Source organism: Protopterus annectens, chromosome 4.part0 (genome assembly GCF_019279795.1).
Source record: "Protopterus annectens isolate FY-2018-M chromosome 4.part0, PAN1.0, whole genome shotgun sequence".
Taxonomy (NCBI): Eukaryota; Metazoa; Chordata; order Ceratodontiformes; family Protopteridae; genus Protopterus; species Protopterus annectens.
The window spans coordinates 853,289,188-853,433,366 of record NC_056733.1 but is presented as its reverse complement, the minus strand read 5'-3'; the positions used below and the strand labels follow the sequence as shown (position 1 = coordinate 853,433,366).

The window sequence follows — 144,179 nt, the reverse complement described above, 5'->3', positions numbered from 1 at the left end:
TGATTATATAGCTGAGCAGCCATTATATTAAAAGTAATAGCATTTTCTTACCTCCTGTCCAAACACACAGAAACAAAAAGAGACAACTACTGACTCAGAGCTCTCTTTCCTCATCAACTGTATAAAAGATCTCATTCTGAGATGCTCAGAGGGTTGTCTCTTACGCTCGGCAAAAAATAAAATAAAATATTAAAAAAGGATAAACCTGTGAAATATAACCAGACTCGCTGCATTCTAGCAATTCAGTAGGGTTCTTTTTGATGACCCATGGACATACTTCAGTTTCATCTCCTCTCTCAGATGTATCCTTGTTCTAATATGTGATCCTGCCTGAACTCTAAATGGCTAATACTATTTACTTACAGGGATAGAATTATTGGCCATATCCAGCCCTCTTCCCATCTGAAAACAGGTAACAGAGTTCAAGCTACCTTCTCTCTCTTCAAAGAAACTACAAAAGGCATTACAGTATCTACAGAATGTTGACCTCTCAGACCCCCTGCAAAGAAAGGACAAGCCTGTGGACTTCACTCAGACTAAGTATATTCCAGTATTTCAATAAGATGTTTTGTGTGTCCCGACCAAACCCAGTTTCTTTGTTTAAGAGGTGGCCTTGCTCTGTTAGATGGTGATAGTAGTATGTCTCCTGCAACTATGGTTACTTTCAGCTTGTTCACTGGGGCTGTGGTCTCTTCTGCTTGTTTATCCCTGTCAGATGCCACTAGTGAAATATGAAAGGCAGGTAAAGAGGGTGTGGAATTTTGTCCGAGCAGAAGCATCACTATAGTATTTACTACATTTTCTTTTCTGTTGTGGTCATGCAGTGCTATAGGCAGTATGTGTGTGCCTTACCACATGATATCTTGCACCTCTGTAGGTAACAACATTGCATTAGCATTTAATGAGTCCTCCTTCCCCACCTTAGCTGCCTCTTTAGTTTTCCTTCTCCATTTCCAAGGTTTAAAGGCAGAAATTCAAATGTTATGACAGTCGGCCTGTACCGATTTATACCAAGCCTAACAAAGTACCCTTTCTTGGGATTGGGATGAGGAAGGGAAGGGATAAACAGGGATGAACAGTGTAAGGTAGCTGGTGACCTGAATTTCTTCCACAGCAAGAACTGAGGGTTCATTATATGCAGTAGAAGATATTCATTTATCTTATAAGACTCCCAACTAAAGGGCTGGCAATTAGTTCTTGTAAAGATGTACAGGGAAGATCCTATTACAGTCCCCCCCATTTAGAAAATATTTATAAGACACTCTACTCATAAACAAGGGTAAACACTTGAGTCTTCATATACTATTAATACTTCTATGTTGCTCTAAGTGGATTATTAGCATTTTGTAGTTTGTTATACCCCAAAATTATTGTAAATTGGAATGCAGCAAGATTGCAATTTTATAGCCAGGCCATCTTTCTGGCTTTCCATAATGACTGCAGACTGATAAACAGGTCAATTTCAGCTTTCCCATTGTGAAAAAAATGATAGATAAGGGCCAGTAATTCTTCCTGTTTTAGTAAAATTCTGTTACTTGCTAATACATTGTCTAGATGCCAGCAAAGAAGAAACATAAAGAGACTGAAAGAAAAGCAACTAGAAAAGTTGAAGAGAAAACACTGACTGGGAAGAATTCTGCAGCTGTTCAGCAAAAAGCTGTTCAACCTCCAGCTTTGGTACAAGAGATGGTTTCCAGTAATTTAGAGGAAAAAATAAATCAGATGTACTCAGAGCTGATTAAAATAAATGAAACATTGAAGGAGTATATCATCTCAAATTATAAAAGACTGGAAAAAATAGAAGAGGCTTTAAACAGCTATTGAGATGAACTGATAAAACTGCAAAAAAAAATGATGAGTTAGAGGACAGAGCATGCATGGGAAAAACCTGAGATTTTATTTTATGAAAGCACAAATAAGTAACTGGACAGTTATTCCAGAGCAGGATTTGTTAATTGAAAGGGCATATCATGTGTATGCTCCAAACCTGGCCATGAGAAAGCACCCAAGACCTGTATTAGTAAAGATGCAATCATATTGGCTGAAAGAGTTGATCCTGACAAAACTGTGGCAGAAGGGCCAAATATAAAAAAATTAGAGACAGTAGTGAGTTTGTAGAAAATGGGGCAGCCACAGTGGTGCAGCGGTTGGAACTAAGCATGAGTGCATGCATGTGTAAATATGAAGAAGTGAGTTTGTGGAAAATGATTATTCACTGTACACCAGGTAGAAGAGAAGCAAATATATCCCAACAGTTAGGAAATGTCAAGAGGCAGGTGTGAGATTCAAGCAGCTGTATCTATCTGTCATCAAAATATCTTTTTTTTCCTGGAGGATCAACGTCTATCCAATAAAAAGTGAACCATCAGACAAAAGGAGACTCTACTTCTCATTCTTCTGATAATACAGCTCACAGAGAGACTTTGATAATGAAGTGAGAGAGAGACGACTTGACTAGAAGAATCGGAAGTACCTTGGATAGCTAGGCCATCTTCCCATTCTGTAGTCTGTGCCCTCATTGTGTAGCAGTGTCACTGTTATCATTTATCTCCAATTATAATTTAAGTATTCTAAATGTCTTATATATAAAATTACTGTTTTATGAAATCCTCTGAATTTTATTAGTAGCAGTCTACCACCTATAAAAGTCTTTTCCTGGAAAAATAATGAAATAAAAAGCTCAGTTATCAAATAGTTCATCACTTAGTATTTCTAGTCATTACCTATGAGTGTGAATTCATCACTGAAAACTTAGCAATGTGCAGGAATGGAGCAGAATGTGCCTCAGATGACTGTGATTCAGTTAAGGACAAGGCATCAGAGGAGCCAGTAAGGTCAACGAGGGATTGAGTTACCAAGGTTGGCTTTCCTGTCCTGGGGAAGGGAGTCAGTTTAAGTCACATCACTGGGAGGAAGGCAAACTGTAACAAGAAGTAGAAGATATAATAAATACTAGCAGAAAAAAAGATTGACATTTACTCCCAAAATAGTGATGTCAGAGAATGGAATCATTAAAAGAAAATTATCTGAACCCTCTAAGTTTAGACCAGGCATTTATAATTTAGACTATTCTGTTTCATAACAAAAGATACTAGGAAGGTAATGTGTCTAACTACAAGACCAGTAATATGGATTCGATGCTTGAACTAAGACTGAACTTTCATTTGTTCTGATAAATAGTTTCTCTGAGATTAAAAGAGAAATAATTATAAATGCTGTAAATAAATACATTAGAGACAATGGCTCATAATATTAATGATTTTACTGAAAAGGAAGAATTTAATTGGATTTTATGCTTGGGGCACATATTTTGCCTGGTTTGAATGGCTATATATCTTTAAAGCCTTTATTGAAAGAGAAACACAAACAAGCCTAATTTTTATCATGTTACCCACTTTGATATTATATAAATGGTGGATGGTATTCTTTGCACTTTTTGTTTGATATGCCTGAAGAAGCCTTGTTTAAGGCGAAAGTTTTTACTAGTGGTTTTAAAAGTTGTTTGAGTCTAATAAACCTTTTCATTACCAGCTGCTTGTGGTTCCAGTGACTTATATTTTACGTGTTTGTTTTTATTGTTGTAGTCACTGGAGTTACTTGTGTACTGGCTGTATTTTTCTGCCTCTGTCTTCAGGATAGGAGTACATGGATCACAACCTGTGCACCATGGCAGGGCTAGCAACTCGATAGTGTAAAATATAGCTCTAGGTGATTCAGTCACATTGACTAATGTTGCTAAATGGGTATGGGTATTTGCCAGTGATAAGTGGGTTGAGGACCTGGCCTACTCCAACCTTTGCCAGGGACCCCTGCTAAAGGTGGGAGGAGTATATGTGCCCCTACTGGCCAATGTGTGCCCCTCATAATGCCAAGCAGCCCTGGGACAATAAGCTACTGGCCAGCTGATGTCCAGTTGCCCGGCATGAGTTACCAAGATAGATCTGTTGAGCGAAAGCTGGAAGTCAACCAATCAACCTGACAAACAAGAACTAAGAATCTCTACACTCACACTCACACTCACACTCCAGTGTAAAGATAGGGCAGTATTCATAATCTGATGGGGCAGTATTCATAATCTCAGCCTATGCCACACAGCAGGACTGTGATAGTTAGGAAAAGAGTGCATTCATACAGCAGTTGCAGGACCTACTAGATAAAGCAGGACAACATGAATTGGTGTTGATAATGGGTGGCATGAATGCACATATTGGGATAGACCAAACAGGATTTGAAGACTGCCTGGGTCTACACTGGTGGGGAAACAGGAATAAAGAAGGAGAGGCCATTCTAGACTTATGTATAGAAAATGGCTTGATAGTAGCCAATGTATGGTTCAGAAAGAGAGAGAGTCACAAGATCACATACAAAACTGGCCAACATGCAACTCAGGTAGACTTCCTCCTAGTAAGAAAAGGGCACTAGTGTAGAATCAGTGATTGCAAAGTCATCCACAATGATACAGTCAGCCCACAGCATAAATCACTGGTTGCCACAATCAGCTGCAAGCAATGGTCATAGAAGGCTCTAAGATCAACTGAGACCAGGTTGAAGACCTGGAAATTGACTGGAGAGAAAGCACGACAGTTCAAGTAATTACTCAGGACTCTAGCACCCCAAGAAGATGAGGAAATAGGTGGAGTTGAAGAAGAATGGCAGCATCTAAAAACAGCATGTGTGAGGACTACAGAACAGATATGTGGCTGAGCCAAGTATGGAAATAAGGTACATAAGGAAAGCTGGTGGTGGAATGCAGACGTCCAGGAAGCCATCAAAAGAAAGGAGGAGTGCAGAAAAAAGTGGGAGATAGAAAAGACAGCCCAGGCTAGGAAGGAATACTAGCTGGCTAACTAAGATGCTAAGAAAAGAGTTGCAATAGCAGAGAATCCCACAGAAGCTGTACTGCCCCAGACACAGCCTACAAGGAGAGAAGAAGAGGCGCGCATCTTAGAAGAAGTAAGAACAGCACTAAGGAAAATGAAGTCAGGGAAAACAGCAGGATCAGATGAGGTCACAGCAGATATGATAAAGATGCTGGAGATAGGAGAGAAATGGCTTCTGAGGGTACTCATAGCAGTGTGAAGCAAAAGACGTATCCCAGATGACTGGAGAATAAGCATACTCTGGAGAGGGCTGATAAATAGATATGCAGAGTTGTAGAAATTAAGATGGGAGATAAGCAGCTTGAATTCAGATCAGGATGTAGCGCAACTGACCCGATGGTTGCATTGAGGAGATAGTTGAAAAGAAGGTAGAGATGAGGAAAGAGTCCAACTGGGCATTCCTAGACTTGGAGAAAGTGTATGACAAGGTTCAAGGAAGATGATTTGGGAAGAACTGCAGTGGTTTGAAGTCCCAGAAACATTGGTAGAATTAGTGTAGGATGCAATGACTCAAGTACAAACAATGTTTGGTCTCACAGAAGGGTTCCCAGTGGGAGTGGGTGTGCACCAGGGTTCAGATCTGAACCTACTGCTGTTCATACTGATGATGGACTACATTACCAAACAGGCTGGAGGGGGAGAGATCAATACAGTTGCTGTATGCAGATGATGTGGCCTTGCAGGCAGATTCTGAGCAAGAACTTCAGCAAAGGATTGAGGAATGGAATGCAAAACTGAAGGCACATGGGATGAAACTAAGTACAGTTAAGACAGTGGCAATGGCAGTAAATTGGGGAAATCAAAAGAAGCTGAGAACTGAGATAGAAGGGAAAATAGTCAAACAAGTTAACAGCTTCAGGTATCTGGGAGGGGTAGTTGAGGAGAAGAGAAGTCTGAATGAAGAGGTCAAAGCTAGAATCAGAGGGGCTGCAGCCAACTGGCATAGAGTGTCAGGTGTAGTCTGGGACAGAAGAATGCCAAAGAAGCTGAAAAGTAAGGTGTGCAAAACAGTGGTGCCACCATTAGTACTCTATGATACAAAAACCTGGGCAGTAAAGGCAGAGCAGATGAAGAAGCTAGAGATGATGGAAATGGTGTTCCTGAGAAGGGTGATAGGATGCACACTGTGGGACAGATGAAGAAATGAGGACATAAGAGCAGAAGCCAAAGTAGCTCCAATTCCAGGAATGATCAAAGAGAACAGATTTTGGTGGTTTGAGCACATATGCAGAAAAGCAGAAGACAATCTGATGAAGAAGATTTGGAAAGACAGGAAGAAGGTAAGAGGAATTGAGGATGTCTAGCAAAGAGTTGGATGTATTGTGTGAGTGAACATGTGTCACAGTCGGAAATGAGTGTCTAAGAAGGCAAAAGTGTGGCACTGAATCAAGAGAGATGGCGACAGTTAACACAACGTCCAGACCTCATGTAGAAAATGGGAAGAAGGGGGTTGATTATGATGATTCCAACATGCTGAGAAGTTTCATTCCCCCAAATGGGGAGGCTCTGCTCCAAGGGATGACTGGACTCTTAATTAACGTTTCACACAGTATGGCTGTGTGGCAAGCTGAAGAACTGTGGTGGTAGGAGACTACAACATCATTGAAAATGACAAATATTATCCAGCTAGACAGCATTCCACAAAATATGTGTTTAAATTCACATAAAAACAAAAATAAAAAATCATTACTCCAATGTATTGATTCAACTTAGTATTCTCAAATAAAGGTACTAAATTTCCTTTCCTTTTTGGGGTTGAGATGCCTGCATAAAGACAGATTTCTCCTAGAATCTTTTTATAGAGTAGGAGGTATATATGTGCGGCATAATGTCTTTTAGACCAGGGGTGCCCTACATGTTTCTTAAAGGGATGACAGATGATGAACCAAGCCCATACACATCCTCACCAACCAGCAAATAACAACTTGTCATGCTGTTTGCTAGCCTGTACCGTTACTTCTTTACCTGTGGTGTTCCCTCATTTTCTACAATTAACTGTTAAAGGAAGTAAGCAATAGGACTTGCATTGCAATTCTTTTTCAATACACAGTAAAAAGCTAGTTACCTCAGAAACCCACTGGAATATGCAGTGTTGTCCTAGAGTCAGAGCTATCCAGTTTATTGGATTATCCCTATATTCCAAAACAAAGAGAATCCACTAACTGTACTTTTGTGGCAAAAGTCAGAAGAGTGAAAATTTGTACTGCACTTCAGAAAGAAACACACACACACACACACACACACACACACACACACACACACACACACACACACACACACACACACACGTGGGAATACTCTTTCTGCCTGTTTAATCTAACCTCTTTCTCACCCACAAGAGGGCTAGATGGTTAACTGTTTCTTGAAGAATGCATTTTTTTCATATGCCTATATGGCTACCAGAAAGCAAATTCAGTTTCAAAAGCATCTTCAGTTTATTGGCTTGAGGCTCTTCTAGTACTTTACCATAATGCTCTTTAGTTTTTCTATGGCCTGCAGAGTGGTCTTGTATTTCTTTAAATAACTGGATAACTGACTCTTATTACATCCCTGCACCCAAGTGATACTTTCAGATTTATTCAGTATTTGAGGCCTGCTGAATGGAAGTCTGAAATGTTGCTCTGTCATGACATCTAGTTTATAGGAACATAACTGTAATGCATTGGATAGCATTCTTACCACAGGAATGGTTTGCTGCTTCCATTCATCTGGCAGACTTATAAATTTGAGGGGGTCCTTCAGGCAGTCCGAAGTTTATTTCTGCTTATGGAACACTGAATAAGCTGTTCAGTATATAACTCTGTACATGAGTGGAAGCAACTTTTGTCTTGTTGAACACCAATACAAAGCAAGGACCCTGTAATCACATTATTTTATTCTCTTATTCAATTTTATAATTCTTCAAATCATGTAAAAAGCATCAAGGAATCTTCCAACTGTGGTGGCATAGAGAGATAAAGCCTTAATTATGGCCTAAGCAACCTGAGTTCAGTTAGTGCATTAAGCACTTGACGGCACTGGCAAGGGGGAAAAGGGCATGTCCCTTCTGAGGTGGTGAGTAGGCTGGAGCTGGCCACACACTACCACAATCCCTTGGTGGAAGGGTAGCAATGCAAATGAACTAGCTGGGGGTGGGCAGTAGGGCTGCCAAGCCATTACCCAGTGGTAAACTTCAATATGGATGTGTGTGGAAGCATACATTTTCTTATGGAAGGCACTGTGGGCTTCTGTGGTGATGTAGATTGCAAATTCATCAGTGCAGAAGTGGCATTAGGTTATTACAAATATCCTCATTAATTTAATGACTCTGTAACATCAAAATAGAGGGCTATTCAGAAACAGGACTCTCAACAGCAAGTACTTAGGGACAAAAGTTACTGAGGTAAAATTAAAGGAATTGCCAGAAACAGAAGTAGAAGAAAGTAAGTAGTACGATTTGTCTTTTACAGAGCAAGGATAAGAATAAGCATCTACACATTTTTTCCTAATCTGTTTCGTTGTCTGCTGTACTGAAGACAGTGTTCCTGACTTTTTTATTTCATTCATTTGTTAGCTACCTAAGCCAGTAGACACAACTGTCCCTTTTCAGGGGTGACCTTGGAGCACTGTCTGCTTAAGTGACTTATTCAGACTTACACAGCAGGGAAATGGAGGTAAAAGGAATCAAACCCTGTACCCTTGACTACAGAAAGCAGCTTGTTAACAGCTCAGAGCCTTAATCCTCTGAAGTAAGTGCCAGACGTAGCAGGTCTGCAGATAAACAATGAACATTTTTAAGAAAACAGAGCAGGAGGATGATACGTTAAGCAGATCTGGAGAAAACATGTCCAGAATAGAAGGAAAAACAGATAAGCAGACTGGCCCCATCTCTTTCCTATTTTCTGAGATCAAGAATGACTTGCTGTGTAGTGTAAAGAAAGACAAAGGAGAAATGTTGCACCAACATTTAGTGCCAAAACCTTATAGAGCTTTTGTCACTAGAATGGCAAATAATCATATTTTGGAAGGACACTTAAGGATGGACAAAACCAAGGCTAGAATTTTAGCTAGGGTTTTGTTGGCCTGGTATAATGAAAGACATTGGAAACCTCTGTGCAGATAGACCAGAATGTCGAAAGATAGCTCCACATCCTGTCTTTAGAAGTCCACTATTACCTATGCTTTTTATTTAAGTTTCATTTGAGTGGATAATTGCAGCTTGTATAGGTTCATTGTAAAAATCTATTAATGGCTACCAATACATTTCGTCACTGACTCTGCCACTAAGTTTCCTGAAGCAGTAACTCTGCAAAAAGCCAATGCTAAGTCACTAGCCAAAAAGCTGCTGTTACTTTTCTTCAGTGTAGGGTTTCCCAAAGAAATACTTATGGATCAGGGAACCCCATTTATGTCCAGAGTAATGCCCCAGTCATTTTAAGTGTTTAAGTAAAACAGTTAAGAACTTCAGTGTACCAAACTCAAACTGAGTTAGTGAAACTGTCACAAGGCTCATCAGGATTTACTCCATTTGCATTACTATATGGTAGACATTCCCAAGGCTTGCAGGATATAGCAAATGAGACTTTGATGGAGAGAATCCAATTTAAAATTGTGATAGCACACTTTAAAACTTGCACAATACGTTAAAACCTGCATGTCGATAGTTAAGTAAAATGCAAAGGGCGTGACAGGCAACAGAGGGTATACAATAAAAATTCCAATCTCAGAGGAGCTTAAAACAGGGCAATGTGTCAATCTGAGTTTCCTCAACTGAAAATAATTTCATAGCAAACTAGCAAGGACACTTCGAGAAGGTAGAGAAAATGAACAAAGTGAGTTACAAAATAAGACAAATTAGAAAGAGAACGACAGAGCATGTATAGCACATAAATGTATTAAAACATGGAGGGAAGCTGAAGCTTCTGTAGTCAGTCTGGGGGTGTGCTATAGATACCAGTATTATGGGTTCAGGAAATTCTACCCCTGCTGTTCAAATAAAAAAAAATTGTCTAAAGCCCAGAAACAAGAAGTGAAAGGGTGCTTACTGAGAAATAGAATGTTGTCTTTCTCTGGGCTGCCTGCCAGAACAGATTTAATACAGCATCTTATTGAAACTATGCTACCGAGTCCCCAGAAAAAATGCTCTGAGCAAGAGTCTCAAAGTGAATGGAACAGTCCAGTTGTGCTGGCATCTAAGACAGATGGTGCCATAATATTTTGTAATGATTTCCAAAAAAACTGAATAAGATATCTAAATTTGATATTTATTTCAAGTCAGCTCAGACACAGGGGTCTATATTAGATAAACGAAAGTTTATCTTACCGAACGCTGACATTATCGAAAATCCCAGAACTCGAAATTGCATTCGTGGGGGGCACAGCCCCCCACATCCCCCGCTAAATATATATTCTAACTCCGAGATTACACTACAGTGAGGAAAGGGCAAATATTCCCATCTTCACTGTACTGCAATCTCACAATTCCGGTTTTGGGTTCCGGGATTTTCGCTCATGTTAGCGTTCGGTAAGATAAACTTTCGTTTATCTAATATAGACCTCAGACACAGGCTATGCACAGCAACATTTTGACATCTTAAATTTAACCAAGGGGTACTAGCAGGTTCCTTTACCCCTGAAGCAAAGGAGAAAACAGCTTCCTCCACTTTTCAAAGTCTGTTTCATTATGTTATCATACCATCTGGGCTTCACAAAACTGTTACTTTTCAGAGACTCAAGAATAACGTTCTGGAACCTCACTCTTGCTTCTTAGCTGCACACCTTAATGATGTTGTTGTTTACTTTGAAGACTGAGACTCACATTCATCAAAGGTACAAGCTGTGATGGATTCCTCAAGACAAGCAGGAGGTACAGTTAATGCAGCCAAAGGTAAGCATTGTATGACAGAAGCTGGATACTAAGGGTATCTGTTGAGAGAGAGAAGTAATTACACAACAAAGAGTCAAAGAGAAGCTATCAAAAGATGGACTATTCCCAGTACCAATTGACAAGTGAAAGCATTCTTAGGGATAGCTGGCTACTAAAACTAACTGGCTACTACTTAACATTCATACCCAAGTTTGCTACCGCATGCTGTCCTCTGACAGACTATACAAAAGGTAAATTACCCTTCCAAATAAGTTGGAGTCCACCACCAGATGAAGCTTTTTAACCAAGTAAACACCATGTTATGTTTGGAGTATGTCTTTGTTGCCCCTGACTTTGCTAAACTCTTTATTGTGACCAGCAATATAGCTGAAATAGGGTTAGAAGATGTACAGTCTCCAGTGGTAGAAACTAAAGTGAGGTTGAGATCAGATACTCTGTAAAAGAGTGAAAATGTCTCATAATTAAGTGAACACAAATATCACTGAAATATTACCTGTTGGGGTATAGCTTCATTTTTGTAAATAACTATGTACTTCTACAATGCTTCTAAAGCAATGGGACATGAATACCAAATTAAGGGGTTTTATCACTGCAGCCTTTAAATTTTGTCACTTGACATAGCCCTGACAACAGTCACAAGAATGTGAATGGATTATCCTAATCCCATAAGACATCCTTTTAAGTATAAAATCAGTGGCTCTATCTAAATAGCGGCTTAGCGGCATAGCGGCTGTTTAAAATATGCTGTATATACTATATATTATTGGTAAAGACTTGATGGTTACACATACAGCCATAGCCGGCCTTAGGCATAGGCCAACTAGGCAGCCACCTAGGGCACAGATCTACCAGGGGCACTTTTCCAGTAAACTGGATGATGTAACTAGACAAGGATGGGGGGGGGCACCAGGTGATGTGGAGGGCACTGTGGAGCCCTTTTGCCTAGGGCACCATTAGACCTAAGGCCAATCCTGCATACAGCATATTGTAGTAGTGAAAACCTTTAATGTTGTGTCTTTCGGCTTTTCCCGGTTAGGGGTCACCACAGCAGAACTCCAGTCCGCTAATGATTGGCAGTAGATTTTTACGTGCTGACTTGCTGGGCCTGACGCACAACCTTCAACGAAGGAATGCCCATTCACACATGTCGCCACACAGAAGATGCTCTAACTGAGAATCGAACAGGACAACATCTTACTGTGAGGTGACAACGCTACCACAGCACCACCACCGCAGTAGAGTGAAAACCTTTAATAGCACAGTTTAATGTGAATCACATGGAGAACCATTGATAAAAGAGATCAGAGATTTTTGCCTCTCACAGACAGGGATTTCAGGATCAAGAGTGGAGACTGTTGGTGGCACCTAACCAGAACAAAAAAAGGAAAATACCACAAGAATTGATGACAGCCTCGTGGATCTACTAAAGAAGTACCAGGAGCCTAACTGTGGATTTACTCAAGGAATACTAAAGCCTTAATTACTGATGAATTTGGAACTGCAAAGTACCTTAAATAGAGTTACAATAGCAAGAGATATTGTGTTGTGTTTCAGTGATAGACCTTAAAGGAGAACTATAAGTGACAAGAAATTATGTTAAGCAGAAGTATGCTTGTTTTAAGTTGAAGATGAATTTTAATTTGACTTTTGCACTTTAAACTGAAGCTAAAGAACTTATCTCGAGTGTACTACATTTGCTACTGTATATATGTAGAGAGAAACATTTATGAGTAGAAGGACTGCAGAATCTAACTTGTCAACTCCCCAGTAGATTCAGATTCACACACACACACACACACACACACACACACACATATATATATATATATATATATATATATATATATATACACACACACACACACACACACAGACACACACACACACACATACACATACACGGGTCCCTATCAGATTACTGAAGGTTGGGACCATATGATCAAAGTTTTAAAACTTTGAACGTTTTGAATGGAGATCGCGGTTCAGTGCAGAACTTGAAATTTATACTTGTCTGCAATGTAGTGTGATCTCGGAGTTGGTATACTTAATTAGCAGGGAGTGGGGGGGGGGGTGAAGGGGGTCTCCCCCATGCAAAAATGTTAAAAATAGATTTTATTTTTTAATGTTCAAAGTTCCAAAACTTTGATCATATGGCCTTGGCCATATGAATTGTGAAGTTTCGGAACTTCAATAATCTGACATAAATTCGTATATATATATATATATATATATATATATATATATATATATATATATATATATTATATATACACATACATACATAATCATACTACAAAACAACACTCAAAATCCAGAAAAATAATATTCATTAGAAGTAAACTAGTTTCACTACTACTCATAGCTTCATCAGTACTATTTAAAATAAAACGTGACAACACATGAGTGATGACCTCAGCAATCAATTAAATAAAGAATTAAAAATATAAAAGTATTGCCACCACATTCGGGAACAATATCAAATATTTTTTTAAACAATATTTTATAATCATAAATGACAGTTTAAACCAGAATGGAATAAAGCCCCAGTTAAAGTTCTCCTCAGCTGTTCCTTATTATTAAACAAAACATTAATCTGATTTGCAGTCATTTTAGCATTAACCCTATCAATCTGACAAAAGTAAATAACTACCCCTTGATGAACCAGGGAATATTTATATAACACGCTACAATTCTTTTTATACTTGATAACACTATAGTATGCAGAAATTTGATCACTAAGACATCTCCTAGTCTGGCCAATATAACATGACACACAGGAAAAAAAAAAAAAAAAAAAAAAATATATATATATATATATATATATATATATATATATATATATATATATATATGGATCTACCTGACTACATCGACACTTCACAACACCGACAACAACTTCACCGACACCAAATAATCGACAGTTCACAAACACGACACCTCATACACTCGACACATCATAACAACAAACAAAACAAATCCCCTGTCCAAAACTCACACACACAACACAAGCACACCAAAATCCTTACAAACCAACACTAACCCTTACATACACAACTATCTACAACCCTAACCGAAACCCTAACCCTAAGGTCCGTCACTATCGCACACTCACCTAACCCGCGCCCTAACACTAACTCACTTAACCCGCCCCAAACCCAAAAAATATCACTACTGCACCCTTACCTAACCCGCACCCTAACCCTAACTCACTTATCCCACCCCTATCCCTACAGACCGCCAACATCGCACACTTACCTTACTCGCACCCTTACCTAACCTGCGCCCTAACTCTAACTCACTTATCCCACCCCTATCCCTACAGACCGCCAACATCGCACACTTACCTTACTCGCACCCTAATGGCCATCACTACTGCATACTTACACATCCTTTTCCCATCTCAGTGTTCTCAGCGTCGGTGTTTTCCTCCGTCGGTCTTCTGACTTGTCGATCTTCTAAGTCGTTGTCGGTGTTATGACGTGTCGATGTAGTCAGGTAGATCCATATATATATATATATATATATATATATATATATATATATATATATATATATATATATACATATATATGTGTGTGTGTGTGTGTGTGTGTGTGTGTAAATATATGCAAAACATTACAAGTGATTACATTTCTAATGTAAAAACACACACACTTAAAATTTTGAGTGGAGAATGAATTGGTAACAAATATACAGGTGCAAACTGAGAATCTATCACACACGACTACCTTTGATAGAAACAGGATTAACAGTAAACCTAAAATTAGATAAATATTTATAACTATTAAAATATTGTACCAAATTCCTGCTATGTCTCTAACTAAAATTACATACATTAGACAGAATTTGATCTAAAACATTATTACATTTCATCAATGACCAGAGATTTTTGTATAATCCTAGAAATAAGAGTATGAGTTAAAACCTATGTGGTAACAAAGCATATAACATTATCTGTCAACCCTAATGATGTGTTATGTAGGAAGAGGGAGGAACATGGCAAGGAATCCATCTGCTGCTTAATTGGTTTTCAAACATTAGGTTGATAGCCCCTATGTTTAAACCTGTGTGTCATATCCTGAGCAAAAAATAATCATAATCCTTGTCCAAAGTACAAATACTTTGAATTCTTATATATTGCGATTTGGGAGTATTCCTAGTAATATGGTAAGAGTGACAACTATAAATGTTGTGAAAAGCATTCTTACAAAACGCATTGTAAAAAAGACTGGTGACCAATGAACCATTGTCCCTTTTCTCTACAGATAAATAAAAAAAAAAAATCAATCTTTTTTGAATCAACCTCTACAGAAAATACTCAAACCAAAACAATTAGCCTCCAAATGTTTATTAAACTAAGACAGTTTTTTTCAAAAGTACAATCCCAGATTATCAATTTATCATCCACCTATCATCTTCAAAAATGGATTATCATGACAATATACATGTTTAATTTAAAAAAAATAAATAAATAAAAGTATCTGCATATCACCCCCCCCAAAGGCCCAGTCGACATCCCTGATACTTGTCCCACACCTCACATCTCCATAGATCAAGTGTTAATGGCCCTATCCAAGGCAAAGAACACAGCTTCCATGGGAGCTGATAGTACCCCAGACCATATTCTGCACCATCTCCAGCAAGAACTAGCTTCACCATTGAGCACCCTATTAAACCATAGACTAATTACAGGCTTCATTCCAGCAGAGTGGAGAACTGCCATTGTCATCCCCTTGCACAAAGGTGGTGCCACTACTGACCTGGGAAACTATCGCCCCATTAGCTTGACAAGTCTGATCTGTAAAGCCATGGAATGTATTATTATGGATCTCTTAAACAAGGACATAAGCAATCTGCAATCACTTGACCCCACTCAGTTCGGATTAATCAGGGGCAGATCTTGCCTACTGAATCTAGTTGACTTCTTTGAGACTGACACCAAGGCCCTGGATGAGGGAAAGTCAATACATACAGCTTACCTTGATCTGGCCAAGGCTTTTGACATAATCCCCCCCTTGGGCATCATCGAAAAGCTAACACAACTTGGTGTTAATCCCTGTCTCAACAAATGGGTGGTCAACTGGCCCACAGATAGGATCTGCAAGGTCAAAATAGGTGCCACCACCTCTGACAGCAGACCTGTCACTAGTGGTGTTCCTCAGGGATCTGTCCTTGGACCCCTACTGTTTGGCATCTACTTCTCAGAGGTCCAGGTAAAGACAATGGGCCTTTGGCTAACCGGGTTTGTGGATGAATGTAAATTGGATGCTGTCATTGACTCCCCAAATGATGTTAACATACTGCAAAAGGGTCTCTTAGCTACAAATAATTGGTGCCAGAGTCATTGCCTTAACTTAAATGCAATAAAATGTATTATTATACCATTCAGCAAAAACACAGCCCCTACTGATTACCACATCAATGTCAAACCCCTAAACACACAACCTGTGGTGACAGACCTAGGTACCCAGGTTGACAACAATCTCACATTCGACCATCATATGGCGGCACTGGTCAAAAAAGCCTTTTACTTGGCTCATCTCATAAGTAAAGGGATTGCATCCAGAAAAAAGGAGGTTATTACCTCTCTGTACTCCTCCCTCATTAGACCTATAATTGAGTATAACGCCCCATTTGGTATGTACCTCTCCAAATGCCTGCACCAACTGGAAAGGCCACAGAAATACCTCACAAGAGAATCCATGGCCTCCAACACCTTGTCCTATGCGGACAGGCTGAAATCACTATCACTCTACTTGGTATCATACAGATTGCTCAGAGGTGATTTGTGTTTTGCCTACAAGGCAATATCGGACCCTGCCCTACTAGAGATGCTCTATATCCATAAGTCTAACCCCTTACGCATTACCTGCTCGATAAGCCTAAATCTAATATGCGGCATCAACAAAACCTGCTGCAGAGACAGGTTTGTCTCCCAGAGGGTGCCCTGTCTCTGGAATAGACTTCCCATACATGTCAAACAGAATACTTCGCTAACCCTCTTCAAGTGCAACCTTGGTGAGTGGATGGGAAACCACACATTTTTTCCAAGGGTTCCACCAGGTGCTGACTGAGGTTTCTTTTTCGTGGATAAACTCTTGACTTGGCTTGTAAGGTCCCAAGGGCCATTACCCTTGTAACCGCCTATAATCCTATGATCCTCTATACGTGGGCAAAAGTAGCACTCCTAGCAGTACCCTTCAGCTGTAAATAATAGTGTTGGTTAAAATAAAACAAATATTTATTAACACCATCTCCATTAACTGCACAAGAAAATCTCTAAGTTCAAATGTGTATAGACAATATGTAATGGCCTCCAAACCATCATGGTAGGGTATACAAGTATATTAAAAATTAACATCAATTGTACATAACCAAAAAATTTGTTGAACAAAAACATCAGAGATCACATTAATAAATTATTTACAGTCCCAGCAAGCAAAATAATGATTGTAGTCAACAGATATGGCAACAATTGAATAACCACAGTCATAAAATGTAAAAAAACACGTTTAATTAAAAACGGTAAGCGCTTTCACTAAGTAGCTTCATCAGACCATGTAACAAACTATTGGAAAGCATTTAAAAACATGAAAGAACCAATCAAATGATTTCACAAAATGACATCACATCTAATAAAGACCACTACATTGTGGTAAGAACCCGTAGTGCGTGCACTTGGTAAGAACTTAGAATGTTGCCAAATTCATAAAAGTAACAAACTGATACAATACAGATCCGAAAAGCTAACATTCAACTAAGATAATAGCTAATTGTTATTTGGTTAAAAAAATATACACTCATTACAGCAAAACCCATATGCTTTTAAAACACTTAAAAACATTAGAGACATAAAAATAGCTCCTGTAACACTCAGTATATTAACTGCAGTGTACTACTAACATCAACAATCACTACCTTTCAATATATAAAAAATGTATGCAATATAAGTCATTGAAAAAACTTCATAACACATAAAGATATAAGTACATTCCACAAAATACAGCCAATATCTTTTTTCCTCAAATATTTTTTTTATTTTCAATTAAAATAACATTTACATAATATTTTTAAATATCATTTTAAACAACTATATACAATATTTACAATAGCCTGATTTTCAATTATATACACTGTATGTTATTAAATATAGAATTAACAGATCAGTTATCAGAGATACAATATTGATTATTGCAGAGTGTCCAACAAAGATATAACTTTCTTCCAAGGATTATTTACCAATGGCCTGGGATAAATTTGTAGTTCTTTGATTTTTATTTCCATCAATGCAGTTGTCTTCAGTAAAGTGTAGAATTCTTCCAAGGCTGGGGGTGTATTTGAATTCCACCTTCTGGTTACGCATTTCCTAGATAAAGCAAGTATTTTCCATAACAAATACATATTTGTCTTATTCAGGTAGGCACCTTCATTTACATTTAGTGTTATCAATACTTTAGTTAAGGTAAAGGATTTGTTAAATAAAGCTTGTAAAAAATGATTGATTCCATTCCAATATGATTTAATTATATTACATTCATAAAAAATATGAGTCCAGTCTGCTTTATTTGACTTTTCACACCTCCAGCAAAAAAACATTTTTAGTAGCACTGATTTTTTTTAATTCTATCTGGTGTTAAAATGCTCTATGTAAGTATTTCCAGTTAAATATTTTCCAGTACTGTGTGTTAGAGGTGCAATTAACTGATAGTAAGATGTTACTTTTAATTTCTTCTGTTAACTGCAATGACTGACATTTTGTTAAGAACTGCCAGGATGGTGGTTTGAGAATTGTTTTATATGTTATTAACTCTTTATATAGATTTGAAATGGAATTTTTCTTTTCACAACTATTATATATAAATTCATACAGAAAACTTATTAGATTTCAAATATCTTTAAATGAGGAATTATTAATTAATCTGCATAAATCTAGAGTGTACATTATAATGCTTTGTAAGGTTAACCAGTCCTGTGATGGAATATTGTAAGCAGTTTTTATCATATGTATATCTAAAACATTTAATTTATTTACACATTGAAACCAGCATAAGAATCCATTTTTTTCCCAGGAGGTTATTGCTTCCCTATATATTTTGTGAGGAAAGTTCTTAGTGATGGTAAATGGGATTAAAAGGTCAAACCAAAGTTTTAGATCTATGTTTGCATTGATAAGTTTCCTAAAGGAATTGATGTAATGATTAATCAGTGTTGTTTTAGAAGGTTTTGTTATATTATATTGTGTAATTATGCATTGTATGTACCAAGGTTTGTTTGATTTGTCTACTATTAAATTTTTTTAACAGATTAAATTCATTTGTTAATATAGCTGTTGTTAATTCTTTCCAGTTGGCAAAATAATTTGGGTTTATCCAGTCTATTGTAGTTGTAAGCACAGATGCTTTTATATGTGTTTCTATTTCTGGGAAGTTCAATCCTCCTTGTTTCCAGGGTCTAATGTGATGAGTTAGAGCTACTCTATTCTTTTTGGGATACCATAAAAATTTTATTAGACAAATTTATTTCTTTAAGAATGCATCTTTCAGGAATTAACTGTATTGCTAAGGCTACATATGGTATTTTTGTCAATAAGACCATTTTTATTAATTGTAATCTGTCTTCAAAAGTTAATATAAGTTTGTTCCACTTTTCTATATATATATTTATGGTTTCAATAATGTTTTTATAATGTATTAATATTGTTTCATTTATATTTTTGCATAACACTATTCCTAACTAATTTAGCGTAAGTTCTTGTTTTCCTATGATGGATTTATCCGTAACTTGTAGGTCTTTTTTCTTATTTAAAAATAGAAATTTTGATTTTGATCTATTAAAGTTTAGACCTGAAATCTTATAAAATGTCTCCATTACTGCTTCTAGCTCTCCTAATGACTCTCTGGAGTTTGATAGAGTTAATAAAATGTCATCAGCAAAAAGCATTATTTTAGATATGTACTGGTCATAGACTTCTATTCCTTTTATTCTTGGATTATTGCATATTATTTCTGCAAGTATTTCTATAGCCAAAGCAAATAAAATAGGAGAAAGGGGGCATCCTTGTTTAGTACCTTTCATTATATTGATAGATTCTGAGGCCAAAGGACCTAATTTAATGTAGGCTAAGTCATTGATATATATGTTTTTTAGTAATAAGATGAAGGGAGGAGGAAATTCAAATAATGCTAAAGTTTTAAATAGATATTCCCAGTTGAGGGAATCAAAGGGTTTTTCTATGTCTAATCTGATTACAAGTGTTTCTCTATCTTCTTTATTCACATAATCTATAAGAGTAAGTATCCTTTTAATATTATCATGTGTGTGCCTGTTATATAAAAATCCAGTCTGATCATTATTAATTGTCTTTGAAAGTGGGATTTTCATTCTGTTAGCTAGGATTGACATGAATATTTTGTAATCATTATTCAGTAATGATATAGGTCTGTATGAGGTGCAAAGGTCTGATGGCTTATTATCTTTTAGAATTGGTGTTATGAGAGAATATTTCCATGAGGGTGATATTTTTGCTTCTGACTGGACTTCTAGAAAAGTTTTATGAAAAAGGGAGATTACTGCTGAAGGGAAGAGTTTGTAAATGTTTGTAATTATACCATCTATCCCCGGAACTTTGTTAGATTTACTTTCTTTTATCTTATCATCAATTTCTTTGTAGGATATAGGTTTTTGTAGGTCTAGTTTTAAGTTTTCGGGATTTTTTTTTTTTATATTGATAAGGTTTGTATCTAAGTTTATTTGGTTGGTATGTAAATCTTCTTTTTTGAAGTGTTCCATATAATGGAACTGAAATGCTTCAAGGATGTCTCCTATATCTGATACATTTTCCCTTTCTTTTCATGATATATACTACCGATGTTATTTGCTTTAGATTGTATTTTAATTCTTGTAGATAAGTTATGTAGATATATGGGGGAGGGGGTTAATGAGTTTATTTTTAATTTTTCCAAGGCTAGACAAGTTTTGTGTGTTAGAATTTCATTATATTTTTTATTTAATTCCTCTATTTCTTTTTTGACTTCTGGACAATTCTGATTTTTTTTTAGATTTTGCTGTCAAGAGTCTGGTTTGCAAGTCTAATGATTCAGATTCCCACTCTCTAACTTTGTTTTTGTACCGGCTAAGGGTCTTACTAAATCAATATGTTTTTAATGAGTCCCAAACCATGACTCTACTGATTTCTGTTGTATCATTAATTTCAATAAATAATTGTAGTTCTGACAACATCCAGGGTTTGAATTCTTTAATTTTCGTGATATATGATGGAATTCTAGTTGAGAGGATTAAAGGTTTAAACTCTATTTGGAGCTTCATTATCAGATAGTCATAATCTGAGAAGGGGCATGGAACTATTGAGAAGTTGAGGATTTTTGTTTGTAAATCTTGAACTACGAGTAATTTGTCTATTCTGGTTTGTGTTCCAAATCTATGGTCTTTATGGAAAAATAATAAGGATTTATCATCTTTTACTTTAAAAGTGTCTATTAAATTAAACAAATCAATCCTTTTTTTAACGATTTTGAAATAGTTGCTATGCGAAAAGACTTCTTGGTGGTTTCAGAAGCTTCTAAGGTACAATTAAAGTCTCCTCCCGGTATAAGATTCCCTTTATAATTGTTGGATATAAAGTCTAGGTGTTTTTTAACTGTTCCTGCACCAATTCCTGGGAACTAATATACATTAGCTAAGGTCCATATTCTGTTATTAAATTTAATTATAACAAATGCTAGTAGACCTTCTTTGTCTTCATATTTATAAATAACTTTTGGAGTGATTATGTTTTTCTTCCAGAGAATTGATACTCCTTTTGTCTTTGTTCTGTAGGAGGATGAAGCTAAGACTGTATAGTCCTTAGGGTTTCAAATAAAGCTATCATTAGTCTTAAAATGCATTTCCTGGAAAATACTACTTGTGCCCTATTTAGATTTAAATATTTTAGTAAGTTTGTTCTTTTATTTGCCTTATTTAAGCCATTAGTATTTAATGATAAGAATGTTAAATCCATTTCAAGTTATTGTTGGAAGAAACTTTTTGCTTCTTTTTTTTTATTTTGATTATAGTAGTTATACCATATTCTCTGTTAACATTGGATGTTATTTTTATGTGTGTAAACTTGGGAGTGTAATTTAATGTTCTTTCTTCTTTAAATATAAGTTGGGTAAAATTCTGGTCAGGCTTTAAAAAAGTACTTCTATAAAACATTAGTTCTAAAGTATCAAATACAATCCCATTAAACATGGAATGAAAGTCATTCCTAATACAATAGATAAAGATAGATCTATTGGATTATCACTCATACCTTTAACTAACAATATCAACTGAGCTCCATATGTTAAATTATTATATGGAGAATTTTCTTAAAAGAGATATGAAATTCTATATTATTCTAATATTGTTCTAAAGTATTTTATATATCAGGATGGAATGTTAGTAGTGTAAACAATTATTATGTTGACTTAGAAAATATCCAATATTTAGTTACCCTTAAGAGATCCCAAACATGTCAGATATGTCATTTTGGATAAATTAAATGCAACAGAGGAGCATACAGTAAATAAGCCAACAACAATTAGATTATTACTAAAATTATTTGACTAAAAGGACTCTAAAGAAGACAATGAGTGATTGCCAATGAAATATGAATTTACTGTAGGTGTACTGTCTTCCTTTACTTTCCCACTCTTCAGCTCACCAACTTCAACTTACACTTTTGAAAAGACATGACTTAGTGGTATCCTGACTCTGAGTAGAGGCATCCTACATTCTAGTGTGCAGTGCTTTTACATATTTATAGATTTACAAAGCAGAGTCTAAGAATGAACTATGATCACCCTGACAATTCCCATTCTGCATAGGGCACCTCCTGCTTCCAGAATGGGTAATCACATCAGGTCTAGAATGAATGTGAAGGTACCTATATGGTAATCAAGACTTACCTTAGGTAAGTATTAATCAAATAGTATTTAGAGCATCTTAGAGAGTTCTCGGGGCAGTTAGAATACTCTTGAGCCTCTTATCCCTTGACCAAAAACAGAGACTTCCCTTCCCTTTCTTTCCCTTGTTTTAAATCAGTACTAATAAAATAAATTCAGCAAACATAGGTAAACAGAAATAACATTCAGTAGTCCATCTTGTACATGACTCGCAATCCATTAAACAAGTCAGTGACTAACATCACTTTAGTAAACATTATAAAGACAAATTAGAAATAAATTCCTAGCTCTTTAAATTTTCTGATAAAGCAAAATATTAACAATAAGCTATTTTAACTAAAAGTATAAAGCATTTCAATTTTTCCTTGCATGTATACATTTCTACTTATATTGTAGTGTCAATAGCTGTCTTTGAAATCTGTTCAATACTTCACTTCATCAAATCATTCCTTTTTCTATTCAGGTTTTGTTTTGTCAAAATGGCAACAATATTTCAAGGACACAGTTAATATTTAGACTGATGTTTCAAATAAATAACTTGTCAGTTGCCAATTGAGTTAGCTTAGAATGTATGGTTAGTACAAATATAGCATGTTGCAAAAATATGTATTTTTTTCGTGTGCTCTAGAGACTTGTCATATGCAAGTGACATATATAATGTAGCATATATAGAGCAGATAGCTTATGGATTCAGGTTGTTAAAAGTAAATTATGCGTATTAATCAGACAGTTTCATTTAAATTCACAAGTAATTTGGGAACATTTCAGTTGAGTTTCCAGGAATGTGTAGTCCAATGTGAGTAATTGAGTCCACTTTTCCTTATAAACATATGTCACAATTCATTAAACTAAGCAGAGTATAACATCTGTCTAATAATCATTATAAATACAAAGAATAGTAATTTCATAGCTCTTCAAACTTTCTGATATCGCAAAATGTTGACAGTAAGCTATTTTAACTGGAAGACTAAAACATTTCAATACTTCCTTGTGAATATACATTTTTACTTTTACTGTAGTGTCAAGAACTGTCTTTGAAATCTATTCATTACTTCACTTCTTTCAAGTCATTCATTTTACAGTTCACATTATATTTAGTCAAAATGTCAATAGCATTTCATGGGCACATTTATACAGCCATGAAAATGACATGAAACCTCTCCACTTGGTCTGTCTCTTCCCTCCCTTCCATAAAACAAAGCTGCAAATTTAAATGTTTGCAAACTCCTTCAAATCCTTAACTATTTGAAAATCAGATACTACAGTGTGGAGAACAAGCTTTAAAATTCTATTCAATAGTTCATTTTCATCAGCTGATGTTAATTACAACATTATTATAATCAGAAGAAACATCATTATTTAAGTATCCATTGTTGACTAGGTTAGCCCCCACTAGGTCAATAGCCTCTTTACAGGGAAGACTTGAGGTGGTATTTATACTTCTAGGGAGAATTTGGCCAAGGCATTGGGGAACATCTACTGTTTTCAATAGGTGCCATGGGATCTTTTACACCAACATGAGCTATAACCAGCTCAGGCAGATGAGGGTCTCAGTTTAACATCTCATGTAAAGGATGACGCGGTTGGTAGTGCAGCACCCCCTTATGCCGCACTGCAGTTTCAACGATCCATCTATCAGGTGTGGGAATAGAACCCACAGTCTTCTGCACCAAAGGCAAGTATGCTGTTACATCACTGACACTACTACATTCAGTGCATTGGAAAAGTCCTGAAAAATTCCATCTCCTATGTTTCTCCTATGTTTTTTATGTATGAAAAGCAGAACTGTTCAGCTCAAACTTATCTTCACTGTGGCAGGATTCTTTAGATTCAACGTCTTTAAGGAAATTTTATCAATCACAACAAATAGATGTTAATTTTTGCAATGTATTATAAACAATTCAGACTATATCAGTAACCATTTAAGCTACAATCAACAGCATTTTTGTTCATCCAGTTGTAAACATTCATATGAAGCTGTGGCAGTTCTGTCCATGTTGCTTGGTAGTTAAGATAATTACAGAAGTATGAAAATTATAGCATTTCCATATTTATGTATATGAGCTTCACTCAATATATCTCTCTAGTGTTTTTAGAGAGATTAAATTCTTACTCTCAGCTGAGTTTCCCATCTTGTAAGCTTTAAACTGATATATTTCACTAACTTGTCTGTAACATGGCTTTGGATGATTAATATAAATATGAACAAGCTTTGGAAGATAAGTAGAGGCAACACCTGGCTGATTCCAAAGAAATGCCTGGAGATGTCACTAGGGTTTAATGAGTTTAAAAAAAAAAAAAAATCAGCAGATTCTTGCACAACAGACTAAATATCGGAGTCAACTATATGGCTCAAATCAGTGCAACTCAGATCCTGCCTATCTAAGTGAGCTGCCGAAACCCTGTTGTACATTCAGACAGATCTGGTTGTGTTATGTGTGTGTGAACAGCTAGGAAGCTGCTAATTATTCCCAGGGTACACCTGGGAACATCTGGTAAATGTTCACTCACTTACTGTGTGTTGTTGCCTGTCCCATACAGATATGATTCCCTGTCTAGGCAAAAACCCACAAGTCTGAGACTTCTCTGAATATCTCTGTATGTTATGTGGTTTCAGTACTGTACAGTATTTATATTTTATTTTTAAAAAAAAAGTTTTGTAAAGTGTGGATCCAAAAAAGGAATTTGTTTAATCATTTAATCCTGGAAGTTCATTTTGGATTTTAAAGCTTTTTGCTCTATGTATTTTAAAACCTTTTTATAACCCCATACCTGTTAATCATCAAGATACTGCTGCAGTTGTGCCCATTTTTACTCCATCCCTGGCATGAGAGCAAATAGTGGCATGACCATCATCCAAGAAATCATGAGAGGTTTTCTATTTTTCTAACCATAACCCCTACATCTCAGCTGATATGTATGATTGCAGGTGTGAGGGCTTATCCTAAGTGTGAAAATTCCTGCACTTGGCATATGAAGGCTACTGTGAGAATATAGCTTGGCAGGGCCAAGAACATTTTCCCCAAACCATATGCTTATGCCCACTAGTAGATGTTAGCATTGCAGAGAGTTGGACTACCTCCATTTCCCATGATGGGCTAGATAGCATCAGGTGCTCACTCCCACCTTATGTGTCAGCTTCTCCAGTAGCGGTGTTGCCACTCATTCCTGGGTCATCTGGGCCACACTCAGGGCTTTATATATTTTTGCCATGGTATTAACACTAATTCTAAGTTATTTTAGTTAAGATTTGTTTGTTTGTGTCTTTCGGCTTTTCCCGGTTAGGGGTCGCCACAACGGAACTCCGGCCCGCTAATGACTGGCAGTAGAGTTTTACGTGCTGGCTTGCCGGGCCTAATGCGCAACCTTCAACGAAGGAACGCCCATTCACGCATGTCGCCACACAGAAGATGGATCGAACGGGCAACGTCTAACTGTGAGGTGACAACACTACTGCAGCACCACCACCGCAGTCTAAGATTTGTAAAGCTTATTATTTTATAGTTGTGGGGTGAAGTGTTCAGTGTCAACAGTAAAAAGGATGATGCATTCATACCTTGTCAAAGCACTTTCCCTGTATCTTCCACCAGATGCAACGAGTTCCTGTTTTTGTAGCTCTTTATGCAAGTGGTAGTGCAATTAAACTAGTAAGGAACAGGAAGCTACTCTTTTCTGGGCAGGGGTCTTCTGGAAAATCTTGTAGTAGAAAATGTATGAAAGTTTACTTTGTAATCAAATAGGCTAGGCAGAGGGCCACAGTCCTTCAGTTTCCAGAGGAATGACATTTTATGCATTACTTTTTCCTGTATTATGTTCATATAAGCTTATAAGCCACATCTGACTTCTATAGTGACCCCACAAACCCACATCTACAAAGTTTACAGTCAGCTAGGGAATGGAAGTAGATTGCTATTTCTTTCTTCCATATCGCATGCACACCACAGAGATTTCCCAGTCTGCCTACTGCATGTCTATGAGAGGTGAGAGAATGCTCACGTGAATACAGGGAGGAATGCAGACTCCTCAAAGAAAGCACTGGAGAACCTCTTGTTGTGAGGTGACAGTGCTAATCACTGCACCACTGTGTCACCCTGCATAATGTTACTCCAGAATAAATATAACTATGTTATCATCTGAACACAGATTTTTCATTAAGGATATGTGTACCCTTCCCCCTAAATATTTCTGACTGCACTTCTCTGATCTTGATAGGTTTGTTGGGGGACCCTCCTAGATAACACCCATCAGAAAATTTTAAAACCTATCTTTTCCAGGTTCTGACATTTGTAGTTGGATTACCAGTGGTACACCTGAAATTACTGAGGCACAATCCTGTTATGGTTAGTCAACAGGGATCGCATCTAAGACAGTTTAAAGACAGTCCTTCAAGGATTTGTATAGGAATATACTAGAAAAATATGGTGAGAGGCAAGGTATGGTTATGGCAAGACTGGCTGACCTTTCTTCAAGCTCAAGGGGGTAAGACACTGATGGTGACTGCAGAGGATCTTATAGAACAAGCTAAAGCTGTGACACGGGGCTTTTTTAATTAGAAAACCAATTTTACCTTGAGGTCCCGGAGAATCAGATCCTTTGAAAATACTCATGTAATGGGGAATCATGCCATGTAATTAAGATAGAGAAGGGTCAGTCAGACAAAAGGAGGTCAGTAGAGATTGCAAAATCTTCTGCAAGTAACTGCACATTGATGCTAGTGCAGGAGATGTTTCTTAGGCCCGGATGGCCTTTTTGGACTCACTGTGGCTCCCTTCCATTCAGTGAAGAGGACAAACAATTTTGGTTATCTATTGTACGTACTAATCTCTCTCTCATTATGCAGACCCCAGAGCTGGATATAGTCCAAGTTAAGCAATACAGGAGGTTCCATGACCTGTTTCTTCCCACGCTGCATGCTGCAATGTTAAAGACAAAATAGGGGAGGAGGGCTCTTCCTGGAGAGAGGCGTTACTGTTGTGGTCTGCAATCTGGGTAGACACCCTACTATTATGGGCTTTTATAGGCTCATCTCAAATTTCAGTCATGATAAGCTAATTATGGTGATCCAGATTTCTTGTTTTCTCCCGTTTACCATTGTGTAATCCCTATGGATCAGAGTGGAGTTCTTAAGTGCTGGAAGAGCCAGGACAATATTGAAAAGATCTTGCAGGCTCAGATTATTCTCTTATCAAGCTTGGATACAGAAAATGCTCTTATGCCCTCATTTATCTGACATCCATAGCAATAACCAAGTAATGAAAGTAGCTGGGCAGGGCATCTATAAGCTTTCCTTGCTTGTTGAATATCTTTTCATTTACTTAGCTACTCCAGAGATTTGTTTGCTCTTTCTTGATTGTTGATGGGATTTACTGAGCTTCTGGGCTTCACTAGTAGTAAGTACAAAAACAACATTCTAGCCATCAATTGTGTTCTCTTTTCAGGGTTGAAACAGGCCTCCCAACAGAAATGGGAGTTTTCCATCATCACACATTCAGAAGTATAGTTTGAATCCTCCATATGGGACTTTGCAGACTACACATGTAAATATGCAGACTACACATGTAAGTACATTCTAACTCAAAATGTGCTCTTCTATGCAAAGGAACAATCCTAGCACTCCTTAACTTAGATTTCATCTGACAACATTCCCAATATGTTTGTAATTCCTGTAACATTTTATGCTACTCAGATGTTGCCCTTGTGTTAACTTTTGACTCTATTATTTTCATTTTATTTGGAAGTTAATCAGGAATGTATTGACAGGTGGAGAGAAGCAGGGTGGCCAGCTCTAAGTTGACACTCTATTTAGGTGAGTAGGCCGGAGGAACAGACTTAGGGAATCTACCATCTTGAAGCCTGGTTGTATCCTGTGCAGTACCTCACTGGTATCACATACTTAGAAGAGCTTGAAAACCATGACCCAAAGAGAGTTTTTAGGGGGCTCTCTTGAACTGGCCAGAAGAAGGAGAAAACTCCTGTGTTTTTCTCTTTATTTAGTAAAACCTTTCTGAGTCTGAAGTTGATAATGAAAAGTTTAGGCTCTTGGGGTGGTAGGACTACATGCCTCCCATAGGGAGGATTTATTATACATGATAAAACCATTCCTTACTAAATGTGTTCATATGCCAGTCCTATAATTATAAAACTACACAGTTCACAACTGTCTGAGCTCAGAGATCTATAATTACCAAATCTGCCAACATGCCAACCCAAACACACCTTAATGCTGCACTGCAGGAAAATGGGTAGCTATGGTTCTCATATGTCACTCTTTCACCTAGATAAAATGCTACAGTGTACAATCTACATTCCTAATAGGTATCCTGACATAACATCCATTGTACAGAGGTGTATCCCAAGTTATCTCCTCAGGTCAGAGACACAACAGCTGGTGAAAATACAAAACATTTAAAAATCACTACAGTAACACACAGTTCTTATTTTATGTTGCTAAGCTATGGCATAATCTAAAAGCAGAAATCAAAAAGCTGTGATTAATGCCACAGTTCAGAAATAAAAGCAAATTTTATGTCAGCATGAAGATGAAACCGTAAAAAAAGGCATTACAGTAAGCTCCCCTCTGAGCATACCTCTCAGCCTCTTAGCAAGAAAAATCTGGACAAAACCAAATATGACAGGGAGACAATGGCCTAAAAATAGGGACAATTTTAAAATATTGTTATAAACATAAAAAGTTGCTACAATAACAGGTTTTGCTTTAGGATGCATTTCCTGCAGGATATGGTCTGAAACTCAAATGACTGTCATTATTTACTGAATTCATTCCTCAATGATTTGCCAGAAAATCATAACTTTTATGAGGAACAGACCAAAAATATAAAACAAAAATCCTAACATTTTGCAAAAATCTGACAGTTGAGAGGTATGCCTCCGAGCAACACTTTCACATGTTTTAATTGAATATATTCTGTCTTCCTTAATCCATCATTATCAATTATTCCACTAACTACCATGCCATGCCATATGACCCCACTACCTTTTTTGTTTTTCCCCACTGTTCCTCTATTATCTATCCTTACAATTTTGCCCTGTTTCCCCTTCCTAGGCCTGTGTTTCTGTGCTCCCTTTCAAGCTTGCATCTTATACTTATTTCTACCACTCACTTTGCTTTTTTCCTTCTACTCTTGTGTTTTCCCTTCTTCTCCCCTTTTCTTTTATCTCATCATTTTTTGTTTTGTATGTGTATGTGTGTGTGTGTTTGTGTGTATTAGTTATTCTCTGTATTGTATCATAATATTATTATTCCATTCAAAATAATATACATATGCAGTCTATGTGCATAATGTATATATTACTTTTCATTGCAAGCCTGTTTGTAAAAGCTTGTTTAAGTCTCTTACTGTTGTTTTCCCCAGACATGCTGATAATGATTAATCTCTTAATGTTTGATATACCGTATTTCCCCGAAAATAGGACCGGGTTTTATACTTTTTCCCCCACCGAAATACGCATTAGGGCTTATTATCAGGGGATGCCTTATTTACCCCCCCCCGTACAACAATCTACATTTATTCATTATTCATGTACAAAAATTGACATTTATTCATGTACACAAATAGACATTTATTCATGTACACAAATTGACATTTATTCATGTACACAAATTGACATTTATTTGGTACTTTTCTGTTATTGGGCAACAGTTCTAGGTAGCGCGTTGACAGTTGTGTGAGAATTCTACATAAACAATGCAACAAACATTTCAGCTTCAGAATATCTACACCTTGGCTTTCACAGTGCAATATTTCATGCTTAACAGAAAGTGCAGAAAAATCTGAATACATGTGTATTGGAGGAGGGGAATAAAACAGGTGAATAACTGCCACTTTTTGAGTGGTGATGCTTTCTTTATTCCTTACCCAAACCATAAGAGAAGAATGATGGAAAGTCATAAAAATGAAGTCTGGGAACTAGTGGCCTTACTTTGTAATTACCCCCTGATAATGAAACGTTACCTTAATACAATATTGCGTCTTTCGGCTTTTTCCCGGTTAGGGGTCGTCACAGCAGAACTCCGGTCCGCTAATGATTGGCAGTAGATTTTTATGTGCAGGCTTGCCGGGCCTAACGCACAACCTTCAATGAAGGAACGCCCATTCATGCATGTCGCCACACAGAAGACGCTCTAGCTAAGAATCGAACGGGCAACGTCTAACTGTGAGGCGACAACGCTACCTTATACAATAAAGTCAAAAAACTGACAAGAGCTTGCTGGCAGCTGAAAGCAGAAGCAATCAATTTTGTTGCCCTGATAACGGAAAAGTTAATTAAATACAGTCGTGTCATCTTCTTCTGGAACATTGTCATAAGTCTTTAACCCCCGAATTCCGGCCTGAATTTCTTGTGAATTCATTTCCTGTAGAACCATTGGCCCCAGTCTGTCTTGCCTAGCAACAGAGCTCTCCTTAAATGAGCACTGCTTGTCCATGTAGCCTACTCATAGTGCATTGGCAACACAGCTGGCAGTGATTTTATCCCATGAATTCTTGACCCAAGTCATGACCTCTTGCAGGCTAGGCTTCACAAAGTTTCCATGCTGATTTCTCTCCATTCTATTTTCAATGTAGTCATTGAGTTCCATGCACAAATGGTCCTTGAATGGCTTGTTTATTGCAATATCAAGAGTCTGGAGATAGGCAGTCATTCCTGCAGGAATCATTATTTGATCTATTCTTCTCTGTGCAAGGAAGTTCTTCATGTCTTTAACGTGGTGAGTGCTGGCTGAATCCCAGATTAGCAGACATCTTTTGCCACCTCACAAAACAAGTGGCAGCATTACATCGACCCACTTTCTTATAACTGCTTGTGTGCACCAGGCTTTTTCGGTTTCAAGAATGTAAATGCCTGAAACACATTCAATCTTATCTTTCTTGCCCTTACTAATGATTAGATGTGGGGTTTTCTTTCCATCTAGACGAATTGCCAAAATACGGATAACACGTGCACTTACGTAACCAGTGGAGGGAATGTAGATTGACGAGGCACCCCTCTGACTCTGATCAATTGTTTGAGATCATTGGCCCATAAACACTGCAGTTTCTTCCATAGCAATTATGTTGGAGAGTTGGTATTTAGACAAGTCGTTGCCATCAACAAAGGAGTTGAATGCAAGTGCATGTTTAATAACTTCAGTATCTCCCAGCTTGAAGAGTGTTTTCGATCTTCTTAGAGACAGTTCATATTACTGAAGGAAGCCATCCAGCCAATGTTGTGAAGATTTGAATTCTTCTGGGGATATTTCTAACTGTGGTGCCATTGCAAGGGCAAATGCTTAAATATCAGCCCTGCGCACAACCAAAGCCTTTGCTCTCCTGTTGGCAATCCATTCACAGATGATGTTTTCCAGCTCAGGAAATATTGGTTACCAACCTGATCCACACTTGCACTTCTTCTGCTCAGGAAATAATGGTTACTGACCTGATCCACACTTGCACTTCTTAGCATTTCCCTTGTCCGCCTATTGACTGAGGTTATTGTACACTACTCACTATTTTCGGACCATTCGGAGATCCAATTTCTTCTCTTTGCAGAAAGCCATCAGATTCTTTCCCCTGGAGTGCTCCACGATTCTTTTCTTGCACTCGATGGAATAGCTCTTTTTTTTGCACTCATTTTGTCTGGGGGGGGTTAATTGAAGACTTAAGAGACAGGAGTGGCAACATAAAATGGCAATTGTTAAGAAGACAAACCACACCCGTTCGTTATCATGTGTGCACGTTTTACGTGCGTTGTCTGCACTTTGACCAATCAAAGTACACTTGCCAGTGTTTATGGGCCAAGGATCTCAACCGTCAAGTGTGAGTGATGATTAGGGTTACAGTAAGAATTGTGCAGACTCCCAGGGAAAGAATCTTATGACATTCTACAAAGAGAAGTTGGGTGTCCGAATGGTCCAAAAATGGTGAGCAGAGTATGATAACCTCAGTCAACAGGTGTCAATAATATTATTATTTTATAATTCAACATGTCCGTTGTGTGTTGTTGATGATCTTAACTGGGGCTTATTTTTGGGGTGGGGTTTATATCATGACCACCCTGGAAAACCATGCTAGGCCTTATTCTCTGGTTAGGTCTTATTTACAAAGAAATATGGTATGCATGTGAGAATGAAAGATGTAAACACTGAAAGTAGATATATTGATTTGTAGATGATCTTTTTCTCCCCAGGCCACCACTGAAAATGGGCTGTGCCCAGTCTGACTTATCCCAGGCAGTGACTGTAAACTACATCAACCAACCAACCAGCCCAACAACCCAAACTAAAACCAACATACCTTCTTAAATTGGTCCCCTCCAGTAAGTATGTAACCAGACCTTCAGTAATTTGAGGATGCAGGTCAGCGTACGTTGACAGCTGGGATAGCATGGGAAGGAGTGAAGTTATTTTTGATTTTCCTGAAATGTTTAGGAGTTTAAATTTTCCTAATCTTTACTATTTTAGATATCCCCATCCCAAACATTCTCGGGTGCCTCTCTTCATGGCTGAGATGGATTCCCAACAAAGGCCACTGCTTGAAAAGTTTTTGATCATGTTAAAAACTCCCAGCCGGCAGGTAAATGTTTGACTTCTTTTGCTTGTCTTGGACTTCCAGAGTTTCATCTATCTTCTGTTGTTCTGATGTGGTCTGGCTGGGACCTCTTTCTGGAAACCACAGCCCCAACAAAGCTAGGCAAATCTGTATTATTGTATCCCTCAAGTGTATCCAGGTCAAAGATCTCAAATACTTTGGTAGTGTTTCACAGATTTTTTCACTCTGTAAATCTGCCACTATCTTTCCAGGGGTATGCATTGCAGGTTTAGACAGGATGCTTTGCATGGGCTTTTCAAGTGAGGCTACACTTCCCAAGCACTCTTAAAAGTTTATTCATTGCCCTATCCGATTGCAAAGCAAACAGTTAGTAAAAAGTGGAGGTAATCTGCATTTCCCTCAGCAGAGGAAGCTCAGATAGTTAAGGGGGAGAAAACAAGGCTTATTTAATAGAAGATTGCGTGATACAAAAAAGGACCTGGCAAACTACTTTTGCACTCCCCCTTTTGCCTTGAAAACCCTGTGGATAACATTTTCTGTCTGCAGGGTCACTCTAGAAGTCAGCTTTGACTCATAAGAGAGTGAGTAAGAGAGAGAAAATATCACATCTGAAAAATTTTTGAACTGTATAGTTGCTGATATAGAATGAGAACATTGTCAGGGTATGCTTGGATATGGCATTCAGGGACTAAACAACATTTTCTCTGTTCTTTTGAGCTATTATTTTAATAGTTCCTGACTTTCACACCAAATCAGCAGGCATGCAAAACCTGCTGATCAAAATTTTTTTACCTGCCACTCTGTATATGTGTGCACATGTGTACCTGTGTATGGAAATATACTTCATCTCTGCTATAGTGCAACCCAGTTGTAATCATATCCAGTTAACTATTGTTAATCATTTTCATCTGGAAATGCATTAATGACTTCTTTGAAAGGTAGAATTATTGTACTGATTTCAGTTGCTGCCCCCTAAAAACATTTTATTTGCAAGACTTTTATTAGTTTCTTTCATGTATGCAGTTCTTTTTGATGAGTTAATTCATTAGCACTTAATTTAGCATTTATTGACTTGCTCTGTATTTTTGCTAAGGTTGACCACATACTGTTCTCAGTCATTCATGAATATAACTGGAACTAATCTGTTTAATTTCCCTGTAGCCAAAAGTCAGTTGTTAAATGTTTAATGCTGGCATCTTTAATGATGTAAATCAAATGTTTTTAAGCTCTAAAGATGCTTATGTCCTCAGCAGGAGTAGTTGATTAAACTGCGTATCTGCATCTTGTTTGTATGCTTTTTACTATATTCAGCTACACCCATGGCTTGTGTATGTGTGTGTGTGTGTGTGTGTGTGTGTGTTTGTATTTATATATTTTTATAAACTTCAAATAAATGAACATCTACATAGATGAAAACTTTCCCAAGGTAAGTTACCACTGGGCCAAAAGCTCGTGGAGAACACAGGGCATCATTTACAACCCACCCAGGTGGGGGGTGAGCCCCCCCCACACCCTCCCTAACTAAATATACCAATTCTGGGATCGCACTACAGTGGAGAAGAGGGTAAATCTTCCCTTATTGGCCCAGTGGTTACTTATCCTGGGAAACATTTCAACTTTGTGGTTGTTCATTTATTTGAAGTTTCAGCGTTCTCATTTCGGTCATCTGGTCTTCGGTTATGTGTATATGAAGTTGACCCACACACACACACACACACACACACACACACACACACATATATATATATATATATATATATATATATATATATATATATATATATATATACATACACACACACACACACACACACACACATACATATATATATATATATATATTTATATATATATATATATATATATATATATATATATATATATATATATATATGGGTTACCTTTACTTTATCAAGCACCCACTTCACCCCTACACCCCCCTTAATAAATATACTAACTCTGAGAATGCACTACCACGGGGGTAAGGGGCAAAGTTCAGGTAGATGGCCAAGCGGTTACTTACCATGCAGGAAATATCGGCTTTCCATTTGTCAGTAATGTGACGTGTCAGCAAAGTTAGTGTCAGTGAAGTGGGCATTCAATAAAGTAAAGGTAACCCACATTTTATATATATATATATATATATATATATATATATATATATATACATATGTATATATATATATATATATATATATATATATATATATATATATATATGTGTATATATATATATATATATATATATATATATATATATATATATATATATAAAAGACTATTAGAATTATCACTTAAAGTCTGTCCAAATATTAAACTTCATTCCTTATCCCTAAGTAGTCAGTGAAAGAGCTGGGATCTGATGGGTGTCATTTGATACAAGCCCAGAATCATGGCCATAACTGGAAAAATGCAAGTTTGCATATGGGAGTGTGAGATAAAATTGATGAGGCCTCTTCCTGGGACACTCCCTTCTGGATAACAAGTGTATTGTTCCCTACATGAGAAAATCATCATGATAAAAAAAAATTTACCTTGGACGACACCAATTTCAAAATTTGGCTTCAGAAATTCTGACTATGAATATCTCTGCACTGTCTCCTTGGTGTTCATTCCTTTAGCATATGTTACTTTTATTTGCATGCTTTTTAACTCCATAATCCCTGTGTAATAAATCAGTTTCTTAATAATATACTATGCAAGTGCAAACTCCAAGTGTGTGATCATAGACTGCTATTGAAATTGAATGTGTCTTTCGGCTTTTCCTGGTTAGGGGTCGCCACAGTGGAACTCTGGTCCGCTAATGATTGGCAGTTGATTTTTACGTGCCGAGTTGCCAGCCCTGACACGCAACCTTCATCGAAGGTACGCCCATTCACGCATGTCTCCATGCAGAAGACGCTCTAGCTGAGAATCGAACCAGACAGCGTCTTACTGTGAGGCGACAACGCTACCGCAGCACCACCACCGCGGTTATAGACTGCTATTGAAATTAATAACCTGTAATTCGTTGTTGGTATTTATACCTACTGCTATCTAAACTTTGCATTTTAAAGGATCATAAATGTAAGAACACACTTATTTGCATGGTTTCATAAAACAGATATAATTCAACATTAATAACAATAAAAAGGGTGAAATGATTCAACAATAAATGGATTTTGTGAGATAAATTAGTCAAATCTTGCTGTGTTGAGATGGATAAACAGTTTCAAATGGGAATTAATTTTCAATGAATGGGCTAATCTCAAACAAAGCTGTAGACTAGAGTGGAGTGACTGTATGGAAACACCTTTGAAGTTGACATCACTGAAAATGGCTGTTTCCATATTGCTATCTGATTCCTGGAAAAAATGCACTAGCAGATGAAATTTCAAGGAGGTTTGCTCTAAGCATGGGGGACTAAATCAATATATAAATCAACATCCTACTTGTCAAATAAAGCAGTCCAGAGATTCAACCCTTCTCAGCTACACAGTAAAAATTTTTCCCAGTTAGAAAATGCAATGAATGCACTTTGTTCAGGGTTTTAAAAGAAAAGATGTACAGTGTACAGTCATGATTTAAACAGTATAAGCTGGGTGAGAAACATTTCCCTCTCCTTAATGGCAGCTCACCTTCAACCTGGAGTAGAAAGACCTGCTAAAAAATTCAGTCAGTTAACTTTAAGTAATACATAAGATTTCCACTGATAGCATAAGAACAATAAACATATAACACAAAAGGCATAATTTTCTATGAACTATAAAATGGTTGGAAAAAATAGTAATATAAATACATCAAGTTCCTAAAAAAAAAAAAAAAAAAACAGTATTAATGTAATGGTCAATGACAGCAGGAACGTAAATTCAACTGTCAAGACTGTTTTAAGGATGTAAGGATGGAAAAGTTAGCCCGGACACTATTATCTTACTAGTTGTTAACTATAATGTGGACAATGTTCGAACTCATTGAGCTGTACTCCCCTGACTGCACCACATGGGAAATTGCTTCTGGTGCAGCTAATATTTTGCAACCTGGCAGCCATTTTCTTTTGTATGATTTTCTGCTTTCTCTGTGGTTGTACAATCATGGAGTTGTGTATGTAGGTAAAGGTTGAGAACTCTCCAGCTGGGAGGTAAAAGCAGCCTGTTTCCCACCTAAAACAAAATGTCAGTTTTATTGAGTTGAAGCTTCAAATGGCTTTTCATCTGACTGAAGCTTCATGCAGTTGAGATTCAATAAGATGTAGCAGCAGAAGACCTAAATTAATATGATTTTTGTTATTGATTTAGAGGAAAAGTCCAGATGAAATATAAGTATTTTTAAGATTCTATCACACCTTGACATTTTATGCTATTCTAATGTATCATAATAATTCTGAATGTTTCTTATTTCATTTTAGTTATACGTCTAAATGGCTGTGGTGGGTTCTGCTGAACTGACTTGATTTCGTTTTATTGGTCTATTTGCAGTTTGTATTAGTCAAGTGATATGGCCTAGGCATACAAAATGAGGTGCATTTTTTTCACACTAACTTACAATAACAGTACTGTCGTCATAAACAATGTCGGTGTTTGTTTTTTATTGTTTGTTTTTTATTAACTTAATATGATTTATGCTGTTGGCTGCTATGGCTAAAAAGTCCTTCATTATGCATTTAAATATTCTTCCATACAAAGGAGGCAAATAACAGGGTTTTGTTAATATTCAAAGCTGCCATTTCTATACAGTTCTCAGACTTTCCCCTCATGCTCTTGCTTAGGTGTTTTTATATTTGTTAATTAGGACAGTGCACTGATTGATATGTTCACGTGGACCTTTTTCAGGCTCGGCTTAGGAGTACTGTCTGGTTAAACGACTAGCTCATAGTCACACAGCAGGTAATAGAGGTCAAGGGTATCAAACCTTGGACCACAGCAAGCAGCTCAATAACAGCTCATAGCTTTAATCTTTAAAGTTCCTGCAGCTATGCTCATTCATCTGCAATTTACATGTGATACTTTAAAGAACAGGTAAGGCAGATGAAAAGCTAACTGTTGAATATAATTTTATACCTGATATTTTTCCATTAAATGGCACAAAAAATACTTCACGCACCAGAAATAAGAGTATGTGCCAGTTTGTGAAATGCTGCAGTTCAGTTCATCCCTATTTTTGACATAAAGATTTTTTTTCAACAACTAGTTCAATGGAAGAGTTTCACTTAGCTGTTATATTTGCTTCATAACACTTATCTGTCCTCAGCAAGGCAGTCCTAGGATGTAAAATAGTGAAAACTACAGAAAATGTGTTGTCTTAGCTTGTATCATGTAGGCTGAGACAAAATGCTTTCTGAAACAAAAAACAAGGTTTGAATAGGAGACATGGATCTTCATGATCTGTGGCAAGGAAAATGAAAAATGTGAGAGCTGTTGAAAGCTTTCTGGTTGCTAAACTACATATAGGTAATATTAATGGCAGGGAAATAGGCTTGGGATGAAGTTAACTATATAGGATGGTAGCTTTGTCTTTTAAAGTATCTAATGTTTGTCAGTCTTGGGTCTAGTGTATAGATAATTCTAAATAGTGTGGACTGTAAAAGCACAAAACAAAATGCCCTAAAAGACTAATTTCAACTTGCTTACTGTAGCAGTTCACCCTTGACATGCAGAGAGACTAAAAGGACCATAGGAACTGCGAGGAAGGTAAGTCTGAAGACCATGTGCACCTTGAACAATACCACCCTCAATATGTAACTCCCCCCATCTAGGAGGGAAAATATGTCAGGCCAGGGATGAATTTGCAGGTATTCAGCCAATCACCAAGGTTAGTCTTGAGGGAGGGAAGGGGATCACTCTGCTTAACATGCAGGGACAACCACTGGGACATGAATCTATCCCTTCAACATTTATATGTTGTCGGAGATGCAGATCCTTGGTTCAGGTATTTGTGTAGTTATACATCATGTGAGGTTATAACGGATTTGTTAGAGTTGGGGATTTGATATGGAAGTACTAGGCATGGCTCACACAGGAATTTATTAGAGACAGGGCTTAGGAATAGAGCTTCTACTATGTCTTTATAGCTATGGGATTTATGCCAATAACCTTTTTGTCAAGAACCTTTGGGGCCTTTCTAGCTGCATGATGTGTCTGGCTAGGTACATGATAAAAGGGACATCGTACTCAGTATTTAGTCAAATTAGGGCAGAGTACAGAGGGACAAAAACATCCTTTGACCTAGATGCCTAGATGAGATACCTTTAGAAATCAGTTGTGCTATATAGAAGGATTTCCTAATTTCTGTTGCACCATGATAGTCAAAGGTAAGGGACTTATCCCAGGTGCCAAGACCTCTGACTACAATGTCCATGCAGAGTGAGATACTGGCTATGATGTAAGTTGTAGAGGAGAGGTGTTTTCAAAAGGTGACAATATTGCATTTTTTTCACATTTAATTTGTGTCCTTTCTTTGTACACCATTAGCTTGTAAGGATTATTTCTTGTTAAAGCACTTTTGTATCAATGGGGGAATGGATGAAGATACCCATCTTGCAGTCATTGACAAATTTGGTTATGCATTGGTCGGGGCTTGTGCTGTGGAGTTGAGAACAATATATACCAAAAAAAGGAGGGGATCACAGTACTAAGCCCTGTGTTTGGTACTCTTGTGGTTACTTTCTTAATTTCTGAAGTGTGTAAATTCTATTCTTCTGCCAGTTTGCAATCCATCTTACCATGCGAGCATCTACCTCTTAACTTGTTTTAGCTTGTTTACAATGCCAGAGTGGAGTATAGCATGGAAAGCCTTGGCCAGATAAAGATATGCTCTGTGGGCTCAGTGGCTATTGTCCACTGGCTCTATACCTTTTTCAAAAAGTTTAGCAAGTTAAGTAGACTCATGATCAACGCCTGATAAAACCAAACTGTTTTAGGCTCAGTTTTATGAGATTTTTCATACCATAATTTAAGAGGTCAGATATGACATGTTCCCTGGCCTTGCTAGTTAGGCTAATAGGCCTGTAATTTCTGGGGTCTGTGGCAGGGGCACCACTACAGCTGTTTTCCAACCATCAGTGTCACACTCTTTGGCTTGGCTTCAGTTAAACAAGTAAGGGATGTGTTCAGGGAGGGCATGCCTGGGGTGATATTAACTTGGCATCCAAGTACATTATCTGGATCCATGGAACTGCTCCTTTTTGTTTTAGAGAGTACAACAAAGTTCCATGGGGATATTTGGAGGCATGAGTGTGAACCAGAGATTTGTGAAATTTCAGTGTCTGTTTTTCAGGTAAAATTAGCACTGAATCCATGCAAAGGTATGTCATCTTTTTCTTTAGGGTCAGAATGGGTAATGCCATTTTGGATTATTCTGCCCATTGTAAGGTATTATTTAATATTAGTACTGGTGCCAAGCTAGTAGCCTCATTTAGACCAGGATGTTTTGTTGCATTTAATTGCAACTGCCAAGTAAGTTCCCTAATCGCTAAAAGGTACTAAAAAAGAAAAGGAACATATTATAAAGCCACATAATGGATTTTATGTCTATATTAATTATTTTTTCCATTTTTTATGTTCATCTATTTTTTGCCATGCACTTTATTGCATAAAAAAAATTTTTTTCAAATAGTTTCATTTGATTTCAACAACATGTACAATGAATTTTTAATTTTAAATTTTAAATATGAACAGTGTTGGCTACAAAGGGTCGCAGTTGGATGTATAATAATGAATTTGTCTAAGTCTATTCAGTACATTTTTAATTTTAACCACATTAAGAACAACCACATGTCAAACTCATGGGTAACTACTTTATTTTAAAAATATTAGTCAACTATTGAGCTTTTTTAGGTACATTTAAAATGTCAATAGTATGCACAATAAGTTTTCTCAATTCCATTTTTAAGTAGCATAATTTTTTTAGAATAGCTCATCATACAATGTTTTTAAAGGGTGTTTAACAACAGTTAAAAGTGTTTTTAAAGTATGTATTTTGCACATAATGAGGTTTACAGGTTTAAAAGTTTTAATCAGCAATGAATTCAGTACTTAACAATTAGTTGTGATGCATCAATTGAAGTCCAATTAAGGAAATGTGCTTTCAGTATAAAGTTTTGTCATTTTGTAACTGAGTTACACTTGAGAAAGCCTGGTATGACCAGGCGAAAGCGCTCGTGATAAATCTTGTCGTTTGTTGGCCGTTGGAATAAACTTGTCTATATTGAATTCCGTGGAAAGTTTCTAATTTTATTTTGAAGCATTTGGTTCAATTGGAACAGTATTACATTCAACAGTACTGTGTTGCAGTTATTTAGTGTGCTTGGTACCGGACCATTTGGATCCTTCTCCAAGATTTTCTAATGTCTTTTAAATTTATTGAGTAGGCTCATCCTAAGCATTTGTTTGTTCACTTGGGCCTCTACATGCTAGCAAGATACTCTCTGTACAGCATAATTCTTTGGTGAGTCAGCAATTCAGCAGTGAATGTTTGCAAGGATTGTGTTTTATCAATATCTATATCTATATCTATCTATGTATGTATTTGTTGAGGGCACAGCATATATCTTCATAGGAACTGTTTTATTATTCCTTGAGCCATGCTTACAGCGTTGTGAAACTGAAAGTGACATTTTCTGCACTGTCTAGCTTCTTGCTAACCAATGCCCTGCAAACCCAGCTAGCTAGCTCTGAATTGATACATTTTTGATACTTTTCTCTGTCTCAGAAAAGACTTTAGCATTAACTGTTTTATTACCAATAAAATGTCTCAGCAAAGCACTACACTTTCAGCAGAGGCTGATAAACAGCAAGATGTAGAATTTCTTGCAGACCAAGATCAAATTCCAGTGTAACAGCAAAACACATCTCTAAGCTTACATGGAAGGCAAAACAGAATTATGAGACTGACAGAGAAGAATTGTTACCCAATCTTGCTTACTCGTGGACTAATACTGTTAAATGTATGTCTGCCCTCTCTCAACCTGCTTTTGATACACTGCAATTAGTGGGTGCACTCAAGCAATTTATTGCTACCTATCAAAGCTATCAGAGACTATGCATAAAATATGTCAATTTATTACAAAGATATAACACTGAGGAAACTCAAGAAGAACTAAAGAGGTTTGATCAGCTTAATCTTGACATGGACGGCTTGGCATTACAAACAAGGACTAAGGCTGACGTCAGAATTGCACAACTCCATGAATCCAGATCCCATTACTCTGCATCTACCAGACACACCACCAGATCTAGTAGGTCTTTACGGTTTAGATCTTCCACTCTCAGCGAGCAACTTATAAAAGCCCGTGCTTATGTAGAAGCTGCTAAGATTCAGGCAGCCTTCACAGAAAGGAAGCCTCAGTTACAGGCAGAAGCTGCCCACAGAGAAGCAGAAAGGCAGGCAGAAGCTATCCACAAAGGGGCTGAAATAGAGGCCTTATCAAAACAGTGTGAACACGCCACAGCTATGTTAAGGTTAAGGGTTCTAGAGCAAGCTGCTAGTGGCAGAAACAGAGACAGCATAGGTCTGGTGGAAACAGAGAGTTATCTTAAAAGCATCACAGACTATGTCGTTAACCAAAACAATAAGCATTCCATTTTATCTGATGCTCCTGAAGCCAGAGACACTTCCTCAGAATTACTACTCCCAGTGACTACTGCTGTAGTATCTCTCAACCAAGGTCAGTACGACACACCTAGCCCTGCTCAAGCTAACCTACCATATTATGGAGGTAGTCACCAACCTCTTGTCAACCGAGCCTCTGCACCATTGTAAGCTCCTGCACTCATGAACTCTCGGCCAGTTCCTCAGCTTAATGCCCATGCACCACCGTATGTCCCATTGTCATTCAGCAATGGTGCCACTGTTAATGTGACCAACACTGTTCAACCAACAGCTCCTCAATTAAAGTCTGAAGACGCAGAAGTGTCACAGATTGTAAAGTACATGCTTCACAAAGATCTTATCAAAACTGCAAGGCTGAGAAATACAGAGGCTGGAAATCCACCTTTAAGTCTGCAGTTGGTGATCTGGACATTACAGCTACTGAAGAACTAGATTTGCTCATCAGGTGGCTTGGTCTCTGAACGTATTAAGCATCTCAAGGCAGTTCATATTGCTAACCTGGCTATGGGTCTTAATGCTGTCTGGAACAGACTGGAACATAGCTTTTGCAGCCGTGAAGTCATTGGGAATGCTTTATTCAAGAGGCTGCAAAGTTTCCAAAAGATATCTGGCAAGGACAATTTAAGTTTCAAGAGCTTAGTGACCTCCTTTCCGAACTTCAGCTAGCCAAGGAAGGCACACACCTTCCAGGCCTCAGTTATCTGGACACTGCTTGTGGGGTTAACCCATTAGTTTCAAAGCTCCCATATGATATCCAAGGAAAATGGACAACAGCTGGATCAAAGTACAAGGAAGCAAACAGAGTGTCCTTCTGCTTTCTCCCATTTCCTTCTTCTGTGAATTCATCAGGAAGATTGCAGAGACAAAGAATGACCCAAGCTTCTCCTTTGGAGAGTCCCACTCTCCAAATCCACCCTCTCCTAAGCCTACAAACTTGCACAGCTCATACAAAGACTGCGGAGGTCTGGTCTCCGTTAAATGGACTGATGTCTTACTTGCCTACACCTTCTACAGTTCCCAACAAGGATGATCAAAGCAAGAAAATGGAAAACCCGAATTGCCAGTGCCCCAAACATAACAAACTGCACCCACTCAGAAAATGTATTGGCTTTAGAAAAAAACCTTTACAAGAACGCAAGGAACTTCTTAAGAAATTTGGAGAATGTTTTAAATGCTGTGCTTCCACTGAGCATGTTGCTAAGGACTGTAAAGCCATTATCAAATGCATAGAATGTGACAGTGATGATCATGTACAAGCACTTCATCCATTTTAGCATACTTCTACCCCATCCACTGTTAACCCTCCTGAGGCAAAGCAAGGCGGGGAGAATGTAGAACAAACAGTGGCTCCTACTCCAGTTGCCACCACATGTAATGAAGTCTGTGGAGAAGGACTCAGTGACAAATCTTGTGCAAAAAATATGCTTGGTCTGTGTATACCCCAAGGGTCATCCTGAAAGAGCCGTAAGAATGTCCACTGTCCTCAATTAGCAAAGTGATCAATCTCTTGCAAGATCAGAGTTCTTTGACCTGCTCAGCATAACAAGGGGATGCCCTGCCTTACACTCTGGGCACTTGTGCTGGCATTACAGAAGTCTCTGGCAGGAGAGCTAGCAGTCTTATAGTGGCTCCTCTCAATGGCAATCTAGAAATTCCACTGTCCACTCTCATCAAGTGCAACCAGATTCCAACCAACATGCAAGAGATCCCTCCCTCAGAAGCTGCTTCTCATCACCCTCACTTGAAGGTCATATCTGGCCAAATACCACCCCTTGATAAAGACACTGAAATCCGGATTCTGCTTGGTAGAGATATACTGAGGATGCACAAGGTACGTGAATATATCAATGGTCCACACAATGCTTCATATGTCCAATGCTTGGATCTAGATTGGATTGTCATAGGTAACTTCTGCTTAGTCAGTCTGTTTGGTCAGGAGACCTAACAGGGTTACTTCCTTCAAGACACATGTTCTTCCAAATGGATGCAGTGCTTGTTTTGAACCCTATCCTCATCACTACTGTGCTAAAGAAAGGTTACGCAGTAATGGTAAGCTACAGCAAGTCATCCAAGGCTACAACTATGGCTTAGACTCCTGGGATGATAATCTTGGCATTATGGTGTTTGATACCACTAGTGAAGACAATCAGTTGGCAGCCACAAGGGAAGATAAGGAATTCTTGAAAATTATGAGTGAAGAATTCTATCATGACAACTCCAACAGCTGGTTGGCACCCTTACCATTCTGTACCCCAAGAATGAAATTGCCAAACAATAAGCAGCTTGCAGAGTCACAGTTTATTTCACTGGAATGCAACCTAAACAGGAAATCTGCAATAAAAAAGCACTTTGTTGACTTCATGCAGAAGGTGTTTGATAGAGATCATGCTAAACCTGCATCTCCCCTAAAGGAAGAGGAAGAATGTTGGTACCTTCCATATTTTGGTGTGTATCACCCTTGCAAGCCAGACCAAATCAGACTGATCTTTGACTCAAGTGCTCGCCATAAACGTGTTTCTTTTAATGACCTTCTCCTCTCTTGGCCTAATCGGAACAATAACTTAACTAGATTCTTGAACCATTTCACACAAGAATTGATTGCGGTAATGGCCAACATCCAACAAATGTTCCATTGTTTCATTGTTCACGAAGACAACAGAAACTGCATCAGATTTTGGTGGTACCACAATAATGATGTCAATGACAAGGTCATAGAGTATCGGATGAAGGTACGTGTTTTCGGTAACAGCCCATCTCCTGCAGTCACAATATATGGGTTGAGAAAAACTGCCCAAGAAGGTGAAAGGGAATTTGGGTCTGATACATGTCAGTTTGTTGAAAGGAACTTTTATGTAGATGACAGGCTTAAATCTTTTCCCACAGAGGTAGAGGCAATTAATCTTCTTGCCAGAACTCGCTGGCTGTATCTAATCTCAGATTTCACAAGATAGTCTCCAACAGCGTCAAGGTAAATGGAGCCTTTCATTCTGAGGACTATGCTGACAGTCTAAAGAATTTTGAACTAGGGTCTAATATTACCCTTATGTAATGCAGCCTCAGGCTGCTTTGGAATGTCAAGCAAGGCTCATTCATATTTCAAATGTCAGCTTGTGACAAGCCCTTCACCAAACGGGGAGTTGTGTCTATAGTAAACAGCATCTACTGTCCACTGGGCTTCATAGCACCCATTACTATTCAGGGCAAGATACTGTTAAGACAGCTGACTTCTGAAAATGGGGATTGGGATACTCTTGTCCCCAGAGAAAAACAATGAAGATGGGAAACATGGAATGATTCTGCTACCTGAACATTCATCTGTTCCCGTTCCTGCTTGCCCAGGTCTCCAGAGGTGTTGGCAAAGGAAAGAATTCATTATGATGTTTGTATTTATCCTCTTGTTCACCCCTCCCTCTTGTTTTTCAGGTTTCAGAGGATAAAGAGGTTCCAAATGTATCATGGACTTAATGTTTATTGTTATTGTTGTTGGGTGAAATCTAAAGATTTCAGGTGAGGAGTGTCATGTTGCACATGCTTGTATATTTGCTGTTCAGCTAGGAAATTGCCTTCCTTGTATTTTGTCCTAGCTGTTCTCCTGTAGCCTAGCTCTGTTAGTTAACTCCTCCCTTCTCCCCCATTTTCTTCAGTTGTGTGTTAGACTCCATTGCAGCCACATGTCTATCACTGGAGTGTATCAAAGCATCATTATTTGACCTATTTGGAATGATTTCTTGTATTAAGATCTGCACAGTTTGGAAATTAAACTATTTAATGGTCTCCACAGGTGTCATTTTGATTGAGTCACTGTCTACTAACACTATCTGTGGTGGTGAGTAAACTTCTCAACACATCTTGCTACAGATTAGGAGATTACACTCGCTATGCACAGCCAGGGGAGGCAGAACAGTTTCCATAGCACAAATACATCATCTGCTTCTTAGAGGATGAAACATTTGAATGTATCTGTCATGGCCCTTGCATATTGACTTGAGAGGTGATTTGGTATCATATAGTAATACTTAATACTGAAGAAGCGTACACTATTTTATGATGACTTGCATATACTTAAAATGGTGCCTTTCACAAACCTGCAGCTATATTAATCTGTGAAACGCACTTATCAAACTCCAAAAGAACAAGACACTGCATTAGGATTAACCTCAACTAATTAATATTGTCTCGGAACTAGGAAAAGGAAAACTATCAAGCAAGCAGTTACCAGTCAAAGGATGTGAAACTGCCTTAGTAGGCAGATGGAAGTAAAATGGGACAAAAATAAAATTAGGCAGGCCAGGTTTAGATTTAAGCAGAAGATGGATCTCTTCATAACTTGTATGGCAATGTTTAAAGTTGTTGGAGAGTTTGGCATTTCTGTAGTTCAACTAAAAATGGCTAAAATGTTTCCTAACATTATCATAGAATGCTGTAGATGCCATACAATAATGAAAGTCTTCTGTAAGCATATATTATGGCCATGCAGACAATTGAGATTTTATTTAATTAAATCATCTCATTCAAAATATTGGTCTAATAATCTGAGCCTTGCTTATGGAAAATTAAAACATGCACTCTGGCAGAAATTCAGCTTCTTTCCTTCATTATAATTCTTTCTTCCATGTAGAGGTCAAAGAATTTTAGCACAAATTACACTAATATTTCCCACTGCAATATCACTTACCCTGAATTCAAATGAGGACCCCTTTTTTCCTTGTTGACCCATTGTAAGTCAAATGATACTCACATTATTTGAGAAGCCCCAGCAGTTCATGTATGATCTACATGACTCTCCTCCCCTAGTTGTTAATGTTTTCCATTTTGTTATTAAATAATATGCATTCTAGTATGTGAAAATGTGGACACAATGATACTCCATGCATGTTAAATGCTGTGTTTTCTTTGTATTACATCCACCAAGTTGTATTTTAACCATATATTTTCTGTCTTAATTACACTATTAAGAAATTGTTGATTAAGCAAAGCAATTTCAATTTAGTTTACAGCAGAAATATTATAGCAGTTGCTCTAGTAATACGGTAAGAGAAGAAATGCTGTCCTCTTGGAGTTTGATGAAATAAACTATACTCCAAGTGTGCTCTAACATACACTTTTAAAACATTATTTTTGTATAATGAGATGCGTTAAAATTTGTTTTATAATTGTCGTATTGATAATGTTATTGTTTGCAGTTATATAGTTTGCTAAATGGCTTTTTTCACAATGACAGGTTATTTTTTATTTTATTTTTTTCAAGCCTGCACTTTCTAAAGTTGGAAAAAGGAGGGCTAGATTTTAAAAGATGAAGTACATTTCAAACAATCCTGGCTACACTGCTGAAGTAAACCACCGTGCTCTATCAGCAAATGCTAAGTCGAGTCTCCTGATTCTGGTCATCCGATCCTGTGGTTCCTTAAATGTAGAGAATTTTACAGATATTAATCACAACAACTACCCTGTATTTCAAACTATATGAGTTTTTCAGTACAAGACTTTCTACTAGATTTGTTTACCTGCCATACATAACTATTTTACCATCTGACATAAACCAGTTCTTAAGGGATGTTTATTCTACTTTTAAACATACATGAAAAGTTATCTTTCCATGCTTTGTTTCTGTTCTGAAAGAAGTTGGTTTGGCATATTTTAAAAATATTTACATTTTGTATTTTTTCAGATTCATAGATAATGCACTGGTGTTTATTCTACAGATTATTTCCAGTTTATATTAAATTCTTTCTTGTATTTTTAGATCTGTCTTCATTGTTTTGCTGGATGGTATAAGGGACACTTCCCACAGTAACAGGGTTTTAAATCATTGCTTCCACTGCTCTATTTAGAAAAAATAGGACTCGACAAACTAACTGTAAAGAAGTTGGTAACCTTATTCTGACTGTTAAACTACGTTTCCAGGCACACAAAGCATAGTATATCCTGGATATCTTTTTACAATTTTTGCTGCATTCCTTTTTATGTGTTGTATCTGGAATTCTCTCGCTCTCACTTTTGCTTGTAGTATGCATTTGGTATTTTCTAGTGGCTATTTCTGTCTAGCAATATATTTCACGCACACATAGTAATAGTAAATATATTTTGGAGCAAGTTATTTCATTTATACATGTACAAATATATTTAGTTAACTTGTTTACCAGGTGAGTATGTTGGTCTGTGGACCCATTTTAGCCCAGACCTAGGCCAGGGGCAGTCCAGTAATACACAACTTTATGTCTGAAGTTATAAACTGTTTATTATATATTTATATACTGCACTATGGTAACTATTTTAAAACTGCTGATGTAAAGGCAGACAATGTAACAGAGTCCACTGAATGAAGCAGGAGTAGATTGTTAGGATTATTCCAACATTTACAAATAGAGTTATAACACGGAGTGAAGTAACTGAATAATTAATCCTGCATCTTGTTGTCCACTTTGCAAAGACAGCCGCAACTTCTGGTGATGTGCAAGCATAGCTAGTGAATTGGTACCCAGTCTTAAGCAATCTTTCTGCAATACCTAACTGTCCCTATTTTTGAAGGCTGAAAGCAAAATACAAGTGAACTGCACAACATAGCTGAACCACACCGCCGTCTTTAGGCAGCGACCAGCTGAACTTGTACCCAATCTTAAGCAAGCCTTCTGCAATACAGGACCAGCCTTAGGTAAACTGGTGCCCTAGACAAAAGGGCTCCACAGCACCTCCCCCCACATCACCCGGTGCTCCCATCCTGATCTACCTACACCATCCAGATTACTTTTTTCTTCCCTTTTCTCACTGTTTGTCTTACTCTTTATTTATTTCCTGTATTCATTCAACATATTATAAAGAAACCACTTCTTTACTACAAAAAAAAAAAAAAAAAAATACTGGAAAAGTGCCCCTGCTAGAGTGGTGCCCTAGGCGGCTGCCTAGTTTGCATATGTCTAAGGCCGGCTATGCTGCAATACTTAACTGTCCCTACATTAGGAAGGCTGAAAGTAAAATACAAGTGAACTGTACAACATAGCTGAACAACACTGCCATCTTTATACTGTGATCAGCTAAACTTGCATATGTAATCACCTTCTAAGATACCTTTACAGTTGTACTCTTAAGTGTTTGTACATCATCAGAGCCGAGCCCAGTGTTTTTCTAAGTCCTCCCATCCCCACTTCCTTTATTAGTTGCCATATATAAAATGATTCCTTAACTCATGACTTTCATCTCCTTAGCTGCTCCTGTACATTAAACTCCATTGCTGCATATAGTTCACTCTATCGGGAAACAGACATAGCCTGGTGCAGAAACAACTCCCTACACTCACCTGCCACTGATTGTTTGTCTTGGAGCTCACACACTGAGCCATCTAGCGTTGGCTGATTCTGGTCCAATTCATTTCTTCTACCTCTTCCTGTTTGTGCTGTTCGAGTCTGACTGCCATCCTTTTTGTTTCCATGTCCTCTTTTCTCCTGTTAGTGCACCTTTTTTAGGTCTGACTGCCATCCATGTTTGAGAGCTCCATGCTGCAATCCTTCCTCTTTCCCTACATCCTTTGCACTATCTAAATACTTCACTCTTAGTGTTTGGTGCCATTGCATCCTGTTGTCCACTTTGAAAACACAGTCCCTGCTTCTGGTGATGTGCAAGCATAGCTAGTGAACCGGTATTGTGTTTTTTCTTATGTTAAGACCCTTGCAAGACATATTGCAAGGCTAATAATGTTAATTGTAACCTTTTCATGCAATCTCAATCTATGTACTGTTACCAGACTATAATTATTGTTCACACTGTTATAGCAGCAGCAGTCTTATCTGTTAAAAAACAACATAGTCAGCCCACCTTGAGTTTGGAAGCAAAATACATCATATTGGTCCCTGTGCAGAGTGGAAAATACAGACTATTTCCTAGAGGTTTGCATATAAGGTTTTGGCTATTTCATAGCGCCCTTTATGTGGTGAACAACAATAGTCTGTTGTATGTTTTTTCTGCTTAACTTTTGTGCAAGTAATAACTTGCTTAACTGTTGACATATTTAGGATGCATTATTCAATCGAAAGCATAAAAAGTGATGAACAGTTCTGAGACTTGCTAGTTTCTTATTCTAAAACTTGTTGCTATACCACCTTTATTTTAAAACTTTTTAAGTACTAAATTTGTTTAACGACAGCATGTTATAAGCTTCTAGGGTGTTAGTATTGTGAGAGATGCCTGTTTATAGCACAATACAGATCAGGGCTTGCACTGTAGTAGAGTGTATTTTATTTTTAATTGATCTTACAATTGATAGGCACTAGCCAGTAACTATTATATTGCTTTGTGAAACTGACTGTCTTTAGTCTACAGATCTTACAATTACAGCTTGGTCAGTTGCTGACTTCTTTCTTATCCTCACAGACGTTTGTCTTATCTACCTAATCTCTTTACATCTCTCCCTCCACCTTGCTTTCTCTCATAACTTTAGGTACCCAGTCTTAAGCAATCCTTCTGCAATACATAACTGTCCCTACATTAGGAAGACTGAAAGTAAAATACAAGTGAACTGCACAACATAGCTGATTAACATTGCCATCTTTATACAGCGACCAGCTAAACTTGTATGTGTAATCACCTTCTAAAATAACTTTGCTGTTGTACTTTAAAGTGTTTGTACATCACCAGAGCCGAGACCAGTATTTTTCTAAGTGGCTCCCATCCCCACTTTCTTTATTAGCAGCCCTAAATAAAATGCTTCCCTAACTCATGACTTTTATCTCCTTAGCTGCTTCTGTACACTAGAATCCATTGCTGCATATAGTTCACTCTATCAGGAAACAGACATAGTCTGGTGCAGAAACAATTTCCTACACTCACTGGCCACTGATTGTTTTTCTTGGATCTCACACACTGAACCGTCTAGCTTTGGCCATTTCTGTTTTCAACAACAACCTTTACACCTCATCACTCCTTAGCTCCATTATCCAATACACAGATGACACTACCATAATTTCCTCCTCTAATAACATACAACATCTCTAGCAACTCACCCAAACCACCTTCACCTCAATAGAGACATGGCTGAGAGAAGCCCAGCTACTTCTAAATCCTTTTTTCTCAGCAAAACCAGTCTCATCTGACTTTAAAATATTCTCTTAGGATAACACAGAAATTGAAACAATTCCCACAGCTAAGCTTCTAGACATTACCATAGACAACAAACTAACTTTCGAACACCACATCTACAATAGCATTAAAAAACACACATCAAACTAGGGACACTCTATAGACAAAAAAACTTTCTTGGATATCTCCACCAGAAAAACTCTCGCCAACACCTGTTTGCTTCCCTCTCTCTTATATACAGCCCCATTATACACCAATTTAATCTTCTCTTAAAAACAAGCTCCATTTCTGTTACCATAAAATTGCCAAATTTGCCACAGGTTACTCCTACCATTCCCTAGCTCAGAAAGAACTAAATTGGCTCGAACTCACATACCACCTAAGCCTAGTACAGCTTATTTCTGCACATAAAATAATATATACACCTGATAGCTGCCCAGCTCTCAAATCTGTCCTACAACCCTACATACCTACAAGAGCCCTCTGCTCTGAAAACAAACAACTCCTAACCGTCTACATTCCAAATAAAAGAGCTGGCCAGTGCCTATATTCTCACGTCACCGCCAAGCACTAGAAACTCTCTGCCACCAGACATTACTACCATTGAAAGCTTTAACAACTTCAAATACACCCTTAAAAAACACTTTCTTCATAATCAGACCTGCCCCTGCTCTTTCCCTAACAGGTGAACTCCATTCACTCTCTAGGTACTTTCCTTTCTATCCCTAAAATATAAATTTCATCCATTAACCACTATCATATTGAACTAAGAGACTTTATGTATTTCTACACCCTTAACTTTTCCCATCCTACTCTACTATTCTGCTAAGTATCTACTTTATCTACTTGCTTCTAATATTCTGACCCTCTGCCTTTACTTTAATCCTACCTGATATATAAAAAAGTAGTTGTAATCTACCACATTACTTTTATTTAGTATTGCCTATCTAGTACATGTTTTATTATTGTATTTACCTCTCTGTACTTATTTAGTATTCATTACTTATTAATGTGTGCTTTAATACTTGCTGTTGTCTTGTTCATGTAAATTGCCTTAACTTTCATGTATCATTTGGAGCTTTTCTCCCCAGGCCTCCACTGAAAATGAGTTCCTGACCCAGTCGGACTTTCCCTATAAACAAATGTTAAATAATAAATCAATTTTCATTTTCAACTTTTTAAATGAAAAGAGAGAATTGTGAGAGTAAAGAACATGTTAAAATGGATTTCAGTGGATTTTTTTCTGAAAATGTAAAATAAATGTTCTGCATTTCAGTGTGTAGAGTGCACTCAGCTTGAACTCAGCTAACTAACTTGGCAAAAACATATAGCTTGGCATTCATTGTTAATAAAAATCAGAAGTAAAATAGTTTATTTCTTATAAACTATGCAGCTTGTAAAATTTATTATCTACAAGCAGGTCGAGATGAACTCTTGTATGCAGCTGTGTCTCGTCAATATGACTCAAGATAGGCCAAGGATGAAATGAGTTATTCTTCAGGAACAGAATATTTAAGATATGGAAAACAAACTGTCAGCAGACCAGCTTGAAAGGAAAGACTTATTATTCTGGCAAATTCTCAAAACTGCTGATGCAGGCAGAAAAGACACTATAAAAATTGGGACTTTTTCTTTTGTATCAGAGACTTTGATTATTCTAAGCTGAAGTATGTTTTTGATGTATACACCTTTCATTTTAAGCTAGATGTAAACCTTCTGTGCAGTAAATGAATGTCGTAACAGCAGAACTGTCTCAGTGTCTTCATTGAGTAAAGGTACAGACTACCTGAATAGTTTAGTATAACTTTAACAGTGGCAAGACCAGTCCAGTCCAAACAACTGGGGGGTGACCTGAAGAGGTACCTCTCACAGTGCGACATTCCAGTGCAGACATTTTAGAATCGATTCCTCTTTTCCTGAACTTTGTCCATTGACTGGAGGACAAACACTGCAGCGCAGTACAGGGCAGTACAGTAATGTTTCTTCAGACAGTTGGTGATTTATGAGGTGTGAAAATACTACTGCCTAAATTTTCATATCACCAGCATCTAGTGAAAGACAGCAGAGAATTTTCCCACAACTGATCTTCGTGTTAAGACCGGCCACCTTGTCCTGAACATTTGTGGTAAATATTTTCTTTTGTTTTTTTTTTTTATAACAATGAATGCAATTCATGAAAATGCCAAGAAGTGCACTTAGTCTTTTCCTTTTGATGTGACTGAACCATATATAAATGCGTGGAATTATTTAAAAAACATGGTATGATCAGCATGTTAGCACCTGTAAGTCTTTATTGAGGAAAACTGACAATTCAGCATTATGCATATGGATCTCTACCTTTGATTGGTCTGTACTTAAGGCAAAAGTGCCACAGAATGTACAAAAATATGCTATTTGCAAATATTTAAATGTTGCTTTTTGCATGCCTTGTCATAAACGTTTTGTATAAAACCTGGAACACAACTAGGATAAAGTAATGCCTGAAGCACAGACAATGGTTCCTGTTTCTATATATCCTGTTGCAAAATATTTATTAGAGGGTGATGCAGATGTCAAAGTTTGTGCTTTACAGTCTGATTTACAGGAGTTTAAAGATTGGATTGATAAAGTTAGCAACCAGCAGGATCTTGACCTCATGGGTCATGTTCAGACTTACTGTGATAAATGGAATGTGTCTGGTAAACTGCATGCTGACACTGCTGAATGTACAAAAGAATTTTCTCCATTTTTGAAAGTCTCACAGACTGAAATTAAGACCTTTACACAAACTGTTATTGAACAGGGCAGTAAAGCTATTGGTATGATAGAAGGGTTAGTGAGTAAAATTGTCCGTTTGCAAAAAAAAATATGACAAGCAGCTGGCTGATGCACAGCATGATGCAATTATTGCTAGGGAGGAAATAAACACATTCTGAGCTCAGTTGGAGACACAGGAATCTGAGGCTGCTAGAGCAACAGACTTAGCTAATCAAGATCTTTTAAGATTACAAGCCCTGTTAGAAAAATATCAATCTAAAGCACTAGAAACTGCTGTTACCAGTCCTATCATAGCCTCAGCAGGTTTTTCTGCAGAAGTTTATCATCAGTCTAGGATGTTAGAAACTCTCTCTAAGTGGGATGAACAGAAGGGTATTTTTAATAATATGATTACATTTGAAGCTTGAATTCTTAAAACTGTAGGCACTATATGGAATGATACACTTGAACATTGTTTCTGGAATTTTATTCCTCAGCATTTTATGGCTTATATTCAGCAAAAGCAGTATCCAATACAAACTAAACACCTAAGAATGACAGCAGTATTGTTAACATACACTAGGGTCAATCTCTCACACCAACACTTTTATATTTTTATTATCGCAGATGGTGCCAGGAACAAGAGGCAAAGGGTAAGTTTCTTACTGTAAAAAATTTTGATAAGCCACGCGTACCACCACAGCAACAGGTAATGCAGCCAAAAATACAAACACAGCAGTACACTTTACAGCAATATGTGGCAGAGGGTAATAGGGGACTACAGCAGCAACCCCTATATACAACAAACACTCAACAGTCAGTATTCCCAGCACAGCAAAGGGATGGTGTGACACCTAGTGTCAATGTACAAGGTAATATTGTTAGCACAAAGGATACAACTGTTCCTTCTGACTTTGTTCCTGAGGGTCCAGTAAATCCTAATTATCAGCAGCAAATAGCTCTGCATCATGAACTTAATCGATCTTCTTATGTTGACTGTAAAGAGGTCGAGGAAGCACTGCAATTATGTCCTTTGCAGTCCAATACCACCGATGATTCGTGGTGGGAAGTAGATCTACTATAGGGGTGTGACCCCCCCCCAACCAGGTCTCTTTCTTGACTAACTTCAAGAAAGGGAAAGATGGATGACCACTTATCAACATTTGGCTAGAGGGAAACCTGTGGGAAGATGTTCTTCTAGATACAGGAGCAGCCATCTCAGTGATAGGTAGGCACTTGCCTCCTGACTTGTCTATGCGTACATGTATTTCTGGTTTTAATGGCTCTGGATGTCTAGCCATAGGTAGTAAACTTGTACAAGTACAAGTCTCCCATCAAGGGGAACCAGTGAACGGGGTATTTTTGATGCATAATTCTTGCACTTCCACAATCTTGGGAATGGATATATTGTCCAAAATGGGAATTGTCATAGACCTTCCTAATGGCATTATATGGCAAGGACAAGGTCCCATGTTATGTATGATTGAGGCAATACATGTATCAAACAGTTCTGAAAAGGGTTGTACTGTCAGCCCTACTGAAAATGAAGTATGGTTAAAGGTAAAACAACAGTTCCCTATGATGTGGTCCCAAGGGCTCACAGACTGCGGGAAGCTACAGGAAGCAGTTTTTGTAGGTAGTGATGAAGATTTTATTCCACCATTTCAAAAACAGTATCCGATCCCAAAGGAAGCAGAGACAGACATGCAAAATTGCATACAACGATGGCTTGATGTGGGAATAATTCAAATGGGAAATAGCCAAGCAAATTCGCCCATATGGTCAGTTAAAAAGAAAGATGGCACTTACCGATTGGTTATTGATTTACGAAAAGTAAACCAATTCACGACTCCCCAGGCTCATCTGATTCCAGGGATCCCAGAGCTAGCAGCAAGAATAAAACCACAAAGTCAGTGGTTTATGGTCATATACTTAGCTAATGGTTTCTTTGCAGTACCACTGCAGGAAAAAGATTGGCAAAGGTTTGCCTTTACATTTCAAAATGAACAGTATGTCATGACATGGTTACCACTGGGATTTCAAAACAGTCCGGTTATATTTCACCAAATAGTTGGATGAATGCTACAAGGTCTAGAATCTGATGATTCTGTTCTGCATTATATTGATGACATACTACTACAGTCTGAAACAAAAGGACAGCATTTAGCTAAAGTGATACAGGTCCTTCAAACACTGCAGCAGGCAGGGTATAAAGTTAAAAGTGAAAAAGTACAATTCATGTCATCTGAAGTAAAATTTCTAGGTACTATTTTACGTCCTTCTGGGCGTACTCTTTGTTCGGAGAGGGTGCTGGGAATTTTGCAAATGAATAAACCGGTTACCATTCCGGATTTGCATAAATTTCTGGGTATCATGAATTATAATTGGGAATTTATAGAGGATTATGCCAGCATGGCAGCTCCTCTGTATGACATGCTTTCTAGCCAGAAAGAATTACCCTTTCTGGAGTGGGGACCAAAGGAAAATTTGGCTTTTTGTGATTTAAAGGCAGCATTAGCCAAGGCTACAGAATAAGTAGCTCCAAGTCTAACATGTCTCTTTGTGTTACAGGCAGCAGCTGGACCCAACACACTCTCTGTTGTGCTTTTACAGGAGTGGCCTCAGGGCTCTGATTCTAGAAAGGAAAAGACTTTACACCCCATTACATTTTTCAGTAGAAAGATGACACATGTTGAGAGGGGATACCACCCGTGCATTCAGCAACTTTTGGCCATTTACTGGGGTTTAAAACAAAATTAATACCTAACAGCTTTTTCTAAAGACGTTATAGTACAGACACCGCATTATGCCATATAGGCTTTGGTAAATGAGACTCAGCTAAATAAACTGATTGATGATGTCAGTCAAGCAGTGTTTGCAAAATGGTTGGCATTATTTAGTGTCAAGCAAGTTCCAATAAAGGCAGGAGATAAATATTACTTATCTAACTTCATGGGATATGAAGGAAAATGATACAAATGCAATAGGCACATTTCAAATCCAGAAAAGCCCATTCTGTCTCCTGATTTTCAGGAAGACAGCCCATCCGTCTTTGTTGATGGTGCTCGATTTTGGGACAATGGACAATATCGGATTAGATTTGCAGTAAAACCAGAAAACCCTTCTATGCGGCAGCCAACTCTGATTCAGTTACCGGGACATATGTCTGCTCAGTGAGCTGAACTGAAAGCAGTTCTTTATGTGTTACAGCATTTTCCACCTGTCAATATTTTTTCAGACAGTGCATATGTAGTTAATTCTCTGCGGCTGCATATGTCTACATGGGCAAGGAGAGGGTTTGTTGATAACATAGGCAAACCACTCAAGCATGCTTCTGTGTTACAGACTATTTGGAATTTGGTTCATAGTCAGTCCCTTGTGGGTTGCTACAGTATCTTAAAGGTAAAAGCTCATAAAAAGCTACAAATGAAATTTTTCAGTTAACTAACTTTGCTGATCAGATGGCAAAAAAGTCAGCCAAGAAAGGAATGCAATTGTATCCTACAGAACACCTTTCTAGTGTACCAGATAAAACCACTGCAGTACATGCCATACAGACATTTTCATTTCAAAATTTGCAATATGATTTACCACAGATCCAAACTAACTTTGGGCTGCAGGAAGCGTTAGAAAAATGTACTCTTGTAGTAGAAAGTCCAGGGCAATATCATGCAAAATGTTTTGAAGATGGTTCTAGTCTTTCTTATATACCGTACCAACAGGCAAGACAGTTAGTGAAATTTAATCATCAGGTACTGGGACATTTGGGTACACAAAAGTTATGGCCCATTGTAAAAACCAAGTACTGGCATCCTCAGTTAAAGAAAATCTGAGATTTAGTGCATGCTGAATGCTTAATATGTTTGCAGGTTAATGCTCAATTGAAAAAAAATGCAGTTACTAAGGGTAACTCCAGTGGATGGACCTTGGTATGCCATCCAAATTGACTTTGCAGGTCCATTACCCCCAGCTAAAGGTGGGTACAGGTATCTTTTAGTGATAGGTGATGTTTTTTCAAAATGGGTAGAGGCAATTCCTACAAAAACAATGACAGCAAAGGCTACAGTAGAAGCCTTATGGAAAAACATTTTTGTCATTGGGGATGGCCACAAGTTATCGAATCCGATAACGGGCCACACTTTTTCAGTAAACTGATGAAAGCTTTGTGTGATTTGCTTGGTATTCAGCAATGATTTCATGTTCCTTATCATCCCCAGTCTAATGCGATAGTTGAAAGAACAGGACTCTTAAGGAATGCCTTAAGAAAGCCTGCTTGGAAAAAGGTGTAAATTGGGTAAAACATTTGCCTGGACTCTTGCTGGGTGTCAGAGCAACTCCACACAGTAAAACATGGATCTCACCTTTTGAAGTCATGACAGGTAGAAAAATGCCTGTACAATTACCATTTGATCCTACTGTTAGTGCAAACAGACCATTATTAGAAATTGCACTGCATCAACAATGGTTAAAAGATATTTCTGAATTGTGTCAAAGCCTATCTGAAATGCAAGCATTCAAATTATGGTCAAAGGATCCTGTTATGCCAGAAGAAAAGCTTCCATCTGGGACACAGGTATTGATCAAGACATTCCAGACGGACGGTCCATGGGATAGTAATTGGCAAGGACCTTTTGAAATAATTGCTCAGTGAGGACCTCTAGTGTACAAAGTTAAAGGAAAGAAAAAGAGCAAAATAATTCTTGTTCATAGAGATCAGTTAAAAGTCATTAAGTGACTTCATGTTTTGTGTTTTTTTTGTAGACTCACAGCAAATGCCAAGTCTGAAACAGCTGAAAAAGCATCTATCAAAAGAACTTTTCAGATTAATACCACTTACGTGGAAAGGTTATATTATTGTACATAATGAAGATTCTGTTTGTTATTGTACTGACTGTACTCATTGGAGTCCTTGGGGTAGGGTGTCAAACAGGAGAAATGCAAGTTTGGAAAATAAACAATGACAATAATACTGTACAGCTAGGTTGGCATGAATGCTTAAAGATAAATCTTTTTTGTGGGCAAAGACAGCAGGACAACTTCACTTGTCCATCTAATGCTAATTGTACCTTTGGGCATATAATAGTTCCCAGTAACATTACCTTTTGGTCAGTGGTTATGGGTCATTATTACATTTGCCCAAATAGTCCTAAGGTAACCCTTGGATTTGATTCCAAAGTTTCTATTAAAAGTTGTCAATTTCCTATATTTTATTTGGGAAAAGTAGAAAGTTCAAAGAAATATCTACCATCAACACAACGGCTAGTCTTCACTTATGTGAAGAAGTGTGGTAATCATACCATACAGGGAATTAGTATTCCTCTCAATAATACAAAGTACAACAAAATTTTACTACTGGAGTTTCTGTAATATGTACTAATACCACAGTCATTACAGGCAGCATACATTGGGCATATGTTCTATCAATATTAACAGGTAAACCTACCTCTGTTTATACAGACCATTTTTTTAAAATCCCTTCTACCTGTACAATGGTAGGCAGACAGTATCAAAAGGTTGTAATACATTTTAACATCACATTCCCAGAAACAGGCAGATGCCGATATAAAAGGGCATGGTACAATACTCTGTTAGGAAGCCTGGATACAGGCATGGGAGCTATTAACGCAGTTGACTTTGAAATTTTGATTAATCGCTTAAAAGTAGTGGGGGAAGATATCTCTCAGATTGTGCATTTACAAGCATCTTGGAATCCAGAAATATGAAAGACACACCTGCACAATATAAATTACCAGCAGCAATTTTTAGACCATTATGATGCTATGCAGCTACAACAGTTAAAATGTGATGGTAACATGACAATTTTTGTAAATTGGACAAAATGCACTATGCAATCTTTGTATGTGGAAATTCAGAAAAAGAGAGTACAAACTGAACTTATGTTACAAAATGAAAATGTTTGGCGACAATTGTTTAACAAATGGATACCTGATACCGATTGGATTAGGTTATTTACTGAAGTAACATACTGTACTCCACAATATTGTACAGGAAAGTTTATGCGTTATAATGTTACTGATACAACTATTATGTACCAGAAGGGTATGAGTATTGGTTGCCACAATTTGAAGGTAATTATATAGATATGAGAGGAAAAACACATAAAACTGAGTATTGTACACAGACTCAAAATGGACTAATTTGTGGACAGCATTTGCTTGTCTATGGACCATGCTTATTGCAGCATTCTGTTAATTTGTGTAAATGGACTATTATGCCTTCTTCTTTTCAAATGTGTATAGAAGTGGCTCCTCAGTATATTTGTTTGGTTATAGACCAGGATGTAGGTCATCATTTAAAATTACCTTTTGTAGGATATTTATCACATGTTGATTTCCTTACATGGAATATTAAGAGTTATGTGTTTATTGAACCCACAGAAGTAAATATTTCCAAGAACTGGAATTATGACTTAATACAGCTTGCCAATATATCTGTATCCTTGGATAATTTAAAAAACATAATGAACAATACTAAAATTCTCAGAGAGTATTTGGAAAAAATAAATAAAAGTATTATGTATTATGAGGCATTAAGCATCATTGCAAAATATAAACTACTTAGTTTGGCTGAAAAGACCAAAAAAGACACTGCTCACAACTGGTGGGATATCTTTATTGGTTGGTCAAATTCAGGAAAAAATCTGTTAAATTGGTTGATGCATCCAGTATAAGTAGTGTTAGGCATTATAGTCATACTGACTATCTGGAATTGCTACCTAAGTTGTCATTTGCGAAAAACTTATAGAGTTCAGCAAATCATGATGGTTAACCTGAATAAACTGGAAAAGGTTTCAATGTGTACAGCTGAAGTTGAAAATGAACAGTCATTTTCCGCTTTTTAAATGAAAAGAGGGAATTGTGAGAGTAAAGGACAGGTTAAAATGGATTTCAGTGGATTTTTTTCTGAAAATGTAAAATAAATGTTCAGTGTGTAGAGTGCACTCAGCTTGTACTCAGCTAACGAACTTGGCAAAAGCATATAGCTTGGCATTCATTGTTAATAAGAATCAGAAGTAAAATATTTTATCTCTTATAAACTATGCAGCTTGTGAAATTTATTATCTACAAGCAGGTCAAAAAACAAACTCTTGTATGCAGCTGTATCTTGTCAATATGATACGCAAGATAGGCTAAGGACGAAAGGAGTTATTCTTCAGGAACAGAATGTTTAAGATATGGAAAACAAACTGTCAGCAGACCAGCTTGAAAGGAAAGACTTATTATTCTGGCAAGTTCTCAAGACTGCTGATACAGGCAGAAAAGACACTATAAAGATTGGGACTTTTTCTTTTGTATCAGAGACTTTGATTATTCTAAGCTGAAGTACGTTTTTGATGTATATACCGTTCATTGTTAAGCTAGATGTAAACCTCATGTGCAATAAATGAATGTCATAACAGCAGAACTGTCTCAGTGTCTTCATTGAGTAAAGGTACAGACTACCTGAATAGTGTAGTATAACTTTAACAAAATAAATAAATAAATAATGCAGGAAATGTGATAATCTAAAGAAGAATTTGAACTCTGCTGAAGAAAAGGGGGGGGGGCTAAGCTGAAATGAGTTCAGAGAGTTCAGAAGTGGCTAGAAAGCACTTATGATGCCAAGAGTTTAGGAGTGTTCATGTGCAAGTAAATGCTTATTATTTTATATAGTTATTAGTCATTAAGGCTTTTGCATCTATTATTTGCCTCCTTGCTTGCATGTGAGTATTATTTTTTGGCTTTGCTCCTATTACTCTGTTTCCAATGTTCTTTGGAGTCACTGCTGTGTGTCTGCAGCAGTAACATCACTGTCGTCTTTATCACCAGAAGTAAGAAAATTCAAACGACCGTAAAAATAAGTAAATAAATGCATACTTTATGGTTGCTCCCTTTCAGTAATGTGAAGTGAACTATGATGTAAAACATCCTTCTCAATTCTCAGCTTTTCCTGTGATTGGTAAAGTGGAATTCAGGCCTGGTGTTAGCATTTTTGAGGCCCTCAGCAAATGTCAAGTTGGGGGTCCCCTAGCCACTTTCAGTCTAAATATCACCTTGTCACTGCCACCCCTCCTAAGCATGCTTTTAGTTCATACTGCAAACTTTTAGGAGTAGTATGCATGGCCAGACTTATAGCTTCAACGCTCTTACATTACAACATACCTCTGTACCACACTATGTTGACCCATCTGTCAAAGGGACATTCACATCTATTGGTATTTAGTTGCAATTACATATTGCAATAACTCTATGTACAGGGCTGAACTTAGCTGAAATGGTACCCTAGGCACTGGCCACTGTTTCAGACCTCCCCCCATATTTTCTCCTGTTCCTGCCCTGTTTCCTGCTATTTTGGTCTCATACTATGCACATTACCTTTTTTCTTCCTTTTCTCACATTTTGCTTTACTCTTTAGCTTTTCAAGTAGCCATAATTTTCTGTATGCTCTGAGTTTGTTTCTATTTACACAATTTTTTTATCCAATGATGGCTTGAACAGAAATTATGATTAAAGAAAGAGATTTGTTGTTGCTTTTCAGCTTTAGCTTTCCTTGCATCCATTCAACTCGCCTTTCCTAACGAAGACAGCACAGTAATAAACATTTAGAAAATAACTGAATTAAGGTTATGCCCTCTGAAGCTATAGGGGTTATGGATGCTCTGGGATGCATTTTAGAGCATTTCCCCAAACTTTTAATCCAACAGTGCCCTGAACAAAAATCATGAGTAAAAAAAGAATTTCAGTCTTGTTTTTTTCTTTTTCTTTCAAGGAAGACCTAAGTTGTGCTCAGGTCTTATTGTTCAAAGCTGACAAAATAGTAGGTCACGATAAACTAACAAGATACATTGTGTGAGGATGCACAGATCCTATCTAGGAATACTGCCTACCTCCTTAACCCCCCCCCCCAAAAAAAAGACAGTCACTGCCTATGCATCCTGCTGGCATTCGATTAGGATGAAAGCAGTTGCCATAATCATGTATTTCAAGTGACTGCTGATATACATATGCCCTAGTATCAGGCAACTACATTATTTCTCCATGTAAAAGAAATCCCATACATGTGAGCATCTCAGAATACTACAATTTTATATGATATAGTGGCTGCCATATTTTGCTCTTCAGAACAATATATCATTAATGGGCCTTATTAGCATGCAATGTCTCAGACTTTTCGTGACTGATAGCATACAGTACCAATGTCTCCCAAATCTTGTTGAGTCCAAATGTACCTGCCAAACTCTAAAAGTCATGTAGGGGAAGTGTTGTGTTGGCATAAATAGATAACATCTTTACATTAACCCATGCAAACTGGTTACAATTAGAGACCTATGAGACCTGGTGGAGAAAGGGAGGCATGATGAGACTATGCCTGCTCATCCCTCATCAGAGGAGGCATGGGGGTGACATGATAGTGTGAGGCAGGGCATTCTTGTAGCCTAAGTCAGGCCAAGACCCATGAACAGTGGTCAGTGTAGGTGAATCTGAAGTTACAACTTTAGAAGGGGGATGTGGACCCATGTAAAGAGATGCTCATGCTTAACAGCTCACAATGCTCTTCTGAATAATACCAGCATAGAGGAGGGTGCCCCCCCCCCAGTACTGAGTCAAGGCATCCTCTGTGTGTAGCACTACTGGCTCCAAATCTCACTCTTCTCCTGTATTCTGTCTTTTTTTAAAACAAGAAATATCGTTATTAAGGTATCACTTATTTCACATGCAATCATACATTTATACGAATTAAAACAAACTCTATTGACATATTTTCAGTTCAGCCACAGTGGTGCAGTGGTTAGCGTTGCCACCTCACAGCAAGATGTTCACCGGTTTGATCCTCAGCTGGGGTGCCTTCTGTGTGGAGTCTGCATGTCCTCCCTGTGGTCACATGGGTTTCCTCCCAGTGCGCCGTTTTTCTCCCAAAGACATGCTGTAGGTGTATTGGACACTCTAAATTGGCCCTAGGTGTGAGTGCGTGGATGTGTGTGCCTTCTGTGAAAGGCTGGCAACAAGACACCGTAAAACTGCACTGCCAGTCATGAGCAGACAGGTGATCCCCTGTGGCGACCCCTAACCAGGAAAAAGCTGAAAGAAGAAAAAGAAGAAGATTGACATATTTTCAGTTACAAATGTTAACATCACTTATAATCTATCCATTCATTGTCAGTCAAACATTACAAACATCATTCAATTCCTGCTTTCCCTTAAATCTCATTTTTCCACCAAAAATATAATTCTGCATGTATTGTTCCCACAGTTCCCATCATAGGCAATCATACATTTACATAAATGAAAATAAACCATACTGACATATTTTCAGTTGCAAACATTATACATCACATATAATCTTCTATACAATCATTGTCAATTGAATATTATATAGCTCATTAAATTTCTACATGGCCTAAAACCTCATTCCTCCTCCAAAACATTATTCTGCATGTATTGTTCCCACAATTCCCATCTTTTTCTATGTAATTTGCTCCTACCCTTTTCTAAAGATCCCAGTTCTCAGTTATTTTATATCTGTTACTCTATTCACTACTTCTAGTACAGTTGATTTAGACTTTGATTTCCATTTTCTAATAATTGCTTTTTTTGGCAGGCACCAGAATTAAACTCAGTAAAGCGTTACTATGTCTGGTAATTCAGATCCTGTATCACAGCTCAAAAAATAATTTCCTTAGTTACACTAATTTGATCACCCAGTATTTCTGATAGAGTAGCCTAAAAGGAATTTCTAAAGTCTGCCAACTTATCACACTCCAAAAATGTGTTCCCACCTGCCTCTTTCTTCCCTTCACACTTCTAACATTTGCTATCTGCCTAAGAAAAAAATATTTGGAGTCTGCTTCAGGTATAAAAATACCTATGCAAACACTTTTAGGCAAAGATCCTAAATATTCTATACTTTGTTGCATATTTGGGAGCCATACATATATCACCCCATTGTTTCTTTCTGTCTTCTCAATCCTTTTTAACCTCCACTAATTGATTCCTATAGTTATCATGCAATATTTTACATGGCCTACTAGTTATCCCTTTTTAACATCAGTGTCTATTCTAGATTCTACTAAAAACAAGACCAGTGCTGGTCCTTAACTTAGGATCACTGTATTTCTTTCTCTTTGCCTATACTCTGATATCAAGCCTGTTGTCCAAATTAATTCTTGGCCTCTTCCCAGTCTGTTACCTTTACCTCTCTAATTATTTGCTGAAAATACCTTGGTTCCTTTGCCAGTTTTTTCGAGTAAATTCCAGCTCTCTCTTGCCTGTTCTCTGTACCCCTAATTGCAGTCATCTCTATCAGCAAAATCTCCTTTCTCCATCCCTGTGTTGGCTTAGTATTTTCTGCTACTGTGTGAATATAGTATTCTACATAGTTATTGTTATTCTTTTTAAGGCTCTGCATCCAAACTCCCAGTCTATCCTTGTTTCTTCAGGTTCCCCACTTGTTTCATCATCATCCCTTTCCATTTTGAGTTACAGCTTTCTGCTTGTGCTATGTATAGGAGCCTTAACTGTGTAGCTCTGAAATACTCCTTCAAATCAGGTAACCCCAAACCACCTTGCTCTATTGAAAGAATTACCTTATCCTACTTGACTCTTGCCCTCTTCCCCCGAGGTAAAATAATTCAACTCTTTATTAATTGCTATCCACAGCTTTTCTGGTTGATAAAACATGCCTGACCTGTGTATAAAACTAAGGGGACTAAAAACAGTTTCACTGCTTGTATCTTGCTAACAATATCCCTAAAACAGAGCTTCCAATTTCTCAGTTTTTGTATCATCGGTTTAATCTCTTCCCAAATATTCTTAGCTGCCAAAACATAATCCTGTTTCTTCCATATGTCTAAGTACTTCATTTTTTTCATTTCCCCATAAATATGTGTATAGCTGAACCAATTTGTGTGTCGGTACATAGTTTACAGCTATTACCTTTTGTATCATCTTCATTAATTTTGCATCCTGAAAACACCCGAAACTGTCTCGGAATATTCCACAACACTTAAATGTCCTTTTCCAGTTTTGTCAGGTACAAAATAATATCATCTGCAAATAAAGCCAATTTTTATAACTACTATACCAATTATATCCTTGAATTTCTCAGTCCTTTATTTTCTTTGCCAGTGGTTCTAAATATAATGCACATAGCAAAAGGGAAAGAGGACACCCCTGCCTAGTTCCTCTGCTAAAACAGAACTTATCAGAGAGGAACCCTGCACTTTATTTTTTGCCTCCAATTCCTCATATATCCTAATCACTCTTACAATTTTATCAGGGAATGCACATGCTTCCATTGCCCTGCTAAAAAAAATCACAGCTTGCTCTGTCAAATGCGTTCTCTGCACCAAGACCCTCTTCATCATTATTGATCTATTAATGTTGTCAAATGTTTGCCTGCACTCCAGAAAACCACATTGATCCATATCTATCAATTTTGGCATCACCTTTGCCATTCTTTTAGCCAGTATAGACATAAACACTTTATAATCATGGTTTAGAATCAAAATGGGACTATATGAAGCTAGATCTCTTTAGGTATTACAGCCATCACTGCTTTCTTCTAGGATGCTGGTGCTTCTCCTCCTGGTAAAATACTGTTAAACAAAACATTCTACATCTTTATCACTTTCTTCCCTTCTAACTTTCAAACTTCCACAGAAATACCTTCTATTCCTGGAGACTTTCCTGTAGATTGGTTATACATCACCATTTTTATTTCATTTCCTCCTATCCTATTAGTAATTAAGCCTCATCTAGCTCTAACCTTGATATATTTAATTCTTCCACAAACATTTCCATTTGAACTTTTTCTTGATTTTCATAAAATTTCCAAAATATTTCTAATACCTGTACAGGATCTGTGGTTACTTTTCTTGCTATAGGCTCCCTAAGCTTGGCAACAACCCTTTCTGCTTTCTGTTGTCTGAGTTGTTATGTTAAAAGTTTTTGCATTCTGGAGTTGTTATTATCAAAAAACAGTTGCTTAACAGCAATCTTTCTACACTCATGCATATTATTGAGGTGATCCCTTATTTTCTCTTTAGCTCTCTGCAATTGCATCTCTTCTTGTTCTGTAAGATTCCTCCTATGCTGCAATACTTTAATCTTTGGAGTCCCTCTAAATAATTCTTGTTACTTCTTAACTATATCTCCTTTTTTTATTTTCACACTGTTTTTAAGCTGCACTTTAATTTTATCCCACTCGCTAGCTATATTTTCAGAAGAAATTTCTATCCTCTGTAATAACTCTCGAATAATTTCTACTATCCATTTCTTAAATTCCGTTCTTTCTAACAGATAGGTAGGAAGCACTTGTGTCTCATTTTTATTTCATTACCCTGCATTTTTATTTTAGTTATTACTGGGACATGATCTCAAATAGTTACTGGATGCATATCAAGACTTTCAATTAAATGCACATGTTCCTGTGAAATATAAGTTCTGTCTAGCCTAGCCCAGTTTTTGTACTTTGGGGAATGATATGCAAATGTTCTCTGAATCCTTACTACTGATTTCACATCTTCCATACCAAATAGTTTCATAAAGTTCTTCAAAAAATCTACCCTCTTTTCTTATATTTCCCTTCTAGGCTGACAGATACATCCTCACTTTGCAAATCAAATTCCACTCCCCACCAAAAAGTAGTATTCCCTGCTGAAAATGATTATTTCTCCCAGAATTTTCTTAAGCTTCATTGTAGCAGTTTTAGGTGGAATATAAATACATGCAAGTGTAATCATCTTTCCTTGGTAGTAGCCCCTTATTACTAAATATCTACTGTTATAATATTTTATTTTCTCTATTAACACTATGGGAGCTTTTCTCGCAATTAATATAAGTATTCCACTTTTTCTTTGCCCCAGGTATTCCACTGAATAACCATCCTGAAATCCTTTCTTTATCAAATTCACACGCTCATTTCATCCAAATGTGTCTCCTGTAGCATAACTATTTGTACTCTGCATTTTAAATATAGTTAACTAATCTTTATTTTTTGTATATGTCTGTGAGACCATTCACATATTAAAGATAATATGGAAAGTGTCATTATGATAAGAAGTTATTATTCCCACCTGTTATGTATAACAGTTTTTTAATGCATAGTTTTATTTTTTTGTATTACATACATTAATATTTAGCAGGATGATCTTTTATACAGTTGTTTCTTGTCATATCCATTTGAAATTATGTGACATCTTAGAAAACTTTTTGTTTTGATGAATACCCTAAAAAAAAAAAAAAAAAAAAGAAAAGAAAAGAAATGCACCTCCAGAACACCAACACCCACCCCCAAAACCTATTAATTTAATAATAACCCACAAAACTATGTACATCATCAAATAATGATGTTTAACCCTCCTATAGGAACAATTGTCCCAGACTGACAGCCACACTCACAGGTTTGAATTGACCTGTATTGAAGATTATCCATGCTAGGATGCATGATATAGCCTGTGCTTCTAAGTCTACTAAGTGCTGTTTTTTGTCTTATCTTTTTTCCTCTCCCAAATGAAGAAACAACTTAAATGCTTTCAGAAAACATTATCTCCTAGCCATTGAAAGAAAGAAGCATTTAGTTTTTATTGCACCTTATCAGATTGTCTCCATAGAAACATGAGAGCTGGATACACCGTTGCATTCCACTACACATATTGCAATGTAAATATTTATGTGCTAGAGGGAAACAATACTCAGTTTTCATTATATCCAGTGTTCTTTTATTTATTTGCTTCCTCTTAAAACTTGTTATTAAATCAAGGCAAGGACCTTAATTCAGTCATTCCCCTATGCAAAAATAACAAAAGGCATATCAGTATTACTTATATTATGCTCTTTTGCCAGGTTTTCTTCTCTTTTTACATTGCAGTGCCTGCATGTCTTAAAATGAACAAGAAGAAGGAAAGAAGAAAGGAAACCACAGGTGCTCCTGTTTACTTTAGTATCCCTATTACATACAAAATCAACTGAAAAAGCTTTACTTTATAGCATGCAATTAATGCCATGTATCATAAAAATACTGTTAAGAACAACATTCTGCTTTACTTACAGTTAACTCTTTCCTTCTTCTTCCCTTCACCTAAATCTTCTTTCAAACATTAATAACATGAAATAGGGCATATGCTTTGGAGTCCCTTACAAGTTTAACAAATTCAAAAAAAAGTCCAATATTTCCAGGTTTTCTTGTTTCACCATACTCAATAAATGTAATTAATGCTTTGTTTTTTTAAACAACTTTTTATTAATTTTAAAACAGTGATTGTACAAAATTATTTAACGATAAACAGAACAAAAACATAACTAGTTACAGATGTCCACAACAAAATCAAATGTAAAAAAATAAATTATTATTTTTTTCAAGTAAATCACTTAATTTTGACCAAACTCTAAACTGGTGAGTAATATTCAAAGTTCTCATTTTGGCAGTTGACAATTCTTTTTTTACTGACATTTTTGCTAAATTAATGAACTCAGTGAAAGAATGAGTAGTTTTACATTTCCAATTCTTTGTGACTATTTTCCTGCTGTAGCTAAGAATGGACCAAAGGAGAGGCACCTGCACCCTAGGAATGAAATCCGGAACTGGAGCATTAAATAAGTTCAAGGATCTAGAAATTATACAATTATCTGTCCACAAAACTTGGGCAAAATTTCTAAATTCAACCCAAAAAGGAGTTACTATTTTACAATCCAGTATCATATGAAACCAATCTGAATTAGAGAGTTCATTACACCTCCAACAATTAATTTTCCCATAGTTATATATTAAAACCACTTTATGTGCAGTTAAAAAAAAAGCTCTGTGAAGAAATTCCATGTATATATTTTCCAATAAAGAGAAGAAGTCAATTTTCCTGCAGATTTAAGAATTATTTATTTTATTATTTAATTATTGATATTTGTTGACCGGGTTATTCCAACTGAGCCAGGGGCCGGGCCCACTTTCAGTGGAGACCCAAGAAGAAAAGCTTCAGAGAATTTGCAATCTTGCAAAAGATAAAAAATACATAAGATAAGCTTACTACAATTTATAGTTCAGTATTCATTAAAGTAGCAAAAATAATATTACAAAAAAATATATAATTGAAATGCACTCACAGTATTTAACCAAAGATACATAGTATTAGGGCAATCCTTTTTTAAATATAGGAAGAATGAAAGAACAGAGTAGAGTTAGATGATAGAGAGAAGTGGACAGAAGAAAGGTGATACATCAAAGAGGAATAAAAGTTGTGTAAGTAAGAAGAAAATAATTAAGTGGGGGGTGGTTGACATGGGCAGGACCAGGTCTTTAGCAGATAGTGTTTAAGTACTTGTTTAGTCAGGAACTTTTGGGGAATACTTCTTATATTGACAAAAATTGTGTTCCAAACATGAGCTACAGAGTATTTATAGAGGGACGTTCCAATATTTTGTTGGGTTTGTAGATATCCAGGAGGTGTTTGTCAGTTGTACAAAGGTGATGGTAGGGGTTATTGCAAGATTAGAGATGGAGGGGCAGGAAGGGAGATCATTCAGGATAGAGTATGTAATGTGCAATTGAGGAAGAAGTAGTTGTTTAGAGAATTCAGGCCATTGAAGTGTCCTAAGGGTGAGTCAGTGATGGGATTTGTAAGGGAGATTAGAGGTAAATCTGGCTGTTTTATTATATGTTTGCTCTAGTTTGGATAGTAGAGTTGATTGAACATTAGTAAGGACAGCGGCTACATTCAGTAGGGAGGGTATAAGGAGAGACTGGGCTAGGGATTCTTTAGAGGAGGGTGTAAGCAATTTTTGATTGCAATAAAGTAGACCAAGTTTCTGTTTTTTTATACATTGTTGGATATATATGTGAAATTTTAGTTCATCATCAATAATGACACAAAGTAATTTGGTATGGGTTTGGGTTTAATGATGGTGTTGTTAACAGAAGTGATAGAGAAGGAGGGTTTGTGATGAGCAAGAGTTCTAGGAAAGAAGAGAAGGAGTTTAGTTTTTTTAGGATTTAGTATGAGTTGATTTTCTGAGAAGGTTTCGACTGATGAGAAGGTGTCTTGAGTGAGAGCTAAGAGTTCAGGAATGCTATGGGCAGTGGTGATAAGAGTGGAGTCATTGGTGTATTGTAGGAATGTTGAGAGGTTACTAGCAGAATGTAGTTTGTTAGTGAAGATATTGAACAGGAGGGCGGCCCAAGATAGATTCTTGAGGAACACAAGTGTTGACTGGAAGGAAGGGGGAGATGACAGTTTGCCAGCAAATGGATAGGTAACTAGAAAAAACAGTTTATAGAGGAGGTAGAGAGATGAAAGTCAGAAAGTTTAGTTAGAAGTTTAGAGTGAGAGAAATTGTCAAAGGCGTTAAAGAGATTGAGAAATAAATAGGAGACAAGCATGTTGTTATCATGAGCCTCTGTTACGGTTTGGGTGAAAGAAAGTAGTGCAGTGGGAGTGTTGTGGTGGGGTCTAAAACCATGTTGGGTGGGAGTTAGAAGGTTATATTCAAGTAGGTATTTGAGTAATTGAGTGTGGACACACTTTTCCAGAATTTTGGATAAGGGGGACAGGATAGCAATAGATCTATAGTTAGAAAGATCTGTAGAGTTTCCACCTTTGTGAAGACGGATTGTGTAGAAGGATTTTCATATATCTGGGACATGGGCTTCAGTAATGGAACAATTTATAAGTATAGAGACAGGGTAGGCAATAGATTCAGCAGTGACTTTAAGAAAATAGGATGGTAGTTTATCAGTGGAGGGGGAGCAAGGCTTAAATTTGTTTAGGAAGATTTAATGATGGTGGTAGGAACTGGTTGGAAAGAGAAGGTATTGGAGGAAGGTATGTTGGGAGGTGAAGGAAGGGTAGAGGAAGTAGCACTATTTTGCATCAGTTTTTGGATTGTTTCTAAGAAATAGTTGTCTAGGAAAGTGGCAGTTTAAGTAGCTGTGTTATGTGGGAAGGGGTTGGGAGCAAAAGGTTTGCCAGGGTAAGAAGATTATTAATGGTAGTCCAGAAATGTTTTGGATTTTTATGTGGACTACATTGGGTGGAGCAGAAAAATATTTTTTATCCTTGTTGACTAGTTTTTTAGACATGTTTCTAAGCTCTTTATATCTTTAAAGTAGGCTAGGGGATTTATTTTTAATCCAGACACTGTTGCTTTCATGCATAATGGAACGAGTATGTTTTGTAAGCAAGGGGGCAAAGTTAGATTTTATTCTGATTTTTCTGTAAAGTACCATGGAGTTGAGTATGTCAAGAAATATCTTGTTGAAAGATGTTACAGCCTCATTGAGAGGGAGGTGATATATAGAAGGACTGTTTAATGCTAGACAACTTGGAGTTAAATGTATCTGGATCAAAATAAGTAAGATTGTGACATTCCCTGTATAGGTGGTCTTTGGGAGGATGTTGGTAGAATTTATGGATATACGTAGGGGAATGGTCGCTTAAAGAGTATGCCAAGGGTATGATAAAGGTAGGGATCAAAAGTAAGGATTCAGTCTAGGAATTAAGCATTTATCTTCATCAGAAAAGGCTTTCTCTTTAATCTTAGTTGAGTAATTTCAAAATAATAAATCTGTGGAACCAAACTCTTCTCTTATTATTTTAAAAATTATTGATAAATATGATTTATTTTTATTTGAGTTACTATTGATTCTGGAAAAAATCAAGTATCTTTAGGATATGTTTTGTTTGAAAATCCATGGCGATTTTGATTTTATCACTAACATGTTTTTTACAAGATTGTATAGTCAACCAATTATTATTTTCTAAACAATGTTTTGCAAGACAATAATTTGCATTATGTGATTTATTTCCAATTAAGAATCGAAGCCAAAAGATTAAAATTTTATCTCTAAGGTCTAGCATTTTGTTTATATTAAAACTTCCCAAACAACCTGCAGTATTTGATATATGGAACAATAAAAACAATAAATCTTTAACTATATAATTAGAATTCATGAATCTTTTAAAATTTATAAGGACGTAATCAGTGAAGGGAGAGGAATAGTATTGTTTTCTTTTCATTTAAACTTAAGTCTTTCAGTATCTAGTAAAATGTATTAACTCCAAATTAGTAAAAGATTCTACAACAGAGTTGTTATTATTTATTAATCTAATCTTTAATGAATGAATTTCTGAGTTGATTGGTATGAGGAATTTAACCATAGAGATAATAAATTGAGAATTATGTATTTGGTATATAATTCAACATTTGGAAAACTTAATCCATCTTCTTGCCAATGTTTAACATGCCAATCAAAGGATATTCTTGGTTTATTGGGGAACTAGAGGAAATTAAGAAGAATAGAATTTAATTTCTTAAAGATTTTTTTAGGAGGGAGAATAATTAGTGATTGTAGATTGAAAAGTATTTTTGGTAAGATTATCATTTTTATTAAAGTAAGTGTATCTTCCATTGTAAAAAAAAATAATCCAATTAATTACTTTAAATAACAGTGTCTATTAAATTACTGTAATTTACTGTTATTGAGTCTTTTACATTACATTTAATTATAATTCAAGATAATTAATTTGTGAATTGTTCCAAATACAACTCTTATAGTTTCTTAAATAATTAACTTTTTTATTAATAAGTAAATTTTCTGTTTTATCAGAGTTAAACATTAAACCTGATGCTTTTTCAAAGTAATTAATATAATTAGTTAAAATTTCTAGTGAATCTTCAATAGCACCACTTGTTATTAAAATGTCATCTGCAAATAACTGAGTGTTACAGGAATAAATTTCATCTATCGAGAATCCCTGAATTTTGCTAGTAGATCTAATAAAGTTTGAAAAAGGTTCAATTGCTAGAACAAGTAATAGAGGTGACAAGGGACAATCCTGTTTTGTACCTTTTAATATTTTGAAAGAGCTAGAAAGAAAAGATCCAATTTTAATAAAAGAGAGTGAGTTACTATGTAGGTTAGTTTTAAGATTTATAAAATATAGGGAACATTCATATTGTTTAAGTGCTTTGAACAAATAATTCCAACTAATAGAATCAAAAGCCTTATTTATATCCAAATGTATTATAGTTATCTCTTTGTTGTTTTTATTAGCCAGATCTAATAAAGTATTAAGCCTAATTTGGGTAATAATCCAAATTTGGATTATTAAAAATCCTAAAATAAAATTAAAAAATAAAAATCCTAATTTGGATAATAATTTGGATGTCACGGTGGTGCAGCAGTAACAGTCACCTCACAGCAAGAGGTTCTCCAGTTCGATTCTCGGCTGGGGTGCCTTCTGTGTGGAGTCTGCCTGTCCTCCCTGTGTTCATGTGGGTTTCCTCCTGGTACTCTGGTTTCCTCCCACATTACAAAGACATGCATCTGGAGCATTTTTGCCTAGCCCTCCACTTAAAATTGGCTTTGTTCCAAGTCAGACTTTCAATGTTAAATAAATAAATAATTGTGTTATCCTGAACCTTTCTATGTAGTATAAAATGAGTGTGATCATCATTCATTAATCCTGACATAATAAGGTTCAATCTTTTGGAAGAATAGACATAAATATTTTATAATCAACATTTAATAATAAAATAGGATGGTAAGAAGAACATAAGTTAGAATCTTTATTTGGTTTCAAAATAGGAGATATCAAGGAATATTTACAGGAGGGGGTGGTTGACATATGTTTAACTTGACAAAACTCCACAGCAGTGCAGAAAAGAAAGCCAGTAAAGGTCCATACACCTGTAGGCAAAGACAAAGCCAAGCCAAACCAATATGGTGTAAAAGTTTAATACAAAATAGTCACACCAAATAAGCACTTTTGTTTCACCCACGAAAACTTCATTCTGATGAAGTTTCCATGGGTGAAACGAAAGCGCTTATTTGTTGTGGATATTTTGTATTAAACTTTATACCATATTGGAAAATATAGAAAATACTATAAATATTCTAGTATTTAAACATTTATATGGGCAAAATAAATAAAACTGACAACACCTATAACACATTAACCTATAGGCATCATAACATCAATACATATCAAGATCACGTATCATAAAATTTTTAAACTCATTTAATTACATAGGTAAAAAGGTGAACGCAATAGAATATAGAAGTATAATCAAAAGATGCTACAATTTAAAATTACATATTTGTGTATATTGTATGTGCTTATATATGCATAATATATTTACATGGATGTGCAAACACATAACTGTGTGCATGTGTTTGTAAATTATGAGTAAGTGCATGATATGTATAGTGACAGTTAAAAGAGTGCATATGTTCTATGTATCTATGCATGAGAGTAAATATAAAAAATGAGTGAGTGTTTTTAAGTGAATGTTTATATTATGAATGTATGCTACTATCAATACTATCAATACCTCTAGTACATTTAACATCTAACTTCTGTACAGGAAGCGTTATTTTATGATTATATTTTAAGTATCATATACTTACAAGTTTGCGTATAGTACTGTTCATTGCCATATTCTGAAATGTGCAGATCAAGTTTTTGTATTCATCATATTAATAGGAGATGAAAAATGCTTGAAATGATTTAAAGTCAGTTTACTATAAAATAAAATGACACATTTCACTAACAAATGCAGAACATCTGAAAGAGTAAAATATGCTCATTAATATTATTTTCCAATAATTAACAAAGTAACTCTGAACAATTAAAGCAATGGATGTTGAGCAGATTGAGGTGTTTTAAGCATCTTCTCCTCTAAACTGTTTCATATAGCACAGAAGACAACAGCTTATATTGAAGTATAAGTACAGTAATGTATATAAATGCTGTTATATGCAAATTAATATACATAGAGAAGTCAAATTAATATATTTCTCTTAGAGCAAGTTTATAATCACTGTTAATAGTTTCCAGTCAAATGTTGGTAAAAGTCATTTTGTATAAAAACAATTTTATAGCAACCGGTGTGGAGAGGTGTGAACCATATGTTATCCAGTATAAGATATGCTAACCTCCTGCATCCTTGTTTCATTTTTATTTTAGTAATGAAGTGTTACCTGTGTTTAACCTTAGAATTTTGTTGCATTGCACAGCTCTTTGGGCATCACATCAGGTCTTAGATTTCACAATTGCATTCCAAGGAAAGTATTGGGACAACTATATACTGAAGTAATACCAAAAGATTATAGGGGCATTTGTTTTTTTTTTTTGTAGGTAGTTGGTTATACCTTTTGTAAATACATCTGTAGAGCCCTTACTTATGAATAGACAATTGTGGTCTGTGTAAATATGTATTTCAATTTGAGTGTGTTTTTGCATGTAGATGGCCTTATGTATATAGAGTTGCAATGTATCATCATTTACTTAAGCATGGTGCTTAATCTGTATCTTACCAACTTTCAAATGATTAATAGCCCTCTATAACAATATTTAATACACTGCCAGATGTTATGTATGGCACATGCCATTCTCTGTTCACTATGTTATCAGCTTCATTCATGCCATGCATTTGTAAGTATTGTGTATTATTCCAACAGTCTTGATGCTTAACTACCTCTTTGTATTATATCACAGGTATTCCATTATCTGTGGATCATCCATGGTATATGTGTTTATTATATTTTTATGAGATTAAACATTTATGTGTGCCACTGCCTGTTGTAAGAAGCAGATCAGTTATTTTACTTATTAGATCTATTTAATGAAACTATATATTCTTGTGAAGAATCTGTAGAAAATACCTGATAGCCTTTGCACAATGCAAATGTTAGAAAATGTTAGAAATATGAGACATAGCTAGCAAAGAAGTTAATGGTTTGTTCTTGCATAAATGAAATGTGGATATGAAACAATATATTAGGTCAATGACAATAATGGATCAGTTCCAAGTTCTGAAATGTTTAGACTGAATAATCAAAAATCCAGTCTGACAGTGTGCAAACATTTGTGTGTACACTATAACTTGTAGTATGTTAAAGAATCAGAGAAACTGTAGAGGAAATTCCATTATTGTAATAGGTACTTCTTTCTTTATCAGAAGTATTCTGCATAACAGTACCAGTCTAATTCATTATTATGAAAGTTACATTTTTAGCTTCTTTCATGACACATTAAAACCAGTAGTATTGTTTTAAACAAGCATTTTTATCACTATAAATGACATATTCCTGTGTACTGTGATGATTTACTGCATGAGTATATTATATTTACAATGTACTTATCTAAAGGATACAACTTTCACTGAACTATAATTAGGATGACCACAAAGTGCCACTAAACCAAAAGTAGTACCAGATGTCTTTAAGTCTGCAGATGTCTTTTTCTTCTTCCCGCTGCATTCTTCTTTCCTTTTCTTTTTTTCATTATTCCACTTTTTAAAATATAACGAGCATAAAAACTACATGGATATGTATTAAAATTAACAAGATTAATTTTAAATGTTCTATATTTGTGTTTCTGCTGCTCATTTTAATATTCTAAAAGTTCACTTCCTGTAAATGAAAGTTAAAGTTCAAAATGTATTTCCTGCAGCAGAGGCAGCTTGAACATGGAACTAGACTGTTAAGTTGAAAAACAGCTCATGGCATGTGCAAAAAAAAATTCTAAAGCAATATAACTAATACTAGGTGGGAAAAGGGACTGGAAAGAAGCAGTTATTGTAAAAACAGCTCCTGATCTCATTTAACACTCGTGGGTTAAACAGAAAGCCGTTTTACTACTTTTAATAAGAACAAGCACTACCCTTTTAAAATTTTGACTTAATACTTATAAAATAAATGTACTAACAGTCAATAGCATGCCTAATTCTTTGAATAACAGCCCAAGTAATGAACAAACCTATTAAAATAAAGTGAAGTAATGTATAGAAATGATTTTCATGCAGCCAAAAAACACTCAACACAACAACCACTGCACACAGATAAAGCTTATCATATACAACCACATTCACCAGACAGAATAACTCAAAATAAAAAAACGATTACTTGAAATTATAAATTCTTAAGAATTATAAAGTATATATAAATTAAGTGGATTCGTTAAACATGTTAATATACACCACCCACACATACACACTACTCTATATGTTAGAAAACAATGTTTGAGAGGATTTAAAAAAAATAAAGAGACTTATAAGTAATAGTAATACAAATCTGTATACATACTGTCTCAGATACTGTCAATACACCTCCACCACATATACACTACTCTCTATGTTTGAAAATATTGTTAGATAGAATTAAAATAAAATAATAAAGGGACTTTTAAGTAATAGCAATAATAACATACATACACTATTTCAAATACTATAGAAAAGGAATTTTGATAAAGTACACATTTTTTGTTTGTTTTACCTTGTATTTGATGATGAACTGTAATAGATGACAGAATTGAATACCCGTGAGATAGCTACTTAGGCAAGATAGAAAATAACAATAGCATTACTTTTCTTTATTTTTTTTTACTATTTTTATCTTTTGAACACCAGCTATTTCTTGTTGCTTGTCTCTTTAAGTGACAAGAGTCCAATCCATATTTTCTGATTGATCAAAAAGTTTCTTTTTATGAGAAAAGTCCACTCTATGTTCTAGAGAATTAAAAGTTTTCTGATCTCCTGGTAAAAATATCCTAATTCTGACTGGAAAAAACAGTTGAGCTTTAATGTTTAGCTTCTTTAAGTCTTTTATGAATGAAATACATGCTTTCCTTTTGGTGTAACAGATGCAGTACAATCATTGTCAAACCTGATAGTGCTGTTATTTATTTTTATTAGAGAATTAGCCCAAGTAGTCTTCAGTACCAGGGCCTTTTCTTAGATAGAAAGAAATTTTACAATAATAGATCTGGGGACCGGAGGATTTTTCTTCAAAGAAGAAGTCGAATAAGCTCTATAGGCTTATGGTAGATTTAGAATTTTAGGCATCCAGTTAGTTAAAAAACTGTAAGATATTGTCTTCTTCTTCCTTTTCTGGTATCCCATATAGCCTAATATTATTTTTCTAGATCTACTTTCTAAGTCCTCTAATTTTTCCATAAACAAAGTATTTTATTTAAACATGAATTCTGTGTGATTCCCATTCTCTCCCGTTCTGCTATCCAGGTCATTGAATGTGTCTTCATTTGCTGAGATCTGAACAGATTGTTGTTTCATGATCTCTTTTAACATTTCTGTTTGTTTCTTGGAATCTTCTTTTATATTGTAAATGTTGGTCTCAGGTTTATCAAATTTAACAGAAAGCTCCTAGATACTGTGTACTATAGACTGTAGTTCCTTTTTCACTGAGCTGTCTTGAGAGTTCACTTTTGAGTGGCTCATTCTGTCACAACAGTGAATAAAACTTCCGACAGGAAAAACAAATCAAAGAAAAAAAATAAAAACTTGATTTTTCTTTCAAATAGTTGTCCAAGTTTGTTTAAAAGACTTAAAATGTATAAGAAAATAAGTTTTTGTTAAGTTTGTATAATAAAATCCTGTCAGAAAAAAGAAAATAAAGCAGAGCTAATTGTGCTTCCTGTTGATCTCCATCGCCCAAAGCCAGTCACTGGTTAAGTTCCAATGAAATCACAGTTCTTCTAGTCAACTCCTTGTGCTTTCTTCTGTCTGTCAATCATTTTCCTTTGGAACACTGGAAAAGGTTTCACTGGCATAGTTTTTGTATAGGCTTTATTATCAGAAGAGTAAGAAGCAGAATCCCCTTCTGTTTGATAACTCACTTTTTGTTGAATAAACTTTTGCATTTTCTCCTTAGCATGTTCTGCATCAAATAATAATTTGACCCTCCTGGAACAAATATTCTGAAAATAGCTGGATGCAGCATCTTGAATATCATACCTGCTTCTCAACATTCCCTGATTGCTGGAATACATTTACTCTTCTGCCTGATGTGTACAGTGAGTAATAATTTTCCATAAACACTCTACTGTCCTTCTGCCACAGTTTTGTCAGAATCAACTCTTTCTGCTGGTAGGATTGCATCTTTAACATAAAAGGTCTGCATTGCTTTCTCATGGTCAGGTTTGGAGTATACACAATCTGCACCTTTTCAATTAGCAACTCCTGCTGTGGAATACCAGCCCAATTGCTGATTTGTGCTTTCATAAAATTAACACACTCTGTTCCTTCCATGTTTCTCTGGTAGAGCAGAAAATCTCATGTTTTCCCTACATGCTCTGTCCTCTAATTCTACTATTTTTTGAAACAACTCTTCTTGAGCAGTCTCATACTCAGCCAGCCTTTTCTTCGTGTTACCCTCAGATTTTTGCAGTTTTATCAGCTCATCTGAATATCTCTTTAAAGCTTCTTCCATTTTCCCAGCCTTTTGCTATTTGAGTTAATAAAGTCCTTAAGCATTTCATTTATATTAATCAGTTCTGATCACATTTGACTTATTTTTTTCCCTCTAGCTTACTGAAAGTCATGGCTTGCACCAAAACTGGAGCTTGAACTGCTTTTTTGCTGAACAGCTGCAGTATTCGTCTCAGCCAGTGTTTACTCCTCACCTTTTATAACTGATTTTTTTCAGATTCTCTGAATTTCATTTTTGATGGCATCTTGACTGTGCAATTACTAACCAGTTACTGAAATTTACCCAAAAAGACATCTTCACCGGGCACACTTTTCTGAGTTTCTGTTTTCACACTGGGAGAGATCAAATTAAGCTGTTACTCAGTGTGCAGCCATCTTAGAAGTAACCCTACTGTAGCTGGTAAACCTGGGCTGGGGGGTAAAATACTTAGGCAATGATGTGCAACTGTGGTATAACAAAGAGAAGGGCAGAGGAGAGCCACACTTACTGAGAAATCAACACATCCTGCCGAATCTCTACAGATTTACAAACAAAAGTCATGCAGGTAAACTTGTAATACAAGACATATTACCTCCTGAGTGAGAAATGAGCAGAGTTACAGAAATATCTGGGCTTTTCAGGTATGTCTTGAATACTGCAGACAGAGCAGACTACAGTATGGTCACACCAGGATATGTGTGTGTGTGTGTGTGTGTGTGTGTGTGTGTGTGTGTGTGTGTGTGTGTGTGTGTGTGTGTGTGTGTGTGTGTGTATATATATATATATATATATATATATATATATACACACCTGATATCTGCATGTATATGGTATATGGTAGTCTGACTATTTTGACTACATGTATTTACAATATTAACCAGTAATGTGTAACAGACTTGATATTGGTTCACAGATAATAGCAATGCAATTATTATACACACAAGTTAACTATAAGAATAGGGTAACATACTACACCTAAGCAGTACTAGTAACTGTATTAACCAGTATGTCATACTCTTATAAAAGGTTTGTCATGCTGGTAAAATGTAAAGAACTGAATAGTTATAATTAGCATACAACTCAATCCCCCATGAGTATATGGTACCTACTTGTAGAAAAGGTTATAGGATTACATAATCAGAAGATATGTGATACTTGGTGTTTTCAGTAGTGAGATACTGATATATACAGGTAAAATGAAATATATTCATCATGCATTATGTTTATACACACACACACACACACACACACACACACACACACACACACACACACACACACACACACAAGGTTTAGGAACCACATGTGTACTGAATATTATGGATATGTAAAATAAGTTGTAGGATTCTCCCTTTTTGTAACTGTCCTGTATTGTTGTGTTTTTTTTTTTTTTTTTTGCAAGTGTCTGTAATCATTTTAATGTGTCATTGATTTGATGTATTCCTGTGCATAGTAACAGTATGTGTGCAGTTGACACTAGTGCATGACTCCTGGAGGTATGTACTGCAGGTGTACTCCTATGACTTTGCTGCATATTGCAATGTGGTTTATGGAAAGAAATATTTTATTAAGGTGTTTGATAACGTTGTGTAAAATCAAGTAAGTACATAAAGGATACATCCTAAAGGTGAGACTGAGATAATGATTAGTTTCTATTGCTACACAGCTTAGGGATTTCAATACCACTAATTTGCTTAACACTCATGAGCCTTTGCCACATAACTATAATACTGTTCTTATAATATCAATTAACTAAGTTAACTCCATATATTCCCAGCTTAGGAGTTTACAACTGTAAGAAAGTTATTCGACGTTTGGTACACTTATGCTCTGCAGTCATCACACGTATAATGCACATTAAAATACCTATATTTGTATTGTGCAGCCTGTCAAGCTATTTTTGGACTGGAGCTGTTTTACTTGTTTTGCTTGCTGTAAGAATAGTGCTGTTTGTTTATTCATAGCACCTGTGTCCAAGTCTACAAGGCATAGCAAGACTGCAGCCACTCTTTACCTGTTTTGTGTTATCTCGTTTCCCATATCAACCATTTGTATATCACATCAGTACGATGACTACTTCAGAGATTATATGTAAAACACAGGCATGCAGAGACTTTTATATGCCAAACAGCATAAATGAAGCGCTTTGAATTCACAATGGAAAACATGACTTTTAATTGACCTTATATTTATATTTTGACAATATGCAATAGTTATTTCAAATGAAGTGGGAACAGTGCAAGCCTATACAGATATACAGTGTGTGCATACTATACTCTCCAATATATGTAAATAAGCTAAATGTGGGTGACAATAAAGCACCTCTTTATATACATACCTACACATTAAAATACAATTATGTTAATAAATCATTTATAAAACATGTATCTATCAATGAATCATGGGTAATAAGCAAACTATAGCTGAACACAACTGTATTGCACCTCTGTATCCAGCAGGAGGTCCAAACTGATGTGTGAATTGCACTATTGTGACTCTGAACGGCTTGCCAAAACAACTTAAGTTACAAAGGCAGAAAAGGTCCCAAGTAACACAAGTAAAGACTCCAGTTTAACAAAATAATTATTACATCAGGGATACTACCCTAATACAGCAGGGCAAAGTTCTTTTAACCATGAGTCTTAGCAACGTATGCCTCCATTAAGTGTACAAACATGTTACCCCCAACCAGCATCTAAGAAGCAATGCCCAGCATGGCACAGAGCTAGTAGTAAATGATATTACATACTCGGACACAGAGGATATAGCCAACCTACTAATGGACAAATTTAAGTCATACAATTATAAAAGTCTTTGTTATGCTGGCAAAATGTAAGGAACTGAGCAGTTATGATTAGCATGTTATCCAATCATCAATTACCATACCTCTTCCTTGCAAGCTATAGGTCCCCTTCCAGGAAACTCTTAACATGTATTTAAACTTATTGGAAACACTCACCATCCAACTCAATACCATATTCATGGGCAACTTTAACTGCCCCACTACTAACTTGGAATCATATGTGATGATAAATGTACAGGCAGAGAGATTCCTGGATTTTGTGAACACAGAGTCCCTGGACCAGATTGTCAATACACCGACCAGGGGTACAAGCATACTGGATCTAATCCTGTCTAATATGGGAGAGTGTTGTACAACCTACAGTATAACGTCTTCTATGGAAAGGTCATACCACAAAATGGTCTCCTTTGAATTAAAAATAAAATCTGGAACCCCAGCTAACCCTGCAATATTCAGGAACTACTCTAAGGCTAATTTCCTACTAAGTGATAATCTGGCAAAATTGTAAGCCCTTATAAACCTTACGAACACTGCAGCCTATGAGGAACTGTTCTCAGAATCTCTATACAAGTATGCTAATAGCTGCATAGAGGCAGTTGTACCCACCAGGAAGAAGTACAGAACTAACTCAAAAAACAAGCCACCCTGGTGGAATCACAGGCTGTATAACAGAAAGAAGAAAGTCATATTAAAAATTAGGAGGTGCAGCACCCAGCAGGATCAAAGACCTCTCACTAAACTAAACAAACAACTCAGAAGACAAATAAAGTCTACTAAAACCAAATTTTAGGTAAATTGGCCTCCTAGGCAAGGAAAACCACAAGGCATTCTTTAGCTATGTCCACAACCTCAAAGCCAATGCACAGTTGTGTGCAGAGCTCATTGTTAATGGAGTCACCTATACTGAGCCAGAAGAGATAGTAAACCTACTGGCTGACAAAATTCATCTCCAATTTTACCCCTCTCTCCCCCTCAACCTTCTCTCAGGAAATACCACCAAATATAACTCCCCCAACTATCACTAGTGAACAGGTCCTTAATGCTCTCTTTCTAAGGCCAAGAACACTGCATCAGTGGGCCCAGACAATATCCTAGGATGCCTTTTTTAATTTCTGATCCTTCACCTTATATTCTTTCTTTTGTTTTTTTGGCACATTAAGTTGCTGCCTATTTTTAATTTCCTTTTTTAATTTCTCCAAGTCTTTTTGGTTTCTAATACCATGACAGGAATGTACCCCATACCTAAGTCAAAGTATGATTTAAGTTCATGAAATTAGTATTGTTTCATTCTTTGATGTTAGCCAGAAGTGCTCTTCGCAGCACCTGCAATGTGTTCAGTAATGACTCATCTTGCAATTGATATGGAGTTACATATATCGGTAACATATCTAAGTACGATTGTAAATTCTTTTTTATAAGACCTGTTGCTCCTACTACTATTGGAACTGTCTGGGTATCCTTCTTCCACAGTGCACTATTTTTTTTGTTCTGTTCCCTTTTCTAACTCTTCTAACAGTGGCATCTCTTGTCCTAATTGCTTTATAGTTTTCTCTATTCGATACTTCCATGATGGTGTTTGATTTCTCCCATTCCTTTCCCTTACTGCACTGTGTTTTTGTGGTAAGGCTTTATCTGTTATTAATTTAGCTCCACAGTAATATATCCTATTTACTTCTGTTATATTGCATGAATATCTATGCACAGTCCTAATTAGTATGTTCATTTGTTTTATCACACTTCTAAACATTTGGGTTCTATTGACTTTCTGTAGCCTATGTCGTTCATTGATCTTAATATCTGTCCCACTCTATTAAATCAAGCAGCATTTCTCTTAGATCATTATCCTCTAGACTGAGGGCACATTTTTTTGTTCTTCATTTCCAGTGGGCATTCTATAGAGAGTTCCACAGCCTCTTCCTGTGCCATATTCTCTTCAGTTTCATCCTGTGTCATCCATTGTTCTTTCATGTGGGAACTTACTGGCCTATCACTCCACAACATTGACTGTGTCAGAGTTGCCAACGTTTCCTGTTCATTCCATTGGTGTGCAACTCCAGCTGAATTTTTGCACTGGTTTCCTATAGAAAGCTCCACAGTGTCTTCATATGGCAACTGATCAGATGTTTCCCACTCCACTAATTTTTCCTTAATTTGGGGAGCTATTGCTCTATTCTGCTGTTATGTTATTAAAGTTAGATTTGCTACACTAAATCCTTCACTTTGCAGGTAATCCATAACCTCAGTTTCTATTTCTTTAACTTCTCCATTGCTAATCCTCTTTTCTACTTTTCTTCTTTGTTTTCTTATTTTTTGTAGGGTAAAAATTTCCACATCTGAACATCTGTGCTTGTATTTCTCTTCCAATAAGTTTGGTGCTGCTGTTTTTGTATTAATTAGTTTTGCTTTCTCCTTTGCATAAACGTTACACCATATTAAATCTCTTTCTCTTTCCCATGTCCATATTTCTTCTTCGGATGTCTCCAGCTCCTCCTGTTTTGCCTTATCTAGGGGACTCATTGTTTCACCATGCTGTGACATAGCCTGTTTTAGACTTCTACACTAAATCCATCACTTCGCAGGTATTCCATAGTTTCAACTTCTATTTTTTTTTAACTTCTACTATATAAACCTTCTGTTCTACATTCCCTCTTTCTGATCTTATTTATTGTATTGTGAAATTTTCCTTGTTTGAATGCTTTTGCTCGTATTTATCTTCAAATATCTTAGGGGCTGCTTTTTTGTATCGATTAATTTCTCCTTTTCCTTTGTATAAATATTGCATCATATCAGATCTCTCTTTCCTTCCCGTGTCCATATTTCTTTTTTATACCTTTCAAAATTCTATTGAGTTTGTTCTTTATATGTTTGCACTTCGTCAGCCACTTCTTTTTTCCAAGTTTCTTGGTCTACATAATGTTTTTCATAAATCTGTTGTATTAATGAACACAAATTTTTATTTGAAGCTTCTGACAGTTTTTCTTGTGTAAATATTTTTCCTTCCTATAATGTATCTCTTAATCTTTTTCTATATCTTCTGTCTGGACGTTCTGGGCTTCTTGCATAACAGTAACTTTACATAATTTCTTTCTTATCTTCAATAGTCCACTCTATCATCTTTATGGCTCTTCTTTGGCCTATCAGTTTTTGTGATTTTTGTGGACTGCTACTTCCTTCTACAACAGGGGGACCATCCTCCCCCTGGGCCTGGCCTGGCCCCATTGTAGGAATGTTTCCATATTTTGAGGATTCTACACTGCCATTTTTTTCCAGTCCTGGCACCAGTACGCCTACCAGGATTGGGCACTTTTTTATCCTGGGTCTTGTGTACCCAGCTTTTTTAATTTTTGACTTACTAATGTTCATGATATATATATATATATATATATATATATATATATATATATATATATATATACACATACACACACACACACACACACACACACACACACACACACACAGTCTATATTATCAGTGTCATCTTGGTGAGATTTTGTGAAAAACAGAGTCCACCTTGTGATGGTACTCACCAAAACTTGAGGATGAATTCAATTTCAGCAATACTTCTCTTCTTTGCTTGCTGACTTATCATCTCTCCATTTGGACCCCATGACTTATCATATCTCCATTCAGACACCTCCAATGTAGCTATCCTTATGATTATAGAGAACAAAATTCTTAGTTTTATCTATTTATCTGGTCACAGAGAGCTCCACACACAGATGATAATGAAAGCAAAATGGCCGTCTGTTACCAGGGGAACAGTTTCAGTATTTGTATTCCTTGCATTCACATTAACCCACCAAGAATATTGCTTTCCCTTAGATAGCAAACTACACAACAAGAGACATTGCTACCCTGTTAGGTCAGAGAGCCAAGGAATTCTAATGTTTGTTTAGTCCAATTTTGCAATGGATTTGTGACAGGAAGTGTTCAGTACAATATTGCTGGCAACATGGAATCTTACTACCTACTGAAATGAAAACTGAACTAAAGCTGAGCACTGCAGACTCACGTCTAAACTTGTTAAATACTTGAAAGGTTTATATAAACATAACTGCTCCAGAGATAACTGTAGTTGCATACATATTTTAATACTGGCCACCCGTTTTCACCGTAGATTGCCGATTCCTTCCTTCTGGCAAATAGTTTCCCCTCTGACACTGGCTGACTTGTTTTACTAGTCTGTTATATTCTCTTGAGCATACCTGTTTTTTAATTAATTATTTGCTGGTGTGTTTGTAAATTTAGACAGTGTTCTTAAAGTGGCTTATTGGCTTGAAGCTCCCAGAAATTTCCCTGTTTTGTGCATGTTTGTAGCCAAATGTCTGCCTTGTGATTTGCCCCATGGCAAAATAGGGTCCCCAGATTAGCCCACCTACCTAGTGAACAAATAAAAAAATAAATAAATAAAATCTTTGATTTTTTTTTTTACATATGGTAATTACTACTGTAGTACATGTGAATAAGTTAAACGGTGGTGCTTTAAGTGGGCATATTTAAATGAGACCTCAGAAGAATTGTTTGTTGTTTTACAACCAGCTTCACATAAAATTATATATATATATATATATATATATATATATATATATATATATAAAACACCTATTTAATTTAAACTGTGTAAAATGCAACTGCTATAAATTAACAAGAATTTGGCAGTGGAAAGTGCCTAAAACTCCATAGAATTTGGCCCCATATTCCTGTATGAACTCCAGGAAACGCATCTGTTTTGAGATAAAATGTAAGTGCTAATAATCGGTAGGAATTTCACAACAGAAACAACTTGAAACTCCACAGAATGTTATCACACACTGCTGTATGAATTATCAGAAGTATCCTTTTCACTTCAACTGAAATAAAGTGCGAGTACTATAAAACGGTAGAAATTTAGAAACAGAAAGTACCTGAAACTCCACTGAACTTCATTTCATATTGGCATATAAATTGCTAGATGTGAATACTAAAAAAGTAGATCCTATTATTAACATGCCCAAACAGTAAGGTTGCCTTGGTTAAAAGGCACAACTTGCAATATTTGTTCAGTTGTTATAAATATTTGATAAACATATAATTAACCAAGTGACATTGGTTAGGCTACACTATGAACTTATCCTCTGAGCATTTTACATTCTCAAACAGAAATCAATAAAATAAAAACAAAAGTGCATGCAAATAAACTTCAGCACTGTGGATCTGAGGCCTAGCTTTGATGTCTTCAGTAGTAGACAATGCCCTCTTGTGGCTAAATGTTATACAAACTAAACTCATGCAGTCTCTCACAAACACTGAAATCAAATACAACTGCAATTGATCTTAGCCAAAACAGTAAGATTTCACTCTGTAAACTAAAGGTGTTTTATGGACATTTACAGTAAGATGCATGTCCTCTTGGATGTATCTGGTGTTTTGAAGGTCCGTGAAGCATAGACTACTCCCCAGTGTCTCTTTCTTTACAACTACACTGGGGCTGGAGCCTTTTCCTAGCTGCCAGCCTTGCAACCCATACTCAGAGGGTCACATTTACTTTATAGCATTGCATATTACAACACCTCCTGCCACATACTTCAACGCTGTTGTACAATATAATATATTTTTACTGCCCAGACTCAGTATCAGCATCTCTAAACCTTCTTTACCTACTTTATACCACTAACTGCATGTGCTTGTCCATGCCAGTCACCATTACCCCTGTGCCCATCACCAGCCTCCATGTTAGTACCAGGCAATCACCTCTTCTTGGCCACTATGACCTGATGACAGCATGTCACAGAAGTAGAATTAGTCAACAAAAACATGGTCTTTACTCTTGGTTGGAACAGTGTGCATCTATGTTGGCCAAAAATGTATTTGTAAATTCCCTAAGTCATTAATCCATACTGCACTAAGAATCATATGGACCTCGATCCAGGAGAAGCACACCCCACATTTTCTATACACAAAGCTATTCAAATTGCATATTTTAATGCAAGCAATATTCAGAATAGATTTAGTCCACAAAATCAAGGACACGTCCAAAAATAATCAGTGACTAAAATATTAGCACTATTAACTTGAAGCACTGACAGAATAAGATAGTGTGAAATAATGTACATTTTCTGAAGTAAAAGAAGTCTGTAACTGTAATTATTGTTTTTATTTATTTAGAGATGTTACTAATGGGGGAGGTGATTGTTGCAGTTGGACCTGGGAGCAATCAGTAAGGGAAGAATAAAATAAAAAAAAAATGTTAATCAAATATTTTCCCTCTTCGAAGGAAATTGCAACACCAGTACTAAATGGACATCCAAGACATCTTGCGTGTCTGTCTTCCCTTCCTATGTCTTCGTGTCTGGGCACCTCCCAAAAAAGACCTGTGACTGGTTGTGCAGGTAGAAGGGGTGGTGCCACTTTGCGATACAGAGAGAGACTGGATGTCAGAAATAAACAACTGGTCTCTGATATAGGACAAAGTACTGAAGAGGCTGTTTGATTTTAATATAATTTGTTGATTATGCATACATGGACAGACTACTGAAAGGGTCGTTGGGGAAATGATTCATTTTGGTACTTTTGCATATTAGGAAGGACTGCTGAAGGGTCACTGGGGGAAATGATTCATTATGGTGCTTGTGCATATTTGGACAAACTGCTGAAGGGATCTTTTGGGGACTTATTCATTTTGGTGTCATTTAAGTGCTTGCTCATACGCAGACAAATTGCTGAGGGGATCTTTGGGGGAAAATTATTCATTTTTATACTTGTGCATACATGGACAAATTGCTAAAGGAATCTTTGGGAGGAAATTATTCATTGTGGTGTCATTTGAGTGCTTGTGCATACATGGACAGACTGCTGAAGTGTTCATTGGGGAAATTGGTGCTTGTGTATACATAGACAAACTACTGAAGTATTCATTGGGGAAATGTTTAATTTTGATGTCAGTAAAATGCTTGTGCATACATGGACAATCAACTGAAGGGATCACCAGAACATTTAGAGAAAGAAAACAAACAATACAGCTACACTGCTTGATAGCCAGTAATGCAGGAAAACCAAGCATAATTTTAATGTATATTCTTCTTGATTTTTTTAAAACAAGGATATAATAATTCCTTCCACTATGACTCACCGAAGATTACACCCCTGATGATTGGGCTTATTGAAATTTAAGAGTTTTTTGCAGGGGAGCAGGCTCCAGTCTCCCCCTGCATGGAGGCAAGCTTCCAACACCTCCAAATTTATATTACTAGTACCTTCTTGGGCATTGGAAAAAGTAATATATGTCTCAGTCTCTTAAGAAAGCAATGTCAGGGGGGCATACCTCTCAACTTCTTAGCACAGAAAATCTGGACAAAGCCTAAAATAATGGGGTCAAAGGCCCAAAAATAGGAACATTTTTTAAACACTGCTCTTATAAAGTTTAAACTTAGAAAGTTGCTAGAATAGCAGGATTTGCATTAGTCTGCATTTTCTGAAGGAAATGAAGTCTGAATGACAAACGTATGTTGTTACTTCATGAGTTCAATCCTCGTTGATTTGACAGAAAACCACAAATCTTTTGAGGTAAAAATCTGAACATTCTGCAAAAATCTGGAAAGCTGAGTGGTATGGTCAAAAGCCTGGGCTAAGTATTCAGCACATGTTGGTTAATACTCTAAAAGTCCATTTCAAAATTAAAATTAATTAAAGGTGTTCTTCAATCAACCATGAGTGAAGATAAATTTACAAATCTGGCTATACTGTCTCTTGAGCATGAATATGCAAAATGGATACATTTTGACAAAGTCATTCATAAATTTGCAGAAGTTAAGGCTAGAAAACAGAGATTGTAATGTTTTATACTGTTACAAACCAATTTGTTAGAGTAACTTTTTTCCTTTTTCAAGAATACGATAATATAATTTTTTGCTTGTATTTACTGTAATATTTTCATTTATTTTACTGGTGTGATTATATATACAAAGTTTAATAAATGAAAAATTCACTGTTCTGTTTTCTGGCCATTATTTTGTTTCATTTTATGATTATTATTGAAAACAATTGTCATTGGGTTAGGCTGTATAAAAAAAAGGGGGGGGGGTGCTAAAAAAAATTTCAGCTCCGGGTGTCAAATATGCTAGGTACACCATTGTATTTAACTGTAATTCACCACTTTTTCTCCAAAAGTCACCAATTTTAGGAGTGATTAAGGAGGACAGAGCTAAAATTTGAGTCAAAATCAGGGACATTCTTGAAAATCAGGTACATTTGAGATGAAGGCTGTTCAGAGATTTCTACAGAAAATCATTCAGACACAACAGATATAAGTCCTTAATGAAACCTAGTGATACTGTCCACAGATCATTTAGCTCTTTTTGTCCACATGTATACAACAACAAATAAAAAAGTTTATTTAATTTCTCTATACTGGTTGTATTTATTTATGTAAATGTTGTTAACCTCGTAAGTGAACTGATCCAAAGGCTATTTTATTTATTTTTATTATTTATTTGACATTTGTTTACCGGGGTGGTCTAACTAGGTCTACAGAACCCATTTTCAGCAGAGGCCCAAGGAGAAAAGCTCCACATACAGTACAATACAAATACAGTATAATCCAACACAATAAAGATTACATTAGAAATACTGTACAAAAATAAGTTAAAAGAACAAATTGCTACAAGATGTTGCAATATATTACTACACATCTATACAATTCTATACAGTTAAACACTACAGACAATAATAGTCACTCTCACCATACATGATGTAGACAGGGTCCAAAAACGTAGTATGTAGTTAGTGCAATGTGTGACACTGACTGTAATAGTACATGCAAAATAGAATGTTAGTTTTGGTTAGGAAAATAGCAGCCAGAAAGTTAGTGATGCAGATATATAGTGAGAGAGAGTTAAGAACAGAAGCAATAAATCCTGAGCAGTAGCTTGAGGATATGGTATAGAAGCAGAGAAGGAGTTAGAAGAGCCTTAGGATCTTGCAGTCTTTGAGGGATTTAATGTGACAATAAGAGGAAGACCTGAGCATTAAGCAGGCTTTATGCAGGAGCAGAGCCATGTATTTTTGAGATGATTTCTTAAAGAGGCTTTGAAATGGGTTAGGCCAGGCATAGACCTGGTAGCTAGAGGTAGTGAATTCCAAAATATAGAGACAGAGTATGAATACAGAGAGTGACCAGGTTTTCTTGTGGGTTTTGAGATAGCTAAGAGCTTTTTGTCTTCTGATCATAGGGATCGATTTGGTGTGTAAGGTATGACTAGATTGGCTAGTGCAGGGCAGGCAGTAGGCTTGAAAATAAGGTTGTGTAAGGTGGATATCTGAATAAAGGCAAGTTGGTTGGGGAGTTCAAGCCAGTTTAATTCTAGGAGTGGTTTACAGTGGTGTGTTTGATATTTAGAGTTTGTGGCAAACTTTGCAACTTTAGCCACAACCTGGCCCAGTAAGGCTAAAAACAAAAACATTTATAGAGACAGAGACTAAAGACATGGTAACAAGACAGCTGGTAGAGTACTGTTGCTAATATCAAGGCAATGCAGACTTATTTGACTGCATTATCCCCAAGCAACACAAAATGGGAGCCTACCTATACCACTGACTAGCTTGTATTTATCTAACCAGAGACTACAGCAGATTCAGTTATGGCCTTTTGTACAACCCTGTACAGTGCCTTTATTTGAAATACAGCAAATATTACAATGTACATACCTCTTTACAAAACACCTAAAATTATCTTGTTAGCAGACTTTAAGATACACTAGGATGGCCACTGGAAAAAGTCATTAGAATTTCCTCTTTCCTCTCATTTCCTTGTCCACTAGATATAATCCCCTGTCTAGGGTTATAAATTCTTCTTGTACTATGATCATTAAATCATACATCTTGTTAGATTTTCTTACTCTATTGTTTGACCACCACTTTTCTGTGAACATTGTATTGATGCCACCAGGTTCTCTGCCAATAGAGAAAAATTAGGCAAAGCAACGGGAGCTGTAAGGCATAAATAGTTTACATGGTTGCATACATTTTTTAAATCATTAGGTCTATCAGTAAGAATGCAGTCATATTATTCAGGTGCTCAAAATGTACTTCAGGTCAAAGACAGTCTGTTGTTTGGACAGCACACCTTGTAAGGTCCAGCAGTTGTAATGACTTGTGATTAAAGAACCTGTCTTTCTGGTTCCTTAACTTGTATGTTAATGTCCAGAACTGCCTTGGAAGGCTCCGGTTGCTGTACATATGGTCCAGGAGTCACATTGAATTACAATTAAATAATCAGCTGTCTCAACTTGTACACTGAAATCTGTCCCTTTTGAGTGGCTCATTCTGTCACAACAATGAATAAAACTTCTGACAGGAAAAGAATAAAAGAAAAAACATAAAAACTTAATTTTTCTTTCAAATAGTTGTACAAGTTTGTTTAAAATACTTAAAATGTATAAGAAAATATGTTTTTGTTAAGTTTGCATAATAAAATCCTGTCAGAAAAAAGAAAATAAAGCAGAGCTAAGACTTTGTGCTTTTAGCAGTTTGCCATCTTGGCCATACCCCAAAACATAATTAATACTTTGTAATACCACATTTATTCATCGGTTTCTGAGTTGCTGGTTTTCTTCCTGTTGATCTCCATCTCCCATATCTAGTCACTAGTTAATTTCCAATGTACTCCTGTTTCTTCTAGTCAACTCCTTGTGCGTTTTTCTGTCTCTCAAGTATTTTCCTTTGGAACATTGGAAAAGGTTTCACTGGCATAGTTTCTCTATAGGCTTTATTATCAGAAGAGTAAGAAGCAGAATCCCCTTCTGTCTGACAACTCATTTTTTGTTGGACAAACTTTTGCATTTTCCCCTTAGCATGTTTTGCATCAAAGAATAATTGTGACCATTCTGGAGCAAATATTCTGAAGATAGCTGGATACAGCATCTTGAATCTCACACCTGCTTATTGACATTCTCTGATTGCTGGAATAAATTTACTCTTCTGCCTGATGTGTACAGTGAGTAATCATTTTCCATAAACACTCTACTGTCTCTCAATTTTACTACTTTGTCCTCCTGCCACAGTTTTGTCAGAATCAACTCTTTCTGCTGCTAGGATTGCATCTTTAATATAAAAGGTCTGCACTGCTTTCTTATGATCAGGTTTGGAGCATACACACTCTGTGTCCTTTCAATTAGCAACTCCTGCTGTGGAATCCAGCCCAATTGCTGATTTGTGCTTTCATAAAATTAATACACTCTGTTCCTTCCAGTTTCTCTGGTACAGCAGAAAATCTCAGCTTTTCCCTATGTGCTCTGTCCTCTAATTCTACCATTTTTTGAAACATCTCTTCTTGAGCAGTCTGATACTCAGCCAACCTTTTCTTCGTGTTGCCCTCAGATTTTTGCAGTTTTATCAGCTCATCTGAATAATTATATAAAGCTTCTTCCATTTTCCCATCCTTTTGTTATTTGAGTTAATAAACTCCTTAAGTGATGTTCCTCGTGTTTCACTGTTGCAGTCATCACATTTGGGTTATCCCTGCCAGGGTAGCCCTCGGCTGGCCCGAATACCAAAGGCTTAGTATTTCTGCGTCGATTGCTGTCGCTTCAGGACTGATGTCAGGTCATCAGTAGTATAAAGTAAGGCAGCTGACGCCATTATATCAGTCTTTCTTGCCATGGAGCCTGAAGCAGGAGCAGTTCACACGACTGCCAGTTGGCCACTACCTGAGTTTCATCTACCAAACTGAAGTTGAAGTCTTTTAAAGCTAAGTACCCCACTGGGGATCCTTTTTTCTTGCACTAACCGATGTCAGAAAAAGTTAATAATTGTCTCGTCTGTGGAAAGCAAATACCACACCAAAACTTCCATTCTTGCTGCATCACTTGTTTAGGCCCAGACCATGATTTCCCCTGTTGTTGCTTCTGTGCTTTGTTTAACGCCAGAACTATCCATTGTCAGGCCCTTACTGTAGTCAGATATTTTCGCTTACAGTCCTCAAATTCCAATATAGATTCGGAAAGCCATCTGACAGCAGATCTTCCAAAAAAATATAAAGATAAAGACAGAGACAGACCGCACATGTCCAAACTTTCCAATGACGCTTCTGTTAATCTAGTTGTCAGTTCTCCGGTCCTCAGTGAGGCACTTTTGCAGCCCCTGATGCCCGCTTCTGTGGATTTGTAGGCTGCCACCGAGACCCTTTCGGAGTCCGGTATGCTGCAAAACTCTTCTTCGACTAAGGATTCTGCAGTCGTCTCTACCTTGGATGGGTCTGGAGCCGCTGAGCAGGCACTGGCATCTGAGGAAGTCCTTCGCACTACTGATTCTCTACACAAACTGACATCTTCTTTCGTGACTACCTTTCTTTGAAATGACCGAGTTTCTAGGGCTCAGAGTACGAACAGCACCCAAGAAACCAACGACCCACTCTCAGGCACATGCTTCCTTGCCTCAGTCTTAAATGCTTAAAATGGTGGAAGACCTTATTATGCTGATCAGGGGAAGCTAAGGTACCCCCTCCAAAAGGAAAAGAGATCTGTCCCCTGTAGTTTTGTCTCAACAAGAATCAGATGACTCTGATGCATCTGAATATGAAGACGTGCAACCCCTCTCTACTTATGAGGATTTTGATACAGAGGATTCCATCCTTTCAGCCTCTCCCCCAGAGGAGTTTTCCTTTGGGGAAACCCTGCATACCTTAATGGGAGAGTCAAGACTACCCTCAGTCTAAAACGAGACTCAGGGAATTCCTAGATCTTCCACAGCACAGATCCTTGGCCATCCCCCCAGTCCTGGATGTTGTGGAGGTTGTTTTCCTGGAATCCAGCTTGACTCCTGACACCCTCCCTCCTGCACCCAGAAAGCCTGATAGGTACTATAGATTTATTTTTAAAAATCCTACTGCTGACTCTGAGGTAATTTCTCAAGGGCCTAAAGGAATTAAAGCAACCTCTGCTAAGAATCCTACCCCCTCAGACAGGGATTCCTGAGCACTAGACAAATGGGGTAAAAAGTATACACCTCAGCTACTCTTGCTATCAGGGCACTAAATTGTAAGTTCCATATGCTAAAATTTCAGCAACATACCCTGGAATTCCTCAAACAATAAATGTCTTCCTTTCCTGCTTGGGAAGAATCTAAACAATTACAAGACTTAATGCATTCTGCAAGTCAAGTAACTAAACACATCTTGCACTGTGGATTTGATGCCCTAGAAGCTTCTTGCAGGGCAGCAGTCACTGGATCTGTCATTAGAAGGCTAAGGAACAGCCCCTGCCAGACCATGTCAAATCAAAATTGTTGGATGCCCCCTTGCACAAAGACAACTTATTTGGCACTAAGGCAGAAGAGGTCTTAAAAAAGATGAAAGAAAAAGCAAAATCTATGCAAACAGGTGGTATCCAGTGTGGCTCTCAACCAATCCATTCATTTGCCCACCTTTTTTCCTAATCCCCAGAACAATGGGGGAAGGATTCTGCACTCTCTAGATGTGCACAGAAAGCTCAGATTCTATTTAAACAGAACTAAATCCTTCAGAAAGTCTGATCAATTGCTGCTTAACTTTGCTACAGGGACAGAAGGCAAAGCCATCTCCAAACAAATCATATCCAAGTGGATAGCACACTACATCCATTTCTGCTACAAAAAACATGGACCCCCCCCAAGGGGGTCAGGACTCACTCTACCAGAGCAGCCTCCACCTCTGCAGCTTTCCTCAGAGGAGTCCTCACCAGGGACATCCTGGAGGCTGCCACCTGGACATCTGTTCACACTTTTACCAAGCATTACCACCTGCCTTTCTTCTCCAAATCCAGGGCAGGGTTTGCCTCTGAAGTCTTGCAGGGCATCCTAGCCAGCCCCTAGTTTCTTTGACTGCCTCCACATATTTCCTCAGCTTTGGGAATCAACCCAAATGTGATGACTGCAACAGTGAAACACAGAGAACATAGTACAGTTGTGTACACTTACCATAAATGTAGATGTTCAAGTGTATTCACTGTTGCAGTCCTGGTTTCCCTCCCTCCATCCCCCTTTCTTCTCTTTCCTTAAAAGGGACATATTGGTATTTACTTTCTACTGTTGGGGTTCTTCCACCAGAACCTGGCTCTTACTTGGGGGCTCCTGACAGGTTAGGGCAAGAAAAACTAATGTAATGGCGTTGGCTGCCTTACTTTATACTACTGATGATCTGACGGTCAGTCCTGAAGCAACAGCAACCAACGAGAAATACTAAGCCTCTGGTATTCGGGCCGGACAACGGCTACTCTGGCAAAGATAACCCAAATGTGTTGACTGTAACACTGAATATACTCGAACATCTACATTTATGGTAAGTGTACACAACTGTACTTTTCATTTACTTTAATCAGTTCTAATCACATTTGACTTATTTTTTTCCTCTAGCTTACCAGAAGTCATGGCTTGCACTAAAACTGGAGCTTGAACTGCTTTTTGCTAAACAGCAGCAGTATTCTTCCCAGCCAGTGTTTACTCCTCACCTTTTGTGGCTGATTTTCTTTCAGGTTCTCTGAATTTCTTTTTTGTTGGCATCTTGACTGTGCAGTTACTAACCAGTTACTGAAATTTACTCAAAAAGACACATTCACTGCCTCGCTTTTCTGAGTTTCTGTTTTCACACTGGGAGAGCTGAAATTAAGCTGTTACTTAGTGTGCAGCCATCTTGGAAGTGACCCTACTGTACTCTGTCTTTACCAGTCCATACCAGCGGGTAAACCTAGGCTGGGGGGTAAAATACTTTGGCAATGATGTGTAACTATGTTATAACAAAGAGAAGGGCAGAGGAGAGTCACGCTTCCTGAGAAGTCAACACATTCTGCAAAACCACCACAGATTTACAAACAAAAGTCCTGCAGGTAAACTTGTATGTGATGCAGGACATATTACCTCCTGAGTGAGAAATGAGCAAAGTTACAGAAATATCTGGGCTTTTCAGGTATGTCTTGAATACTGCGGACAGGGTAGGCTACAGTACGGTCACACCAGGAAATATGTGTGTGTATATATATATATATATATATATATATATATATATATCTACACACACACACACACACACACACACACACACACACACACACACACACACACATATATATATATATATATATATATATATATATACATACACACACACGCACACACTCACACTCACACACACACACACACACACACACACACACACACACACACACACACACACACACACACACACACACACACACATACACGTAGCTTTTATCTGCATGTATATGGTAGTCTGACCATTTTGACTACATGTATTTACAATATTAACCAGTCTGGAGACATGCGTGAATGGGCGTACCTTCATTGAAGGTTGTGTATCAGGGCTGGGAACCTGGCACGTAAAAATCTACTGCTAATCATTAGCAGACCGGAGTTCCGCTGTGGCGACCCCTAACTGGGAAAAGCCGAAAGACACAACAACAACCAGTAATGTGTAACAGAGTTGATGCTGGTTCACACATATTACTAATGCAATTATTATGCACACAGGTTAACTGTAAGAATAAGGTAACATACTACACCTAAACAGTACTAGTAACTGTATTAACCAGCATATCATACTTTTATAAAAGGTTTGTCATGCTGGTAAAATGTAAAGAACTGAATAGTTATAATTAGCATACTACCCAATCCCCAATGAGTATATGGTGCATACTTGTAGAAAAGGTTACTGGATTACATAATCAGGAGATATGTGATACTTGGTGTTTCCAGTAGTGACATACTGACATATACAAGTTAAATGAAATATATTTATCATGCATTATGTTTACACACACACACACACACACACACACACACACACACACACACACACACACACACACACACACACACAAGGTTCTGCAACCATGTGTAGTGAATATTATGGCTATGTAAAATAAGTTGTAGGATTCCACCTTTTAGTAATTGTCCTGTATTATTGCTTTTTTTCTGTTTAGTTTTTTTTTTGTCTGTAATTAATTTAATGTGTGATGGATCTGATGTATTCCCATACATAGTAACAGTATGTTGTTATTAGATGTGAACAGTTGACACTAGCACATGACTCCTGAGGGTATGTACTACAGGTGTGCTCCAATGACTTTGTTAGATTTTCTTACTCTTATTTTGACCACCATTTTTCTGTGAACATTGTATTGATGCCACCAGGTTCTCTGCCAATAGAGAAAAAATAGGCAAAGCAATGGTAGTTGTCAGGCATAAATAGTTTACATGGTTGCATACATTTTTAAATCATCAGGGCTATCAGTAAGAATGCAGTCATATTATTCAGGTGCTCCAAATGTACTTCAGGTTAAAGATAGTCTGTTGTTTGGACAGCACACCTTGTAAGGTCCAGCAGTGGTAATGACTTGTGATTAAAGAACCTGTCTTTCTGGTTCCTTAACTAGTATGTTAAAGTCCAGAACTGTCTTGGAAGGCTCCGGTTGCTGTACATATTGTCCAGGAGTCACACTGAATTGCAATTAAATAATCAGCTGTCTCAACTTGTACACTGAAATCTGGAACTGACTTGATAGGTTCAAGTTGTAGGTTGTGGTAGGCATGAATTTGCCTATTGCTGATACAGAAGAAAAATCTCCAGTGGCTAGCTGTTGCATTTTAGGAATGCTATCACCTGCCATTTTTTATACATATCTTCATGTTACTGCTTCACATAAAAATATTTTACAGTTTTAATTTCCTTTCTAGATTTGAAATGCTTGACGTTAAACAATAGATTATTCACTTTTGTTTCCTTTCTTTAAGTATGTCCTGATAAGGTGGAAAGATTTTCACCAGCAGTGTGGTTTATCATTTCAGCTAAATTATCATCAGAAAGTCTGTGAAATCAACAGAAATGTTACTATCACTATTATTTATATGTATGTGACAAATGTGAACTGCTGTGTATGATAACACTTTGTAACAAAATGTAACTGTAGGAGGCACAGAAAGACAGATGGAAGAGTCACATTTGAATGGAACACGAAGGAAAAAGACATCATAACTGACAGAAAACTCACTTCTGGTCAGTTTCTTTGCAGCATATAATAAAAGACTCCAGCACAGACACATGGATCCACACACACACATGTACACATTCACATTTTTGTAAAATGGCACTGCTTACATTCAAATGTATGTCTAAAATAGGCCAGAATATAAATATGTAACTAATAAGAAATGTATGGATTTTTAACTAGAAGTTATTAAACTTGTTAAGCTAGCTAGCCTGGAGTTGCTATTTGTGGTTCATGACTATTTTCCAAGTATCTGTTACCAGTGTTAATAAGGGTTAGAAAAATACACTCCATACTGAAGAAAGATATTTTTATCAGTTATTAACTACAGCATTTAAGCTCTATGCATACACTGTGGACTGACAGTTTATGGGGTATTGTAAAGTAAATCATTATAGATTAAACAACAACTGCTGCAAATTGCTTACTTAAAAACAATGCAAATTAACACCAAGTGGTACAGCTTGAAGTTAAAGTGAATTAAATCAGACTATACACATACAAATATTTTAACCCAAGACCACTGCTGTCATGTTTATTATTTCACCTGTCTTGCACTATTATTACCCTAAGTCAGGGGCAGCCCGTGCTATTGGACTGCCGGACTGCAGCCCCCTCAACTATAAAATAAAGAAAAATTAAGAAATAAAAAGAAATAAACAGAAAAATTTTTTTTTTAAAATCGCGGACTTCGCACATGCGCACTAATTCGGACTGCTGCTGAGACAGTCTGGAGCATGTGCAGATGTCTCAGCAGCAGTCCTGACTGGGAAACATGATGAACACAGCTCCCAGAAGTCTATGCAGTTTTAAACTGCATAGACTGTCCTGGGAAAACGCGTCGGGGTCGGACTGCAATGTCAGCAGTCAGGCGTTTGCTGCAGTCTTGTCGGGCAGGGTCTGGATTGGAGTTTGCTGCAGTCTCGTCGAGGGAAGATCTCGCGACGGGTAGGGTCGGATTTGCATGGGTTTCCATAGGATTTATGGTGGTTTACTACAGGTCGGACTTGCATGGGATGTATGGTGGCTTAGTGTGTCTGTGTGTGTGTCTTGTGTGTGTGTGTGTGTGAAAATGCCCCAGGTGCAATATACTGCTGGTTAGACTCATGGTGGTGTGGTAGGGAATACCTCAGGCTTGAACCCTGTACCTTGTATGTAGGTGTTAAAGACCTGAATTCCCTACCCACCACCATTTGTAAAAATAAATTGCAGATTTTTGCCTCATATTTGATCTCATCTGTTCCTCATAATATCTGTGGTTTGTAAATATTGCAATGCTTGATATTTGATGGTGCAGTGGTAGCATTGTTGCCTCACAGCTGCAGGTTCTCAGGTTTGATTCTTGGCTGGGGTGCCTTCTTTGTGGGGGTCTGTATCTTCTCCCTGTGTTTGTGTGGGTTTGCTTTTGTGTCCTCCCATGTTACAAAGACATGTCTGCATTATTTCTTCCTGGGCCTCTGCTGAAAATTGTTTTTTGTTCCAAGTCAGACTGTCCTGATTAACAAATGTTAAATAAAATTGACAGGCATTTGAATTTCAGACTTCAGGTTTCTGAATGTTTAATTCCTTACATATTTGATGGTGCAGTGGAGGTATTGTTGCCTCACAGCTATAGGTTTTCTGGTTTGATTCTTGGCTGGGGTGCCTTCTGTGTGGAGTCTGCATCTTATCCCTGTGTTTGTGTGGATTTGCTCTGGTGTCCTGCCATTTTACAAAGACATGTGTCTACAGTATTTCTCCCTGGGCCTCTGCTGAAAATTGTTTTTGTTCCATCAGAAGTAAAATTGACAGGCATTTAAATTTCAGACTTCATATTCTTCAGAAAATACATAGTAAAACAACTTTTTATTCTAGCAATAAATATATAGTAACACAGCCTTTTATTATAGCAATTTTTAAGTTTATAAGATGACTATTTGAAATTTGTCCTTATTTTTGGGACTGTAATGCCCTGTTATTGGCTTTGTCCAGGTGTTTTGTGCTAAGGTTGACAGCTATGGCAAGAACTGAATTCACTGAATATGTTTGAGGGCTATATTCCCTCATTACTGGGTTTGTCCAGGTGTTTTGTGCTAAGAGGTTGACAGCTATGGTGAGAACTGAATTCATTAAATGATAGCCATTTAAGTTTCAGTCTTCCTCTCTTTCACAAAGCAGCTGATTTGGCGTAGTGGTATGTTGCTCTTGACTGTTTTGCACAGGGACCTTGGCAGTAAAATGTACGGTGGTAACGCAGCATTTTTCTTTCACAAAGCAGGTGATTTGGCATAGTGGTATGTTGTTCTGACTCTTTTGCACAGGGACCTTGGCAGTAAAATGTATGGTGGTAACACAGCATTTTATTCTAGCAGCTTTCCAAGCTTATACAAGCAATGTTTAATGTGTCCCTGGTTTTTGCCCTTTTGACCCACCCCAATAAATTTGGCTTTTTCCAGATTTCTTGTGCTGCGAAGTTGAGATGCAGTTGAGTATTGAGTAGATTTTACAAGGAGCTGAGAGCTGCAGGGGAAGAGAAGTTTAGTGCTGATTATGCTAAGTCAGCTCACATTGCTAATAGCACAACAGGTTGTGTACTTGCTTTTGATGCAGAAGGTTGTTGGTTCTACTCCCATAAGGGGGGAATGCTGCCATACTTAAAGTTAAGATACTATGAGCCTGTTATCAGTTTGATATCCATTTCCTATTGCAATATTACTAGCTTATTCTTAATGTAATTTTGGCAATTTATTCCTCAGGGGCATCAGACACTTTATTTTTCGATGAAACCATGAAATATAAAGGTGATTGCTAGCAGCAACCTCTTCATTACAGATTTATTTAACGTGGAATTATTTAGATGACTTTTTTACTACTTTAGAGATTGTGCATATTTACTGGCAATGGTGGACTGTAGAATTGTGCATATTTACTGATAATAGTGGACTGTAGAAGTTTGAGTAGACTTTTATGATGGCAATGTTCTGAATTGGGCAGTTTTGTCATTGGTGCATGCGTTTTGTTTCATTGTTTACTGGAAAAATGTTCAAAGCAATAGGAAGGTGTATCAAAGAGCACATGTATGTTTCATATGCAAGGGGTCTATGATTTGAAAACAGCCCAGAATTAATCTTTATCTGCCATGGGTAAAATGTGTTTTCTTTGAATGTGGGTTTCAATGAATGTGAGTTTCAATGGCAGAGAAGTTTTAATGCCAAGTTTGTTTAGCAGATGTCTTAGTGTTTGTGCTGTAAAATGCAAAATAAAACTTTCAAAATGAAGTTCAAATCATCATAGAAGTAAATCAGTATGCACATTAGTGTTTATGGTAAATGGAGTGAAACAGCCAAGTAATGGATCATTGGAATGGCTGCAGGGGGAGGCTCCATTCGACCATGATTTTGTGAGGGGGAAGGGTGGCAAACTTAGGCAGCCCCAGCTGAACCATACCTCCCAACTGTCCAGATTTTCAAAGAATGAATAGATTTTTTGCTTCTTATTTTTGGTTTGTTCCTCATAAAATTTGTGTTTTTACTGGCAAATCATTTTGTAATTAAGTCACTAATGATGCACTGAGTTTCAGACTTCATAATCTTCAGAAAAATGCATGCTAAAGTAAGACCTGTTCTATCAACTGTCTCAGTTTATACAAGAGCAATTTTTAGTACCGTTTATATGTTCCCCCAATATATTTGGCCTTGCCTGATTTATTGCTTTAACAGGTTGAGAGGTACATGCAAATAAATTGCTTTATAGAATTAGGCATAGCCAAACCTCTCAACTGTCCCTGATTTTGGCTCAAAATGTTGCTCTTCCCCTAATGATCCCTCTGCAAAATAGCAATTTTGGAAGAAAACGTGGAGGGTTTATAATTAAGAAATAACTGTAATAATCTGTTAGATTACTTTTATTTCAGAAATGCATGTAGATTATTTTATTTTGTCAGCTGCTCAAGTTAACGGTACTAATATTAAAGTGTCCCTTCTTTGACAGGTTCCCAGCTGTATTGTGTTGCTATTTTATATTTTTACATCACATTTTTGGTCCATTTTTCATAAAATTGTGTTTTTTTGGCAAATTAGAGACAAATCACTAAAGACTGAAGTTAGAAAATAATGACAGACATTTGAGTTTCAGATTTCATACCATTCAGAAAATTCATACTAATGCAAGACCTCTATTATCTTTCTAAGTTTATGAGCAATATTTTAAAAATTGTCCTTATTTTTGGGCCTTTATTCCATTTCTTTGTATGACTTTGTCCAGATTTCTTGCTCTGAGGTTGAGAGGTATGACAAATGTGTCAGGGCCATCACAAGTCAGCCAGAGATATTTCAAACTGTGACATACTTGTTGCACCCCACTCCCCCATGTAGTGACTCTGGATGTGTCGAAGCAAGGCAAGGAGTAGTTATGCAGTGTAAATGTGTAGAGTATCCCCCCCATCCAAGGTAGACACAAGTACTAGAGTGGCTTTTCATCTGTCCTTGATTTTTACAGAATGGTCTGGTTTCTGTCATATTTTTTGTACTGTTGATTTATGCTTATTACTCAAAGTGCCTGTTGCTCTGTGTATAAGTAGCAATACTTTAATGACCATCAGGTAAGCTTGGCTGAGATTGCAAGATGCAAGTAAGCTTTAATAAGCATACTGTTAAAGAATTGCCAACATTGAAAGCCTTTCGGTTGCCACATAGAGAATACTTAACTAGATAATGTATAAGCCTTGGGTATTGAAATGCATATGCCAGTATTTGTAATAAAGAACAGGATTACATTATTTTAAGAGTCTCATTACACTTGGAGACTTCCAGTCATCTCTGCAGGCTTTACCCGTAAACAGAATGCCAATCATGTGGTCCATAACCTGTACAGTAATCCTTTTAAGCAGTGTATCTTGAGCTTATTTCTTGTTTGCTTTTCATTTTTTACTTTGATCATGTTTTCCCCATGAAACAAGTAGATATCAGGCAGCAAGTCTTTTTTTGGATAAGGAACATTTTTACAAGTGGGGGCATCACAGATTTCTACTTTCAGCATGTTACTTGGTACTTTAATAAAGCTGAATATAAATTGTAATTGGAACTGCAGTGCAAGAAGTGGTTTGAGTTGAGTGCTGCTCATTTTTCTTATACTTGATTTTGACTGGCATTTCATTAATGTATTTAAAAAAAGTAATTTATTTTTTCATGCCTCACAAACTTTTTTGTTTCCATCTAGATATTAAGCTGCCATGCAGCCAATGCATTGAAATATTTTTATTCTTCTACACTTCATTTTGTCTTGATTGGACTCTCATAATGACGGTATGGCACCCAGGGCAGTATATTTAGTTTTTGTGGTTTTGAGCATAGCTCCTCCCCTTTCTAGTTGGCCACACCCCTTCCCATTGACCCCACCCATTCAGCTGTCTCCTGCAGCCCCCCTTTGATTTGAAGTCACCAGCCGCCACTGCCCTAAGTGGGAAGATTATATATAGCTGACTACTTGCAAACTGAATGCACTTTGAACAAAATAACAAAGGTGCAGTACAAGTAGAATATTGTCAGACACGTGGGTATTTTATATATAATTTAAGATTTAATGCCATCTCTCCCCTCTCAGTTGAAGTTTATTTAAAAATGCAGTTATATTCATTAATAGATGTTCTGATTGACTTTCAAACAAATCAAAATGGGAGCCAATAAGTAAAAAACTCTCCTATTTAATCTCTTATTAAGCTCTTTCTTCCTGGTACATAAACTTGATCAGAACAATAAAAATAGTGTACATTAAACTACCATAATATCTTGATATACATGATCAATAACAAATATATAAAGTTATAGTTAGGATGTAGCTTGAGATGCTTATAAAGTGCATTATATAATTTTATTTTTGGATGAGGTAAAAATAAAGACAGAAGAAGGAATTTTCCAACCTCTATGGGGGGGGGGGTAAATTATGTAATAAACAGAGTTTGGAAGTAGTAGAAGTTGAATATGACAGAACTTGTATTTTAACCTCTAATCTAGATTTTGATTATATCAGAACGGTTACTAATAAGAACTGGTTTATTTTTACAGCTAACAAGGACTATTTTGAGATGTTGGGACCAGGTCTATATCACTTCATGGAAGTATTATTGTATTGAATATCTTTTTGTCGAAACCTTTTCAGTGAAGTTCCTTTTTGTTGAATGCTCTATTTTCCGAATTACATTAAATCAAACTGTTTTTGTTGACCACAGAATGTTTAAGTCACTTAAGAACTACAGAAGCAAGAACCATTTTACCAGTAAACTTTACACATAAAACATTAAAAATCAGTTTAATAAACCAAAATACTTAATAAAACACCTTTACTTTAACAGCCCCTCTGCACCTCCCAATTGGGGGGCTTCAACCCCACACCCCCTGTAAATGAATATACCAACTCCAAGATTGCAGTATGTTGCTAAAAAGGGTAATCTAGGAATAAGCTATAAATATTCATGCCACCAGTGGTATGAACATGCATTAACATTCACCAATTGTTGAATGGTAGGTGTGGTTTAGGCTGGACTTGCTACTGTGGATATTCTGTTCTAGGTGTTGGCCAACAAAAGCAATTTGATAAAATGGAATAAGACGATAGAAGACTTTGGCAAAAAGGAACTTCACTGTAAAGGGTTTGACAAAAAGATATTCAATATAATAATACTGTGATGAAGTGATATAGACCCACTGGGACCACAACCAAAATTTGCTTACAAAAAGGGTAACTGTTTTAAAGCATTAATAAAAAATAAGCAACAAAAAATGATAACGGGGGTATGCATAGATGTTGACACTGCAATCAATGCAGTTTTGTTATGGAAGGGTCCACTTTTTTATCAAAGACTATGGTCAAATTACCCTATTTCAAAAATATTATTGTTTTAATAAAGGAGTAGTGTATGTTGTACAGTGTCAAAGATGTCCTAGCTTTTATGTCAGTAAAATGATGCAATATTTAAAAGCAAGAATTTACAGACATTGTTTGATATAAGAAACAAGGACAACATAATGCACTTTATAAACATCTCAAGCTACATGTCAACCATAACTTTAAATCAAATATTTGTTATTGATCATGTAGCTCGAGATATTAGGCAAGGATCATTTAACGATGTACTGGAAATAAAAGATTTAAAATGGCAACTTGTTTTTAATGTTATGGCAGGTTGGGGTTTGAATGACATGGTCGCAGTTATGAGTGTTTTGAAACTTAAAGCATTATATTATCTGTAATTTGTTATTATATCTTGTGAGTTTAATGTTTTTATTTTAATGCTGATATGATTTGTTTAAAGATTCTTTTATGGTTGGAATGTTTTTGAATCAAGGATTATTGATCAACCAATTAGATTTTTTACGTGGTGTGAGAAATTGTTTTTTAATTGACAATGTATTTAAACTTGCAATTTAATGTACACCACTTTTATTGTCCTGATGAAGTCCATGTACCAGGATGAAAGCACTTAGGAAGATATTAAAAGGAGAGTTTTTCACTTCTTGGTTCCTGTGTTGATTTGTTTTATTCGGTTTAATTTTGTGGCGTTTTGTCGTTACTTAACTTTCAATAGTTGAATGAGACCTGTCTCCCAAAAAACAGACCCCCCCCCACACACACACACACACACACACACACTTACTTTTATTTAGGTAATAAGAGTGGGATCTGTGCCCATCATTATATCTTGCATTAACTACATTTCATTCTCCAGATACAAAGTAATGTAAAACTATTAGTTAACTGGCAAACTCTCACACTAAGCACCAGCCCTGTAGGAAGTATTTTGTGTGCATACTGACCTCTACAGAAAACTTCATCTGTCTGGTCTGTCTATCCATCTATCATCTAATACATGGCAGGCTGTATATATAGTTAGCAGGGGTCAGGAATAAGACCAGCAACTCTGAAATTAGTGAATAAATGAAAGAATGTAAAGCATATACCCCACTTTATATCATTAATGTTTACAAGGACACTAAAAGGGGGGAACTAACAGTAAGCAAAGCAATTGTTCTTATTAGTATTCGTATAAAACATTTCATAATATGAACTGCATGTTATATACAGTAAAACAGTCTTGTGTAGTGCGCAGTCAGTGGTATTTTAAATCGGGGGGTATTTTCAGTGACCGCTGTATGTGTTAAATATATTAAAGTAAAGAAGTACTTTTTAGTTATAAGAAATATAGGTTTTATCGTATAACAATACAAAAAAGGCTGTAAAAAAAGAAAGTATAATGTTCATATACTGTGATGTTGGGCCGGTGGGGTGCAAAAGTGCACTGATTGTATTACATGTAGAATTACGAAATTTTCTCTTTTTACTTTACAAGGGTGAATGTCTATATTACTACCTTTGGCTTAAGCTGTAAACAGTGGTTTTGTAGGCATATAGGCTTTAACACTAAATGCTGAAAGCCATGACAATACTAAACTTCTTACAACTGCAAATATATTAACTTGTTTGTTTTCCACTGGCAAACATTCAGTGGCATCAAGATGTCTGCAGCTGAGGGCAGCTATGCATTCTTTTCTGAGTGAACTTTATAAAAACTCATTGCTGAGTACATTTCCATGGAGACAATCTGTCTGCAGATGCAAAGAGTTAATCTTGAGAATTTCTGATGTTCTTTGCTGAGGGAAATGCAAAATTTAAAGGTATAATGGCAAGTGGTTCAGTGAAAACAATAAGTTTGAAATTATGTGAAGTGAATAAAAGGCAATAACCTCCCTAGCAGCCTTAATACTTTAATGCAATTAACAGAACTGCATACAATTTAGTTTTATTTAAAGCTAGCCAGTGCACTTTTTGTAGAGCTAAAAGTTAATGTTTTCTGAAAACACCAAAAATGGAGCACAGGGGGGCATACAGAGAAAACAAAGTTCTTATGCCAAACCAAGATAGTTTATTAATACATGCTGCACAATGCGAAAAAACAGCTAACTATGCTGAAGATTAAATGCATTAACTTAATCACCGTGTTTTTTGTCCCCGATATACTGGGACTTCATCAGGTCACAAAGGTCTTATGATATTTCAGCTTGCTTGTCAGTGTATGTATTAGAATGTTTCCCATAGGGAATTGAGTTTGTTGCTTTAAGTAAAACTTGTTAATTGTTTAATGGATCCCATTTAGAGTATTTAAGCACCACTATTTTGGGTTTGATTTGTGACCTGATGAAGTCCCAGTATATCAGAGATGAAAACCGTGGTGATTAAGTTAATACATTTAGTCTTCAACATTGTTAGCTATTTTTTCGCATTGTGCAGTGTGTATTAATAACATATATTGGTTTGGCATAAGAACGTTTTCTCTGTATACCCCCACTGTGCTTCACTTTTGGTGTTTTTGGTTGGCTTTGCAAATAGCACAGTGTTCCTTTGCTGTGTTGTGAATGTTTTCTGAAAGCATACATGCTGTTTTTCATATCAGGGAGGGGGAAGAGATAAAAGAACAGACAGCAATCAGTGTAAGCTGTGGCATGCGCTTTAGCATGGGTAACCTTAATTTTAGTTTAGATAATGCTTGTTAGTGCAGCCATAAATTTGAGGCAATTCTTTCCTTCTGGAGGGTTTAATTTATGTTTTGAAGATGTACATAGTTTTGTATGTTTGTACCAAGTAATAGGGAGTGGGGGTGTTTTGCATTTAGTCTTTTTTTTTTTGAGGGTTTTCATTAAAACAAAAAGTCTTGAAAAATGTGACACATGTTCAAATGGAGATGAGAGGAAACAACTGTACAAAAGATCAGTCTGGCAAACATCAGTATATGCATGTAACACAAAAGCTGGAAATACACATTCATGTATAATACGTGGAAGCAATAGCATTTTATCATGATGGCTATACTGTCCATATTATCCTGGAACATGAATGACCTTACAGGTATAGATAAAAAGGAAAAAGCATTGAACTGTATTAAGAAATTCAGAGTGCAAATAGCAGTGCTGCAGGAGACACATTTGGAAAGAAATGAGCATGTGAATTTGATGAAGAGAGGATTTCAAAATGGATATTTAGCAGAATATTAGGGACAAAGGAAAAGGGGAGTAACTATACTAATTGCTAGAGGGGCTCATATTGATAGATGAGAAAAACAGTCACAAATGGTAGATTTATGGTAGTAAGGGGCTATTGGTAAGGGAGGAGGATTACAATTGGATTAATTTATATTCCACCAACAACTGCTATTATGGAGCTTAAGAAAATGTTGGGAGAAATAATCAGCTTTCAGCAGAGAATATTATTTATAGGTGGAGACTGGAATTTGATTTGCAATAGTGAGGATGTATCAGGGGGACCTAGAGGGGACAGTATAATAAAAGAGAGTAGATCTCTGAAGAAATTTATAAAAATATTTTGTATGGAAGACAAGAACTCAGTAGTAGGAACTCAAGCAGAATTTACATATTATTCTCCAAAGGTACAATAACTGGGCTAGACTAGATAGAAATTGTATTTCACAGGAACATATACATTTAATTGAAAGATCTTGACACATATCTGATAACTGTATCAGATCATACACAAAGAAAATCAATGGTAAAAATGCAGGATAATGAAGTAAAAATAAGACACTGTTGCTTTCCCATCTACCTCTTAAAAAGAGAGAAATTTAAGAAATGGGTAGTGGAAATTATTCAAGAATTATAAGGGAAGATAGAAGAATCTTCAGAAATTATAGCGATTGAGCAGGATAAAATGGAAATACAGTCTGAAAACAGGTTTGAATTAACTCAATCCCTCCAGTACAGCTTTTTTGAGTGTGTACCTTCAACTCCCAGTGGGTGTTGTTTGAGCCTTTAAAAAAATGAAGTTATCACTTTACAGTTCTGAAATAAGTGAGTATCTGAATAATATGCATGAGTTTAGAAACATTGCTGTTAAGCGACTGTTTTTTTTTTAATAATACCTCCAGAACACAAAAAACTTTTGGCACATTGACTGAGGCAACAGAAAATAGGAGGTGCTATTTCTAAACATAGGGAGCCTATAACAAGAAAAATAACCAGAGAGCCTATACAGGTATTAGAGGTATTTTAGAATTTTTATGGAAATTTGTATAAAGCATAGAAGTGGGGGAATAAAAGCACAAATGGAAATATTTATGGAAGACTTAAATATGCCAAGATTAGAGGTAGATGAAGCTCAACAATTAACAGTTAAGATGAGGAGATGAAAGAAAAATTGTGACGTATAACCAATCTGCAGGAAAGTCTTCAGGAGTAGATGGTATTCCAAGAAGCTAAAAGAAAAGAAAAGAAATTGATAAATGATCTGCAAGATGTTGTTTAAAAGTACTTTAAAAGGGTAGGGGACACCAACATTCTGGAAAAAAAGCTGTGGTGCTTTTAATACCTAAAGATGATAAAGACCCATCAGATCCAGCTTCATATAGCACCATTTCAATTTTAGACCATAATTATAAAATATTTATGTCTATAATGGCTACAACAATGTCAAAGGTGATGTGAAAATTGATAGGTATGGATCAATGTGGTTTTGTGGAGGGGAGGCAAACATTTGACAACATTAACAGAATAATGATGATCAACATGGAAGCAGAATGTAAGAAAATACCTCTGTTGTTGGTGTGTCTTGATGCAGAGAAAGCATTCCATGGAGTAAGCTGCGATTTTATGATTATGGCAATGGAATCATTTACATTTGTTGATACAATAATAAGGTTAATCAGAAAGATATATGAAGGATCAGAGGCAAGAATTAAAGTGGGAGAGTTCCTCTCAGATAATCTGTGTTTGAACAAAGGAACCAGGCAGAAGTGTTCTCTTTCTACTTTGTTATTTGCATTATATTTAGAACCATTGACAAAGAAAATAAGGGACTCAGAAATACAAGGATATAATTGTTATGGTAATCAAGAAAAGTTGCCATCCACCAGGGCTAAATGACAGAAAAGAGTTTACTGCCTTTTTAGAGGAAAAAGTTGAATCATGTATCGTGATAGATCACATGACTGTTTCAAATGATATAAAATGTTTTGTAGTTTAAAGTACATTATGCAGTCTTAAGCAGTCAAGGATGATGAAAGCGCTTACTGTTTGATGTACCATTATTTTGAAGATAATTAAGGTGGAACCTGTTTTTATACTGGCTCAGTTTTTCGGTTTGTTTGAAATCCAGAAAAATACTTGAGAAACAACAATGGGACAACCACGGCAAAGCACATATATTTAATAAACAATAAGCAGTAAACAGATAAGCACTTTTGAAGATGCCTCCTTCATCAGATCAATACAAAAAATATAAAATCAGTCTGCATATAAATACACTTGAAAAACCAATTACATTAATTAAAACCTTTAACCAATTAACATTTTCTAGCCTTTAAAATAGGTTTTAAAGGTAAAAAAACATTTAAGCCAGGTGGAACATCAACTCTTAAACCAGCTATCCAGTGGTTTTCTTTAACTTCTGTGGCATTCTTTATATCACCACCTCTAGGTGCAGGAGTGTAAATATCCAAAGCCATAAATTTAAAATCATGCTGTGGAAATTCATTAATGTGTTGAGCTACTGCACTTCTTTGTACATTTCTCCGTATATCACCCATATACTGTAAAATACATTCCTTTAACATTTTATTGGTTTTACATTAATGAATTTCCACAGCATGATTTTAAATTTATGGCTTTGGATATTTACACTCCTGCACCTAGAGGTGGTGATATAAAGAATGTCACAGAAGTTAAAGAAACCCACTGGATAGCTGGTCTGAGAGCTGATGTTCCACCAGGCTTAAATGGTTTTATACCTTTAAAACCTATTTTAAAGGCTAGAAAATGTTAATTGGTTAAAGGTTTTAATTAATGCAATTGGATTTTCAATTGTATTTATATGCAGACTGATTTTATATTTTTGTATTGATCTGATGAAGGAGGCATCTCCGAAAGTGCTTATCTGTTTACTGCTTATTGTTTATTAAATATATGTGCTTTGCTATGGTTATCCCATTGTTGTTTCTCAAGTATTTTAACCTGCTTTTTTCTACCTTGGGACTGGTTTTCTCCTTGTTGCTGTTTACCTACTTTATATAAATCCAGAAAAGGACATCTCGGTGTTGTGGAACATTTTGAGACACTTTCAAGTCTTCTCAGGATATAAAATGAATGAAGATAAAACATTATGTAGTCACACATGAACTGATTCAGCAATACCCATATTTATAGAGACATGATAAGATGATGTATTAAGGAGTATGTATTAAAAAGGCTTTTGGTATGGTGACAAAGGATATGTAGGAAGAGACTAAACAAAAGGTAATACAAAAATTGAAAAACTGGAAACTCTTATTTATGGATACAGATCATAAGATACAAGCAGTGGAAATATTTTAGTATTGTATACAGGTCAGGCATACGTCTACCTACCTGAGGAGAAGTTGTGAATAATAATTAATAAAGCTTTGAAGGAATTTATCTGGGAGCGTAAGAAGGCAAGAGTTAAGTCCTTTCAATAGAACAAGGTGGTTTAAGTTTACCTGATTTTAAAGGATATTTTAGAGCTACTCGTATATAACACAAGCAGAAGGTTATAAATCAAAGTGAAAAGGAGTGATTATGAAGACTGGGGGAAGTTCAAGAAAGAGAGAGAGCAAGAGTTGAATTTTGGATGTAGATTCTTATGGAAAATAACAACAACCATACAGAATATTATATTCACAAAGTAGCAGAAAGTATTCTAAGAACTAAGCCAACAGGGGAATAGAGAAAGAAGATTCTGCTAATATTGATGACTGCAAATTAAGGGTACAGAGAATAGGCAAGAGTGGAATGGAATTTACTTGAGAAAACTGGCAAAGGCGCCAAGGTATTGGGAGCAAATAACTCAAGCAGGAAAGGTAATAGAATGGGATGTGGCCAAGAAGATATTTGGATTGCAGGCTACTGACTGCCTTCCCTACCAGGGCTTGATCTCAGAGTACAGGCAAACAGAAAGAGATATGGAGATTTTAAGTGAAAGACCTGCTCTAGTAGAGTTTTTAGATTAATCTAAAACAGAAGCAGCTATTAAAAAGGGGATAATTAGTATGGCATATAAAATATTGTATGATAGCTATAAAAATCAATCAGATTTTTTCTAACATTGGGAAGAGAGATTGGAAAAGCAATTTACAAGCAAACAATGGGAAGAATATGCATGGCTCCCAATTATGCAACCAAGTCTAGAAGGTTTAGGATATTTGCTTGGAAGTGTTTGTATAGGTATTTTTATACACCAAGCAGACATTAAAGAAATTTTCCTTAGGTAGATAGCAAATATTGGAGGTGTGATGGAGAAGAAAGAGATAACTGGGAACATATGTCTTGGGGTTGAATGAGTTGGGAGATTTTAAAAATTCCTTACAGAGTACTCTATCAGAAATACTGGGTCAGCAAAAGGCTGTAAGTTAGAAAATGATTCTTTAGAACTGGGATACGAGATCTAAATCACCTAGATATACTAGAGCCTTATTAAGTTTAATCCTGTTGGCTGACAAAAAAGCACTTGCTAAAAATGAAAATTAAAGTCTACACCAATTTTATTTCAGGTATTAAAATTATAAAAGAGATAAAAGAACTGGAAGAGGGATCTTTAGAAAAGGGAAGTAGCAAATTACATAGAAGTAAATAGAAATTGTGGGAACAATACATTCATAATAATGTTCAGGAGTGGGAGGAGTAAAGCTTAAGGGAAGGCAGGCATTAAGCAATTTTTTTGTAATATTGGATGGATAATAGTAGCAAAGAAAATATATGTGATGTACATTGTTTTTAAATAGAAAATGTTAAAATGGTTTATTTTCTTTTTTGTTAATATATGTTTGCCCATGTCTTAAGTGATCATTTAATAAAGCTGTTTAAAAAAGCATCACCTAAGCTGCCACCAACTCAGACAGATATGATCCTTGTTTAACATGTTACCTGAAAAACAGCACCTTAGAAATGCTGCCCCCCCCCCAAGTGCTGCTCTGCAGTGTTGATACTAAAATATAAATCCAAACACCTGGTACAACAACCTACATTTTTCTGATCTTCCTAGTGTCAGAGGTGAATGTGCTGCCTGCTGGGCCATTGCTGATGTGTTTCTCGGTCCAGAATAATGCCTTGGCTGTTCCAACTATACATTCAGGTCCGCTTTGAAAGATCCCAGCAATATTATTTCCAATATTATTTTAAACTTACAAATTATCTAAATAATGTTGAGCAAAATATCAACAGACACACATTTTGCTGAAAGGAGAAAAAGTAACTACTTAAAAATTAAAAAGATAAACGTATTTGTGATACTCCCCAGCTTAATTTCGGATGCTCAACATAATGCATCCGAAATTATCCTAGTGCAATTAACACTGGCAAGACTGCAATCCAGGTTGCAGCTTATTACAGATCCCCCACTATGCCCCAGGATTCCCACTCTTCATTTCTTAAGATACTGGAAAATATTAAGGTACAACCCAATACCTTAATTATGGGCGATTTCAACTACCCCACCATCAAATGGGAAAACTACTCATACCAAAGATGGACTAAAAACTCCACTTTTAATGGCAATAAAGACAAAAGAAATTATCCCAGTAACTAATCGCTTTCGCCAAATAATATGGCTCCATCAGAGTTAATGAGAGGTTCCAACACACACTTTTAAATACTCACAACCTGCCAGCTTCCCCCAGGTGTGAAAATAATTTAAGGGTACTGCAGCAGCTTGGACTATGTTTAAATTTGTTTATTCATTCTCATGCTCTGTTACAATTCGCAACATCAGGATACAAAAATTACATAACAGTCTAAAGCTGTACAATTTAAAGCATGCTAGACTCGACTTCTTGGCAACCCTAAATCTTTCTGGAAGGAAGTTAACAGCTTTACTAGCGGAACAAGGAATAACCAAAGTTTCAACATAGCCCAAAACAAGCTAGTTGCAATTATTTTTGCAGACTTCTTTTACAGCTAGACCAATAGTACTGTGCAAACTGTAAGCCCTTCAACTTACAGAACTGGGTACCTTGCTAAGTTCAACCTTGCCTTCAGCTTCCAAAATGTTAAATTGAAGGAATAAACAACTAGGTCACAAAATGCCAAACCACAGGCCTGCTGCTACTGACATACTTAGATACAAGTCTTCACATGCAGAATATTTATCTCCATTTCATTACTGCATATCATGAATACTTCACTGCCTTGATGCTTTACTGATCTCTGGAAATGTTCAGCAGTAATACCCCCTAAGCAGGGTTCGCCACTACACGTTAAAGCGTAAACACCAATCTACCTCCTACTTTTGTACTCTAAAATACTAGGCAGAGCAATATCCAACCAATTGTCAACCTACATAGACAGTTATGGACTTCTTAGTAAGGGCCAGCGTGTTTCTGTAAAGGCTATAGCACTCTAAGAAATACTTCTTTACCACACCAATAATAACTTTTCTAATATGAATAGAGGTAAAATAAATGAAGTAATCTTTATACATTTGACAAATACTTCCAACACTTCACCAAACAGTACCCTTGGAATTTACTTTCTTTCTTTCTCAATTTATGGCCTTAATGGACACCTATGCAGTTCACTCCAAAATTATTTCTCAAACAATCCTTTCATAGTACAGATTACCCAAGTGTTGCTTTATCCCTTTAGTGTAGGCATACCAGAAACTAAAAAATCCTGAACGAAAATCAACTAAAAAAAGGTGAAGAAGATGCACTGACTGGGAAGAATTTTCACTGTTCAGCAAAAAGCAGTTCAAACTCCAGCTTTGGTGTAAGATATGACTTCCAGTAATCTAAAGGAAAAAATAAGCTCAGGTCTGATTGAAATAAATGAAACAATGAATGAGTATATCAACTGAAATAACAAAAGGCTGGAAAAATGGAAGAAGCTTTTAACAGATATTTAGACGAGGTGATAAAACTGCAAAAATCAGACATTTAAATGAAGAAAAGGCTGGCTGAGTATGAGACTTCTCAAGAAGAGATGCTTCAAAAATGTTATAATTAGATAACATAGCACATAGGGAAAATATGAGATTATCTGCTGTACTAGAGAATCTAAAAGTAACAGACTTATTATTTTATGAAGGCAAAATAAGCACTTGAACTGGTATTTCACAGCAGGGATGTTAATTGAAAGAGCACACAATGTGCATGTCCCAAATCTGGACATGAGAAAGCAGTCAAGATCTCTATTAATAAGCATGCAAACCTACAAGCTGAAAGAGTTGTCCCTAACAAAACTGTAAAGGCAAAGTATTAAACGTTGGAGACAGTAGAGTATTTGTGAAACATGTTTATTTGCTGTACACCAGCTAGAAAAGAAACACATTCATTCCAGTAATCAGTGAATGTTGCGAGGTAAGTGAGAGATTCAAGCTATGGTATTCAGCTGTCTTCAGAATATTTTTTTTTCCTGGAGGATCAAAATTATTTCTTGATGCAGAATAGGTTAACTAGGAAATACAAATGTTTGTCCAACAAAAAAATGAAACATCAAGCAGAAGGGGACTCTACTTCTAATTCTTCTGATAATGAAGCACAGAGAGAGACTTTACCAGTCAACCCTTTTCCACTGTTCCAAAGGACACAGGAGTTGACTAGGTGAATCAGGACTACCTTGGAATTGAACCAGAATCTGAAGTTGGAAGTTAGAGACTAACAGGAGGAAGACCAGCAAAATTGAAATTAGTGAATAAACCTGAGAATACAAAGCATCATTCACATTTGTGAAATACAGGTATACGTGAAAAGAAGGAAATTTTGCTGACTGGTAAATTTGTGGGAAACTGAAAAAAATTTGCCTCATTTCATAACATTAATGTTTGAAAGGATACTGAGAGGAGGGGAAGAAGAAGGAAAAGGTAACTAATTATCTCCTTTTTAACAACAGATTATGTTCTAGATTATATTAAAAAATCTTCCAGTCCTAGTCTTTCATTTAGAATTTCTCTGTCCTTTTCTCTTTGTCTATACTCTGATATCAATCCATTATAGGGAAAGAAATCTCTAGCCTACAGTCCAAATTAATTATTTGCCTCTTCCCATTCTATTATCTTTCCCTCTCTAATTATTTATTTCCACTACCTTGCTTCCTTTGCCAGTTTTCTTGAATACATTCTTGCCTATTCCCTGTAACCCTAATTGCAGTCATCCCTACTGACAGAATCTCCTTTGTCCATTCCTGTGTTGACTTAGTTTTTAGAATACTTTCTGCTAATGTATGACTATAATAATCTGTATGGTTATTGTTATTCTCATTAAGATCTGCATCCAAAATCATAGTATCTTTGTATTTCTTGAGCTTCCCCCTATTTCATCACCATCCCACCACAGCCTAAAAATGTGTAGCTCTGAAATACCCGTTCAAATCAAGTAATCCCAAACCATCTTATTTTATTGGAAGGACCAACTTATCCCACTTGACTCTTGTCCTCTTCTCCTCTTCCCCTTTCAGATAAATTTCTTCAACTCTTTATTATTTGCTACCCCAATCTCTCCTCTGGTTGATAAAAATATACCCGACCTGTGTACAAAACTAAAGAGACTAAAATCATTTCCACTGCTTGTATCTTGCTATCCATATGTATACAACAGTGTTTCATCTCTTCCCACATATCCTTAGCTGCCATAACAGAATCCTTTTTAACCTATACTCCTAAATACTTCATTGTATTATGTCCCCACAGATATGGATATTGCTGAACCAATTTGTGTGTGGGTACATAGTTTACAGCTACTGCCTTTGTTTTATCATCATTAATTTTGTATCCCCAAAAGACCTGAAACTGTCTCAAAATGTACCACAACACTGAAATCTCCTTTTCTGCTTATATCAAGTACATAATATCATCTGCAAATAAAGCCATTTTTTCTTTATTACCATACCAATTATATTCTTGAATTTCTAATTCCCTTATTTTATTTGCCAATGGTTCTAAATATAATGCAAATAACAAATGGGAAAAGAGGACACCCTTGTCTGGTTCTTCTGTTCAAAAAGAACTTATCAGAGAGGAATGCCTCCACTTTAATTTTTGCTTCCGATCCCTTGTCTGTCCTCCTAATTAACCTTTTTTAATTTTGTCAGCGCATACAAATGCTTCCATTGCCCTACTCATAATACCCCAGCTTACTCCGATGAATGCTTTCTCTGCATCAAAACCCATTAACGACGGTGTTGTTTTCTTACATTCTGCTTTGCTCTGTTTCAGTTCATCATTGTTCTTTTCATCATTGAACAATCATCAACAATTCATTATTGTTCTATTAATGTTGTTAAATGTTTGCCTCCCCTCCACAAAACCACATTAATCCATATCTATCAATTTTGGCATCACCTTTGCCATTCTTTTAGCCATTATAGGTGTAAACACTTTATAACCATGGTTTAGAATTGAAATGGTGGATGAAGGTGGATTGGATAGGTCTTTATCATCTTTAGGTACTGCAGCCATCACGGCTTTCTTCCAGCATATTGGTGCTTATCAGTCCTTTTAAAATACTGTTAAAACCTTCTAGATCTTTATCACCTTCTACCCTCCTAGCTTCCAGACTTCCACAGAAATACCATATATTCCTGGAGACTTTCTTGTAGTTTAGTTATACATCACCAGTTTTATGTCATCTCCTACTATCCTAACTGTTAGTAATTGAGTTTCATTTACTTCTAACTTTGGCATATTTAATTCTTCCATAAACAATTCAATTTATACTTTTTCTTGATTTCCACATTTCTATGCTTTATACAGATTAATAAAAGTTATTTGTTGATTAAAGTTTAATTCCTTTGGTATTTGAGGAACCATTTGCTCTTTGAAGGAGTAGAAGATCAAAGAGGGCTGGATCTTTCATGTATTGAAAGGCTAGACACAGATCCCAAAAGAGAAGTCTATACAAAGTTAAGTATAGAGAGAGGGTCACCATTCTGTCCTGATAACTATGATTTTTGAGGATATTAATGTTTTGGTTAGGAACCTCTGAGGTCTGTCAGTCTGAGTGATATATTTAGACAAATACATGCCAAAATGGGCATTATATTCAATAACGTATTGGATATGTATAAAGGGGAATTAAGTCTTCATTGAATCTAGAGGAGATAACTTTGGAGATTTGTTGAGACAGAGAGAAAGTCTTTCCTAACTACCTTGGAGACATGATGGTTAAAAGATAAGGAATTATTAACAAGAATGCCTAGATCTCTTACAACTGTCTGTTTAAATCCCGGGGAGCAATTTTTGCAGGGAGGGCAAGCCCTCCTGCACCCTCCATGTGTGTTTTTAGGAGCAAGGACTTATATATACAAACTCCACAGCTGCACAACCACAGAGAACAGGGAAAAGCCCACAGAAAGTGAATCATTGTAAGTGCAAAACTGAAACTATATGAGTAATAATTCATTTTGGACAATAGCAATTAGGGAGTTATTGGGAAAATCCAACTCAAAGTGTTTAAACTTTGACTGCTTCACACCCAGCTAAGTATAGGCCAATAGGTCTACTCTCAAGTCTCTTTTTTTCATATGCTGCTACTGATGTGTCTTGTCTAGTTGTACAATACTTTCTTTGGTGTTTTGCTTCTTGGCTGCATTGTTCTGCATTTTGACACTGAATTTAAGTTGATATGTCTTAGAGCAATCCTCTAATATAGTTAAGGTTCTGCTCATTCTTTCTGCACCTTCACATTCTTTTTGTATCAGACTGGTTACATAATTCTCATTTTAAAAAAATCCTTTTAAGACATATACAATGTTACTTTTACAGAATAAGGACCTTACTCTAGAGCTGCTATGGAGGCCCAACAAAACTAAGTTTGAAAAACGTGATAGATAACCAATATAAACAGACTACTGAGGATTAACTCTCAGCAGCTATCCCTCCTTGTGAGCATATAGACATCTACCACTGTATAAGCAAAGGTTCTGAAGACTATACACAAAAAAATCCTCACCCGTATGTCAAGAAGTCATAAGCGCAATAAAACTAGAAGCTTGTATGCATATGATAATACACAGACCTCCCAGTGACTAAATCAAATACATAATAATACAGTGGTTGGGAGGGTGGCTTAATGGCTAAGGTGTTTGCCTTACAAACACAAGATGCAGGGTTTGAGTCTCACAAGGGATAATTGGCTAGGCTTAAAATGGCTCGCAAGGGCAGTTAGCTTAGTACTAAACTATGAACCTATGAACTATGAACCTATAATGGCAGTGGAGAAATTTCATGTTAATAAAATACTTGAAATTAAAAATTTACCAATCCAGACTTGAAAACCTATAAGGCAGATATCTTTATCTGGTAACTCCAAAATAAATCTTAGTTTCTGACTCCAACGTACATAAAATAGACTTGTAACGCAGTGGACTTTGTAAGGAGTTTGCAACAGTATCTGCCTGCCTTAGGCCAAAATTATGGACTGCTCATCTAGATTAAAAAAGATTAAGTCTAACTATGATATGGTTATTTTTTATGTTGGCATGAACAATGAAAAGGTTCCACTCCCCTGGATTTATTCATAGGTTCATAGATTCATTGGTTGGTACTAGGCTATAGGCCCTAGGGCTTATATAAGCCTAGCTATAGCAATTCCCTGGCTATTTCTTCCCACAATATTTACTTACCTGGACCCCTGTCTAGCAGGGTGACTGATGTGATCCCGGGGTGAATTTCCTATCTCGCATCCAATTGTCAAGGTTCCTTTTGAAGAGGGCCAAAGAGGCGCTCTGCTTGACATGTAGGGACAGTCTATTCCAGAGTCTGGGGAGTCTCTGGGTCAGGAACCTATTCCTCCAGCATGTTTTGTTCATTGTGATGACAAGGTTTAGGTCCCTGGAGCATGTGGCTCTGAGGGATTGGGATTTCTTTAAGTGCAGCATGTCCAACAGCTCTGGGTTTGACATGGCCTTGTATGTTAAGCAGAGATTGCCTCTGAGTAGACGATATGCGACAGAGTATAGCTGGAGCTTTTTTAGATGGTCAGCATACAGCATTTGCTTTAGACCTGTGATTCTTTTAGTGAGGTATTTCTGCGGCCTTTCCAGTTGTTGCAGATGTCTTGAGACATTGTATTCTGTAATGGGTCTAATGAGGGATGAGTACAGTGGGACAATGACCTCCTGTTTTCTGGATGAAAAGCCCTTAGTGATGAGGTCTGCCACATAGAAGGATTTCCTGACTGTTGTGGCGATGTGGTTATCGAAGGTGAGACCACTGTCCACCTGTGTCCCTAAGTCTCTTATCACACTTTTGGTGTTTAGTGTCCTACCACCTATGTGGTAATTCACAGGTACATGTTTTTTCCCAAAGAGGATAATGATACATTTCTTGGTATTGAGCTTGGCCCATGGCTCTGGCACCAGGCATCTGTTTCTGTAAGGCCCTTTTGTAGAATATCCACATCATTTGGGGATTCAGTAATGGCTCCCAGTTTGCAGTCATCTGCGAACTTTGTTAGTCAGAGTCCCTTAGTGTTGGCCTGTACTTCAGAGAAGTAGATGCCAAACAAGCGCTGTCCCAAGACTGAACCTTGAGGTACTCCACTTGTCACTTGTCTGGAGATGGATTTGGAGTTGGCTATTTTTACAGTGTGAGTTCTGTCAGTAAGCCAGTTGGCAACCCATCGAGTGACATAGGGATTAATGCCTAGCTTAGTAAGTTTATCTATGATTTCAGAGTGGGGGATGGTGTCAAAGGCCTTGGTGAGGTACAGATAGACTGTGTGGACCACCTTACCCTCGTCCACTGCTCCAGAAACTGATTCGAAGAAGTCAATCAGGTTCAGGAGACAAGATTGGTCCTTCACAAACCCAAACTGTGTGGGGTCCAGTGTTTGAAGGTTGCCAATGTCTTTGTTTACAAGTTCCATGATAATACGTTCCATGGCCTTGCAGTTCAGACTCATCAGACTGATGGGGCGGTAGTTCCCAGGATCCAAGGTGGATCCCCCCTTGTGGAGTGGGATAATTGTAGCTGTGTGTCACTCAGTGGGCACGAAGCCTGAGGTGAGGCTATGATTAAACATGACACTTAGGTGAGGTGCCATTTTATTTTGTACTTCATGTAGTACTCAGCCCGGGATGTCATCTGATCCCATGGATGCTGTATTCTTAGCTTTGGAGAGTGTGTTTTTTACTTGTGTGGCCATTATTACCGGAATTTGAAAATCTTTCAGTATTGAGATGGGCCCTTTAGGGGGTGAGAGGGGGGGTGAAGTTGGCACTGAATCGATCTGCCAGGATATTGGCAATATCCTTGGGATCAGTATACTTAATGCCATTCTGTTGTAGCTCAGAGCAGATCTGGGCATTGCCATTTAGATTCTTGACATAGCTATAGAATGCCTTGTGGTTGTCTTTGGAATCTTTGGCAATTTTATTTTTGTAACTAGCTTTGGAGGATTTTATGAGGGATCTCAACGTCTTACTGAGGCTGGTAAGGGAGTTTTTTGCATCCTGGGATTTTTCTCTTTTCTGCAACCGTTTCTTCCTTTTGTTGTAAAGTTTGTTTATGGCAGGGGACCACCAGATTGGCTTCCTTTTTTTTGGAGGAGAGTGTCTTGATTATATTTGGGATGGCATGATTCACGCACAAGTGGATGTGCTCGTACAGTGCCTTAGTGTAGGATTCAGCAGTTAAACTTTCAGTTCCTGTCTGCATGGGTGTCATGAGGTTTGTCACTTCTGACTTGAGTAGCATGAAGTTGGCTTTGGAGAAGTTTTTTACGGAGGTTTCCTTAATGGGGGTGGGGGGGTGGGGGGGTGGATGTCAAGGGTGATTAGCTTATGGTCAGACCTGACCAACAAGGGGGTGACCATAGGTGTGGAGCATCGGTTTCCCATGTTGGTAATGACCAGGTCTTGGATATTGGAGCCCCTGGTGGGTCTATGGATTAGTTGATCCAGGGCATTGGAATTTATGAATTCCAAGAACCGTTGGGCAAAGGTGTTGGTACACGAGTAGTTTTCCCAGTTAATGGCAGGGTAGTTGAAATCACCAAGTACTAGGGTGTTTGGTTGTATCTTAATATTTTCCAGTATGTTTAGAAAGGTGTAGTGAGAATCTTGGGGCATGGTGGGGGATCTGTAGCAAGCTGCAATTTAGATTGCAGTCTTACCTAGTGTTAGTTGCACCTGGAGAATTTCAGATGCATTGTGTTGGGTATCTAGCCTGGTGGTGTGAATATCCTTGGTGAATATGGACACTCCTCCACCTTTAGTGTTTCGGTCCTGGTTTGGTGGCCTAAAAGTCGGGTAAGAGTTGTAGCCTGGTATTGTAGAGGTGCTGTCTGGAGCCTTGAACCAGGTCTTAGTTACTGCACAGATATCAATGTTCTCCATTTTTAGGAGTGCCTCAAGAGAGTGCATTTTGAAGTTTAGACTTCTGGCATTGAGTAGCATTACCTTCAGATTTTGCATTCTTGTACCTGTTACGGTGGTGGTATTGTCCTTTGAACTTTGCCTAAAAAAGCACTATAGGGGTGGCAAGAGCCTTAGCTAGTAACCTGAATCCCAGGGGCGACAGGTGCAGACCATCTCTGGCAAAGCATCGTTGTCTGTCGATCATGTTGTCCCAGACAGACAGATACTGGATCCCATTTGAATGACCAGAAGCTTAGCCAATTGTTGAAGTCAATCATTTTCTCCTTATACTGTGGTATAATTCTGGGCAAAGGCAGGATGCTACTCAGGGACAGGATCATACCTGCTGGGCCACATGATCTGAGAGCTCTTCCATGTCTCTTTTCTTGTAGTCCAGGGAGATATGTCTTAAGTCATTCACTCCAACATGGACAAAGACAGAGTCATATTTGTACTTGTTGTGGAGTGACTTGAGTGCATGCATTATGTGGTGGATCCTGGCACCCAACAGGCAGCTGACTGTAATTTTCTCCTTGTTCAGCCTGGTGAGTGGGACATCAGTGTACCTGACTATAGAATCACCTATGACTAAAGTGTTGGGTACATTGTCTAGCCTTAGGGGCTGTTGTTGGATGGCACACTGGTGTTGTGAGCTATATGACACTTTGGTTGTAATTGGTGTTTGTTTGCGTTTCAGCTTCGGAGGTCCTTGTTGCTTGGGCAGGTTACTGTTAAAGGCCTCTGCATATGAGGGTTTAGTGTTGCTATGTGAGGGTGTTGGTGGTGTGGGTTTAGAAGGACTATGTGTTGCTTGAGGTGTAGTGTGGATGTTAACCTTCTCCTCTTGACTGTCTAGCACAATCTTGGGTAGAGGGAGCTTTGCTTCCAGTTTGGCTATGTAAGTGCATCTTTCGCAGGTTGTAGTGTTGGGTGGTAGGAGGAGAGGGTTGTCTATGTACAGGAGGCAATTGCTGCATTGCGCCAGTATGCTCAGCTTTACCAGGTGGACAAGAGAAATCACCAGAAGCTGACCCTTGGACATGCCTGGTTTGGTGCTTTTTTTTTGTAAAGTACAAGAGCTGTTTTCCCTTACCTTAGCAAGGTACTTTGAAATTATAGACTGTTTAGTGCCTATGATTAATTTCTCCTTATTAACAAGGTGAGTGTTTGTATCAGTTTAAGGCTTCCTAGTGATTTCCAGCAGGTTTTAGAGCAAGCACTAGTCACAGGGATGCTTAAAGGTAAGATGAAAAAAAAATGGTTTATTCTAAACACTGCAGTGTGCACTAGAGGAGTTAGATGTGAAAGTATGTAACTTAAGTTTTACCTGTCTAAAAGGTTAAGTTTTAGTGGAGAGTCACTATTTTAAAACAGCAAGATAGATTGAAAGGGGGTGGTCACTTTTGTATTCTGGTACTATGGAATACAGTATGATGGCCAATAAATATAAATAGTTGAAGGGGAGTGATTTCACAAAATGATAATTTTGTGCTTACTCACACAAGCCAGTAAAAGCAGAGAGGAAATGAAATATATGGTCAAATTAACATAAGGGGCAGGCAACTAGAAAGACAGTGGTGTTTAAGAACACAACAGTAACCAAGCAAGAGGGTGGGAAAACAAATTCTGCCTGACTCACAAGAGACAGAGCTGTAGTCTCTTTTCAAGTTTTAATATGCAGTTAAAAACAGAATACAAGTAAAACACAAGGTAAAGAAAACAAATCACAGTATTCAAAATATAAATAATGCATACCTCTCAACTGTCCTGAATTACTCGTTTTTTACCGAGTTTTGGGGTCCAAATAATGGGTTGCCATGATTCCTGAGTGGCACCCCCTGATTTCCGATTTATTCACACTTTTTTAAAAAAATTTTTTAACTTTTGCGCTTCGTGAGCTGATGTCATCACGTGTGCAATGACGTCAGCTCCACCAGCCTGTCGGACTTCAGCTCGGGCTCGTACATAGCATGTACCACGTACTTCCGGCTCTGGTTCAAATGCTTTTGCGAGCGGCAATCACCAGAGCTGGAAAGGATTGGCTGGATCTTACTTTCTACACTGCAGAGCAGAGTCTGGTCTGGGTCCACCCAACAGGAATCCCAGAGCAAGGATCAGAATGAGAAAATCCTCAACCTCCTCTGGCATCAGGTAAAACAAATGTATTATGTATGCTCTGGCTCCAAGTAAACAAAAAAGAATAAGAAAATAAATGGGCCTTATTTATTGCCTTCATCTGCCTACTAGAAACTAACTCTCTGTGACTGTCTGATTCTGACTGCCGAATTGACGATGCATTTAATATGACTGCAGAACATTTTTCAACTAGTAATTGTAACACATTTTAGTCAGGCCAGCCATAAGTTCACACTTTGCACTGGGGTTGGTGTGTGACTAGTGTAGGTACTACAACAACATCCTAGAAAGCTGTTGTCGGACCATATATTTGTCAACAATTCAGAGTATTTATATAGGGGGAACGCAGAGCTATAAAGCAGAGAACCAGGACATTTCAAACTAAAGGATGGAGTTTTATATGTTTTAACTTATTCGCAACGCATACTTATTACGTACACTTTTTCAGCTGAGCTTTTTAACCAAACTGCAGTTTCGTTATCAAACTGCTGGTGTGAATGTGATATGCAGGTGTAGATTAGCAAAACAGCTGTAGAATTTGTTGTTCATTTTCATCAGGCATGTGCAGTACAATTTTTTTGGGTTGTATTTTTAATAAAGCCTTACTGATTTTTTTTTTTTTTTTTTTAATCAGAGTTTACTTTAGCCGTTGTTCTGAGTTACCTTTTGTTTTTATTGGCTTGCTGTTTTGGGAGTTGTGAATTAACTGCATGCAGCATTTTTTCTATGCACATTATTTTGGTGGTGGGGATGGTGCAAATGATGTTTGTACCATCCCGTCTTTTAATACTGTTTTTGCCAAATGCATATAAGAGATCAATCACTTATTTTAGGAGATCACTTCAACGAACCACAGTTAAAACAAGTATATAGTAATTTGAAGAATTCACATGTGATTTTAGCAGGCCAGACTATCTCACTGTTTTGTAAATTTCTGTTTCTGGCTCTTGACATGGAGATTGGGAAAAGGTATAAAAGTTGGTTTTGTGTTTGGAAGCATGTCGGTTTACATCTTATGCTGTCTATTGTATTTGTATTCTGCTATGTTATAAGATATTAGGCTTTGCTTCTTACATGAAACTAAATATACAAGTCTTGAGTTTAATTTTTTTTCTGTAGGTTAGTTGGATTAATTCAGTGGTAGCTAATCTCCTAGTTTGACTGTGATATTTTAGAGTTAAGCAGATTTTGAAGTCTATTCTGCATTACCCATTCTTAATGTAATACATTTTTTGTGTACTTGGTATTGTCTTATTGCCTACCATTGAATGTCACTGGCATTTCTTATTAGCTTGCCAAAATATGCAGATAATCATGATACTGACCAGTCTACTGGTAAATGCTTTCCAGTGTATCGGTTTGCTAGACATGAAATGAGAGATGTGTGACATAAATGTTTTGGGATACAATGTAACTGGTAAAAACTGCACTGTATAAATAAAATGTTTGTATGTAAACTGAAGCAAGCCTGTATTTTTGTTGCTAAAGGAAGATTTTATTTTTCTCTGAGATTTATACTGACGAAGTCAAATAACATTTTTAAAACATTACCAGTGATTCTTGTGTTAATCAGTAATCTAGAAAGTTATCTTAAATTAAATACTGGCTTGTCCAATTTAATTTTGTTAATGCACAGAGTTCATTATGGTTAAGCTTTGCAAATGTTTGATAGATCATATTTGCTATGTGTGGCAGTGCCTCAGGTTATTTCTTTTATGATTTGAGCCATGGATTTTAGGTCTTGGCTGTACATGCAGCAGATTTCCATTTTGCCTTGCCTCTTATTTAATTACAGTCTTACAGTGTACTGCTGTAACTGAATAATGTACTTGTTCAGTGTAAATAATCATTGTAGAAGTAAAGCAGTATGCACACATTAGTGTTTATGGTAATTGGGGTGAAATAGCCAGGTAATGGGACATTGAAATGGCTGCAGGGGGCCTCTGGTGCCATATTTTGGTTGTCTGTTCTTCAGTTTACGTTTGAAAGTTATCCCACAATTCCATTGGAAAAGGCGGGGGTTACGTAATTATGTATGCAAATTTTACGTTAATCAACGTACAGATTTGTACCTATTTTTCATGGGCCTTGTCCAGATTTTTGATGATTCCAGGTTTAGAGGTATGAGAAATATGGTGGGATTATCAAACAAGGTTGAAGGCTCTGGAAAATGCATCTGCTTAGGGGAAATCCTTCCATCATCCTACACAGAACATAACTGGAATGATAATCAACCAATCAGTAGCAAAGAACAAAGTGTCCCAGATTCTGTGCTTGTCAGTCTGGAGTGAGATGTGTAACCATTTGGAGTGTTTGGTCTCTGGTGGGTTTCACCTCTCTGCCCAGGAAGTATAAATTAGCACTTGTAAGAAGACATTTTACAACTCCATAGAGTGTTTTTTAGACATTTTCAAATTCCAAAACAAAAATAAATGAAAATACTGAAAAAAATCAGGGTCGTATGTGTCTTTATTAAATGAAAGACATTTCATCAAACAATGGGTGACTTGAAGATTTTCTCTGTTTGGAGGATGTTGATTGTTTGTGCCATTAATGAAGGATGATATACAGATCCAAAATGCATGCAACAAGTTCCAAGATATACTTTGTTTCATTACTGCAAATCCTATGGGACAGAAGACAGTATCTCAATCTTTGTAAAATACCTAAAGTCCAGAAGCCATGAAATCAATACAAGATTAGAAATTAATCATAAATAATGTGCCTATTCCAAAAGACGTGCTCTCATTGTAAGTGAACATTTACACTAAAGCAGATGTTTTGGAATCTCTTCCCCCGTCTTAAGTTTGTTTATAGAGAAGTCTTACACTGAAGAAAGTCAGTTACTCTGAGAGAAAGTCTTTCAGAATCAAGGCAGACTTGCACTAAGAGCAACAATTTTTTGAATCTGAACCAATATTGGTTGAATTGAATATAATTTGATTATAGAACTCTGTCATACATTGTGTCTGTTATGAAGGATGAAGGGTTTTGAATAATCCGTGGGATGTAAAAATCAATAAAAACAAAGTATTAGGGAGATTTGGACTACAACATGTTGCTTGGTTAACAATGGGGGCATGAAATAATATGGCCAAATATTTTTTTTCAAAAATGCTAATCAAAACAGCTTGGATCAAGCAGAATGAAATCCTGGGAGGGATGGCAATATTTTAGATATTACACTAACAAAGCTAATTTCTGCTCCCCCCACACACATAGTTATACCCCAAGTAGTTAATACAGATATGATAACACCATCTTTATCCTAAGAGTAAAATAATCTCATTCATAAATAAATCACCCTTCATAGACTTTACCATTGGAAATGAAGATGCAGTATTTATGAAAAAGCCAAGGATACTATCCTCAATGATCCACACAAGTCTGTTCAGGAGACTGTCATTGGACTCTATGATATAATTACATTTGTATTAATAAACACAGACTAGTATGACACAAATCTCACATTTACAAGTCAATTAAACAAAAACACCTTTAGTAGAATTACAAAATAAACATAATATACAACACAAAGGAGTGCTACTTAGCTTTTCAAAAATAACCCTATTTTTTAAAACAAGTCTAAATAAAATAAAGTACAGAAAATACTTACTTTTCTTATCAAATCTTCCAGGTCTACAAACTCAGCTTTGGCTTTAAAGTTTGCAAACAATGAGGAAGCGACTAATTAAATCAGAAAACTGAAATGGGAAAATTGTGTAACATGCCATCAAATGATGATATGATCAGCAACAAGAAAAGGATAGGGCAGATGTACCTGCAGAAGAAAATTCTGTATACTTCACAATAAGCAAAGAAATATGTTTGACTGCTACAGAGACAAAGGAAGGCATGCCTTGTGTAATGATAACTGCCATTAGGGAAATTAAATACTTATTCAAGTCTATGCAAAGAACATACTGCTGGGACAGCAAACAATAGATAAGGGTACTGAATAACAATACTACAAAAAAGTAAGCAATATATTACTCAATGATTCAAGATTATGGAAGAAGCCACCATAAGAAAATGTGAATCATTAAAATAAATGTAATAATACGTATAGAAGTGCCTATGTGCATATTATATACATATATATATATAAACTTTTTTATCTTTTTAAAGTGTGATTTGTGTTGTATGTATGGCTTTATCCACTAATTGGTTATTAAGTGTTAGCCTATTATTATTTAAACAGGGTTTTCACATTCTGTATATTTTCTGATGAAGTCTGGGAGGTGCCTGGACGAAAATGCAAGTCTTGTGAAGCATTAAGCTTTTATGTACTAGCCAATAAAGAGTGGAGTTTTTCTGTCTTCGAAATCCAGTCTGTTTTGTTTATTAGTTACCTTTTTGACTGGTTCCTTGTTTTTGGATATATATATATACATATATATATATATATATATATATATATATACATATATATACCTTTCAACCTGGAAACATCACAAATCTGGACAAGGCCCATGAAAAATAGGTGCAAATCTGTATACTGATTAACATAACATTCACATACATAATTATGTAACCCCACCCACTCCAATGGAATTGTGGGATACCAACTTTCAAACGCAAACTAAAGAACAGACAACCAAAATGTGACACCAGAGTCCCCCTGCAGCCATTTCAATGTCCCATTACCTGGCTATTTCGCCCCATTTACCATAAACACTAATGTGTGCATACTGCTTTACTTCTACAATGATTTGGATTTTATTTTTACATTTTATAGCACAATGTACAAACATTAATAAACATCTGCTAATTAAACAAAGCAATACTGTCTTACAATGAAAATAGACTTGGCATTAAAACTTCTCTGCCCTTAAAACTCACATTCATTGAAACAACATTGAATCCCACACCACATCCAAAGAAAATGCATCTGGCCAGTGGTGGATAAAGATTACTTTTGGGCTGTTTTCAAATCATTGGCCCCTTGCACACAAAACAAGAAACATACACGTGTTCTTTGATACACCTTCCTGACTTTATTAAATTATATTCCTTGTACAATACAGCACACTTGTTAGAGCGCATTTTAAATTTATTGTTTGAACATTTTTCCAGTAGGCAATGAAACAAAAATGCATGAACCAATAATGACAAAACTGCCTAATTCAGAACATTTTCAGTCTACTTCCATACCCACACAATATATATCTATCTATATATATATATATATATATATATATATATATATATATGTATGTATATATATATATATATATATATATATATATATATATATATATATATATATATATATATATATATATATATATATATATACACATGCACACACACACACACACACACACACACACATGTGTGTGTGTGTGTGTGTGTGTGTGTATAAAACACATACATATATATATATATATATATATATATATATATATATATATATATGACAGTATCTTGCATGGCTTCTTGCACTTATTTTCAATTTCAGTTTTTTTTTTTTTTGGGGGGGGGGGCAAAAGGCCAAAAACCAGGGACACATTTTAAACATTGCTTGTATAATTTTGGAAAGTTGACAGAATAAAATGTTGTGTTACCACCATGCATTTCACTGCCAAGTCTTGAACCCAGGACCATATGTACTACAGTCAGAGCAACATACCACTATGCCAAATCAGTTTCCTGTAAGAAGACTGAAACTTAAATGGCTATCATTTAGTGAATTCAGTTCTCACCTCTGACCATAGCTCTCAAACTCTTAGCACAAAAAAACTGCACAAAGCCAATAATGGCATAATACAGAATTCATTTCTTACTTCTCACCATAGCTCTCAACATCATAGCACAAAAACACATGGACAAAGCCAATAATGGGGGAATACACCTCCAAAATAGGGACAAATTTCAAATACTTATCAACTTAGAAAATTGCTAGAATAAAAGGTTGTGTGTTACCATTTATTTTCTGAAGAATATGAAGTCTGAAATTCAAATGCCTCTCGTTATTTAGTGAATTCAACCCTTCAGTGATTTCTTTGCCACAAAAATCCTGAAAAAGCACAGATTTTATGAGGAACAGATAAAAAAACATGAGGCATAAATTCCCAAGTGGTGGTGGCTATGGAATTTAAGCTCTTTTTACCTTGTACCCAAGGTACAGGGTTTGAGCCTGAGTACTTCTAGCCACCAGGTTTGGGGCATTTTCACACACACACTTCTGGTATGTTGCAGCAGTCATTAATTTTCCGAGATGAAAAAGAGCAAAACTTTCAAACCCACTCAGGTGGGGGTTGTGCCCCCAAACTCCAGGATCACACTACAGTGGGGAAAAGGGCATATTCCCCGATGTTGGGCAAGTATTTACTTACCTTAAGAAACACTTTACCATTCAGTACATTAAAGTTTCGCTCTTTTCATCACAGCAAATACGTCTTTGGTTATTTTGGATTTTGGCCTTGTGAAGGGGATCCGTGTGTGTGTGTGTGTGTGTGTGTGTGTGTGTGTGTGTGTGTGTGTGTGTGTGTGTGTGTGTGTGTGTATGTGTGTGCATGTGTGTGTGTGTGTGTTTATTGCTACACACACACACACACACACACACACACACACACACACACACACACATACACATTTTATATATATATATATATATATATATATATATATATATATATATCCATTTGAACATACATAATGTCGACATCCAAAATATTTCACAAAGTAAAAGCACAGAATATTGACATGCACTGAGCTTGGTCTGAGGATTACAACACTGCTAATTATGTATACTAACTCTGAGATCACACAGTCATGAGATAAATGGAATATTCCCATACCCTGGGACTGTCAGTCTCATTCACATGTTGATCATCTGTTCCTTTCAACTAAATAGATGTCAAAATTGTACACATTTGATGTGTTGTGTATATCTATGGGATACAAGGTTCATAGGTTCATAGATTAGTACTAGGCTAACTACCTTTGTAGGCCATTTTAAGCCTAGCCAATTGCCCAACATGAGAATCAAACCCTGCATCTTGTGTCTGTAAGGTAAACACCTTAACCATTATGCCAACCTCCCACCCAAAAATGCATTGAAGCTTTCATGACCAGGAATTGAACTTTGGACTGTGGCAATGAGAGCACTGAATCCTGACCACTAGACCACCAAAGACAAGGTAGGTGCTTCCAGTCACATAGCTGGCTAGATAGTTCCCAACATGTTCATTACTAACTGCAGTTATAATTACAACAGTATACTATTTAAGGATTATAATTATATTTGTTGTCACCCATTTGTTAGTACTTGCCCAGGTTTAAATATGGCAAAATAACATCAACTTATCACATCACAGATAAGATGAAGTAGTAACTCATGTGCATAGCCAATGACAAGAGTTATACAAAGTGTTTGCATCAATTAGGCATTAGCCACATAGGATAGGAATACAGCACATAAGTGATACCCTATTAGCTACCAACAGGAGTAGATATGCAGAACAGGTATGAAAGATGAGACTTGTCCTGCTTTGGATTGGTCAAACAGCCAATGGCACAAATTTATGACCCCAGCTTGAGTGAACCAATAATGAACCATATAGTAAAGCATATAAATACTGCATGTCATGTAAACTGGGTGATAGAGCTGATGAAGCTTAGTTAAAGACAAAAGGGTCATAAGTTCAATAGCTTTTATTTTTCAATAAAGAAGTATTGATTTCTAAACAAGTTATAAATGCTTAATTACTTTAAAGTCGCAAATGAGCTTTTCTACAATTTGTGGTCCTCTTTTCCAAATTTTAAGGAGTCTCAGCCAGTAACTTTGTGTGTGTATGTGTGTGTGTGTGTGTGTGTGTGTGTGTGTGTGTGTGTGTGTGTGTGTGTGTGTGTGTGTGTGTGTGTGTGTGTCTCACACTCTCTCTCTCTCTCTATATATATATATATATATAAAATACACACACATATATATATATACACATATATATATATATATATATAAAATACACATATATATATCTATATATATTTATAGATACACACAAATATAAGCACACACGAATACACACACACACACACACACACACACACACACACACACACACACACACACACACATATATATATATATATATATAAAACACACATGCATACATATATACCTGTAATTGAAACCTCAGTAGATCAACAAGCAAAATGTTGATAAAAATGATAGAAAAAAATTTATGCGACAGAGTGCATACTCTAAGATAACCACCGAGCATCGAAATTAAAATCAATGTTTTTTACAGGGAGGGGGACAAGCCTCCTTGCATCCCTATACCACCTGCTACTTAAATATACCATTTCAAAATAATACCATCTCGAGGAAAGGGCATATTCCCCAACACCAATGTTATAGCAGTCTTGTACAAAGGTCAACAGCTTTCCTGTCGACCAATTTAAGCAGGTAGGAAACTATTGACTAAACTACTAATTGACCAATATCAGGCCAGTATGTTGTAATCCAGATTACTGAAACTATAAACTTACCAGCACCTTCTACGTCCCCCCCAATGTTCTTGAAAGATCCAAGAATGTATCTCATCAGGTTTCATTGCTTTGTGCCTCTTTAGCTTCATGAATTCATTCAGCAGGTTTATTTTTTATATAAAAAGACTGTAAGTACCTTTTAATCATTGGCAATTTTTACAAGTTGTGTGTCACACATCATTCTACTTATTTTGTGAATATTAAACATCCATTTCCATTTTAATGAGTCTAAATTTGTCTTTCGCTGCGCTCTTATGTACCTGTGAAATGTTTTATGTCCCATTTATCAGTTAAGACATAGGTAAACATAGATTAACAGAAAAGAAAAACTATATTAACATTTTTCCCATTTGCATCAGTTCTTGGATGACTGGCAGTCCTTTCCACACTTTGGGCTTTTGCCTTTCTTACTTAATTTTTTGCTTAAGTTTATATTGTTCGGTGTCCTCCTCCTTCTGTGTTTCTTTACATTTCCAAAATGCTGTATGTGTTTTTATATCCTTTGCAGACATCTCATTTGAAAAGCATATTTTTACTTTCATTTTGATTTCTATACTTGTTAGTGAATAGTTTATTTTTTTACCCCTGTGATATTATATTTACTGCTTTCTCATTACTCTTGCATACCACCTTCTTGTCTGTTTGCTATTTTTTCAGAAGACTGCTGTATTTGGTAAAAATATGCTCTCCAGAAGTCTGGGACCTTTTCCTTTGATTGGTGGAATTCTGTAATTCATGGTAGTGAATCACAGGGTTTGGTTATCAAGTGTAGTAAAATCGGTACCTACTTCCTTATCTTTGGTAGCTTTTTCCTCCCTCCCCACTTGAGAATGCTAGAATTGAAACTCCTCTTTAAGTAGGTTCTAGCACTAGCTGTCTTGTGTTCTGCTCCTGGTAGAGCATTAGAAATGGTCCTGCCTATGGTGTGCATGCTAAGAAGATGCTCCACTTAACGACTAGCTTATTAATAACTACCCCAACATTATTCTTCTTGCTCTGGAATTCTATTAGTACCATCAGACATATTATGTTTTTTTCTCACATAAGCATGCATGTGTATAACACCTGTATGTGTTGTGCTGTGTTTCCTGCTGTTTGTTGTGAGCCTACAGTATGGTCTTTTCAATTGCATGTTTTTCCTTTGCCATGATTCCTCCCTGTCTCTTCTGCAGGGGGCTGCATTTCCTACTAACTTATGATGATGTAATCACATTATTTTCACCCCTACAATAGACATGCAATACTTCAGATAATGTTACTGAGTATGGTGTTACAGTTCCACACATTTCTGCACTTCTCCGTTCCTTTTTCCTGCCAGTCATTTGTCCTTGCAAAAACACTGCCACCAAAACTCCTACACTGTATAGTTGCATCTACTGCTTTGAGGCATTGCTTAATGTCCCTCTTGATCATTGCACTTTGCTTACCCCTTGTACCTCCAGATTGTTCAACCCTTAATTTCACCCTAACCAGCTGGAATCCCCAGCACAAGCCGCTTCCTTCTATTCTTAGACCTACTGCCTCGATCTTATTCCCAGACCTTTGTCAGTAACCTCCATCTAATCTTCATTTCCGTTACTCTTTGTAAAACCTTTCTAAAGAAGATCACATATGTTACTGCACCTCCATTAGAATAAGCCCTGAAAGAGCCATTAATATCTACTGAAGCATAATAGAAACAGCTTAGAATATGTCCTCTATGGTAACCTGCTCGTCACTGCTTTGGTTTTGTTCCTTGCATGCTTTTGGTATTATTCTGCACTATGTAGCTATGCTCATGGAAGATTTTATGTGTGTCAGAATTATATCTGTTTATGACAAGCAGATTTATGTTTGCGTGTTGCCTTTTTAGCTTATACTGAGCCCACTGTGGTCCAAATTCTCTCACTCTGAGTCCTCAGGAGATTTTGGAGAAACTATTATTAGCAGATCCAGAAGGAAATGCAATAGCTTAATTATTAGTTGATAAAGAGTATGTCATCTGATCCCACCAGCTGTCTCTCAAGGAGGAGCTGTTTAGGTAACACCATACAACAGTTGCCTGCCTTGTGCACCCTTTATCTGACAGCATGGTTTCTGACCATTTACTCCTTAATGAGAACTGCTTTCTGCAAATGTAGTATATATTACTCTGGAGACTAGGAGGCCGATCACTAGGAGTAAGTTTCTTGATTTAGTGAAAGATTAAGAAGCAGTCCTTTTTCAAGCTGATCTGTCCTTGCTTGTCTTTCCTGCTCATTTTTTGGGCTTGGTCACCAATCTTCTTTGTCAATATGCATTCCTTGGTGACCATGTTTGCATCTGGGCATTCAGTAAAGCTTTTCTCCAAAAGCTGTTTATAACTATACTCTGCAGGGAAGAAGCCTGTTCTTTCTGGAATTTACATTTTGTTGGATCAGTTGTTCAAATCACCTCTCAAACCTTTAAATTTAGTTTCCTTGAAGTTTCTTAAAACCTTTTTCCCTTTTAACTGTCACTTTAGCTATGAGGGTATCTTTCTCTTACACTTTTTAATGATGATAGGGTACTTTTATCCATTAATCCTTCTTTCATGAATAGAGGTATGTGTAGTAATGTTCTAAACCAAAAGATTTTATTAACCTTCTTACTTAGGCTTTTTCCAAATGGTAGACATTCTTACATCTGATGAAGCTGAAAAATCAACAGAGGGTGTCTGTTTCTAGTACCAACATCTATTAGAAAGCTTAACTGGCTTTTTACTCATTCGTTATGAACAAGCTGGGGGACACAGTGGACAAAAGAATTGTTTCCAGTCACTTTGTTAGTTGAATTGGTTTCTGTTTTGATTCAGTCGATAGTAATGGCTCTGTCAAGGCTTACTCTAATGGAGGCCCAGTAACATATGTGACCTTCTTTAGAAAGATTTTACCCTGGGAGATTTTATGTGGCAGAAACTTGATCAACTCTTTACATTACATATGCTTAACATTCTAAGTTGGATTGTCACTCTAAGGACAGAGGAGGCTTTGCTACAGCAGCCCTTCAGGGATCTGTATTTTGGTATGTTATCTTTAGGTCAGAGCTGCAGAAAAAGAGATGAGGAAAAATATATTCGAGCTACACCAGTACTTTCCATAACAAGCATATGATTTCATTTCTGCCTAAGCAGTGCTTCTTTTTTCTAACCCCTGTTTGGGTGCATTTTGGTAATCATTGCAGGATTATATTTATTGATAGGTTTTATACTGTGTTTTTGTTGTTTTTATTACTGTCACAAACTGTGTTTGCTTAGTGTCCTGTGAGATATCATGTCACTGTCTGTCCTGTGTTTTTCGGTGACTGTTCAGATGCTAAACAGTCACCTGTTCAGGTGCTGTGAAACCTTATTTTAACAACTTCATAACAATAGCCTGTGTGCTTTAGGACAATTTTAAGCAGCAAGTCTGGTCTACTTTTGCTCCACTGTCAGTTTGTGTCTTTCGGCTTTAAAGCCGGTTAGGGGTCGCCACAGCGGATCTCCAATCCACTAATGATTGGCAGTAGATTTTTACGTACTGGCTTGCCGGGCCTAACGCACAACCTTCAGCGAAGGAACGCCCATTCACACATGTCGCCACACAGAAAACTCTCTAACTGAGAATCGAACGGAATAATAATATGCAGCCTTATACAGGGCCGGTGTTAGCATTTTGGGGGCCCCCAGCACATGTCAAGTTGGGGGCCCCCTAGGCACTTCCAGAATAAGTATCATCCTAACAATGCCATCCATCCTAAGCAACCCTTTATTTCATGCTGCAAACTTTTAGGAGTAGTATCCACAGACAGACCTGCAGCTACAAGCTTTTACATTACAATAGGCCTATGTATCACACTATCACTATGTTGAGCTGTCTAACAAAGGAGCAGTTAGAGTTACTGGCACTTAGTTGCAACAGTGATACATTGCAACAAGTCTATGTACAGGTCTGGACTTAAAGTGAAATGATGACTGGACCTACATTTCAACCCCCCCCCCACACACACACACCCTCCAGCCCTCACCTCTGAGTCCTTCTCCTTTTGGGCTCCCCATACCATCCATGTTACTTTTTTCTTCCTTTTCTCACATTTTGCCTTACTCTAAGCTTTTTCAAGAAGCCATAACTTTCTATATGCTCTGAAGTGCATTTTACACAACCTTTTCATCCAATAATAGCTTGAACAGAAATTATGATTAAGGAAAGAAATTCACTGTTGTGGTACAGCTTTAGTTTCCTTGCATCCTTCAACACACCTTTCCTGAACAAGACAGCCCAGTAATAACCATTTAGGAAATAACTCAAGTCAGGGCCCAAGAAGCCACAGGTTTACAGATGGTCTGGGATGCATTTTAGAGCATTTTCTCAACATTTTACTCTAATGGTTGCCTAAATAAAAATTATGAAGAAAAAAAGAATTTCAGTCTTATTTTTTTTCTTTCAACGCATAATTTGTGCCCAAGGCTTAATTTTCAAAGCTGACAAAATTGTAGTTTAGAGTAAACTAACAACCCAGTAGCTGTGAGAATATTTAAGTCTTATCTGGAAATACTGCCTACCTCCCTAACCCTCTAAAAAAGACAAGTCACTGCCTATGCATCCCTCTGGTGTTAGACTGGGATGAAAGCAGAGATTTAAATTGCCTTTGTCATATATTTCAAGTGAGTAATGATATACATATATATAGCATGTTCTTCACCCCAGCCGTCAAAGGTTGCCACATGTATATGTGCCTAGTATGTGACTGTGAGAATGATTTCAGTTATATTCAAATTTGTTGCTCCTAGACAGTACACCTCTCTTACACAAGCTATAGTAACCTTCTTTGTACACCTCTGAGGTCTGTGAGAAACACTGCCCCCAGCTCAAACTAAAGCTATAATGACTTCATGTGCGCACCTCTAAGGTTTGACTGTGATGAAAATTAAAGCTGTAATATTCACACAATCTCTAGCCCCTCATAACCCATAGCAGCTTTATGTACACACACACATTTGAGCAGGGCTGGTTTTAGAATGGGTGTGGTTGTAAACAGAGGCTATTATTAGCTTTATCCTAAAATGGTCATATCTCAGCACCATTCAGGTTAAACAGCATATTCAGAAAATTGATACATTTTTCTCCAACAAGCAACAGCTTTGATGGGGGCCCCACAGAGTCAAGGATGATAAAGGGACTCCCCATTATCCATTTAGACAGTCTAGTGAGTGGGGCAACATGACTCCAAGAATATCTATGTCTGAATGTTCTGTGATATATGTTATTATGTCTTACTTTCGAAATATAATTACTTGTTAGGTACATTTTTTACTGATACACAAGAATAATGTCTGTGTCCTGGCATTATTGGGTGCATGCACAGATAAAAATCAGTGATGTTTTTTACACACACACACACACACACACACGCACACACGCACGCACACACACACACACACAACACTAACATGCATAAGCCACAGCAGTACTAGTTATGTACTTATTTCCGCAAACAGCAATGCCTTGTGCAACATTGGTACTGCCACACCAGATTAGTCACTGCTGTTTAGCAGCCGTCAAACAGCAGAAGCAGTAAGATTTATTTCATCGAGGAGTAATGCATACTTGTCACTGTCCCTGCTTTCACAGACCTTCCCTGATTTTGTTCATACTTTTGCTTTATCCTTCGTAAAAAGTCTGATTTGCTGGTAAATCATTCAGGATTACAGTCAATCAAGCCAGAAATCTGAGTTTTATACTTATTGTCCAAAAATAGATGTTGATGCAAAATATGTTATTCTAGTAACTTTTTAAGTGAATTAGAGAAATATTTAAACATATGTATGATTCTGAGCATTTATTTTATTATTTTTGGGATTGTACTGAATTCTTAAGCAAGGAAATTGAGTTATAGTATCTGGTGTTCTGGTATTAGTTATAAAACTGCCTGAAAGAGAAACTATCCCTGATGATCGGAAGCATTAGCTCTTCTTAAAATCCAAAGTTTACACTGAGGTAAGTCACTCTGGGCTGCTGAACCCTCTAGTGCTTATATTGTTCATGTTCATTATCATCTTCACCCTAACAGGGTCATATCACAGCCCTGTTCATGTTAAAGAGCATAATTAGGAAATTAATGCATTTTTCATTCCTCATTTTTCCCCAGTCAGCAGCAGCTTTTGTGGGGCCCCCACACAGAGAAAGATGATTAAGGGGGACCCTTACAGCCATGGTTTTGCAGGGACTAAAAGCTGGCTGGCTATGTAGTTAGTTTTAGTGGAGAAAATGTCCAAAAGCAGGGTTTAACTAAGCCAGGAGCACTATGTCAGTAGAAAAATATTTAATGGCATTGTGATGCCTGTTACTTGACAAAACACCGTTACTACAACCAGAAATATCTTTGAATTTTAAAGGAGATATAAATAAGAGTTATTACCCTCATAGTTTATTAAGTATGCAAGACTGCTGCATTAGCTTTTGTTGGTTTTACAGATGTGACAAAATATCAGGATAAGATAACTTGCTATGGTTGGGGGCCCCCAGGAAACAGGGGGCCCCCAGCGACCGCAGGGTTCGCTGGTGCCTAAAACCGGCTATGGCCTTATAATATATCTAGCAAATATGAAGTAGGCATTTCCTCCATCACTGTATTGCTGCATGGCATGCATGAAGATTACCTACAGATGTTTTGCCAGCATTAGTTGTTGTGGTATCGTGCACAACATTGGTAATGGTTTTCTGTTTTTTTTTTTTTTTTTTTTTTTTTTGACAATCTTCATTACGTATTGCCCCTCTACTCTCCAGTTGACAGTCACTATCTGATGGATATGAGGCTTGCAGCTGGCCTGGTCAATTGGCTTTTGATAGGTTGGGAGACTGTGATGGAAGTGTTATCTACTGCTGGGAAAAGTCTGGAGTTGTTCGACAGCCCTGGGTAGGACTGGTAAACCGATAGGGTAGCACTGCAGACACGAGTCATGCATCTACATTTATGCGTGTGTTCTCAGATCACTGCCTTTTTAAACGTTTGCTGGCCAACCTGCTCTGTTGTTGTAACTAATGTGTCATACAGTGGTATTTCTGGATACCATACATCTCTGGAAAACTGGTGGATCTTCATTTTACACACACACTTGTAATTAGCAACACATCCTGTGCAAGTTGTAGGTCTTTATTATTTATTGAACATTAAAAGTCTCCAGGGACTGGTGCATTTCAGGTGCAGTCTCGCATGACTTGATAAACAATCATATTTCTGAACTGCCTACATTTTTGCACAATGTCCAGATTTTTGCCTCACATTTTTGATCTGTTGCTTGTAACATGTTGTGGTTTTCTGACATACGTTTGAGTTTCAGACTTCATTTCCTTCAGAAAATACATAATCATTCAAAACATGTTATTCTAGTAACTTTCTAACTTTATGGGAGCAATATTTAACATCTGGCCCTATTTCTTTGTCCACATTTCTTGTGCTGAGAGGTACGGGAACAATATGTATTTGTAATTAACTGCACCCATATTTTAGTTAGGTGTTATGAAAATTTGTCCTAAGGGTATTGCTGTGGGTTTGCGTGATTAATTGTTGAGATGCACACTGTTTAGCGCGCAATCCCACGAGTAAGAATTAACAGTAAAATACACATTTTAAGCAAATTATCTGTAAATCCACCACCACGCACTGCGTAATAAAATCTGAACCACGAGACAAGAGAACAGGGAAGGAATAATCCGCCTTTTTTGAGACACGTGAAACAGTACCGGTAGACCGTGTACAGCTTTGTAACTTTTAGGCAATGGCTGTTAATATAACTAAGCAGGGTACACGGCGGCTCCGTGTGCTACTGGACATGGATGGTGTGTTATCGGATTTCGAAGGTGGATTTCTACGGTCTTACCGGGCTAAGTATCCTGGTGAACCATATGTACCACTTGCTGACCGGAGGGGCTTCGCGTTGACTGAGCAGTACAGCAAGTTGCGACCAGATCTGGAGGTACGATCAAGAGCTCAGAGCTCTACAGCAAGAGTACATTATTTATAACCTCACTAAGCAGAATTATGCCACAATGTAAGTGTGATGATTGTAGCTTACGGCTAGCGAAAGAAAATGGTCAAACATATCCGCGTGTGTGCTATTTTTTTCATTCCTTTCAACCTCTCAGTGCAAGAATTCTGATAACAAAGACGCCAAATCGGGGGTATAAATAACCTTTATAAACCCGGAAAGGTATTACAGTAACAGGATTTGTGTTAGCATACAATTTTCTGACGGATATGATGTCTAGAAATCATCTGTTTGTCATTGTTTAATGACTGTACTCCTCAAAAGTTTGACAGAAAACCAGTAATTTACTAGGAACAGATCGTAAAACATGGCGAAAAAAGTGGTACACGTATGCTTGCACGCACATAACTTGTGTCCCTGTACAAACGTATGTAGTATTCTGTATGCAATGTGTATATATTAGGTCAGCGGTATTTTCATTTGCTCCATAATAAGTAATTTATTTCTGATGCCCTACGTAAGCTAAGCTGCAGCATCTCAAAGCCAGTTTGCAGCTGTACTGTACTTCTAAAGTGTAACTCAACGCCGTTTGTTGGGGGCC

At 36.8% G+C, this 144,179-nt stretch overlaps 1 protein-coding gene across 1 annotated transcript in view; it reads left to right on the top strand.

Annotated features, from left to right (window-relative positions):
* The first annotated feature begins 143,283 nt into the window (after positions 1 to 143,283).
* Positions 143,284 to 144,179, top strand: part of NT5C (5', 3'-nucleotidase, cytosolic) — a 166,361-nt gene continuing 165,465 nt past the window's right edge. The window contains exon 1 of the mRNA XM_044068813.1: positions 143,284 to 143,566. Coding sequence (XP_043924748.1) covers positions 143,369 to 143,566 — 198 coding nt within the window. The 5' untranslated portion in view covers positions 143,284 to 143,368. The remainder of the gene's footprint in view (positions 143,567 to 144,179) is intronic.